The sequence below is a fragment of the Dreissena polymorpha genome, chromosome 1, assembly GCF_020536995.1.
Source record: "Dreissena polymorpha isolate Duluth1 chromosome 1, UMN_Dpol_1.0, whole genome shotgun sequence".
NCBI lineage: Eukaryota > Metazoa > Mollusca > Bivalvia > Myida > Dreissenidae > Dreissena > Dreissena polymorpha.
The window spans coordinates 63468834-63613012 of NC_068355.1; the positions used below are offsets into that span (position 1 = coordinate 63468834).

The 144179-nt window shown below is 35.4% G+C and overlaps 3 protein-coding genes, 3 long non-coding RNA genes and 1 pseudogene across 12 annotated transcripts; 3 read left to right on the top strand and 4 right to left on the bottom strand.

Annotated features, from left to right (window-relative positions):
• Positions 1-28657: 28657 nt before the first annotated feature.
• Positions 28658-32577, bottom strand: LOC127832177 (uncharacterized). 3 transcript variants are annotated; one of them, XR_008026729.1, is made up of 4 exons: positions 32437-32577; positions 29490-29831; positions 29146-29371; positions 28658-28997 (listed from the first exon to the last, which is right to left on the bottom strand). It is a non-coding gene; the product is annotated as an uncharacterized LOC127832177 (long non-coding RNA). The 3 variants fall into 3 exon arrangements; XR_008026725.1 differs by having other exon boundaries at positions 28658-29371; XR_008026722.1 differs by having other exon boundaries at positions 28658-29371; positions 32006-32577.
• On the top strand, positions 32001-76859 carry LOC127832011 (major vault protein-like). Of its 3 annotated transcripts, none has more exons than XM_052357144.1 (13): positions 32001-32139; positions 53842-53993; positions 54279-54474; positions 57549-57672; positions 57863-58215; positions 61502-61612; positions 62028-62147; positions 65176-65325; positions 68907-69148; positions 70601-70798; positions 72842-73198; positions 73682-73901; positions 75619-76859. In XM_052357144.1, the coding sequence occupies exons 2-13, from the start codon at positions 53854-53856 to the stop codon at positions 75997-75999; spliced, it is 2592 nt and encodes an 863-aa protein (XP_052213104.1). In that variant the 5' UTR covers positions 32001-32139; positions 53842-53853; the 3' UTR covers positions 76000-76859. The 3 variants fall into 3 exon arrangements, with proteins under 3 accessions (XP_052213104.1, XP_052213113.1, XP_052213117.1); XM_052357153.1 differs by lacking the exon at positions 32001-32139 and adding an exon at positions 36665-36849; XM_052357157.1 differs by lacking the exon at positions 32001-32139 and adding an exon at positions 42748-42858.
• LOC127832166 (uncharacterized) lies at positions 33499-35642 on the bottom strand. Its single transcript, XM_052357469.1, has 3 exons — positions 35322-35642; positions 34512-34612; positions 33499-34006 (listed from the first exon to the last, which is right to left on the bottom strand). The coding sequence occupies exons 1-3, from the start codon at positions 35378-35380 to the stop codon at positions 33831-33833; spliced, it is 336 nt and encodes a 111-aa protein (XP_052213429.1). The 5' UTR covers positions 35381-35642; the 3' UTR covers positions 33499-33830.
• Positions 47943-49910, bottom strand: LOC127832202 (uncharacterized). Its single transcript, XR_008026740.1, has 2 exons — positions 49795-49910; positions 47943-48135 (listed from the first exon to the last, which is right to left on the bottom strand). It is a non-coding gene; the product is annotated as an uncharacterized LOC127832202 (long non-coding RNA).
• Positions 76860-85663: 8804 nt separating the features above from the next.
• On the top strand, positions 85664-92919 carry LOC127832206 (beta-1,3-glucan-binding protein-like). 3 transcript variants are annotated; one of them, XM_052357507.1, is made up of 14 exons: positions 85664-85737; positions 85899-86057; positions 86946-87047; positions 87286-87411; positions 87621-87781; positions 88178-88411; positions 88894-88968; positions 89153-89219; positions 89515-89697; positions 90573-90650; positions 90869-90986; positions 91457-91528; positions 92054-92186; positions 92610-92919. In XM_052357507.1, exons 2-14 carry the CDS (start codon positions 85949-85951, stop codon positions 92829-92831), a joined length of 1680 nt encoding a protein of 559 aa, XP_052213467.1. In that variant the 5' UTR covers positions 85664-85737; positions 85899-85948; the 3' UTR covers positions 92832-92919. The 3 variants fall into 3 exon arrangements, with proteins under 3 accessions (XP_052213467.1, XP_052213477.1, XP_052213486.1); XM_052357517.1 differs by having other exon boundaries at positions 85675-85741; XM_052357526.1 differs by having other exon boundaries at positions 85729-85749.
• Positions 92920-104556: 11637 nt separating this feature from the next.
• Positions 104557-108905, bottom strand: LOC127832220 (uncharacterized). Its single transcript, XR_008026748.1, has 2 exons — positions 105120-108905; positions 104557-104817 (listed from the first exon to the last, which is right to left on the bottom strand). It is a non-coding gene; the product is annotated as an uncharacterized LOC127832220 (long non-coding RNA).
• Positions 108906-132491: 23586 nt separating this feature from the next.
• Positions 132492-137163, top strand: LOC127877848 (uncharacterized; annotated as a pseudogene).
• The last annotated feature ends 7016 nt before the right edge of the window (positions 137164-144179 follow it).

Consider the following 144179-nt stretch of genomic DNA (forward strand, 5'->3'; position numbering starts at 1 on the left):
ACGAAAAAGACGAAAATTAATGTCTGACGAATAATAATGGTTTCACAGTAGATCCGATATGTATGTTGTTGTTTCAAATCCACACAAAAATTGGTGATCGCGGTAGGCCTCGTTAAAGGACTAACTAACTAATGGGATTGTTTACCCTCGGGACTTCGGTTAAAAACCATTGCCCGAGCACACTGCTTAACATAAAACTCTGCTTAAAAAGGTCTAAAACGGCCATAAAATGGACAGTCCGATTTTACTGGGCTGTACCATTGATATAAATAGAAAACTTTGCAGTGTTGGTGCGGTGATTGTAGGACATAAGCCCCCCAGGACAAAACCCCCCCAATGAAAAAATGAACATTTGGACAATTGCCCCCCAGTAGTAATAACAGGTAGGATATAAGCCCCCCAGTGCTTATTTTGCATCTGGATATTTGCCCCCCAGTGCTTATTTTAGGAGTGGACATTTGCCCCCCAGTGCTAATATCATATGTTGTTTTCATTAGACTGGTATATCTCTGTATTTGGATTCAGTATTATTTCATATCTCATAAATATATAATCATAGAAACTTGGATCATTATAATTCGAAATAAAAAAGGTCCAGAAACTCACTTTAATTGCCTAATCTTATTTTTATAAGTAAAGATGGTGGAAACACACATACTGTTGTATGTGGCATCATCATCACTAGACCCACTGTTCAGTATATACTGCAATGGGTTTGTTGGAGTCTTTAGACTTTGTGATCTGTGGTTTTATTGTTAAAATTAACATAATAATACTTTTAATTCAATGTTTCTAGGAATAGAAAAGATTACACGAAAGTGTGATTTGTATAATATATGCAAAAATTATTAATATTTTAGTGTTTTTTTTCAGATCACAAAGTGGTTCAACATTGCCACCATATATCCGCATACATAATAACCTATAGATAGGTGTAATTTGGTGTTTGTGTTAAATGTTATGCTAGGAGCTCTAAGCGATGGTAAGATAAATAGATTTGTAAACCTTAATTAATAGGGGAAGGTAGAGCCTGTTTTTAATAGCTCTGATAAGAAAAAAGGAAGGGGATTTGCATGTAAACATGCAATTTTATAGTTTCTAACAAACAATTGAGATTGGTAATGCAATATGGTTATAGATTATATTTAGTATTAAGATTAGCATGTATTTGTAAGTGTGGCACAATGTTGAACTCTTGCAGACAGGGAATATAGCCAACATAAGACCCTGTCTGTATGGAACTTATAGAGGATTGGGCTATGAAAGAAGGACGTCCCCCCAGAGTGGCGTTAAGACAATATTTAATGATACTATTTATATATTTACAGGTAATAACTTACGTGTCGCCAAACGGTTACCTCTTTAGGGCCACAAAAAAACCAATGGTAAAACAATGTACTTTACAGTTTAAAATTAGACAAAACAAACAAAGTTTATACATGAAGGCAGATTATGTACAGAATGTACAATATTATATGCACTTATTTATAGGTAAAAAACAAGTTGCCACCCTGGGGGATAAAACGAATGAGTTTGGAAATGTAGGTAGGTGTGGTGGAGTAGGGGGTTTCCAGCAGGGGCAATTCAACTTGGGTTTGTGTAAGGGAGATAATTTTGTATGGAGAAGTATTGATGGTTTTGTCCCCTAGACCAGAGGGAGTGCACGGTAGATGGAACTAAGAAAACTACACATGGTGATTAATAAATAAAAAAAGAGAGATAATACACTCGAATGTTTAATAAATTGAAATATTAGGCATTGGACGTTTCGTCCCACTAATAATATATATGCGGATAGGTGTGAATGATACCGTATAGAAGGTGTGAATTATAACAGGAAACTTTCGTACCTTTGATTGTAACATCTGTTCAATGTTAAAACAAAATTGTTTTATTTCAAGATTGTTTAAGATTCAATTTACATGCTTGTACATAAAACATATTCTATAAATTGATATTAACCATATAAAAAGTGAATGCATACATACAATTTAACAATATCTAGATTGATAACATAAATATATTCAAACATTTGCAATAAATTGACATTAACAATATCAGAAGTGAATGCATACATACATTTTAACAATATCTAGATTGATAACATAAATATATTCAAACATTTGCAATAAATTGAAATTAACAATATCAGAAGTGAATGCATACATACATTTTAAAATGTTTAATACACATATACAAAAGTACAAAAAAATGTCAGCAAAAATATAACAGCATACTTCCTTATCCTATACATACACAAATCAGATATACAATGTATTGCATTTCAGAAGTCCTCATCGTGGATGTTGTCATGGGTTATGATCGGGCCCAGCCCGATGAGTTGTCATGTCATCGTCATCGTACTTCTCCCAGATCTCGAAGAGTCGCCCGTGCACTTCTTTGAATATTTTCCGGTGTACCCGAGTCAGGGCGTGTTCCGACACTAGGCGGATTGTCAGATCCACTGTTTCTGCCTCACGGCGCAACAGGAGGACGAGCACGTATACCCTAGGTCGGGACGCCCTGCTCGACCGTTGATTCATTTTAAATTGTATTATTGCTCATTCATGGTATATTAGTATTTATGTATGTAGTACATACACATAAAGCTTAAAAAATAACAGCACTTCGTGTTTTATATCTATTAAACATAATGGACTATGCACACATGTTTTTATACAACATGTATAGCAAACGCATACACACCATGCATAAAAATAACATCTTTATGTTTTATATTTATTTAACATAATGAACTATTTACAAATACTATATTTGACTCGAGAGCATTTAAATAATCCTTAGGCTTTCGATGCAATCGAGCTAAAATAAATAGGTTTAAACTAAATCCTATATTGTTGTTATTTTCTACATTACTATACACCCCAATATTATTCACACCTATACGGCATTATTCACACCTATCCGCCTATATATTATCAGTGGGACGAAACATCTACGCAATTAACACGAATAATTGATCTGTTCCAATCAAATATGTCAAATGAGGTAAATCTGACATGGCTAAATTAAATTAATTCAGTTACTGGTATCGGTCACAGTAAAGGTGGAAATAAATTACGCCTTTATAAGACTTTTAAAAGTACATTTAAAGCGGAACCTTATGTTAAGAATAGAATTATAACAAGAAATGAAATCTTCTTGAAGTGCTTTAGCCAAGTTCAGGTGCGGTGTAGCACCCTTAAAAATTGAAACTGGCCGTTACCAGGGAATTGTTTTAGAACAACGAACTTGATTTTACTGTAAAACTATGGTGGAAGACGAAACCCATGTTTTACTCCAATGTCCATTGTACAATACCTTGAGAAATGAAATTGTTTTAAAAGCGACATCCATCAATAATGATTTCAGTTCATTTTCATCGCCTGATAAGATTTCATTCCTACTATCCGATGAAAATATGGTAAAATATAGCGTGTCAAAACCTGTCATAAAATACTAAGATTAAGACTTAATTACATGTATAAATAATTAATATTGAATTTTGTTATTATGATGTTGTAAATATTATATATTCATAGATATATTCGTGTATATGTTGTACATACAAACGTAGATAAATATTTTATTTATTATTTTACCTATCATTTTATTGTTTAGTAATATCATCTTATATGACATAGGTTCATACATTCTATAGTCTCTCGTAACTCTTTTAGAGTGGTTTTATACATGAACTTGTTTAATTTGCTACATGTTTTATATACCATGAATGTATAAAAGTGAGACTCAAATAAACTTTCTGTCTGTCTGTCTGTCTGTCTGTCTGTCTGTCTGTCTGTCTGTCTGTCTGTCTGTCTGTCTGTCTGTCTGTCTGTCTGTCTGTCTGTCTGTCTGTCTGTCTGTCTGTCTGTCTGTCTGTCTGTCTGTCTGTCTGTCTGTCTGTCTGTCTGTCTGTCTGTCTGTCTGTCTGTCTGTCTGTCTGTCTGTCTGTCTGTCTGTCTGTCTGTCTGTCTGTCTGTCTGTCTGTCTGTCTATGTTTACGTAGCGGATCCGTGGTCTAGTGGTAACACACTGGCTCCACAATCCAGAGATCGCTGCTTCGATCTCCCGCTGCACCTAACCTTCTAACTCGTCTTTCGCATGAGACGTTAAACCGAGGTGCAGTGTACTAGGTGCTATACACCGGGCACTAAAAGACCCAGGGTCACCTCTGGAACGGGGTGTCTCCTGTATCTTGCACTATCCCCCGTAACCAACTAACACGTCTTTCTGGGGGCGATGGCCATATGGGAGACAATCCCGTTGCACTCGATTCATAAAAAAACAAAAAACAACAACAACGTCTACCTCTTTTCAACACAAATATCAGTGGCACGAATTGGTGGTGGCACGAAACGTCCATAAACCGGCAGTACTATACGGCCCTAATCAAAATCAGTAGCATTCATAAGCATTACACGAAATCAAAACAGGTAACTTCACTGGTGCTTAAAATTGGAAACATTACCAAGATTCAATGTAAGTGGCATATCACGGAATCAACATATGTAGTAGCCTGGTTTCTTATCGTTGTCAAGGTTACAGCTGGAAATACACATATAACCTAAAAATAAATAGGAATATATGGATACACTGGCTTTATTAACAATGAAATTATTACGTTTGCCTTTTTGTAAAATATGAGGGGGTTTCAAAAGTAGTGTCAAAAACTGCAATTGTTTGTATAGCGGGCGTAACAAATCAAGATCGGTTTTAAATCTGAAATATAAAACTTATATTGGGTTAACGAATATTAAAAACTGAAAACTGTCTTTTAAAGAATTACAAACTGTCGTATGATACATGTATTATGTTTCCTATTACGGATTAATGTCAATTCCCATTTTTAATGTCAGTAGAAGTTTGCTGTCCTTTCGTCTTGCCCTCTCCCATCGGAGACCCACCGTCCCTTTCTGGAGAGCGTTTCTGCTTGTTGACGCGGTGTCAAATTTTAGGTTCCGTTCTGTTTTGGCATGTCAAATTCGTGGTCCTTAAAACAGGATATTTGTTATCGAAAACTACCGGTATGTATTGGCAACCCGTTTTTCATGGGAGGGTTTTTGTCCGTCCCCTTTTATTATTGGGAGGGTTTTCGTCCGGCCCCTATAAGACTGACGGGAGGGTTTTTATCCGGGAGGGGTTTTGTCCGGCATTCACATTTACCATCGCAGTAACTAAAAGCGAGATTTTAAGCTCGACATCGATCGAAGCAAGGACAATAAAATTAAATCACATTTTATAATGAATCAGGAATAATTAACATGTACTGAGTCTCTTTATACATGTATCCTTCTGTGAAACTGTATCTTTTGACTTTATTGGTGTTACTTTTCGTTTAATTTCGAAAAGGTGAGGTTGTTGGTGGTAGGTATTCCGAATTTTAAAGCAAGCCAGTCCTTCGTTTGATCTGCCCTTTGTTAGACTGTTTGTGTCATTCTGAAAAGGAAAAGGACATCATTGGAATGAGTACAACGTTCAAAATCGAAACAAAATGGTATTCAATATTCAAGCATATTGCGTATTTCACTATCTCAACCATTACCTCGCGAAGTGTAGAAAGACATTGCACAGTCTTCCGTAATATCACTTATTCTATCGAACAAAAACTGCAATCTTCAATATTATTAATGTTCGTTTGGCTTCAACAATTAATGAGAAGATAAATTATTTATACGAACATTTATGTTTGCGAGTGAGGTTAGGCACGTCTGTTTATACATGTAGCATTGCCCGTTCAAAAGATATGAATACAGTCTTAATGTTTTTATTTGTATCAGGTAATACGTAGGTGTTTAATTGGTATATGTTGTTATAATAATTCGAACTTACTTTCCATAAATGAGCTTTATTTTCGTGACAAAATGTGTATATTCCCGGTTATAAAAATGTAAATATACGTATAACGGTGTAACGGAATAGTCAAGCTTCAAGGAAATCCCTCTAAACTTACTGCTATTTAAATAAAACTGATCGATTTGTCATTCGCAAAATCCATTGATCACATCAGCCTGTTTGAATAAACTTATCTTTGATGGATGAAACGAGCTAGCATTGTTTATACCGAGAAATTAATGAGTGTTTTCCAAAGTCTAAAGCCATCCATAATAGCTATATATATGTATGTATGTATGTATGTATGTATGTATGTATGTATGTATGTATGTATGTATGTATGTATGTATGTATGTATGTCTGTATGTATAACAAAACTAACATTTACGTTAGTCACTGAATTTTGTGTTTGTAAAATATGTTTATAAGATTATGAATTTTACCTTTTGATTCTTAAGTTTACCTGAGATCCATTGAAGTTATTTGTTTGCATACACTCACATGATTTAAATTTATAAATAATTTTAAAACAAGAGTATGGTAAGGAGACTATAGAATGTGATGTGCGAAAGGCAGACATAGTCACTCTCGACTTTATAGACATAGTATTGAGCGGCTTGTCGGATTGCCGAGTGATGTTTTTCTACGACGACGAGATAACATGTTCTATTTTATATCTTAATAATCGCTTCGTTTTATGAAATCTATGAGTACCAATGACAATTAAAACAAGATTATTGCTAAGCAATGTATGTCCCTTACCTGCTCCACCATTGTCAGATTTTTTTATATATTTTTGTTATATATATATATATATATATATATATATATATATATATATATATATATATATATATATATATGTTGCCATAGGTACCAGAATTTTTGACGTAGGAACAAAATGAAATGACGTGCATAATGTCCATATTGCCATCTATCCATTTTCAAGTTTCATGAAAAAATATTAAGGACTTTTAAAGTTATTTCAGGATCCAGAAAAGTGTGACAGACTCACGGACTGACAGACTGACGGACTGACGGACACACAGAGCGCATACTATAAGTCCCCTCCCGTGAAACCGGTAGGGGACAATAAAATAGAACGAAGTCGTATTAACGCGAATAAAATGCGTTATGCAAACAAACACGCAATAACGCAAACAAACGAAATATAACGCTAATAAACGCGTACAAATGCTAGAACGTCTTAATTACGCCAAACCTGAAAGGCGTACTAACGCTAAAAAGGCGTACTAACACTAAAAAGGCGTACTAACGCTAAAAAACGCTTAAAACGCATAATAACGCTAAAAAGGCGTAATGACGCCATACTTAAAGACATGCAAATGCTAAAAAGGCGCAAAACTAAAATCTATAGAGTATACTATCGAGTATTCCGTATTAAACCAATCCGTTCATAGAGGATAAACACTAACTGGATTCACATGTTCACATGGGCCTATGGCCTACTGATTTTGAAATAAAAATCTTCTTTCATTACAAATGTTGTTAGCCTATTCTGGCTTTCAGGGGACATTTCCAGATAGTCCGAAATTGTTTTTACAGATCAAATACATTCAACTTTATCCGTAACGTTCTGAATAAATGTCTTTTAAGAAGTTGTCACTTTATATAGTACAAAAGGCGTTATAACGCCTTTGTGAGCGTATGAACACCTTTTAGTTTGGTGTAATAACGCATTTTAGCATTTGTTCGCCTTTTCGTTTTGCGCTATTACTTCTTTTTAAGCGTGAGTACGTCTTTTTTGGCGTTAATGTGCATTTTTAGCGTTTGTACGCCTTTAAGTTTGACGATATTACGCCATTGTATCGTTTGTATGCCTTTTAGTTTGCGTTATAATGCCTTTCTAGCGTTTTTACGCCTTTGAGTGTGCGTTATAACGCCTTTTTAGCATTTGTTCGCCTTTCAGTTGGCGTTACAACGCCTTTTTAGCGTTTGGTCGCCTTTTCGTTTGGCGTAATTATGCTCTTTTTAGCGTTATTTCGACTTTTGTTAGCGTTATTACGCCTTTTTTTTCGCGTTTGTACTCCTATTTTTAGCGTGGTAGCGTAATGACGCGTGGTACTACACGTACGTGTGGTCGTTTTCAACACATGCCATTTAATCGAAATTACGTATTTTTGATAGCGTCAATTCAATTCGTCATATCATGCTGTGCATTAAACGTTCAAAAAGCATATTTTGAATTGTTGTGAATTGAGGTTTTTTAAATTTTAATGTTGGCAGTATAAGCTGTTAAGCCGTCAATTAAATAAGTATTATTCAACTTAAAAGTAACGATAATTTTTGATGAAACACAGGAAATGTATATTCTTTCACGGTTAACATATAAGTGGAAAGGTTTTAATAGCACTCGAACAAAGCATGTTTGGATCTTTGCTACTCAAATGAGTTGACGACACAATTAACTGACTAACATTTTGTGAACTGTTTTGAAGTGGGTGTCTATCTAAATACCAAATGTATTATGTCTTGAATATCTGCCCTAACGATTATAACGATAACGATGATAACGATGATGTGTTCTGTTTTCACCATATTTTGTGGAAAGTATCAAAATACATGATCGGTTAGTGAAGTGCTTAAAGGGATCTTTTCACGCTTTGGTAAATTGACAAAATTAAAAAAAGTTGTTTCAGATTCGCCAATTTTCGTTTTAGTTATGATATTTGTGAGGAAACAGTAATACTGAACAATTACCATGCTCTAATATAGCCATTATATGCATCTTTTGACGATTTTAAAACCTAAAAATTATAAAGCGTTTCAACGCGTAACGATTGAATAATTTGGAGAGTTCTGTTTTTGTCGTTAAATTTTGTGCAACTACGAAGATTGCTTATATAATGTAAAAAATACGTTCAGTATGTATACTCGGCGGATTAGCTCAGTAGGCTAAAGCGTTTTTACTTCAGGACTCTGGCAGGACTCCAGGGGTCACTGGTTCGAAACCTGCTCCGGGTAATGTTCTTTTCCTTTTTTTAATTTTATTCTTGATTTTTTACTGGAGCTTTTACGATCCAATGTTTACATTTATCAATATAAAGCATTTAATGAATAAGTTAAAAAATGCCAAAATCTGTGAAAAGGCCCCTTTAAGGCTATTTTCTTACAATCCGAATTTAACTGTCTTTTTCAAATTTATTTAAGTTATGACACTGTCGCTCTTTTATTGAGCTGTTTACATTGATCAATTTGAATCATTTAGTGACGACCACCATAAAAGCCATTTAACATGTCCTTTCATAGATGGGTCAATTTACAGTATGAACAATGGCTTGAAGAAATGTCAAAGCGTGTGATAATATTTATCCAAATATGAAAACTCTGTTAAAATAGTTATTAAACTTATGATAATAGCATGTATTACTAAGGGACACTTTGTATATACCTAGGTAAATATAATCATAGAATTAACAGTAATAAGTAACTCGAAACAAATATAAAGCAAGCAAATAAAAGCTGAGATTTAGAACAACATATAACTATAGACATATATGCAACATGCGGATTCTGTAACTGAACTTCTGAAGTAAGTTGTTCGTATTTACCGCCAAGTTAGTAGAAACATGCAAAGGCTTGGTGTGTGGTCTTGAAGAACAGCACAGGGTCCATTGACCTCCACCATAGTAACATTTCAAATGAACCCTTAAGGCAAACGAGAGCAATATACAGCAAACAAAACAAGTCAGGTCATACAACATAAAGACTACTATTATTTTATTAATTCGAGCAAAAAAACATTATCATCAACACATGTAATTAAGTGTTAGTCATCAATAACATTGGACGTGGGTTTCTTAATTTCCTTAAAATTAAAGTTAAATTATACTAATTCGGGCACATATAACCATATATTGTCAGAATCATAAAAACTGAAACTTGAAACGCACAAAAAATACAATTAAGCCATTTAGTGTTTTTCTTGGGCTTTTTATGGTCAGGGACTGATCATACACTTGAACTCGACCGAATAAATTGCCATCTTTTTCTAAGTGACTTACGAATGATGGCAATTTATTCGGCGTTAACTTGTTCATTTACAAACATCAGCACGCCTTTAAACATAACAATGAAACATACATCATTCACATGCACCACATTGAAAATGGTAATATTTATTTCGTAAATGCCCTCTTACGGATATAATCAGTCCTGTGTGATCATTTTTTAAAGGACACTACAAATATTATGAGAACAATCTTGTATGCAAGCTAATGTTTACTTCTGAACGTTACTCACTACAACGGTTATTTATTATAATGTTTGGTTTGTTTTATCATATTATGTCAATAAATATAACAACTCAACTCAATACTAAATATACATATCGTCTTAAATAAACTAATAACTTCATTAAAAGACAACAATACTACGGAGAAACGAAAAAACACGGAGCATGTTAAATCTAGCCCTATAAACTCGAATATAGTTTACGATGAAAGCCGACATTAATTGACATAAAATAATACGGTATATTGTACTACGGTTACACTACCGTAAATTTAGAAACAAATCCTGAAACATTTTAGTTTACTCTCTTTTAACTTAAGTGATTTCAAAAGCAATGAGATAAAAACTGAATTAAAAAGATACCAGGTATGTGCCAGAAAAGACATCGTTCGCGGTTCGCGAAATCTTGCTGTAGTTTCATTGTTTACGCATCGCAGGATAAACTTGATCCATTCTGGCATTTTCCGCGTATTCTTTATATCCACTATAGACTTAACACAACCATAATATTAAATCCGAGTCATGGTGTACATTCAAGTTGTACGATATGCAAGATATATGCTGATTTCAGAGTAAGAGATCGTATAATAATTTCATGACTGGACATATCAAACATATTTTAATATACCTTAACGCCTGATAAGTGTTCTAAATAAGATCAGTATACGTTTTCATATCAGTATTATCTATTACCAATTTATAAAGTTCAAATGTACGATAAAACGTTAACAGATTTAATAAAACATGCCAAGATGTAGACACAAAAGCATCAACACAATCAACGTATTTTAAAAGCGCAATGCTCATGACGTCATGTATCATGACAACAGGTAAAAAATCATACAACATTTATTGATTTGGTCTCAGAAAAGTAGCACGGTTGCGATTATTGTTGTTTGATTGTTTGTTGTTTTTTGATAATCGGAGCATGGCTGTAAGATAAACGGCAATACAAGTTACTGCCCTCTCCTTTCTTAATATATCAGACTGGGAACGAAGAAATAATCGTCGGCAATATATTCTTAACCTCAACTGATATCACCTATGAACTTTGATAAATCAAACTTGCAGGAAATAAAACGAATTTCAGAGAAACATGAAATATGCACTTATGATGTAAGTGCATATATGTTGTGTCCTTCGATGTTGATGAGTACATTTTGTATATATATTATTAGTGTTCACATTCATAGCGGGATATTCTACAATATATATAAAGCGCTCTGTAATAAATTTATGTGATCAGAAGAGTGGTTGATAAGAATGTGATTTTCATAATCTTTATTGATAAGTATTGAAGATATCTGTTTCAAAGTAATGCCATACTGTATGTCTAATGTCATTTATTGTTTAGCTCATGGGTCCCTGTGTAAAAATAAAGTATTTCTTAGCATGATATGTTTATTTAGTAACAAAATCAATGTTTTTGAAACAATTTGTCCATATTAAAACGTGTTTTAGCTTAATATGCAGACACATTGATACGCAATCCATCTTAGTATCTGCTTTTGTGGAAGTGTTTAATTGTGCAGAATGAGTTTAAAGGACCTTTTCAAAGATTTTGGCATGTATTGAAGTGTGTCATAAAATGTTTTATATTGATAAATGTAAACCTTGGACTAAAAAGCACTAGTTAAACAAAAAACAAGAAATAAATTAAAGAAAAAAGTAACCCTAAACTGGACTCGAACAACTGACCCCTGGAGTATAATTATTTCGCTTAGACCACTCGGCCATCCGTCCTCATACAATGAGCGATGTATTGTATACGTAATATAAGCAATAATCGTAGTATCACAAAAAACGACAACAGCAGAACTCAATATTCAATCGTTTCAACTTGCAACGCTTTATAATTTTCAGGTTTTAAAATAGTCAAAAGATAAATTTAATTAATATGTTCGAGCAAGGTAAATATTACTGTTTCCTCACAAATATCAGACCTACAACGAAAATGTGCGAATCGGAAACTTTTTTGTCAATTTACTAAAACATAAAAATGCCCCTTTAAACCCAAAACACTCGCTTAGTGTACATTTGGATGACAAAAGAAACATCAACAAGTCGCCCAACCATACAAAACTTGCATACTCACCATATGTGTTTTGTTATCGAAATTTTACTAGTGAAAACCATTTGGTACTATCAAAGTATATCTTAATCATCTTCAAACGAAAGTCGGTGTTGTGTAAACAAACAATAGGTTAACATCAAATCGTAAATGCTCAGTCTATCTTGCAATATTCAAGCATAAACATCTTAGACTGGTGTAGCGTAAACTTTCTCAGACCGTGAAAACCTTCAGATAAACTGCAAAACACACATGCGTAGTGGAATAAAATCAACCTTCATCATTGCCGTGAACCTTGTCAGATTGCAAATACGGTAAGCAAATATTCTTTCCATTATTAAGTTGTTATTGCTATTTCTATGCATATAACTCCATCTAGAACTACAATTATAATATCTCGTGGTTCATTTGCGTGTATCTTAAAAGCCATTCGGTGCAGAATACTCCACTTTGATGGGTTCAATGTCTTATTTACAAATTCACGGCTGTTAATCTCTGGTACCACCTATTTTTCGTGTTACATTAATACAAAATCGAAATTTACCATTATATTGACCCTGTAATTAGGCCACTTAAGAGATAAATGAGCTTTGTATAATGAATGAAAACATTTTCAACACAAGTGAGACATTTATATAAAGTTTATCTCTATCCTTTATTCTCATTGTATTGGCCCTCCACATTGTATCGTGCCTTTAACGAAAATCACTCAAGAAGTGCTGGACAGTAAATGTTACCAGTTTTAGAGGTTTTACTTTATTTTCCGTTTATTAATGACTATTACGACGATCTGTTTCATGATTTCCGGTTTTCACTTGAAAGTTTGTCATTTAAATTCCAGGCCGATATTTGTATTACACATAATTGTGTAGGTTTGTTTTTGGTTTATTAGTAGGTTTATCAAATGTTTTATAAGCAGCTTATTTGAAAAAAATAATAAAACAACTACATGAGCAAGCTTTTCAAAAAAAAGTAATGCATAGAAAAAGAACATGCGCATAGTAACAAAGCATAACAACCAATCAGCAGGGGCGATATTATGAGAAATGGTATACAACCAATCAGCATGGGCGATATTATGAGAAATGGTATACAACCAATAAGCAGGGGCGATATTATGAGAAATGGTATACATGATACTGATTACTACAAAGCATAGCAACCAATCAGCATGGGCGATATTATGAGAAATGGTATACATGATACTGATTACTACAAAGCATAGCAACCAATCAGCAGGGGCGATATTATGAGAAATGGTATACATGATACTGATTACTACATGGAGCTTAAGCTCGCCAGTATTTTCGCAAACACAACCGATTCTAATGCAGTTTTTGTTGTTATGTCCAAGAAAACACACTTAACTATAGATTTACGTATTATACGTATAGTCTTATTGATTAAAAATTTGTTTACACTTCTGTTTATAACTTATTCCACCCAGGAAATAGTTTAAGTGTGTCTTAATAAACCATTTATTCATAACTTTTAAAATAAAAGTGTGTTTATGTATACTTCAGGGGACAAATTGGAAGCATTTGTATAATTTAAATGCAGGCAGAAATATATACCAAATTGGACACACAAATTGGGTAAAGCCTGATGATTGAACTCCACACGAGTCGCATGCCCTGATACGGGTCGTTTTATATGTATTTTGCGTCGGCTGATATATTTTGTGCATTTACAAAGCGAGTACATAATATTGTCATCAACAAAATATACTTGTAATGAAATACAAATTAAAAAGCTAAATAGCATATTAGGCCGCCTAATTGCATAAGTGTAATAATGCATTAGTTGACAAACGTAGATGAGGCAATTTAGATAATAATGTGTTGTCTACATCTGGAGACCAGGGGATGCAACTTACATAATAATGTGTCTACAGCCGGAGACCAGGGGAGGCAACTTAAATAATAATGTGTCCACAGCTGTAGACAAAGGGATGCAGCGTACGTCATTATATGTCCACAGCTTGATCCCATGGGAGGTGATGCGAAAGACAGAATTATATAATTTTTCTTTAGTACAGAAACTTGTGTATGTATGCCTGCAGCATGATTTCGAAATTTAACATGCATGCCCTTGTTGTATTTGCCAGGATCATCCCCTGTCTTCCGAAGGTAATATTTTATGTCTAAAAGTCGTTTGGTTGTGTAGTTTTTTCATCTATAGAGATGCCCATACAGACAATTCGTGATGAAGTTTAATAGCAAGATGCTGCTTTAATTAAAACAGATACCCTTGGAGGAAGTTAAGAACGTTTAATAGCAAGATGCTGCTTTAATTAAAGCAGATACCCTTGGAGGAAGTTAAGAACTAGATCAATGTAAATTAACAAATGAGTTAAGGTGAGTTTAATATGTTGATAGTGTTTGAAGACATCGACCATATAAGTCCCAAAGCTTTTCAGGACTACGCAATACAATAGTGGTCATCGAGACATTCGCAAATAGCAAAACACAGCTTTTCACCATACGAATATTCATGGGAGAGTTCTATCCAAGAGACAGAATTCAACACAATAAAGCTAAAGCTTCTTTATGAACTCAACAAACCTTGATATCTATCTTATGTTTACAAGAGAACTTACAAACCAGGCCTTTACCGTCTTTTATCAAAGGGAAACAATCATTTTATAAGCAACAGTGAAGTGAACCAAATTATCCACAAACTATGGGTATACAACAGTACATGTCGCAACTGTTTCATAAACATATTCCAAATGTATGCTATTAAAAGAATAGTTCAAAGTTTTAATACACAATAATACAAACACATAAAAAATCACCAAAACAATACGCACAACACAAGTCTGGTAGTAATTAAAAATTTAGTCCATGTATCGAGTGGTCAATCCTAAGTACGCGTGATTATGTATCGGTTAATGGGTATCTGTCAGTAAGGTCATGGATTTTTGAACCACTTATCATGTACCGAGCGGTAGATTCTAATTTCAAGGGTTTCTGATAAAAGGTATTTGGAGGTCAGATCTACTATGGGAGTGTTACCAGTAAACCGGTTTCTGGCGGTAAAGGAAGTATTCGGGAGTTAATCCACGTTTCAAACATCGGACGGTCAATAGTCAGTATGTGTGGTTTAAACCAGTTAACTGGTATTTGGCGGTCATAGCAGAGTTTTGGGGGTTTACCCGCCTAACAGGTATCGGGCGGTAAATTAAAAGTATGGGGGATTTCAGCGGTGAACAGGTATTTGACGGTCAAAGCCAAATATTGGTGTGTGTTTTTTAACTTGTCACAGGTATCAAGTTTTTGAGGAAACTATTGGGGTAAACATGTATCTATTGGTAAATCGAACGATTGTGGTGTTTAACAGGTTAACAGTGTTCGGAATATAATACGTAGCTCCTAATTTGTAATGAAAAGTATATATAGCATGCATAGATTTATCAACATTCTCATACATGTATAACAATGTGACAAAAATTAAACAGTTATTGAAACAAACATTTGTGTTTATTGCATTAATACATCCTTTAATATCCACAATATATTTTTTGATATCTTAGTACAATTGAAAGCATTTAACTTTATAGCTGTTTAAATAAAATATGTTTCAAAGAAACGACCCTAAATATTAAACAAAACTCATATCCAACTGGTTGGCAGCAAAACGCGATATCAATTTTTAATTCAGAATGTATAACATTCCGTTTTAAAAGATATTTAGTTCCTTAACTCGAATTAATGTTATTAATGATTCAACTCTTTACTTAGTTCAAAACACAATAATGTTTTGTTTTTTCTTTATGTTTTATTAATAATCATCCACAATTTTGGACAGCGCAGCCTTCTTATTCTTTATATATATTAACCTCTCTAAAAGCTTCGTTTAATTCCCACAAGTTCATATTGCATACGTACTTGATTGTCTTTTTCCCCATTCCATTAAAGCCCCATAAACACTAAAAATCAACGAATATTTCGAATAATAGCTCTTAAAATAATGTTAACGCATAAAAAATATTACTCGCCTAAATTCCAACGCTAGATGTGGTCTTGTAACATAGATTTAACGAGATACAAAATGCTCGTTTGTATTTTGTGTGTGACAATATATTCTATTTTAATTTCCCGCGACGATTTCCGAACATTTACGAGCGAACGCGAGATTGGCATCGGGCAGCGTCGGAAGCACGACGTAGTTCTCATAAATAATCATTATGTTATTAAGGAGCGGAGCTCAAGCGAGGACATCCTGCGCTTAGCGATGCAGCAAGACAAAAGGACAAGAGAGTGTGCACAAATGAAACTGTATGCTGGATAATACATAACTGTTTTTCAATCGTGATACGTTGGTCATTTCCGGAATCTTTCTTATGGAATAAATCGTCTGCTGCTACATAGTGAACTGTGCTTATGGATCTGTTATATTTATTTTTTAATTGGAGTGCAATTTCCTGTGATTTCTTTTAGTTCTGCGCGTTCGCTCGTAAATGTTCGGAAATCGTCGCAACAAATTCACATGGAATAAATTGTTACATAAAAAACACACAGGAGCATTTCGTACCTCGTTAAATCTATGTTAATACACCACATCTAGCGTTGAAAATGTTTCCATTGTCGTAAGGAACACTGATTTTTTTAGGGTTTTACTTTGTTTTACGAAATATTTAAAGAATTATTATTTGTTTTTGAGTGTTTATGGGGTTTTAAATAAACTGAAACAAATATATATAAATAAACACTGTTCATTCATAGATCTTTAATTGAGACAATATTTTTAATATTGTTAATATATTGCAAAATGTTATGAAGTTAGTTTCACTTTCGGTTTGCACAGTTGTGTTAACACCGTTAATTAGTACATTGATAAAATTGGATTTTAATGTGGTTAAATTATGAAGAAAAGGTTATAAGTTTTGGTCAAAGTGAACTAAACAGAAAGTTGAAATACACATTTTATCAAAATTTCGGACTCCGTCGTATCAAACCTTTAGAAAAGATAACGAGATATAATTTCCGGGGACAGTCGACTGACCAATGATCATCAATATTTGTTAAGTATTGTTGATAGTTTTCGGCTCTTTCGGCACCAAGCTTTTTCGGTCCGTATTTTTCAGGCTTAAGCGGCCTTAATTTCAGGCTCATTCGGCCCAAGTATCGGGCTTTTTCGGCCCCATTTATCATTTAAATAAATTGTTGTAAATATGTTGGTTGATACTCTTTATAACTATGTGATGTTGTTATCTACATTCTTGTATTATCTTTATTAAAGTTAATCCCAATTGAAAAATGTTTTGTCTTTTGCTTCAGGTATGTCGTCGTCGGAATGAGGCAAAACAATCCTAGAGACGGCTTTGAAATAAAACAAACTACTAAATTATTTCTATTACATATATTCGGAAACTTAAAAGGGATAACAATTGGGAATACAACCGTCTAAACAATACAATACAGTATCGCAACACACACACACGAACACACAAACAACAATATGCATGTAATTTGTATGTATATTTGGCTAACATTTCTCACACGCACACATATCGTTCTTAATAGCTTACATTTCATTTTGCTTTTTTAAATTTTGCTTATTTTATTAATAATACCAATAACATGTTCACTTTTTTTCATAAAGAAATAATTTAAAACAGAAAACAACTGCATATCACAAACATATATAAAATAACGAAGTTATCGGAAATGCCTGCAACGTGTTTGCAAAAATCGCCATTAATAGCATTTAATTTATACGTAATTCATTTGTGAATTGACACTAATGAACGAAACTCTTATTTTTTTATAAGCAGTTATGAATTTATTTCTATATGCAATCAGAGTAATAAACACATTTAGCTCTAGTCGAAAAAATACATGTTGCTGATGTGATACCATGAATACCGTTGCGCTGAACCGAACTTCCAATACGGGCGTCATGGCTTAAGGAACGGGCATCGTGACTTCCGAAACAGTTATCATGGCTTCCGGAAAGGGAATCATGACTTCCGTAATGGACACCATGACTTCATCAGGCATCATGATCTAAGGAACGGACACCTGGACACCCGGAATGAGCATCATGATTGTCAGAATGCAAATCGTGCCTTCAGGTACGTTCGTTGATACGTCAATCATGAAAACAGTCGACATTGCACGCACTGTGGACGTCATAATCATGAAACACATGACTGCAGACTACCAAAAAAACAATATGTTGCTGATTACAGACGTACTACATCGTTATATAGCAAAAATACATTTGGCATTCTTTCGTCGGTATGTAACCTATTTGACTCGCACAAATGTAAGTGTAGTTTAATTATTGCTAATGATGATAAAAATCAACATAAACCACATTGCTTAAGATTGAATAATGTTAGATGTAGCACAATAAATAATTAAGACACTGATATATCATCCCTGGATAATAACGTTCTTATGGAATCTCACATACACTCTTCTTTAAAATGTAAAATAAGTAATGATGTTTATATTCCATTTACTTATAAAGGTTTGCATATTATGCATTTGATCCAACATTTATTGCCTAAATTTGATAAAGTTCGTGTTTACTTACACGAAAATAGTTTTTTAGATATAGTAGGCTTTGGTGAAACATTTGTAAATGATAAAACGGAGATTAATACAATATCCATTTCCGGTTACAGCATTGTAAGACGTGATAGGGCTATTTCTGCTGGAGGTGGTATAATAGTTTATATTAAAGATAACGTCTCTTTTGTACGTAAACATGATTTAGAAAGTGACGATATTGAATCATTTTGGCTACAAATCAACAATTTAAATTACAAACCATATCTAATTAACTTTGTTTATCGCCCACCAAATAGCCCTCAATCTTGGAATTACTCATTTGAATTACAGATAAGTTAGGCAGACAGGGGATTTTAATGTTCAATGTTTAAGCCAAAACATATTTAACAATAAAAAAGGGAAAAACTTATCACTGACTTTAATTTAAAAAAAAAACATGTGTCTTTTCCAACAAGTGTTACTGAACGTTCATCATCAATATTAGACCATTTGTATTCAAATTATGACATCATTTCTGAAGTGATTATACCAAAAATATGCATAAGTGACCAATACCAAGTAGTTTTTACATTAAGCGTCAAAGGTAAAATGGTTAAGGCAGATGATCATAAAATCATTAATTACAGATGTTTTAACAAATTTAATGAAACCAATTTTCAAAACGTCTCAGCAAATACTAATTTTGATATAGTGGAAACAATAGAGGATACAAATGAGGCATTTGAAGAATTTTATAACATATTAAACTCAGTTCTTAATAAGAATGCCCCTATCAAATATCTGGTTGGTACAACGAAAACGTAAAACAAGCCAGGTCTTTAAGGGAAAAATATAAACGTGAATCTAATTGGCCACACTATAAGTTGTGGCGTAACAAATGCGATGGTGCAATCATATTGGCTAAAAAGAATATTTTTCGAATGCGGTACAAAACTAAACAAGTGCGAAATCGCTCTGGAAAACTATTAAATTAGCATTAAATGAACACGAAGAATCCTCTATTTTGCCAAACGTAATAAGAATGATAATCAGTTAATATCTGGTAAAACAAATGTAGCTGATGCACTTAATGACCACTTTGTTGACGTCCCGAAACTTATTAAAAAGACTGAATTTACTGAACACGATTTCAACTCACTGCAAACATATGTAGATGCTAAGCTAGATTCTTAGCATTTCTCTGTTAGGTTCATTACTTCATTAGAAGTTAGCACATTAATTGATCAACTACATTCAAACAAATCTGCTGGGGCTGATGGTATAGGGCCCATCATTATTAAACTTTGCAAAGATATCAAAATACAACCAATCACTGCTCTTATAATTAACTGTGTATCACATGGAACCTTTCCAGACATGCTTTAAATTGCAAACGTTGTACCTTTATACAAGGGGGATCGGTAGGAGATCCCAATAATTATAGACCAATATCACGTTTACCTACTATATCTACAATATTTGAAAAGCATATAGCTAGACAATTGCATATATATCTAGAATCTACATGTCTATTAAACAAACCTCAGTCGGGTTTTCGCAAATATCATTCTTGCCAAACAGCCTTGATAAATATAGTTGATTCATTGCTAAAACACATTGATAATGGAAATCTGGTAGGTACAATTTTCTTTGATTTAAAAAAGCATTTGATCTTGTGGACCATATGGTTCTTTTATACAAATTAAAACTTCATCATTTGAATGAAAGGTCATGCGACCTATTTTCTTCATATCTCCGCAATCGATTTCAGTATATCAAAGCAGAAAACACTACCTCTAATTGAATAAGAACCATTGATGGTGTTCCTCAATTTTGGGATCTCTTCTATTTCTTATTAACGTTAATGAATTTTCGTTAACTCTTACATGTAATTCTGCAATGTATGCTAATGATACAACATTGCACACTGTGGGAAAAAATATTCAAACAGTTCAAAATAAGCTACAAACTAATCTTTGATTGTAAATGAATATTGCATAACTAATAACACTATTATAAATCCACTAAAAACTGCTTGTATGGTATTATGGTAGAAACGGAAAGTTCAAAAATTAACACTAAAATTCAAAATTTCAGATACGGTGATCAAAACAGTAAATGGTCAAACACTTCTTGGCCTTTATATTGACAATACTCTATCTTGGAAACTACACATTGACAGAATTTGTTCAAAAATGTCGTTTCGAATGTTTTATCTGCAACAAGACTATTGCCAAGCAATATATGTCCCCTACCGGCTCCACTATTGTCAGATTTGTTTAAGGTTGCCATAGCAACCAGAATTTTTGACGTAGGATCAAAATTAAATGACGTGCATAATGTCTATATTGGCTTGCTATCTATCTATGTTTCAAGTTTCATGACAAAATATGAAGAAAACCCACCATTTCAGCAGTATTTCTAGTCTATTTGTTGCCATAGCAACCATATTTTTTTACAAATGAACAAAATTAAATGACGTGCATAATGTCCATATTGCCATCTATCCATGTTTAAATTTTCATGAAAAAGTTTTAAGAACTTTTTAAAATATCGCAGGATCCAGAAAAGTGTGACAGACTCACAGACAGACAGACACACAGAGCGAAAACCATAAGTCCCATCCGGTGAAACCGGTAGGGGACAAAAAATAAAACCATATTTAACCCTTGAAATGCGTAAGCTCTTCTATAATGTTTATATCTCACCTATATCCGACTACGCCTGTGTTACCTGGAGTTCAGCGGCAAAAAGGGAAATTAATAGAATAGTCAAACTACAAAAGCGTTGTGGTGCACATATTTTAAATAAAAAGTACAACACCAATTCAAGAGCCCGATTTAAAGATCTAAAATGGTTGACTTTCGAACAGCGTAATCACTATCGCACGTCAGCTATTGTATTTAAAGCATTTCACAATCATCCCCAACATACATACGTGACTTTTTGACGCCTTCACAAAATAAGCACTATAACTTGCGATCTTGCAAAAAGAGGGATTTAAAGCTTGTGCGAATACCCAAAACAAACTATTTCAAACAATCGTTTGAATTGTCTAGCACAACAATTTAGAATTCGTTACCCCATTCTATACGTCAATCAAAAAATTTAATGACATTTAAGAAAAAAAATAAAAGCTTATCTTTCTATCGTTGAATAAATCGAACATGCTTCATATTTTTTAGTATATAACCTTAGTTTAATATTTGAATACTGTTCTTGCATAAATGATAATTGTAGTTTCATGTCTGTCATTTGTTTAGAACTATGATATATGTCATTATTAGTGTGCATGCAATTTATGATTATTTATGTTTTGTTCTTATTGCTTAAGATGAAATATTATGTATTTGTTGTAAATTGTATTATGTTAGAAGACCTTGTTGAAAATAAGAAATGTATTATATAAATTGCATATTATGTAATGTCATCTGATGTATTTCTTAACAATTCTATCTTCTTTAAATAAAAAACAAATATGTGTGATGTGTTATATGATAAACAAAAATTGGTAGATTTAAGATAAGAAATAAAAAATATTCTAAAATACAAATTTTTATGGTAAAATCGTGTTGTCCGCTGAAAAGAAAAAATATGCAAATTATGTCATCGATTTTACTGTTATTATTTTTTCAAGCTTATATAGGAAAATAAATTGACTTTTAAAAATCTTAGCAAGTCATTATTTTCAACATCGTTTGCATAAACACTGCTACTTTGAAAATGTGTTTCTTGCAAATACTTGTAATGTGTTTTACGTGGAATTTATAGCGAAGTTCTTGTTTAATTGTGAAAAATCCACCGAAAATCGCCTTTTGTCATAACTGACATTTGGACGTCGAGAATTAAACACTTCGATTTTGGGGTCATTGTTTTGAAACTTTTAGCTGTTTTGGACATACTTGGTGGATTTTCATCAAACTAACGGTGTTTAATCATAGATGGATGCTTCCTGCTGGTAACCACAACGACATATGTATGCATTGTTTGATCTTTCATGCCGTTGCATTGTGTTACTCAATTAACCTGTGAAATCATCGTTGGATACCTTTTCTCTTATATATAAGGACCAAATTTTTTTCAAGCACCTGTGTATTGTATTTAATTGTTTTATAAATGAAATATATGTATGTTATGCTCTTAAGTATTCTTAAATGAACCTCGGGCACGGAAAAAATACTTACACGTATCCGCCACCTAATAACCGGCCAATTTAGACTGTACCCGAGTTTTTTTTCCCGCCCAAAATCCGATGTCGTAAAACACGCTACGGAATACGAAACCAAATTCTCTTTGAATAAAACCTGCATCAACATTCTTTTTTGAGTAATGATTTCGATAATATAGAGGCCACTTCATAGAATATTGACATTAATATGAACATAATTAATTTGTAACAAAAACGGATAACGTCCAATTAAGCGCTAGAATTGTCGGGTGCGTTTCAGTATATTTTCCGTACCCGGGGTACATTAAAGTATACTTGAGAGTACCAGAAGTACATTTAATAGTACCCAAGCCGGCAATGACCAATCGAGCATTATACTTAAGGCACTGTGCACTGACTGGTAGTCAACAATTAATTGCAAAATTGGACCAACATCACTTTGAAAATGCAAGTCCTCTAACTGTAAAGAACAAACAAAATTGATACTTTTAAGTAAGTCATGTTAAATTGTGTTACTTGTAGCCATTGTGTACTTTTCCTGTCAAGTAAAATTATGTTGATAATAATGTAGCAATTCATCAGTGACCGCCTGCTTAAACAATTCAGTTCTGAAATGGTTCATTTAAGGAGGAGGTGGTTCCAATGAAAGTATTGAAATTTTTACAGAGGCTGTTATAGGCACCGAGGTGCCTGCAATTGCTGTGACTGCAACCGTGGCATTATACACCAGCTTCAGTTTAGTGCAGAAGTTTTCAGCTGTGTATGTTTTTCTTTACTGCTTGCAAGTTAAAAGCATATGAACAGTATTCTATTGGCTTTGTCCGTCTGTCTTCCAGTCTGCCTGTCACAAAAGTTTTAAGAACTATACATCATAAACTATATAAGATGTCAACAGAAAACTTAATAGCTGTATAGATATTAATCAGGAGAAGTACCGTTCACAAAAATATACCCAGATACTTTCATAGTAAAGAGTTGTTGCCCTTTTTAGTTCATCTGTCACGAAGTGACATGGTGAGCTTATGTGACCGTGTGATGTCCGGTGTCCGTTGTGCGTGTGTGCGTACGTGCGTCCGTCAACAATTTGTTTGTGTAGACAGTAGAGGTCACAGTTTTTATCCAATCTTTATGAAATTTGGTCATAATGTGTATCTTGATGAAATCTGGGTTGGGATTGTATTTGGGTCATCTGGGGTCAAAAACTAGGTCACTAGGTAAAATAAAAGAAAAACCTTGTGTAGACAATAGAGATCACAGTTTTCATCCAATCTTTATGAAACTTGGTCAGAATGTTTATCTTGATAAAATCTAGGATGGGATTGTATTTGGGTCATCTGGGGTCAAAGACTAGGTCACTAGGTCAAATCATAGAAAAACCTTGTGTAGACAATAGACGTCACAGTTTTCATCAGATCTTAATGAAATATTGTCATAATGTTTGTCTTGTTAAAATCTGGGTGTGGATTGAATTTGGGTCATCTGGGGTCAAAAACTAGGTCACTAGGTCAAAGTTTTAAAAAACACTTTTGTAGACAGTAGAGGTCACAGTTTTCATCCAAACTTAATAAAATTTTGCTAGAATGTTAATTTTGGTGAAATCTGGGTTGGGATTGTATTTGGGTCATCTGGGGTCAAAAACTAGGTCACTAGGTCAAATCATAGAAAAACCTTGTGTAGACAATAGAGGTCATAGTTTTCGTCCGATCTTAATGAAATATGTTCAGAATGTTTATCTTGATAAATAAAGGATCTGGCACGAGTTGTCATATCATACCATATTTTATTAACCGAGATCAGGAATTTTGTTAGTAAGCGAGCCTTTGGCGAGCTTACTAATGAATTTCCTGGACGAGTTTAATAAAAATATGGTATGATATGACAACGAGTGTCAGATCTTTTTATCACATGCTTTTAAATGAGCAAATGAAATAAATATTTACGCAAACGTGATGATAAATCCCGAATATTGTTTACATTTCGTGACGTAATTTGACTTTGCAACGTCATTTCAGCAAAATAACAAAATGCGATTGGTCAATAAACAAAAAATAAGCCAATGAAAACGCTTAAAAATGTTGTATTAAACATGTGTAATAAAAAAATATGTAATGGTTGTATTGCATGGGAAAACTGGTATAGCATTTGATTATATCTGATTTTGGATCGTATATGGGTCATCTGGGTTCAAAAAATTAGGTCACCGGGCCAATTCTAGTAAAACCTTGTGTAGATGAAAGAGGTCACAGTTTTCATCACGTCTTAATGAAATTTTGTCAGAATGTATTTATTAATGAAATCTGGCTTGGGATTGTATGTGGGCCTGATAGAATTTAAGTTGATGTAGCAAGGTTAGTCAGGTGAGCAATTCAGGGCCATCGTGGCCCTCTTGTTTCTTGTGTGATGTAATTTTTAAGGGCTTAATCTCGGATAAAATACCGTATTTCAACATGAAAGTTCATGGGTGTGTATAAATCAATAGGAAGAAGAACCGTGCACAAGAACCATAACCCTGCACTTTCTAAACTATGAGTTTCTACCCTTTTTTCTTTTTATGATGTAACTTTTCAAGGCTTAATCTCAGATAAGATTTCAACATGAAAAATCATGGACGTATAGATAACAATGAGGAAAATTGCAATGCATAAAAACAATTATCCTACACTTAATAATCTTTTAAGGATGATACCATATTAGTTTTTTTTCTCCTTCTATTAGAATTGCCGTGAACGGCCATTTCATAATTTTTACACAAACATTTCAGAAATTAAGTAAGGACACTATACTTGACAAAAACGGTCATTTTCAATTGTGAAAATTTGACTTTTTGAGCTTTAAACTATCAAAAACGGCCATTTCACAATTCAAAATTAAAATTTGATATAATATTTTAAATAAGCGAGACAAGATATTGACAGTAGTAAAGCTTTTCTATGGTTTTAGATAGAGTTTACCAGTCAGAATATTGTTTTAAAGGGACTGTCAACCACGACGACGAAGAAAAGAAAAGTTGTAAAATACCGTATTTTTTAAATAATTAGTTTGGAAATAAAATTTACTGGGTATGTCTACCATGTAACTACCAGTGAACTATAAATAACGCCAGTAGATTGATCATCATCGACACGTGGTAAACCCAGAAATGCAAAGTGTGCATGCGTAGTGAATTGTATATATTTTATATATAAAATAATCAATCAACTTGCGTTATTTATAGTGTGTAAATCGTTATGCCACCTATTTTCGCGATGTACTTTCTATTTCACATCGCGAAAATTTAAATATACTGATAATATGAACTTTTTTTAAGTAATGCAATATACCAGTCGTGATATTTTAATCAATATAAACTAACAATTGTAAAAAAATACGGTATTTTAGAACTTTTCTTTTTTCGTCATTCGTGGTAGACAGTCCCTTTAAGTGGTTATTTGTTGAAAGAAAGCGTCAAGACAGTGAAAATAATATTTTAATGCATTATTTAAAGACAGTTTACTATGATGCAAGTATTAAACATGTTTTTACTAAACTAATTCTTAAAAAACTGAATTTCACAATTTTTACACGTTGGCAACTCGTTTGTTTCACAACTTTCAGAAGTTCGCGACTCATTTATTCACTATTTTAACAAGTTCGGGACTCATTTTTTCACGAAGTGAGGGGGCAGGGGAGCTTCACAAAATCAGAAAAAAGCCCTGCATATATCGAGGGAAATTCACCCATTCATAAACTAAATTTATTTTTCGGGGAATATCAATTCAACAAATTTGATTGTTTAATTTCTTGATTTAGCATTTTAATGATCATACTTGTTATTGTATAACTGAAGACAACTTGCAGAAAACACAATCCCAATCATAGAACAAGTTCAGTTGCATTTATTAATTTGCTTGAAAACATCATGTGACAACAAATGCATGACAAATCTTACATGCTTCATAACTGAGAATTGTCTAAAATGCTTAATTGATTTAAAGAACGAATATTATTATTTGTTAACTTTAACATACGATTCATGAAAAATTATTTTCAAAGAAACATCTGCCAGTTCACAAATCTCGGAATTGTGTGATGTGCCAAATCAATAAATATTTCGCCCAAACATTTGTCAAAATAAAGTTAATCCATAAAACATCAGTGTTCCTTATTGCAATAGCCAAATTTTCAACGCAAGATGTGGTATGGTAACATACATTTAACAAGATAAAAATGCTAGTTTATAATTTTCTGTGGCACAATATATTCCATTTTAATTTCCCATGACATATACGCCTAAAACACGAATCATTTTCGAACTCATCCATGATATCATTGGGACAAATCTTTTGACCATGTTTCATGAAGATCTGACAGTAAATTTGGCTTCTATAGTTCTAACAAGTTTTAACTAAAGCTATATAATAAAGATGCCCCGCCCCCTTGCGGCCATGTTTTTCAAGCAACTGGAAACATTTTCGAACTCGACTAAGATAAAGATGGGACAAAGTCTAAGATAAAGATGGGACAAATTTTCTGACAAAGTTTCATGAAGATCGGACAATAAATGTTACCTTTAGAGTGTTAACAAATCAAATGTTGACGACGCACGACGGACAAAGCGATCACAAAAGCTCAGAGTACTCGACTGAGCTGAAATGTCCAACAAATGTGTTAAAAAAAATTCAGCAATTGCAAGTGCCCATGTTGCTCGACAGATGACCGATAACACAGAAACTTGTTAAATTGTAAGGAAAAGTTCAAAACAAGAGGGACTGAAAAGCCCAAAGTCGCTCACCTGAAATAAAAAGGAACTGACCTGTTCTGTGAAGCCAAAGATATCTTTGAAACAAATGTTCTGACCAAGTTTCGTGAAGATTGAGCAATAAATGTGATTTTTAGATGTTGACAAGATTTTACAATAGCCATATAAGGAAAAAATTACCTGCCCCCTGGCATTAATGCTTTTCAACAAATTGTAACGGTATTGAAACTTATCTTATCCAATATATCATTACAACAAGAGGACCTGAAAGGCCCAAAGTACCTCACCTTAGATACAAAGGAACTGAGCTGTTCTGTGCAGCCTAACATTTCAAAAGATAGAAAAAATGTTCTGACCACGTTTCATGAAAAGTAAACTATTAATGTAAATTTTGCAATTTTGTCTGATTGTCATAGAAGAAATATAATTGTTTACGAACGAAATTTGTTTTCTTTTGTATTTTCTAAAAATGGTCGTAGAAAAATTCACTTACAAGGGTTTAGAAACATTATCAGAAAGAACTCTTTCCCTGTGTCTTGCAAATAGTTTTTCAGTTTCATCGGCGCTCTCGTTTATTAATTAATTTACGATTAACATAGAGAAATATCCAATATCACATCCAATTGAACAACACGATAAAGAAGTAGTAACCTAAGTATAATAGAGATAATCTGACAAATATTTACCCGTTTTAATCGATTTAGTTGGAGAAAAGGTGTAAAAATATGTAGAGCCGAATAAGCCTGGTCAATTTCGGACCGAAGAAGCTTGGGGCCGAAACAGATTGCTACACATTATTGATTAACTGCCCGGACAGTAGTGCTGGACGTTGCGTGACACGACCAGTTCGTGCCACTAATATTTGTGTAGGAGGGCATTGGACGTTTCGTCATGCTGATACTATAAAGCGGATAGATGTGAATAATACCATATACATGTGAATAATAACGGGAAACTTTCTCACCTTTGATTGTAACATATGTTCAATGTAAAAAATGCATGTCAGTTTAAGGTTCAATTTACATGATTCATATAATACATTAACAATATCGAGAATTATTACATAAATATATTCAAAATTTTTCAATGAATTGACATGATAATCATTACAATAAACAAGAAAATCAAAACAAGATTTATTTCATTACAAGATTTACTTTACTTTTTTAAATATGATACATTAACAATATCAAAAGTGAATGCATACATATATTTAAAAATGTTTCAATACCCATAAACATAAGTACACAAATATATACAAAAAATACAACAGCATACTATACTATACTATTCATACACAAATCAGATATATTACATTTCGTTTTGACTGTATGGCGATATACGCTCAAAATATCCGGTTATCACATCGATCCTCGGATCCACGTCCGGTCCAGGTAGTATTGTACAGCACCACATTCAGTATAGGACCTCCGACCGAAATGATAATTTATTTCTATTAACTAGTAACAACATTGGTAACATTATTTTTAATGTATATCAGAATAAATCAAACGATATATTTGCGTAATAAATAGTATTAAATACATTTATAAACATTAAACAACAATATGCATACCTCTTCAGCCTGCAGCTTCAGCTGTTCGAAAGCGGAAACGATGTGCTCGCACGGCAAAACGGCAAGGGCATCAGTTTCCTCAAGAAGAGGAACTTGTCGCCCTTTGCCGCAAATGCCGTGGCGAGGCCCTCGTTCACAACCTACCGGTACACGCGCTGGTTCCATTGAAACACACATCCTTTCAGAGTGGCCCATGGGTAGATCTGGCGTATCGCCTGCCACGCCGCTGAAAAAAAAACATACAAATAGTGTAGACAATATATCACTTAATAAGTTTAAAATCAATTGACTTAATAATGTTGTGATTTCAACTAATTACGTAAGTTATATATTTAAAAAACTACCTGCTTCAAAATCGAGCATGAACCACTCGACCAGTGGATTTTCCAGGCGTTGGTAAATGGTTGATAGCACACTTATAAACCGGTATAGTCATCCTTCGTACCCCTGGACAGCAGCACGTACACCAGCGGCACTTGCTTAGTGTCTTCACCCTTCTTCACGATGGCGTGTATAGTGAACAGTTGGTAAAACGGAGTTTTTACCAGCTTGAACGTCCCGTCTATAAACCATATCTCTGGGTTTCCTTCAGCTGATTGGACGTCGCAAAGATGATGTGACGCGCATCACCCACCCGCACGCCGTCAACCAAGAAATCATCGCCGACCAACTTCATTTTATTAGTTCTATATTGAATAAATTGTATTATTGTGCATTCATGCTATATTATAATATGTGTATACAAAAACATACACATAAACATGATGCATACAAAATAACAGCACTTCATGTTTCATATTTATTGAACATTATGAACTATGCACACATATTGTATACTAACAATAAATCATTTAATGTTTATTATATATATAGGCAGTGACTAGTCGTACGGCCCCGTCCGGGTAGACACGAGGCTACCCGTACGGCCCCGTACGGGTAGACACAAGGCTACCCGTACGGCTCTGTTCGTATAGCCTTTCCTATGGAGATTTGACACGTTAATTCAAACCTAAACAAACACAATGGCGGATACGTTCGTATTTAGCAATGAATAGGAGACTTAGAGATGTACATGCTACAGTGCACTGTCGGGAAAAGGTTAATTTAAGAAATAATATTTTTCTATCATGGTTTGTTGTCGAATAACCCACAGTATGGAGTATACTGTAGATGCGTAGGAATTAAATCACGAGTGCGAAGGTGGGTTATTCGACAACAAACCATCATAGAAAAATATTATTTCGATTCTAACACGATTCTAATTGATTTGGTTCAAGTTTTAGGACGTGAACTATATTTTTAATACTCCGCCCTTCTTAGTACAAAGTTCACTATTTAGTGACGTCATTGAATTGTACAAACATATGACGTCGTTTTCATTTACAAATATTTTGCAAATGACGTCACTTTCATTGAAAACAACAATCGTAGAAACTTAATGACGTCACGTTTATTGATGCTACTGAAAAGCTGACATGCTATAAATGTTTTCTGAATTACGTTTCCTAACAAATAACATTCTTTGTAGGCGTGGTTATGCCAATTTTCACCAAATATACAATTAGTTGTTTCATTACACTTATATAAATGCTACATTTATTACATTTCTTTTAGAGCGGGTTTTATCACGTATATTTAGCTGCAATATTTTCTTTATTTATTCGGAACTATTTTCGAAACATTAAGCTCCGCCCATAAGTTATTGCAGAATAACCCACGCTTGATTTCCTTCTTTGTCTATAGAAAACAAGTCACGTGCCGTGTTAGAATATGTTTTTTTCATGGAACTATTCGTACGATTTTACTTTTTTTGCCTGACATACTGTCAACTTGCGCTGGCGACTAGTTAGAACAACATGCCGCAACATAGACGGTAATAAATAACGTGTCAACAATCAAAGTAATAAAGCAATTAATCAAAACCTTTGTGATAACAAATAGGGGTACGTATTGATAATTGACACTATTGTTGTTGTTTTTTTTGACTCGCTAAAATTTAACTAGCGAACTGCGGTGAGTGGGAGCTATGAGCGAAGACGTAATTGACACGTTTATTGAACTCGATTCCACCATTACCTAGTTTTATTTAAGAAAGCAAATATTCAACTTATTATATAATTAAACATCACTTAAACATATTAAAAAAATAAACCCGTTAAATTTAGTATTTGTGTAATTGATAAAAATGTGCGCGCTTTGGTACATTAACAAACATACGTAACAATCAGTAATTGAGATCATAATACTTAGTTAATTTGCATTCGTGTCCTATATTTAACCCACATTTTTTAATTGTATAATGAAAATCAAGCGATACTACCTCGGCTACAAACGTTTGTTGACAGGATTAATTAATCATTCTCGTGTATTTGCAGTCTGGTTTTTGTTTCGTCGTGGTGGAAATCCGAGTCGTGCAAAGTATATAAAGGGTGTAAACAAGTGAGATATGAAAATGTAAATTTATTTCGCCAAACAACAATTACAACAATCAATAGAAATCACAGTTATTGAGTATATAAATACGCATTTTACATGCAAATATCAAATGTTTATAAGCCGTACGGCTAGCTAGAAAATCTCCATAGGAAAGGCTATACGAACAGAGCCGGACGGGTAGCCTCGTGTCTACCCGTACGGGGCCGTACGACTAGTCACTGCCTTATATATAATAATAATTGTTAAAACTGTTGGAATTAACTACATTAATATACATCCCAATATTATTCACACATATAAGGCATTATTCACACCTATCCGCCAATATATTATCAATGGGACGAAATGTCTACCACTTTTCAACACAAATATCAGTGGCACGAACTGGTAGTGGTTCGAAACGTCCCCCGACCATTGTACATACCGGTCTGACAATAACGTATTGACGTCACCATTTATGTATAGAATGATAACCCGACAGCACTATCGTAGTCTGAGCCGGGTACCAAGCTAATTATTGTAAGAGAAGTCGGCCACTTGAACTGCACTTGTTTAGAGGTAAGAACATTCGTTTGTTTATCTGTCTTCTTGAGAAAAGTTCTTTTTTGCAATATTTCAAAATCGCCGTCATGTCGTAAATTGCGTGGATTTCGTTTAGCTTCAACTCCCAAATGAAGGTGGGGTCCACTACAGGGTTGTTGAACTATTTACGAATGCTTTATAATTGCTTGTTGTCAAGAATTTCTTCAATACTATTTATGCTTAACATGGAATCCCATGTACTTAAAATCTTAAGTACTTTAAATTCATCATCTTAATTCTGAACAAATGTGTATAAATGAAAGTTATACAAACATCTTGATCATCCATCATCTTTCTGTTGTTTTTTCCATTTATTAGTTGGTCCCGTTTGCGGCCAGCTTGATTTACATAGCATATTTTGCAAATCAGTATGTGCTGAGAAGCCTTAAGGTTATATTACACTAATTCTGATTCCCATAGGGTCCCATTATAAAACTAACAACTTTCACAGCATTTTTCTTGCCTTTTCGACATATCAATTTTTCCGAACCTGGTATCATTTTAAAGATGGATCTGTCCTCTTCCAATAATTGCAATCAAAAACATACCGTCTCGCAACTTCTAAGAAAGTAAATTGCTGTGGAATGAACCCACTGTAGAATAACGTGTTTCGGAATCCTAATTTCAACAAAAGTCCCACACAATAGAAAACACACCCTCAAAAGTCCATCTTTTAAGTTAGCTTCCAATCCAAGGCATCAAAGTACTCCAGACACATACAGGATATTACAAATAACCACAAAAGACATGTCTCACATTGTTAAATGGCTTATATTCAAGAAGAGAAAAGGAACTCTTTAGAAATAGGCACTACTTTCGAATGGACCACGGAGGGATACACAATGATTTAGTGTAATGTAACCTTTAAGGGAACTCAACTTTGTCCTATCTTTTTCAAACTTTCTCCACATGAGATTTGAACTATTTCCACCACGAATATGCAATTTCAGTGCATGCGGATGGGGGTAAAGGCCTTAAAATGGCCATTTAAAGCGGTGAATAAATTGGCCGCAGTCAAGTCGGAATGCATGATTTTTAGTCTAAGTGACAGCTGATTTTGTGTCTCCAATTATTGTTATGCGTAACTTTTATGGCAAAAACTGGTATCATTGCATGCAAAATTCACCAATATATCAGCAAAAGGCCCAATTAAATGTATTGATTGTGAATCAGTGTACTTTTCTTGATGAAAAAGGAGACTTTTAATTTTAAGCACTTTTTTCACACAAAAAACTCACTGACAGCATATAAAATCATGTTTTTCAAGAAAATTATTATCAAAAGCTTCACTTACAATCTAAACATACACATTGCAATTAAAATAATTAATGCTATTATGATGAGAGGAATAATTCGCAGCTTTCAAGCCGATACAAGCCTGCTACCCAAAATTAACACTTAGAATGGTGCAAATCGCTCCTTCAACAGCTTAATACACAATGTGACATTTGTTGCTCATCCAGATAGTCTCTCTCATAAAAATAAGTCCTGTTGGCTACATTTTATTAAGTGTTCTCTTTAAAATCCAGTGTTGAAAGCTTAACTTTTGCAAAAATGCCACAGTCCCCATGCAAAAAAGCATGTTTGCTAAGGAATTCCTGCCCGAGGGGCCACACTAATGTCGGGAAAGTCATTTGAGTGTGATTCCTCTGTAGTTCAGTGTACATTCATTTCACTACCTGGGGATGACTATCAAGATCAATTTTCCCAGCTTGGTGAAGTGTTGACCTTTCATGATGTTGATGGATCGTCCACAAGCGCTGCACCACTGCGGCCTCGGTACCGGACAGGGAGTCGGATTGAGGTGTACACAAACCCGGAGTCAGGCAAGGATCATCCAGACCTTTAATAAAATAAAATGTTAAGGCCCCTGAAACTGGCAATTATGTTCAACACTGAGATAAGGAAACACATAAAGGAGAAATCATGCCATGGCTTTATCATTATTGACACGGCAAACTCGAGCAGCTGGGGACTCGGCTCTAAACAAAACAGGTATGCTCTATCAATCCGAGCAAGATGGCATGTCAGAGTTAAAAAGAGCAAACAAACATACAAAAGAGATGTTTTGGAAATTAGAAATTAAATGCCAGAAGTAATTTCAAGTATTGTTTTTTGTCTGCAAGGGTTGCTGTGGAAAATAGTGCTTAACGCATAGTTTGGCCTGTCGGGGTTCTGCTGGCAAGAACACATCGAAGTCATATCTGCCCGAGAACTGTAAGCTTGAGATAACCATATCTGATGAAGTACTGCTTGAAGAATGCATTCTAATTGTACTTGAACCAGATAGCATTGACAGCACAAGGCTTCAGACCCCCCAAAAGTGTGAGGCTTTCAATAGTGCTTACCTGATACCAGACCGCAATGCCCAAGACAGTGACTTTCTCCCGGAACTGCACAGGCTGCATCCGCAGCACAATCCTTAAGCTCAATCATGGTCTGGCTGACTCTAAAATAGTGAAATCTGAATTTACAGATGCTCCTTTTTCTAAAGGTTATGAGTTTATTGCCTATCTTATTAAAAGCAATCACAATGACATGCTAAAGAAGACATGTGCATTTCTGAAAAAACAACATACAGCTGCCCGATACTTGACTAGGAAAAGGCGCTAAGGTCTTCACTCTGAAATTCATTACTCTAAGGGCTTAACAGAACCAAAGCCAGTTCTTGCAGCTAAATGGCCCCACCTACAGCTAAATATGCTTTATAGGTTGAAAATAAAGTTATTTGTCTGAAGAACTAGCGCTATTAACTCATCAGCTATGTTGCTCCACCGGCAGCAATTCTGTAAACATAGTGTATATATGGAAATACCTAGTCTACCTCATGCGACGCACCACTACGTCCACTGTAAATACACAGCTAAGTTAGTACTTTAACGAACAAACTGAAATTCATGTTTGAATTAAAGAATCAGTATGATGACTCTCATTGAAATCATGTCCAGTGCACCAGTCAGAGCAAGACAGCTAGCGGATTGTTGACCGTCTGCGGCTCAAGGGACAAATGGTCAGGCCTACAAACAAAGAGAAAAATGGCATAAATGGGTTGCATTCATGTGATTTGGCATATTTTTCATCTTGCTCTCCACCTGAAACTTCAATCTTTGGACATAATAATATTTACATTCAAGATTTGTTGGAAATGTAACCCTTACTTGTCCATACCAGGTCCCCCTCCCATCCGAAACAGTCCAAAACCACCTAAAACATCCATTTGAACCAAAATATTGACATCTCTAATCTATTTTAGCACCCAAATCATCAAAACATTCATTAAAATTCATGTTCTACTTGTCTCGCTTGCAGACGAATCCATGTGACCTTGACATTGCAGTAAATGTGCTTTTTTAAGGTTATATTACACTAATTCCGATTCCCAAAGGGTCCCATTATAAAACTGACAACTTTCACAGCATTTTTCTTGCCTTTTCGGGGTATCAATTTTTCTGAACCTGGTATCATTTTTAAGATGGATCTGTCCCCTTCCAATAATTGCAATCAAAAACATACCGTCTCGCAACTTCTAAGAAAATAATCGCTGTCGAATGAACCCACTGTAGAAAAACGTGTTTCGGAATCCTAATTTCGACAAAAGCCCCACACAATAGAAAACACACCCTCAAAAGTCCATGTTTTAAGTAAGCTTCCAATCCAAGGCATCAAAGTACTCCAGACACATACAGGATATTACAACTAATCACAAAAGACATGTCTCACATTGTTAAACGGCTTATATTCAAGAAGAGAATAGGAACTCTTTAGAAATAGGCACTACTTTCGAATGGACCACGGAGGGATACACAATGATTTAGTGTAATGTAACCTTAAGTACGTAAGAACCACAACTCACTTTGCAAGGGGTGATTACTGCTGCCTATCTGCAGCAGACGATAAATGATTCTGCCCTAGCAGTGAGTGTATATACCCTTTAGCAGTTAGTTTATATACCAGCTTGTAAGTCGACATTGGCCAGTCTAGTGTTTATCATTGAAATCTGTACATATTGGCTGCTTTCAGGGAAAGCGGGGCTTAATGCACGTCAAATAAGATTAGCCTGTACAATGTGCACAAGCTAATCAAGGACGACAACAGCGAACAACTTCAGTGCCTTCAGCACTTTTATATATTTACTACTAAGTAAATGTCAACACATAAAATCTCACTCTTAATGTCTGTGTATTGCTCAAATGCTCTAGTGTATGTTTTACTCTTAAACTATTGAGTGTTACCAATCGAAATACCCCTCAATTCATGGTGAAATGCACCTCAACTTGAAATGTATTGACATAAGGTATTGCATGAATACACTTTGATATTTCACAATATCATGAACATGTACTTGTAAATATGTTAACGTAGGCACATTTTCTATAGAAATTTGCCTAGTGCAATAATAAGACAGACAGTAATAAGCCTTGTAAATCCAATACTTCAAATAGATTTGCTGGCAAGGCAATGATTGACTAATATTGGTGTATAAATAGAAATGATCTGAAGGATTACTTGGTATATATAATGTTAATGTCAGGACTTCACCCGTAGGCAGCTATGCTCTGATTAGTTTGAAAAATGAACAGGTTTTAACAGTATATTTGCTCTCTCTTTGTATAAACTTTGTGATAATAAATGTATGTGTTCATCTAGCTGCTGAATCTAGTCATATGATCTTTGTGCAGTATAAATGTAAGTACTATGTATTTATGCATACATTGGTTTTTGAGATTGTTCCAAGATTAATTAAGTAATTATAATTTAAAGATTATTTGCCAGTGTTTTTTTTCAATCAAAATCGGGTCTGGCAGGGGTGGCGAAATCAAATGTCCGAGTTGCCCGAGTCGTACATTTGCTTGTCTGGGCAACTGATTTTTTTCAATTAAGTTGTCCGTGGACAACAAGTTTTTTAAAAGTCGGGTTCAGGTATACAAAAAATACATTGTATTAAAGCCGTAATTAAGTTTTACAAAACCGGATGGTGACATGCGATTACATTGTCAGTGCTATTTGAGGAGCAATCAAGCTAAAATACGGGCACTCTCCTGCGCAGTGATCTCCCTTATTCTATAAGAGACCAGGAGCATGCCGAATTTTAAACATTCGGCCCGACTGGTAGACAGTGTACAGACTGGTTTTTTAACCAGGTTTTCCGAAGGAAAAAACTGGTTATTAGAATGGCGAATGCGGGCGGGCTGGCTGGCTGGCTGGCTGGCGGGCGGGCGGGCGGAACAAGCTTGTCCGGGCCATAACTATGTTGTTTATTGTCAGATTTTAAAATCATTTGGCACATTTGTTCACCACCATTGGACGGTGTGTCGCGCGAAATAAATACGTCGATATCTCCAAGGTCAAGGTCAAACTTTGAGTTCAAAGGTCAAAAATGGCCATAAATGAGCTTGTCCAGGCCATAACTATGTCATTCATTGTGAGATTTTAAAATCATTTGGCACATTTGTACACCATCATGGGACGGTGTGTCTCACGAAAGAATCACATCAATATCTCCAATGTCAAGGTCGCCACGACTAAAAATAGATTTATTTTGAAACAAACTTACAAAGGGGATTAATTTTGTTTGTTCATTTCAAAAGTTCAGTTTGAGTTGTCTCCCTTTATCAATTTTTTTTCACAATGAAAACCTGATTTTGTGACAATTTTGTCCCTTGTTTATTTTTATAATCAGACGGAAATAAAAAGTATCAAAGTAAGATAATCAAAACACGGTCTACCTTGTTATTTAAGACGACTTTAATGGTAAAAATGGAACATTTAGTTTTTTTAAATCTTCAACAACGGAGCAGAAACCCGAAGCTTTGAGCAGTCCACCTCCCAAAAAAACTAAGACAGATTATGATAAAAATATGATCTAAGTAAACGCACCAGAACTTTTCAAGAAACGTGGCTCACAGATTTTAAATGGTTACCAGTTGATGATAATCAAATTGCTACCAGTAGCGGCGCAGAGCCTCAGTCTGATGAGGTCGACAAATTGGACTAGTTTAATTTGTTAAGATTACGATGTACTTATGTTCAACACATGTTTTAATAACAATAGCTTTGCAAGATTAAAAGTTTTAGAAAGTCTTTATATTGTTATAATATACTGCTATAATGAATGTACTATTGAAATACAACTATAAACAAAACTAGCAAATCATACTCATTTTGGTATATTCCACATTGTTTTACATTAATCATGTAATCATATAATTTATATAAACATTAACGGACAAGTGTAGTTCAGCAACGGACAAGTTAAATATCCTAAATGGTTGTCCGTGGACAAGTATAGTTTTTTGAGATTTCGCCACCCCTGTCTGGTAACCGGACCCATTTCCAATGGAAAAAAGCATATATTTTTCCCAAATGGGAGCTAAAAATTCCCAATGAATTTTTTTTTCTTTTTCAGATCAATATTTTATTCATCTCCCATCCATATAAGATCAACCTTAGTAAATATAATACTGGAGACGCTTGTATCCTCAATTTTTTAGCATTTGTGAGCAAAATTTTCCCAATCCAAAGGGACCCGGCCCCATTCCCAAAATGGTGAAAAAAAACACTGTTTGCTTTGTAATTAAAAAAAACTTAAAAAAAACATACTCATGAATATTATTTATTTTATAAAGGTTATTAATCTACAAGTAGAGTATTTAATTGTGTTGAGTTAAATACTGTTAAAAGATACGTTTTGATTTCAGTGATTTGTATTGCTACATGTATATATTAGACAGCCCTTTGCCTTTTTGATGTGGAAACAAGCATGATAAATTGTGAAATTGAGACAAATTCAATAATATTAATATAATTATAAATATTTTACAAGCATGTACTATAAATCCTTGAAACAATTAACGACACACATATTGCATACCTGAATTCAAACAGCAATTATATAATTTTTGTGTGTCTCTAAAAAAAATTAACAAATTAATTTTTGTCTTTAACTTTTCGGCCATCTTTTTTCAATCCAAATTTTCTGACACATTAATTTATTTTGAAGTGTCTGAAGACTAAGAATAATAACGGTAATCAGTGCTTTTTTTCACCCTTTTGGAATGGTGGCGTGTCTGAGAGCAGGCGGGCGGGCGGAACAAGCTTATCCGGGCCATAACTTTTTCGTTCATTGTGAGATTTTAAAATCATTTGGCACAATTGTTCACCATCATCAGACGGTGTGTCGCGAAAAAGAATTATGTAGATATCTCCAAGGTCAAGGTCACATTTTGAGTTCAAAGGTCAAAAATGGCAATAAATGAGCTTGTCCGGGCCATAACTATGTCATTCATTGTGAGATTTAAAAATCATTTGGCACATTTGTTCACCATTATTGGACGATGTGTCAGACAAAAGAATTACATCAATATCTCCAAGGTCAAGGTGGCCAGGAATAAAAATAGATTTATTTTGAAACAAGGGGGTAACAATGAACAATCAGTTCAGTTTGAGTTGTCTCCCTTTATAAGATTATTTTTTCAAATTGAAAACCTGGTTTTGTGACTATTTTGTCCCCTGTTTTTTATAAGCATGTTTATGTTCTACTTTTTAATAAACAAAAACTTAAATATTTTACCTTATATCTTGAAATACAAGTATTATGCTGATTACTGTTAAAACAAAAATAAAAATAACTTAAAATGTGTCCATGTTGTCATATCTTAAGATAAGGGGTCCTTACACTGTTTTTTATTGCTTCATGTAACTGTCAGTACCACTATTGAATTTAATTCACTTGTAATTGTTAATCAGAAACTTAACAGATATTTCAGCATATGAATAAGGCCAAAAATCTTGTTGTTACAATGTACATGTATATCATCAGAATAATTATTTGGCTGCCGCTGATTACTCTATAATTTTTAGACAAGTGTTATTGGACTCTTACATGAAAACTATCTTAAAGGGATCTTTTCACGCTTTGGTAAATTGACAAAATTGAAAAAATTTGTTTCAGATTCGTAAGTTTTCGTTTTAGTTATGATATTTGTGAGGAAACAGTAATACTGAACATTAACCATGCTCTAATATAGCCATTATATGCATCTTTTGACGATTTTAAAACCTTAAAATTATAAAGCGTTGCAACGCGAAACGATTGAATAATTTGGAGAGTTCTGTTTTTGTCGTTAAATTTTGTGAAACTACGAAGATTGCTTATATAAGGTATAAAATACGTCAACATTGTGTACTCGGCGGAATAGCTCAGTAGGCTAAAGCGTTTTTACTTTAGGACTCTGGCAGGACTCCAGGGGTCACTGGTTCGAAACCTGCTCCGGGCAATGTTCTTTTCCTTTTTTAAATTTTTTTCTTGATTTTTTACTGGAGCTTTTATGATCCAATGTTTACATTTATCAATATAAAGCATTTAATGAATAAGTTAAAAAAAATGCCAAAATCTGTGAAAAGGCCCCTTTAATATTCCGTAATAACTCTATGTTTTCGTACTCTTAAAAATGTGTTTGTTTTTTAAATTTATATAAGAAAAATACATGTATTCCAAAAATTAAAGGTGTACGAAAATTAAGAGACAAAAATTAAGTTGTTCAAAAAGTATAATTAGATTGAAATTAAAGCAATAAATCAAGGTACAATAATTGTGGTGTGATTTACTCTTGGTTTTCTGCGTTGAAATAAATAAATTTACACAGCTTTGCTTTTGCCTGAAATGACAGAACTTATAAAAAGTGAGAACATAAATCATTCTGCTTCCTTAGGCGTAACAAAAATAATTGTTTGTTTCCGGAGGCCCGACCCTACCTAATTTTTTGCCGCCGGTCCTAAATCTTTTTTGAGCCCAAAATTAAAAAAAAAATTGGACCGCGTATTTTTCGGCGACGCTCAATAAACTTGTCTACATTATCCGTATATTATTTTTATTGTTATTGAAGCGCACGTGGTAGCTGGCCAATCAGCATTGAGTTTGCTCACACATAATATTGGGTCATTCATGCGCAGACACTGTACACTTGGAATACACAGTCAGTTGATCTTGTCGTCTGCCAACAATATAGTGGCGGATGGCAAACGTCGTATTTAAAGATTAACTAATCAAAAGAAGCGTACCAATAAATAAATTATTTCTAAGCTGATTACTTAACACCTTTCTCCCAACTATCTATCTGTTTAAAGGATTATAATTAAATAATTAGTTCTATTTCGATGATGTTACACCTTTCTGCCGATTATCGTTTGAAATTAAAAGGTGATAATTAAGTTGTTTTTTACTCACAAAAAATGCTATTGTAAAGCAATATGTCAACCAAATTGTATATTTGCTAGGTTTTGCAATATTGAAATAACAAATTATGAGCATGTGCTGGGCTTGAACCCATTTCTCTGCATGATATGCCGAGTTGCTTTCTGTGTGATGCAAAAGTCAGGAACGATTGAGACTACTTGAAACTGCAAACTTTTTTGCATGACAGGTCACTGATTAGTATTGTGATGGATCAGTTTTGTTTACTTGGTAATTTCAATACACACAAGTATCTGAAAAGCAGCTTGATCAAGATGCATGTGGTCAAGAAGTAAAAATATGAAAAACATAAAAACAAGAGTCAATCTTATGGAATAAAACTATCAAAAGGGCATTAAAATACTGGGTTTTTGAGACCCCACCTAAACGTCTGGATTATTTGGATAAATAATACCAGGACTAGTGTTCCAATGACAATGTGTTGTGTATTCCTTCTCACATTTGTTGGCTCAGCCAGTGTTGCTAATAGTAAATATATATGAGCCTCGCTCTGTGAAAAAAAGGTTTTAATGCATGTACAGAAAGTGTCTTACCAGATTAGCGTGTGCATCTGCACAGGCTAATCAAGGACAACACTTCCTGCTTTAATACTATTTTTCATTTCAAGAAAGTATCTTCTTAACGAAAACTTATCTAGTTTAGGCGGATAGTGTCGTCCCAGATAAGCCTATGCGTACTACACAGGCTTATCTGGGGCGACACTTTACGCACGTGCTTTAAACTCTCCTTTTCACAGAGCAGGGCTTTTATTGAGTCACGTTCTATGACAGGTTTGTTCTTGATATGAGATGGAATAATTTTGGCATTTGGCAGTGTTTTCAGTAATATCCTTTAGGTAAATTGATGTATTATTGCCAGAGAAAGGAGCATAGATGAAACTCTTATCAAGCAACTAATTTTCAGATCAGATACAAGCTTGCTGGTGTTCACTTTGTTATATTTTCTGTTGGTTTAGCCTCTTGTCATATTTACTGTTATCCCCTTATATTATTATTGCTTCCCAGACTTTATTTGTACAATTTTAAACATGACCTGTACACATTAGTTGGTCATTTGTTGGCTCATCAATTTTTATGAAAACAAAACTTTGCCAGCCAATTGCCCATGCTATGTTATGTATCGAAAATGAATATGTACTGTGGGTTTCACCCATGAGAAAGGTGTAGACACCACTTGTCACTATTGATTGAGTAAATAATTGACCCAATGTCTAAACATTTGTTATGGAGGATATCATTTACACCATTATAAGTGTAAACATAATGGACCACTCCTCATTCATGTGTTTACACTGGATATAGATTCTCCTGATTATTTCAATACTTGTTTGGGCTAAATACATACTAACATGTATATACACATTCTTCACATACTGTATTTTCATAAATTGATTCAACCTGTAGCTAAGTGTGTGTGTGTGCCTGACCCATATGAAGTTGAAGGTAATGTTAGCACAGTAAACAAAGCTTAATACATGTAAAGTATATTTTATTTGTTGCGATCCATTATATTTAATATATCCAACAGAAGTGGACATTTATTTTACAGTAAAGAATTCACACCTAATTCTGGACATCTTATGTATAGCACATATGTTTGTGGTAACTGGTAGTTTATGAAAGAAACAGATTTTGGATTTTGTTATGCCCCCGGATCGAAAGATTAGGTGTATTTTGTTTTTGGCCTGCCTGTCTGTCTGTCATTCTTTGTGTGTGTCCCAAAACTTAAAACTAGGTTTAAGTTTTGCAATAAATTTTGCATTATTGAAGATAGCAACTTGATATTTGGCATGCATGTGTATCTCGTGGAGCTGCACATTTTGAGTGGTGAAAGGTCAAGGTCATCCTTCAAGGTAAAAGTTCAAATATATATGGCTTCAAAGCGGCGCAATAGGGGGCATTGTGTTTCTGACAAACTCATCTCTCGTTTAATCTTGTCTTCAAATGTAATGGTCAATTGCATTCATATGCTATTTTTATGCCCCCGAAGGAGGGCATGTAGTGATCGGACTGTCTATCCATCTGTCTGTCTGTCCGTCTGTCCGTCACACTTTGCGTTGCTCATAACTTCTATGTCGCTTCAGATAGCAATTTCATATTTGGCATGCATGTGTATATGGACAAGGCCTTTCCATACGCACACAAATTTTGACCCCTGTTACATTGACCTTGAACTTAGGGTCCGCGTTTAGGTTTCGATATCTGCGTTTAGCTTTCGAAAAAAGCTCATAACTTCTATGTCCCTTGAGCTATAACCTTCATATTTGGTATGCATGTGTATATGGACAAGGCCTTTCCATACCCATAGAAATTTTTACCCCTGTGACCTTGACCTTGAACTCAGGGTCTGCGTTTTGGTTTCGAAATCTGCGTTTAGGTTTTGAAAAATGCTCATAACTTCTATGTCCCTTGAGATGTAACCTTCATATTTGGTATGCATGTGTATATCGACAAGGCCTTTCCCGCACAAAAAATTTGACCCTTTTGACCTTGAACTTAGGGTCCACGTTTAGGTTTCAAATTTGCGTTAAGGTTTCGAAAAAAGCTCATAACTTCTATCAAGCATTTATAATGGGCATAAGTCATCCTATGGTGACAGCTCTTGTTTATTACTTTAATGCTTTTGTAAAAATGCATGATCAAAGTGAAATTAGATAATTCTTGTAAAATAGCAATGTAAAATAAACTGTCAAATTATATAATTTAAATTAAATTATGGACAAAAACCTGTATGTCAGAAAATTAAGAATACAAAATAATATTTGTGTTCCAAAACAGGGGTGTCCAAAAAACAATGAGTGTCGGAAAACTTATAGTAATTAAGGTTATTGATAAATTTTAACAGCAGGATAAAAGAAGTCCGGTGTAATGAAATGAAATAAATTTTAGATAACCCAGTCAAATCCATAATAGTCCAATTTATACAGGACAGTAGGGCCTGTAAACTGGGAAAAAATGCAGAACTTCTATTATTTACAGGACATGCAAGATACAGAATATAATAGTAAAACAAGGGACAAAATTGTCACAAAACCAGGTTTTCATTGTGAAAAAAAAATCTGATAAAGGGAGAAAACTCAAACTGAACTTTTGAAATGACCAAAAAAAATTAACCCCCTTTGTAAGTTTTTTTTTTTTTTTAAATCTATTTTTAGTCGTGGCGACCTTGACATTGGAGATATTGACGTGATTCTTTCGTGGGACACACCGTCCCATGATGGTGAACAAATGTGCCAAATGATTTTAAAATCTCACAATAAATGACATAGTTATGGCCAGGACAAGCTCATTTATGGCCATTTTTGACCTTTGAACTCCAAGTGTGACCTTGACCTTGGAGATATCGACGTAATTATTTCGCGCGACACACCGTCCAATGATGGTGAACAAATGTGCCAAATGATTTTAAAATCTGACGATGAACGACATAGTTATGGCTCGGACAAGCTCATTTATGGCCATTTTTGACCTTTGAACTCAAAGTGTGACCTTGACCTTGGAGATATCGACGTAATTATTTCGCGCGACACACCGTCCAATGATGGTGAACAAATGTGCCAAATGATTTTAAAATCTGACAATGAACGACATAGTTATGGCCCGGACAAGCTTATTCCGCCAGCCAGCCAGCCAGCCCGCCAGCCAGCCAGCCCGCCAGCCCGCCCGCATTCGCCAATCTAATAACCAGTTTTTTCCTTCGGAAAACCTGGTTAATAACCTGGTTTTATTTATTGGATCACGGTGATGATGATATAGATTATTATATGTAATTTGTGTTGCATGCATGTCCATATTATAAATGAGAAATCAGCTATAAATTTTAGGTAATACATCATTGCATGTGTATCTGAAGTTACATAGTAATACAAGTCATACATCATACTTGTTTAGTTTAAACACATGTACAGTCCAACCCCTCTTAAGCAGCCAGTCAAGGGAAACAGCCAAATTGGCTGCTTAAGCGGGGTGGCCTCTTAAGAGGGGGTTGGGTCATAGGGAGTCTGGAGTTGACGAGTGCATGGCCAACTGTTCAATTTTTGTATAAACAAAATGGTAAATATGTGTACATGTACTAAAGAATGTAACGACTTAAAATAATTTTATTTCTTCCTTTCTAAAATCAGCTATAAGACAACATTTTCATTCAAAAAAATATTCTATTCATCTTTCTAATCATCATCAATATCATCATCATCATCAAAATCAAGTCAATGAAAAAGAATCATACTCATGATTTATTGTTTACACAATGCGCGTTGTATGGCCCCAATCCACTAAAGATGGGAACAGTTGTGAATCAGTTATGCGTGAATAACTCCTGTGTCACTATAAATCGATAATTTAATCGGTTTATTGCAGTTTTATGGCTTTGAATACCTACCGCACGAATTGGTCCCAACAGTGATATTCTTCACGATAAAATCGTGGCCAGTTACTTAAGAGACTGATAATAGCAACCAGGTGTAATCCTCCTGGTAATCGTGCTTTGCATGCATAATATTATAAAAACGTTTTTTCGCCGCGTAAAGGGTTTTATCAAAATTAATATTGAAATCATTGCAGTGCTCCAGCTAGGATTTGAAAAGGGCAGGGGGGCTTTTTTGTCAAAAGGGCACTTTCGACGCGCAGTATTTTGTCAAAAGGGCACTTTCGACGCGCAGTATTTTGTGAAAAGGGCACGTTCGAGCGCGGGTGTTTCTGGAATGCTTTCTGTTGCATGTTCATTTATATGTTATTTATAATTGTTAGAATATATTATTCCCATTATTATTAAACCATTAAAATATAATGTCTACAATGAGGATTAAAGTAATTACAATGAATTATCAAATGTAAAAAAAAAAAAAAAAAAAAAAAAAAAATTTTTTGTTTTTTTTTTTTGGCAGGGGGGGGGGGGGGGCAGGGCGGAGGTTCGGGAGGGCAGGGCGAAGGTTCGGGAGGGCAGGGCGCGGCGCCCTTCGATTTAGGCCTAGCTGGAGCACTGTCATTGTTAATATAAAACAAATATAAATGTTTTGTTTTCTTCCCAAATGAGAATAATAATTTGTAATCCGAAACACACTCCCGATTGTTTAATGTTAACGAGACCTTTACAAATTCTAGCATCGTGTATTTACTTTGTCCCGACAAAAGGGCTCGGAAATTATGCACCAATGTACAATGTCACGCCATACCCATGGTTCAAAAGCATGCGTGTATCCCTTCTCGAAAAAGTGCACTAAATGCGCATTTAATGCGCATTAAATGCACATTAAATGCGCATTTAATGCGCATGTTATTGGCACCGTATTTTTTGCTTAACAAGTGCATTTTAATCTGTTAAAAAAAAAACTTTTTACTAGTGTGTTTATACATTTAAGTGTATTTTTTTTCCACGAAATAAAACACTTAAGTGCGTTTATTATGATAATAAGTGCGCTTAAGTTTATTTTTAAGTGCATTTATACACTTGAGTGTATTTTAAGACATACAAATAATACACTTCATGGTCAAAGTAAATTTTTTAAAGCGCATTAATACACTTGAGTGCATTTCCAGTCATTCAAATAATACACATTACAGAATTAAAAGCAAATTATTTAAGCGCATTAATGCACTTGAGTGCATTTCCAGTCATTCAAATAATACACTTCATTGAGTATTCAAAGTGAATTTTTGTAAGCGCATTAATACACTTGAGTGCATTTCCACTGATACAAATAATACACCTTACAAAATTGAAAGTGAATTTTTTTAAGCGCATTAATACACTTGAGTGCATTCCCGGTCATACAAATAATACACCTTACAATATTAAAAGTGAATTTTTAAGCGCATTAATACACTTGAGTGCATTTTCAGTCATACAAATGATACACTTTTTGAAGTGTTGGAAGTGAATTTTTTAAGCGCATTATATGCTCAAGTGTACTTTTCATCACTTCAAATTAATATGCTTAAAAATTAACCAAATTTAAAAAAAATCCCAGCATTTTGAAGTCAGCATTCATTCTTTAAATGAAAGGTTAGTGTAAACACATACATAAAAAACAAAAAGTACAATTCAATAGATAAATACACACTTTTATTAGAATGTTAAACCTTAAAAAACAAAAACAAATGTTACATATCTACATAAAAGAGAGGATTCAAACGGGCTATTGCCCATCTGGAATTAACAATTGAAAATATCAAGCTCATACCAGTGATTTTTCTCCCCCCTAATTATCGGTAACTGATTAACAGCCAAATACAGGTGGTTTCCACTTCAAAAATATTAAAGATTTCCCCTCCTTAAGCTGAAATGTTTTCCCTATCATTTACTAGATTTTTATATATTACATTAATTCCTTTTTAATATGGACAAAAGCAGTACATTTAATTCAATCATATTCTGGATCCTAATATATGATAAATGAACAGTATTCATGAAATTTATATAAATCTATACCTTATTTTTAAGATCTTCCTTTTTTTGTTCATTATTGCGCTAAAACATGCCCTTCTGAGAGCCAGTACGTACAGGTTGTTTTGAATTTCCAAAGAAAATCACTGCATACATGCTGACAATATTTAGCAGCTTAGCCCCTGTCACTATATTTGTTGTTATACACTGTTCCTTACAAAGAATGCATTCATAAACAACCCTTTATAGAGCACTTCACCAGCTGATCAGGTCTGAATACTACTGTCATGGTCTGCGAGGCGCTTCTCGTGCATGATCTCATTTGAGATCAGGTCCTGAAAGATATTTTATAATGTAAGTGTTAAATATTGCTGTTATGGTAATCTTGTTCAACAGTTGCTATAAATATCATAAATTTAAATCAAAACAAGTTTGTTGGCTTGTTGTTTTTGTTTGTTTATTTTTGCAATTTTAACATACATGCCATACGTCCCGATCTCGGCGGGACAGTCCCGCTTTTGGGCCCTTTGTCCCGCCGTCCCGCCATGAGACGATTTGTCCCGACATTCGTAAAAAACGATGTAAGGTGTATAGGTTCCCAATAAAATTCGCTATTCAAGCTCTGTTTCGCTAACACTTAACACCGCTAATCCCTTTATTGCCCTCCAATTAACAATCCGATTCTACTTATCGTGTGCACCAGTGTTGTTTATGACACCTTATCAGCGATTTATCGGCTAATTATTGATTTCATCAGGCATTCACACCATGGTGGTCTTCAAGATAGTGGTCGCTTATTGCTATCGATAGTTTTATTATAATGAAATAAATGTTGAAAATGTGTTTATTTTGTATTTGTTTGAAACGGTTTACAAAACAATTGTTTTGTAAAATTAACGCTACGTCATAAATGAGTCTTTTACATTCAATGTTTAGTTCCAATATAGCGGGATATTCCGAATGTGCAATATACCAAAATCGCAACAAACAGTCCAATAAGTGATACCCATCCTGTCTAGTGTAATTGTAATAAAAACAACGAGGTGCTATGCATGACAGTTTGACCCTAGTTTGACAAGTAACAAACTGCGCATGGACACATGCTTAAAAAAACATCGCAACAAACAGTTTGACCCTACTCCAATTAAGCTAAAAACAACGAGGTGCTATGCATGACAGTTTGACCCTAGTTTGACAAGTAACAAACTGCGCATGGACACATGCTTAAAAAAACATCGCAACAAACAGTAACAGAGTTACCCATCTTGTCTTGTGTTATTGTAATAAAAACAACGTGTTGTTATTCATGACAGTTTGACACTACCCCAATACAGCGCCTGACAATTCACAATTCAGTTTAATCTGTGTATATAGGAAGAAAACAAAATACGGAAATGTGTACGGCCGCGCATTCCGTGTGTAACTGATGTAACTGTTCGGTAGATAGTGTACTGTAACCCGTACTTTCAGTCAACTGGATAGCCTCCCCTGCGTTAATGTTTGCCATTGAAATTAATATAATGAGTATTGTTGTCGTAATGTTCTAGATTTTGTACTCTTAAACAGATGAATATTATCTTCGTTGTTTGCTATTGTCTAATTTAATAAAACTGTTATTGTTATGTTTAAGATTTCATGCTTCATATCAGATGTTTTATGTCTTGAATAAAAGTATCAAGAGTTTTTGTTAGTACTATACTGACTATAGTAAACGTGGAATGATAGATCGTTTTAGGTGTCCTGCTTTTTGGTCAAATGTCCCGACAATTTTTTATGGAATGTCCCGCTTTGGACCTAAAAAATTATGGCATGTATGAATTTTAATCTCGTGATCACATGTGACTTAACGCTTTTCATAAATAATTTAAAGAAATTACGTTTGATAGAAAATACTGTTAATAAATGTACTAATATATGTGGTCTCCTTTGGCTGTGTGGACTGGTCGGAAGTTTGATTTCTTTGAATTGCAATAACCTTTATTATATAGTTTTACCTCTATACAAATCCATCTTTTCTTGGTCAAGGACAAGCTACAGGGCACGGTTTCCCACTCCTGTTCCCCTCAAGTTGGCCTGGTATACATGTCCATACATCAGGTAGTCCCCTTTTGCTCCCTTTTTTGGCAGGCGATGATGCACATTCTGTCCAATGGATCTTCCGATCAATGTAAATTTCACCTTGGGGTTTAACCTTCAAATATAAAATATTAAAGTTCTGATTAAATATGGGGGAAAGAAATCTGTTCATTAATGACAAGAAATAGGTATAAATAAATTTTAAGATGACAATAACCATAAAATACAGCCATAATAATTCAAATGGTGTTTTTTTCCTTAAAATTGCATTACATTTACTCATCCAGTTACATTTCCCAGTGACAATACATAAATATGATAATGATCATAATTAATTTAATTAAAAAGAGATGCAGAAATGAAAATACAAACCTGTTACAGATGTTCTTCAGCATTCCAAAAAAACAAAAACGGCAGTTGTTGATCACTTTAACCACCCACTTTGAATCTTCTTTGCAACAAACTTATTGTTGATTTACACATTGTAGTAAATACACATTGTTTTCATCACACAATAGTTCGTGTGCTGAAAGAATTTCAAGACATTTGACACTAGAATTAATGTTGCTGAATTATACCTAAAAATTTAGCTCAATTTAAGTTGCTGAAACCAAATTGTTTACAAAAATAACTTCCTGTGCTCCAAATAACTTGCTGTGCTCCAACCAATCAAAAGTGGTTTGTTTTCAAATAGATGGTCCCAGAACCAATCAAAATTCTATAAACACCCCTTTGTTTTGGCTAGATGGAGCACTGATAGGGATTAGTGTTTATGATGCTAATTGATCTCTTATCTGATCCTGATCTTATCTGATATTTATTGAATAATACACAGCACACTTAGCATATTATATTTAATTGTGAATATTTCAATATAACATACTGAATGGTGTTAGGAAATAAATATAATATTATAAATATTATTTAAATTGTCTTTTAAAATGTATGTTAATAGTCAATGTGGTAGACATTAATTGAATTGGGGTTAAATATCAGTGTAAGAAAGTTCAAATACTTGTTTTTTATGTTGTGAAGATATAATTGATTCTGGCAAGACCACATAATTTTTTTGACACTTTCAATATTTTTAATTATTTACCCACAGCCTGATTTAGTTGTACTTTTCCCTTTAAAAGCTGCTCTACTGAATCACATATTTTATGAGCAGACAAATTGTAATAATAAGACCATAAACATTATGTGAAGATAAAAAAGAATTCAGTACAATCCTCCTATTAAACACTATATCTCTGTCCTTTAACTTCAGTTATTTGCTATAGTGTTGCTCTTTTTTATGAAGATGCACTAAAACTACACTTGTACAGAAAGAATATTTTTTTTGCAAATCAGAAGATACACTAATTTGCACAAAAAATGCACTTCATTGAAAAAATGCACTTATTGCATAAAAAGATGCACTTTGTCTACAGAAGATACACTTAAAGTACAGTAAAATACACTTAAAGATAATGAAAATACAGAAAAAATGCACTTTAGTGCACTTAATTATGAAAAAAATGCAGAAAAAATACACTTTTCGGTAAAAATGCAGAAAAAATACACTTTTTAAAGCGTATTTTGTTAAAAAGTGTATTTTATTTTGAGAAGGGATTGATTTTTGGATAAACACTTTGTAGCACAGAGAACATGTAGATCAGTTGATTTCGGTTAAAAGTTTTGTTGTACTTTTTAACTTTTAATTAGCTGATAATTATCATAAATGTGTGCTTGAAATAGTATGAGCTACAAATAATAAATTATAAATTAAGAATCTCCTTTCCAGTAATAATAGGTGATATTCGCACGTGCGGAAATAAAAAGATCTAACAGTCGCATATTGCTTTTAACCCGATAACCCGATAATCCGCCGTTAATAAATTACAATTTGCAAACTGGCTGTCAAAATGTTTATCACACATCACGCTTCAGTACTACAGAGCCTAAAACCGCAGACTGGAAGTACGTATCGATTTTTTCGCCGTTGCGTCTGTGTAATTTTGCCAATTTACATGACTGACTTACTTGCCCGTGACCACTCATATGGGGGGAATTTAACATTTGGGATGCAAAATTGCTTGCCGCTGGGTGGAGAAACGGGGTTACCGCTTAAGAGGGGTGCATTATATAGTGTTTATCGACGGTCGCAGCACAGACCGGCCGCCTACACGGGGTGACCGGCGATGAGGGGTGACCGGAAGTAGGGGTTGGACTGTATTTTAAAAACAATTTCAACAGTAAATATGGATTTATAACATCCTGTAATTATGCCCCCCTTTGAAGAAGAGGGGGTATATTGTTTTGCACATGTCGGTAGGTTGGTGGGTCGGTCTGTCCCTCCGTCCACCAGATGGTTCCCGGATGATAACTCAAGAACGCTTAGGCCTTGGATCATGAAACTTCATAGGTACATTGATCATGACTTGCAGATGACCCCTATTGATTTTGAGGTCACGAGGTCAAAGGTCAAGGTCACAGTGACTCGAAATAGTAAAATGGTTTCCGGATGATAACTCAAGAACGCTTACGCCTAGGATCATGAAACTTCATAGGTACCTTGATCATGACTGGCAGATGAACCCTATTGATTTTCAGGTCACTAGGTCAAAGGTCAAGGTCACAGTGACAAAAAAACGTATTCACACAATGGCAGCCACTACAACTGACAGCCCATATGGGGGGCATGCATGTTTTGCAAACAGCCCTTGTTATATTTATTCTTATAATAACTTATTGTGACACATTTCAGTCAATAAACATTATTGTCACCATGAAGTAGCATAAACTCCTTTCTTGTGATAATAAGTAACATTATAATTGTAAAAAATAGGAGATATCTTTTTTAAAATACTAAGTAATAACCCATAAACTGACGATGATAGAATTAATTATTCAATGTCTTGGAAGTTAATTAATCGAGATAAAATTCAAGACTATACCCAAGATTGCTACTTACAGCCAAATACGGGCGCCTAGCCAAATAACTGAAGTTAAATTTTCATTTCACACCATTCTGCATGTAGACTGAATTTTAGAATCGGGCACCTAATTATGCAAATAATTGCAGTTAAAATTCCACTGCATTGGATCTGAATTTCTTGCTGCTCATTGGGCAATTTTGCAAATAATTGCAGTTTAAATTCCAATGCATTGGATCTGAATTTCTTGCTGCTCATTGGACACTTATGCATATAATTGCAGTTAAAAATTCTATTCCATTCCATTGAATTTTATGCTACACAAATTAGAATACATAATTGTCTTTCCGACGGCATTTAGAAAAAAAAGAAAACCCAATGAGAACTATAAGCAGTGAACATTGGATTAAAAGGGTCTTAACCTCTGGACTATCATGTGTCAATTAATAATTACTCATAAACAAATGTGTGGGTTTTTTTAAGTATAAGTCTTCATCATGTGTGTTATTTTCTTTATGATTAACAGTTATTTTATTTTTTAAATTTGTTTCATAAAGGTGGAAAATGGTTATTTCTACAATCTGTGAACAAGTTCCTTTCATGTAAACTTGCTTTCAATGTAAAGTCTAAATAAGACACCTTTTTGTGTACAAACATGTGGCATACATGTTTTCATTACTTCACTTACATAGAGGTAAGGAGGTTGCTATCTAAAAGGTACTGATTTGTTGCTAAGGAGGTTGCTATCTAAAAGGTACTGATTTGTTGCTAAGGAGGTTGCTATCTAAAAGGTACTGATTTGTTCGCAGTTAACACCAAATGTTAGATGTTAATAACTGTATATTAGTGTATTTTGTTGAGACATGGGAGTGATGAAGATGCACGCAAAAATGGTTGTGGACATCATAGCTCCAGATGGAGCATGGGCATTATAAGCAAATTCTTTCTTGGATGTTCTAATTCTCCAATTCTTCATACGTCTATACGGGTTAAAACTCTATATGATTTGACAAGTTGTTGGAGTTGTAATGTTTCTCTTTTTTTTTCCAGTAAAAAGTCATCATGGCAACCACAGGCAAGAAGGACTCAGAGTCGCTGATTCGTATCCCCCCATACTTCTACATCCATGTTCTCGACCAGAATAAGAATGTCACACGACTTGAAATTGGGCCCAATACCTTTATCCGACAGGATAATGAAAGGTGAGCTTGTGCACCAGCAAATGCTGAAACACCCTACCATTGTCATGGCATTGTGATTTTCCTTAGTTGTATTAGACCAAGAAAACTAACACTTTCTTAGGAGCACACATACCCTAATCATTAATGCTTGTCATCTTGGTCCAAGTGTATTATGAATAATCCACAGTAACACTATTTAATAAAGAACTCATCCCAAATAGGGATATTTTTGCCACTTTTAATAGTACTCCACGCGTATCATAATGTACATGTAGTTCCTAAATGAGTGTATTTCCTTTGTTGCAGGGTTGTGGTGGGTCCAGAGCAGATGATCACGGTGCCGCCAAGGCACTACTGTGTGATTGAGAACCCCACGATACGAGACAAGGACAACAAGGTTGTGCTTGATGGCAATGGCCAAGTACGTTTGCTGCATGCTGACCAGGAGATACGCCTCGCCCAGGACCCTTTTCCCCTCTACCCCGGGGAAGTGCTGAAACAGGTAACACCTGTCTTCATGGTAAAAATAGAATGTGGCAAAAATAGCTTAGAAAAAGCCCAGCTGCTGTGTTATGTCAGCATTTTTTTTTTCTATATTATAATAAGTTGGTTAAGGAAAATGGGAACATTCCTAAGGCGACAATTTTTCCAATATGCACAATATTAATAGGCGGTATCGATGAATATGTTTTGCCTCAATATTCAAGTAAGGTTCAAAACAGTGATTTTTAACCAATAAGGGAAGTAACTTTAGCAGGCTTTTAGAAAGGTATTGATTCGTTTGCTTGCCAGAATACTTTGTTGTGTTCGAGAAAGGGAACGTTATTATAATGTTACACATTGTTTTCAATCACAAATAAAGATAGCAAGTTACAATTTACAGTTTTACCTTATATAAATTTACTAAAGTACTGTACAGAAATGCATCTCTCTAACTAGCTAAGGTTTTAAAAGCACAGATACTCATCTAACAAACTAACAGGTAGATACATTGAATGCAATTTCACTGTATTGTTGTCAGATGTTGATTATAACAATATTTATCGACATCTGAGTCTAATGAAGCAAGCCTGGTTTTCCTATGAAACCTCAGGCTATGAGTTGCTAATTAGACAGTGAAATCTGATATCCTGAAGCATGGCATCAGTTGAGTGTTTAGTTGAATGAAATCAGTGCATACTGTTATTATAAAAAGGCTTTTGCATGAATAACTTTCCAATTTGATGTTAATTTGTAGCTCTAGAGATAACTTTCACTTGGTAGTAAACAGATTGACAAGTTTATGGACATGTTCAAGACAATGGCCTAGGAATTGTATATGTAAAATTGTTTCATAATGTAAGTAAATGAATTAAATAAATGGGAAACAGTTTCAAATAAAAAGTAGCTTTTTTAGTTTGTTAAAATGTTATTGGTTATTTGTGAATGCTTTATGAAATGTTTAGCAGGATTAGTAAATTTCCCTATTTGAATGCAAAAGATGCTTATTTTCCCAATTTGACTAGTACGGGTATCTGAGTCCCAAAGTTGTAAGGATAAACACTGCATGTTGAAGTCCACATAAATTTGAAGTAACTTTAACATATGTACAGTTTTACTTTTATGCTAAATGAAAACAGGCTGTTATAATTATTGCATATCATTGTTTACTATGTTATAAAAGTGTATCCCTATTTAGTTAATCCAGTCATATTTTGTTACTTGTACTGCCTGACCTTCTAATATTATACCTGCAGGATTGTTGTACTTTTCATTTTTAACTCTCCTAGTTTAACCAATTCTCATCTCCCACAAAAAATATATAGAATGTACATGATGTTGAAACTAGGCTAGTTGTTGATTTGTGAAAAGGTGATTAATAATAAGTAATATGAGCCTTTTTATATTACTCCTTATAAGTAATTTTAGCTGACTATTCACCAAATAGTCTGAGCCATACTTCTCACCCAAATGTAGGCGTCTTCACAAGGAGCTGGTGAAGGTTAAATTGTGAAATCTCCATATCACTGTTTGTACTGCAGGTGCTCAGTTGAGACCACACACGTGTTGAGGGTCATTTTGCGTGGTCTCTTACAAAGTTCCTTAAAATTGACCTGAATTTCAGCAAAGTTATACTTCTGTTTGTAATTGCAAATGAGTAGAGGTAAACATGTAAAATCTCTGTATCACTGTCCAACAGGTTTTAAATTCAAACTTAAGAAATGTGTTTGGGGTCATTTTGTTAAAGGTAACTATCCAAGTTCCAGAACACTGATCTGCAATTAAACAAGTACATGTATACACTTAAATGAGGTTGGTAAAGTCTGGTTAATGTTTGCATGCAACAACTCCATATATCTATATCTCCTAAGGAAATTAAAATAAATCTCTAGCTGACATACTCAGGTTGCCATTTTGATTAAGGTCAAGGTCACTGTTTGTTTAAATTTATAACAAGCTTGTGTTCAATAACTTGAAACTGGTAAAATGGAGATATTGTCCTGAGTTTGTGTGTTTTGGTAGGTAGAGAACATGCTAATCTAGTGAGGGATTGCATTTAGGGCAAGTTAAGTCAAGGTCACTGTTACTACAAGTATATAAAGAGTTTTGGCTCAATGACTTAAGTTTGAATGGAGGTATTTGTGTAGAACATATAGCTATTTTGGGATTGCAGGTCTGTGGGATCAAGGTCACTGTTATACACGATAAAACACAAGAACAGTTTTTAACCAGGTTTTTTAACCAGGTTTTCCGAAGGAAAAAACTGGTTATTAGATTGGCGAATGTGGGCGGGCTGGCGGGCAGGCGGAACAAGCTTGTCCGGGCCATAACTATGTCGTTCATTGTCAGATTTTAAAATCATTTGGCACATTTGTTCACCATCATTGGACGGTGTGTCGCGCGAAATAATTACGTCGATATCTCCAAGGTCAAGGTCACACTTTGAGTTCAAAGGTCAAAAATGGCCATAAATGAGCTTGTCTGGGCCATAACTATGTCATTTATTGTGAGATTTTAAAATCATTTGGCACATTTGTTCACCATCATGGGACGGTGCGTTGCATGAAAGAATCACGTCAATATCTCCAATGTCAAGGTTGCCACGACTAAAAATATATTAATTTTCAAACAAACTTACAAAGGGGGTTAATTTTGTTTGTTCATTTCAAAAGTTCAGTTTGAGTTGTCTCCCTTTATCAGATTTTTTTTTCACAATGAAAACCTGGTTTTGTGACAATTTTGTCCCTTGTTCTTCAATAATTTACTTTTTGATGGATATATTGTGCTGTTGTTGAGTTTGTAGGTAGTTTACAAGCATAGGTAGTTTACAAGCATGACTTGGTTGTGTTTGCATTGGTCCTGTTGGGTAAGGGTCACTTTTACTAAAAAAAAGTGAAAATTTGTTTCTTCTTCATTAAGTCAGGAGAGGTGTTGTGCTCTAATTTTCTGTGTAGGTATTTTATATGCAGACCTTGTTTACAAAAGTAATTAAATTTTGCTGAATCAATTGTAACAAACTACATCAAGTATGAGAAGGGGGCGGCTTCGAAATATGAATTGTATGAAGTATGAACAACAATCATTAATCTCTTTCAGGCTGTCACTCCCCTGAAAGTGGTTGCCCCCAACTCTGCATTGAGACTTCGTTCGATTCTTGACTTTGAAGACGAGACTGGTGAAAAGAGAACAGCAGGGGATGAGTGGCTGTTTGAGGGACCAGGCATGTTTAGAATTCACATTTACTTTGGCCCTTAATCAATAAGCAGTCTTACACTTCAGTATTTTCCTGTAAACATTTCCAAGAAGTTGGAAAAAAAATTAACATGATAGATATGTTTTTATTTAGATTACCAAAGAGGTATCATGTATTTGAAGGACGAAAATATTTACAATAGTTATTTCCCAAACAGGAACCTATATTCCAAGAAAGGAAGTTGTTGTGGAGGAAACTGTACGTGCAACTGTCATCAAGCCAAACCAGGCAATCAGACTGCGCGCACGTAAAGAGTGCATCGATCGCCAAGGCAACAACAGAGTGACAGGTGAAGAATGGCTGGTGAAAAAGACTGGGGCCTATCTGCCAGGGGCTTATGAGGAAGTGGTGGACATTGTGAATGCGTATGTGCTTACAGAAAAGAAGGGGCTCCATATGCGATCATTGCGCACGTTCAAGGACGATTTCGGAGTCGTCCGTAAGAACGGGGAGGAATGGCTGATCACTATGGACAAGACAGAGACACACATTCCCAATGTGTATGAGGAGGTATGTGATCAGATCAGATGTATGACACACATTCTCAATGTGTATGAGGAGGTTTGTGATCAGATCAGATGTATGTCACATATTCCCAATGTGTATGAGAAGATTTTACGCATGCGCAGGGCGGAAGAAAACAAACTTGAAAATTGACTTCAAAACTTGTGGATTTTTTCAAAATTTTGAACTTTTTAAAGATTCTTTTTACTAAAAAACTCTTTAAAACAGTTAATAAAACCTTGATCAGATGAATGTCGCAAATTACCTTGTGTGTGAGGAGGTATGTAATCAGATGTATGTCACACATTCCCAATGTGTATGAGGAGGTATGTGATCAGATGTATGTCATACATTCCCAATGTGTGGGAGGAGGTATTTGATCAGATGTATGTCACACATTCCCAATGTATATGAGGAGGTATTTGATCAGATTTATGTCACACATTCCCAATGTGTATGAGGAGGTATTTGATCAGATGTATGTCACACATTCCCAATGTATATGAGGAGGTATTTGATCAGATGTAAGTCTCACATTCCCAATGTGTATGAGGAGGTATTTGATCAGATGTATGTCACACATTCCCAATGTATATGAGGAGGTATTTGATCAGATATAGGTCACACATTCCCAATGTATATGAGGAGGTATTTGGTCAGATGTATGTCTCACATTTCCGATGTGTGTTAGAATGTATGTGATCAGATGTATGTCACACATTCCCAATGTGTGGGAGGAGGTATGCGATCAGATGTATGTCACACATTCCCAATGTGTATGAGGAGATGTGTGATCAGATGTATGTCACACATTCCCTTGTTTTTGAGGAGGTATGTGATCAGATGTATGTCACACATTCCCAATATGTATGAGGAGGTTTGTGATCAGATGTATGTCACATTCCCAATGTGTATGAGGAGGTATGTGATCAGATGTATGTCACACATTCCTAATGTGTGGGAGGAGGTATGTGATCAGATGTATGTCACACAACTCCAATGTGTGGGAGGAGGTATTTGATCAGATGTATGTCACACGTTCCCAATGTATATGAGGAGGCATGTGATCAGATGTATGTCACACGTTCCCAATGAATATGAGGAGGTATGTGATCAAATGTATGTCACACATTCCCTTGTTTTTGAGGAGGTTTGTGATCAAATGTATGTCACAAATTTCCTTTTGTTGGGGAGGTATGTAATCAGATGTATGTCATGGTGAGCTTTTGTGAAAGCCTTTTGTCTGTCGTGCGTTTTCCGTTGTGCGTTGTGCGGCGTCAACATTTGCCTTGTTCACTCTTTAGAGGCCACATTTATTTCCAATCTTCGTGAAATTTGGTTAGAAGATTGGTCTCAATGATATCTTGGATGAGTTCGAAAATGGTAACGTTTGCTTGAAAAACATGGCTGCCAAGGGATGGGGCATTTTTCCTTATATGGCTATAGTAAAATCTTGTTAACACTCTAGAGGCCTCATTTATTGTCTGACCTTCATGAAACTTGGTCAGAAGATTAATCCCAATAATATCTTGGATGAGTTTTGATAATGATGCATCTTGGTTGAAAAACATGGCCGCCTGGGGGCGGGGCATTTTTCCTTATATGGCTATAGTAAAACCTTGTTAACACTCTAGAGGCCACGTTTTTTTTTCCGATCTTCATGAAACTTGGTCAGAAGATTTTCCCAATGATTTCTTGGATAAATTAGAAAATGGTAGCGTTTGCTTGAAAAACATGGCTGCCAAGGGGCGGGGCATTTTAATAAGCCCGTTTTAAAAAAACAGGACGTATTATGGTTTCACCTTGGCGGCGGGCGGGCGGCGTCCACGACAGTTTCCACTCTCTTATTCAAATAGTTTTCATCTAATCTTCACCAAACTTGGTTAGAAGTTTGATCTAGACAATATCTAGGTCAAGTTCGAATATGGGTCATGCCGGGTCAAAAACTAGGTCACAGTGTCACTTAGTGCATTTCAAGCATTTAGCATGGTTTTCGCTCTCTAATTGAAGTAGTTTTCATCTGATCTTCACGAAACTTGGTCTAAAGTTGTATCTGGACAATATCTAGGTCAAGTTCGAATATGGGTCATGCCGGGTCAAAAACTAGGTCACTGGGTCATTTAGTGCATTTCAAGCATTAAGCATGGTGTCCGCTCTCTAATAGAAATAGTTTTCATCCGATAATCACCAAACTTGGAGAGAAGTTGTATCTAGAAAATATATAGGTAAAGTTTGAATATGAGTCATGCTGGGTCAAAAACTAGGTCACAGGAATATTTAGTGCATTTCAAGCATTTAGCATGGTGTCCGCTCTCTAATAGAAATAGTTTTCTTCCGATTATCACCAAACTTGGTCAGAAGTTGTATCTAGAAAATATCTAGGTCAAGTTCAAATATGGGTCATGCCGGGTCAAAAACTAGGTCATGAGGTCACTTAGTTCATTTGAAGCATTTAGCATGGTGTCGGCTCTTTAATTGAAGTAGTTATTATCTGATCTTCACCAAATTTGGTCAGAAGTTGTGTCTAGATGATATGTAGGTGAAGTTCAAATATGGGTCATGGTAAAGCTATCAAGTTGTCCAAAACCTTCAAACGGGCATATCTTGTGACAGTTTGGCACTCTTGTTCCTTATATGGCTATATATGGCTATAGTAAAATCTTGTTAACAATCGAGAGGCCACATTTTTGTCCGATCTTCATGAAACTCGGTCAGAAGATTCATCCCAATAATATCTTGGACAAGTTCAAAAATGATGCTGGTTTGTTGAAAAACATGGCCACCGGGGGAGGGGCATTTTTCCTTATATGGCTATAGTAAAACCTCCTGAACACTCTAGAGGTCACATTTATTTTCAGATCATCATGAAACTTGGTCAGAAGATTTGTTCCAATGAATGCTTTAAAAACATGGCCACCATGGGCGGGGCATTATTCCTTATATGGCTATATATGGCTTTAGTAAAACCTTGTTAACACTCTAGAGGCCACATTTACTGTCCTATCTTCATCAAACTTGGCCAGAAGATTCATCCCAATAATATCTTGGACGAGTTCAAAAATGATGCCGGTTCGTTGAAAAACATGGCTTCCAGGGGGCGGGGCATTTTTCCTTATATGGCTACAGTTAAACCTTGTAAACATTTATTTTCTGATCTTCATGAAACTTGGTCAGAAGATTTGTCCCAATAATATCTTGTTATTTCAGGTGAGCGACTTTGGGCCTTTCAGGCCCTCTTGTTAGTACTTGTACTTCTATTACCATGTTTCATCATGTTTTTCTGTTTTCAAAGGTGGTGGGGGTAACCAATATCACATCACTTAGCAACCGTCAGTATTGCGTGATTCTGGACCCTGTTGATGAAAAGGGTCGCCCACAAATGGGACGCAAAAAGCTGGTCAAGGTATATATAAAAAATTTACAAAGCTGCATAAAAATTGATTCGAAGAAGATTATGGTTAATTATAAAATGAAAAATTATTATGTTTTATGATTGTACTAAGGCTAACTTGGTAAACCATAAAAAAATCTGATAATGATGATTATGATGATGATCATCATGACCACAATGAGAATGAGGATGATGATGATGATGTTATGGATAGTTATTGATGATGTTGTTGATAGTTATTGATGATGATGATGACAATCAGAATGATGATGATGTTTACAATGATAAAGATCATATTTGTAACAAGTATGATGATTATTCTGATGATGATGATGATGATGATTAGGAAACACATTATTATGATGACAAAGACTATGATGATGACAGTCCTTACAAACATAACACAGATGATGGAATATTGTTTCAGGGAGAGCGATCGTTTTTCCTGTTGCCAGGTGAGCACTTGGAGCGAGGTATACAGAACGTCTATATCCTGGGGGAAGACGAGGGACTCATCCTGCGGGCCAACGAGACATTCACTGATGGGGTAGGGCACATTGAGATGTACAGTGGTGTTGTTTAATGAGACATTTATTGACAGTGTAGATCACACTCAGATGTACAGTTGTGGTGGTTACTAGTATTGTGTATTAAGAGTAGTCCTTCTGTCTTAACGAGACATTCATAGATGTACAGTTACATACAGTGGTGTTCGTAACAATTATTGTAAATTACAAAGACAATAAACAAGAGAACCATCAGCCTTTTTGAGCTCACCTGAGACCCAATGGAACTAAATTATTTTGATAAGGTGGAGTTTGAAATAATTTAAAACATAAATATGTTATTTCGTTTTTAGCTCATCTATTTTTTGAAAAAAAATTATGAGCTATTGTCATCACCTTGGCGTCGGCGTCGGCGTCGGCGTCGGCGTTGGCGTTGGCGTCGGCGTCCGGTTAAGTTTTGCGTTTAGGTCCACTTTTCTCAGAAAGTGTCAATGCTATTGCATTCAAACTTGGTACACTTACTTACTATCATGAGGGGACTGGGCAGGCAAAGTTAGATAACTCTGGCGTGCATTTTGACACAATTATGTGCCCTTTTTATACTTAAAAAATTGAAAATTTTGGTTAAGTTTTGCGTTTAGTTCCACTTTTCTCAGTGAGTATCAATGCTATTGCATTCAAACTTGGTACACTTACTTACTATCATGAGGGGACTGGGCAGGCAAAGTTAGATAACTCTGGCATGCATTTTGACAGAATTATGTGCCCTTTTTATACTTAGAAAATTGACAATTTTGGTTAAGTTTTGTGTTTAGGTCCATTTTATTCCTTAAGCATCAAAGCTATTGCTTTCATTCTTGCAACACTTACTAACTATCATAAGGGGACTGTGCAGGCAAAGTAATGTAACTCTGACTGGCATTTTGACAGAATTATGTGCCCTTTTTATACTTAGAAAATTGAAAATTTGATTAAGTTTTGTGTTTAGGTCCACTTTATTCCTACAGTATCAAAGCTATTGCTTTCATACTTGCAAGATTTATGAACTATCATAAGGGGACGGTGCAGGCAAAGTTATGTAGCTCTGACTGGCATTTGGACGGAATTATGGGCCCTTTATACTTAGAAAATTTAAAATTTGGTTAAGATTTATGTTTTGGTCCACTTTACCCCTAAAGTATCATAGATATTGCTTTCATACTTGGAACACTCACAAACTATCATAAGGGTACAGTAAAAGGACAAGTTGCATAACTCTGGTTGTCATTGTTATGGAATTATGGCCCTTTTTTGACTTAGTAACTTTTAATATATGGTTAAATTTTGTGTTTCGATCCACTCGAAGTATCAAGGCTATTGCTTTCAAACTTCAAATACTTACATGCTATCATGAGGTTACTGTACCTGGCAACTTGAATTTTACTTTGACCTTTGAATGACCTTGACTCTCAAGGTCAAATTATTAAATTTTGCTAAAATTGCCATAACTTCTTTATTTATGATTAGATTTGATTGATACTTTGATGAAACTACTCTTACCTGACATACCACAATAGACTTCACCCAAACCATCCCCCGTGCCCTCCCCCCCTCCCCCTCCCCCCCCCTATTTTTTTTTTTTTTTTTTTTTTTTTAAGATCATCTCACAAATGACCACCACACCCTCACACTATACCCCCCCCCCACTCCCCCCACCCCCCCCCCCCCGCCAATTTTTTTTTTTGATTTTTTTTTTTTTTTTTTTTTTTTTTTTTAAGATCATCTCACAAATTATCACCACACCCTCACACTATACCCCCCCCCCCATTTTTTTTTTAAAACGGTTATGTTTGAAATACCGTCCAACCATCGCACCCAAAACCCCCCCCCCCCCCCCCGATTTTTTTTTTTTTTTTTTTTTTTTCGCTTTTTTGGAAGATAATGTAATAAATGTCCACAACCCCACACTATACACCCTTCTTCACTCCACTCCTCCCTCCTTTGTGATTGAAAATGAGAGTCCCTTCACCTTTAAAAAGAAAATAGATGAGCGGTCTGCACCCGCAAGGCGGTGCTCTTGTTTGAACTGAGTTATCACTAGAACAAATGCTTTTATAGAGGCTTATGATAATTTGATAAAAAAGCGACTTCTAGAGTGTTCACATGCTTTTATTTAGTGACCTTGTTATTAAGTTCACATAACCAAGTTGCCATCTCATGCAATATATCATTAGAGCAAATGTTCTGATCAAGTTTCATGAAGTCTGGACAATAAATGTGACTACAAGAGTGTTAACAAAGTTATACTATAGACATATAAGCGAAACTGCTCTGTCCCCTGGTGGACATGTTTTTCAACAGACCAAAAGCATTTCTTAGCTGATTCCAGATACCATTTCATATAAGGAAATTGTTCCCCTTACCCTGGCAGCTATGTTTTTCAGCCAACCAGAACACTTTTACCCATTCGACCAAATATTTTGACCAAGTTTCTTTATGGTTGGAATATAAATGTCACTTATAGTGTTAGCAATGTATTACTTAAGCCATTTAAGGAAAACTGCTCCGCCTTGTGATGGCCATGTTTTTATACCAAACCTATCTAATTTGGTAATCGTCGAACATATCATTGGGACAAAAGTTTTGACCAAGTTTAATGGAGTTTGGACAATACATGCGGTCTCTAGGTTGTTAAAAAGGTAAATGTCAACAATGATGTTGCAGAAAGGTCAAAAGGCAATCACACTAGCTCACCATAAGCCAAATTTTGTCATTGTTTAGTAAGAATATTGACATTAAAATTAACACAATTGTACTGAAGTAGAAAAGTACAAATACATGTATCAAATGTTGAAAGCTTTCTAAGTGTCATATTTATTTCCCATCCACAGCACTTTCTTTACTGGGTATCTCAAATGCCTGATTATTAGCAAGACAATAATAATCTCCTTGAAATAATCATCGGCAACAACATTACAAATGTCGTGTAATCTGTTATGTGAACTTAAACTTAGTATAGTTTACAATTAAGTTCTTCTATAACTATAGGTACAACTATTTTTACTTTTTTACTTGTTTGTCCCCTGACAGGATGTGACACGTCGCCCTGGTGATCGCTGGATGATTCGTGGCCCCAAGGAGTATGTGCCGCCAGTTGAGGTGGAGGTCGTGATGAAGAGACAGGCGATACCATTGGATGAGAATGAGGGTGTGTACGTAAGGGACATCAAGTCGGGAAGGGTGAGAAAACTGGACGTGGACATTATTACAATGTCTGTTTCCTCTTTATTTTACTCTTATGTTTTGTCAACCAGTTAACCATTTCATTATTTTCTGTATATGGTAAAACTTCATTTATGATTAATCAGAACACTTTATCAATAGTCGATATAGCTTATCAATAGTCCCAATTTCAATTGTTTATCAATAGTCCAAACGATTTTAATTTATAGTCCAAATGATTAAACAATTGTCCCAATAGTTTATTATTTGTTCACATCGCATATGTTTATCGAAGGTCCCAATGTTTTTTGAATAGTCAAAGTGTTGTTTTAATCGTTCCAATGATTTATTAAGTGTTTAAATAACAATTGTTAATCAATAGTCATTATGGTTCATCATAAATGGAAAAGTCCAATTAGTAAATCAATGGTCCCAATGGTTTATCAAATGTCCCAATTATGGTTTGCCAATGGTCCCATAGTTTTATCATTTATCAATTTTCAAACTGTTTATCAATAGTACTAATGGTTTATCAATAGTCTCAAGTTTTAATCAATAGTAACCATGATGTTTCAATAGTAACACTTGTTTATCAAATGTTGTTTTGGTTTTATCATTAGTCTTATTTGTTTATAAATTTTCACAATGATTTATTATTAGTTACAATGGTTAATCAAAAGTCTCACTGTTTTATCAATAGCCCAAATGGTTTAACAATAGTGTTATTGGTTTATTAACAGTCTCTATGGTTTATCAAAATTCTCATTGGTTTATTAGCTCCGCTGGCCTGAGCTTATGTCATGGTCCTGTGTCCGTCGTGCGTGCGTCCGTGCGTGCGTGCGTTAACTTTTTCTTTAAACATCTTCTCCTAAACTACTGGTCCAATTCTGATGAAATTACTCAGGAATGTTCCTGGGGTGAACCTCTTTCAAATTTTTTCAAATTATGCCCCTGGGGTCAAATTTGACTCTGCCCCCGGGAGTCAAAAAATTGAAAATTTGCTTATATAAGGCCTTTATTGTGAAAACTTTAAAAATATTGTCCATAATCATTGGGCCTAGGGCTACCAAATTTGGTATGTAGTGACATCTTATAGTCCTCTACCAAGTTTTTTCAAATTATGCCCCTGGGGTCAAATTTGACCCTGCCCTGGGGGGTCAGAAAATTGAAAATTTGCTTATATAAGGCCTATTTTGTGAAAACTTTAAAAATCTTCTTGTCCATAACCATTGGGTCTAGGGCTACAAAATTTGGTATGTAGTGACATCTTATAGTCCTCTACCAAGTTTCTTCAAATTATGCCCCTGGGGTCAAATTTGACCCTGCCCCAGGGGGTCAAAAAATTGAAAATTTGCTTATATAAGGCCTATTTTGCGAAAACTTTAAAAATCTTCTCATCCATAACCATTGGGCCTAGGGCTACCAAATGTGGTATGTACTGACATCTTATAGTCCTCTACCAAGTTTCTTCAAATTATGCCCCTGGGGTTAAATTTGACCCTGCCCCAGGGGGTCAAAAATTGAAAATTTGCTTATATTAGGCCTTTATTGTGCAAACTATAAAAATCTTCTTGTCCATAACCGTATGGCATAGGGCTTCCAAATTTGGTATGCAATGAAATCTAATAGTCCTCTACCAAGTTTGTTCAAATTAAGCCCCTCGGATCAAATTTGATCGTTCCCAAGGGTCACAAAATTGAACATATGCTTATATTGGACCCATTTTGTGCAAACTTTAAATATCTATTTGTCCATAACCATTCGGCCTATTTCTACCAAATTTGGTATTAAGTGACATCTAATAGTTTTCTACCTAGTTTGTTCAAATTATGCCCCTGCGGACAAATTTGACCCTGCCATGGGGGTCACAAAAATGAACTTATGCTTAAATAAGACCTATTTTGTGCAAACTTTAAAAATCTTTTTGTTCATAATTATAGAGCCTAGGGCTACTAAATTTGGTGTGTAGTGATATCTAATAGTCCTCTACCAAATTTGTTCAAATTATTCCCCTGGGCTCAAATTTGACCCTGCCCCGAGGGTCACAAAACTGAACATTTGACGTTTACCAGGGGAGATTAATGCGGCCGTGTGTCTGTGACCACCAATAACAACAACAACATCTTATAAACATGAGATAAAACCCTGCCATTTAGTGCCATTTTAGATCAGATGGTGACTGCTTACAAAGAAATTGAAGTAAGAAAAAGTGTTATGAATGTTTTTCTTATAAACTGAAAAAAGTCGGGTTTTATTTAAATATGTCGAAAGTGAACATATATCCGAATAAAAATATTTCGGATGACATGTTAATTTCATGTCGTTTTTGTAGTGTTTAAACCAGTTTAATAATATCTTATTGATTTTTAATACACAACTTCCACGAACATAATTATTTAAAGAAAAGTCAATATATGATACTGCATGGTAAACTCAAACTTTGTATCCAAGAGAAGGTGTTGGAATTAATGAAGTGCAATGTTCTTAACTATCGTATATGCTGCTTTTTAATAACTAATGATTTGATTCATTGTTTCATTTGTGAATCATGATTCATGAATTGTGGATATGATTGTCAATTGCTCAACGATCCATAGATCTATATATTTCTGACCATTTTATAATTTTCTTAAAATAAGTTATGAATTGATCTTAGAAGTCAAATGTACATTGTATTACTTAATTATATACATTTATAAATATAAAGAAATAATCTTTAGATTATCATAATATTCTCAGGCCTGTTGGTCTTAGGGATGTGTGGGTTGTTAATTATATTTTGAGATGATTCTTTACAAAGAAAGATGCTACTATTGTATTTGTTATAAATGTGTGAAAGGTTCTAAGAAGGAACCAGAGATTATTAACCCTTTACCAAACACTAACAGGATTTTACGGGTTTGTAGCTGACAACTTTATAAATAATTGTGATAAAAGGAGAAATTGCTCAAGATGAGCAATTTCTCCTTTTATCACAATTATTTCTACCCTACCTGATCATTTCCTTCATATTCCATTACAATTTAATTGTCGTCTGCAACCTCTTTCAAATTGGGAAAGTCCAAAATGTGCCATTTGGTAAAGGGTTAAGGCATTTTGATTCCTATGGGTCTTGTGAATCTGTTTCAAATCAAATGCGTAGAAATGATCTTCAGCATCTAAAAATATGTGAAATAGAAAGAACAACAATATCTTTGGGGAGATAAATGTACCTACGTTATAAGCAAAGGACCTGTGCAACAATTCCCGGGCTTTTTAGTCTGTTTAGTTAACACGGTAGTAACTTTTTCCATATATAAAAAAGCTCACCCTTCCAACTTTTAAAGGCCCAGTGGGAAGAGGGATAGAAAGAAAAAGTCATATGCTGGAGTACATTTCAACCCATGCGAATTGCATGTTTTTTTTGCATAAAAAATTAGTGTAGCGATACAGGGCCATTATGGCCCTCTTGTCCTTATTCCCCATGGTTTATCAATAGTACCCATGGTTTATGAATATCAATACTGGTTTATAAATAGCCAAAATGTTTGTTTAATAGTCCCAATAGTTTATCAAAATTCACAGGGGCTCATCACTAGTCTCTATATCTGTGACACTAGGTTCGTGCAGTGACCGGTGAGACGTACATGATCAATCAAGATGAAGAACTCTGGGCTAAGGAGCTGCCCCCTGCAGTGGAGGCTCTGCTGGCTGAGGCAAAGGATCCCATGGCTGATCGTGGTGACCGACGTACGGGGCCTGCAGAAGGTTCCAAGCCCCGTGACAAGACCCGAGTGATATCCTTCCGTGTGCCTCACAATGCTGCTGTGCAGATCTATGACTACAAGGAGAAGAAAGCAAGGTGGATGTTTCATTTAATATTAGGTTGAATGAAATAATGAAATTTAATTTTAAAATAATATACTTGTACCTTTTGATTTTTTTTATATTAGCAATTTAGCACATACACCTATTATTATTATATTATGCAGCATTATATTAAATTTACAGACATTTATTATGCCCCCTTTCGAAGAAGAGGGGGCATATTGTTTTGCACATGTCGGTCGGTCTGTCCACAAGAATGTTTCCGGATGATAACTCAAGAACGCTTAGGCCTAGGATCATGAAACTTTATAGGTTTATTGATCATGACTGGCAGATGACCCCTATTGATTTTGAGGTCACTAGGTCAAAGGTCTAGGCCACGGTGACCCGAAATAGTAAAATGGTTTCCGGATGATAACTCATGAACGCTTATGCCTAGGATCATGAAACTTCATAGATACATTGATCATGACAGGCAGATGACCCCTATTGATTTTCAGGTCACTAGGTCAAAGGTCACGGTGACACGAAATAGTAAAATGGTTTCCGGATGATAACTCAAGAACGCTTATGCCTAGGATCATGAAACTTTATAGGTACATTGATCATGACTTGCAGATGACCCCTATTGGTTTTCAGGTCACTAGGTCAAAGGTCAAGGTCATTTGAAAAAAAGTTATGAGCTATTGTCATCACCTTGGCGTCGGCGTCTGGTTAAGTTTTGTGTTTAGGTCCACTTTTCTCATGAAGTATCAAAGCTATTGCATTCAGACTTGCTTCACTTACTTGCTATCATGAGGGGACTGGGCAGGCAAAGTTAGATAACCATGGCATGCATTTTGACAGAATTATTTGCCCTTTTTATACTTAGAAAATTGAAAATTTGGTTAAGAAAAAAGTATACTTTTTGCGATTGGGAATATGGCCGAATTTCGACTATAAAATTGGGCCAAAAAAAAACCTGCCTAGGATCATGAAACTTCATAGGTACATTGATCATGACTGGCAGATGACCCTATTGATTTTCAGGTCACTAGGTCAAAGGTCAAGGTCACAGTGACACGAAACTGTAAAATGGTTTCCAGGTGATAACTCAAAAATACAGTACTTAGGCCTATGATCATGAAACTTCATAGGTACATTTATTTTTTACTATATAGCCTTGCATCATGTATAGATTAGTTTACAAGTAGTACTGCTTTGTTAGTTGTTAAATATTATATGTTAAAGAATAAAATAAACATTAAATGGGTGGATTTGGTCAGCTGTATCGGGAGGAGGAGGAGGCTGAATATGTCCCGAAATTAGTCAGTGAAAACCAAGATTTGGTCAGGGAAGTCAGTGAAAAGTCAGGGAATTTTATTACATCAGGTTGGTGGCAACCCTGATAAACTACATAGCAACTTCATATTTGGCTTACTAGGGGGCATTGTGTTTCTCAAAGAAATCTTGTTATAATTATAACTCGTCTGGTTCCTATCTTCAGAGTGGTGTTTGGGCCAGAGCTGGTGATGCTGGGACCCGATGAGCAGTTCACCCAGCTGAGTATCTCTGGAGGCAAGCCCAAGAAGCCAAACGAGATTAAGTCCCTGTGCCTATTGCTGGGGCCTGACTTCATGACGGACATTATCACCGTTGAGACTTCTGACCATGCCCGCCTCTCTCTTAAGCTGTCGTACAACTGGTGAGTGAGACTGGTTTAGTACGGTGATATTGTGAGTGATAAGGTTTTACTCTATGTCTGCATGTTTTTGAAACTGACTCTGTGACAATAATCTGCAATTATACACAATTTTGAAAATTATGTTTAAATATTTTTATTTATTATACCCCCACAAACGAAGTTCAGGGGGGTATATAGGAGTGAGCTTGTCTGTCTTTCGGTCTGTCGGTTGGTCCTTATTAAGTGTCCACTCTCTATTTCAAGTAGTTTTCATCTGATCTTCACCAAACTTGGTCAGGCGTTGTATCTACATGATGTCTAGGCCAAGTTCGAACATGGGCCTTGTTGGGTTAAAAACTAGGTCATGGGGTAACTTAGTGCGTTTTAAACATTCAGCATGTTGTCCTCTCTCTCATTCAAGTAGTTTTCATCCTATCTTCACCAAACTTGGTCAGAAGTTGTATCGAGATGATCTTAAGGCCAAGTTCGAACATGGGCCTTGCCAGATCAAAAACTAGGTCACAGGGTCACTCAGTACGTTTTACAGATTGAGCATGGTGTCCGCTCTCTATTTCAAGTACTTTAAATCCGATCTTCACCACACTTGGTCAGAAGTTGTAACTAGATGATGTGTAGGTCAAGTTCGAACATGGGCCATGCCGGGTCAAAAACTAGGTCACGGGGTCACTTAGAGTGTTTTAAACCTCACCATGTTGTCCGCTCTCTAATTCAAGTAGTTTTTATCCAATCTTTACCATAATTGATCAGAAGTTGTATCTTGATAATGTCTAGGGCAAGTTTGAAAATGGGTCATGCCGGGTCAAAAACAAGGTCACAGGGTCACTTAGGGCGTTTTAAACATCACAATGTTGTCCGCTCTCTAATTCAAGTAGTTTTCCTCCAATCTTCACCAAACTTTGTCAGAAGTTGTATCTAGATGATGTCTATGTCAAGTTTGAATATGGGTCATGCCGGGTCAAAAACTAGGTCACAGGGTACCTTAGTGCATTTTAAACCTCACCATGTTGTCTGCTCTCTAATTCAAGTAGTGTTCATCCAATCCTCACCAAACTTGGTTACAAGTTTCATCTAAGTGATCTCTAGGACAAGTTTGAACATGGGCCATTCCGGGCCTGAAACTAGGTCACGGGGTCACTTAGTGCGTTTTTTAACATTCAGCATGGTGTCCACTCTCTAATTCAAGTAGTTAAAATCCGATCTTCACCAAACTTGGTCAGAAGTTTTATGGAGATGATCTTAAGGCCAAGTAAGAACATGGGCCTTTCTGGGTCAAAAAGTAGATCAAGGGGTCACTTAGTGCGTTTTAAAAATTGAGCATGGTGTCCGCTTTTTTTTGTGAAGACGACATGCAAAATATTATGTGTCAATGCGGCATGTGGGGGTATGCGTCACGTCTGTGTCAAAGCTCTAGTTATAATGCCTCCCTTCGAAGAAGAGGGCGTATATTGTTTTACTCATGTCGATCCGTATGTCCGTCCACCAGATGGTTTCCAGATGATAGCTCAAGAACGCTTAGACTTAGGATTATGAAACTTCATAGGTACATTGATCATGACTCGCAGATGACCCCTATTGATTTTTAGGTCACTAGGTCAAAGGTCAAGGTCATGGTGACTCAACTTAGAAAAATGGTTTCATAGGTACATTGATCATGTTTTGCAGATGACCCCTATTGACTTTCAGGAGACTAGGTCAAAGGTCAAGGTCACGGTGACTCGACACAGTAAAATGGTTTCCGGATGATAACACAAGAAAGCTTACGCCTAGGATCATGAAACTTCATAGGTACATTGATCATGACTCGCAGATGACCCCTATTGAATTCAGGTCACTAGTTTTAATCATTAATCAGTAAGAAATTATATTCAAATTGCAACATGTTATTTGGTAAATGGTGTATCTTCAATATTATAGAAGTTTTCTATTCATTTGAATGTTATTTCTTCCATTTCTTCTATTGCGCTCTTTATTCTATAATTATTGGTTTGAGAGTTTCCAATTGTTGAGAATCTTGTGAACAAATGTATACATTAATATTTTCAGGCACTTTGCAGTCAAGAACAGAGACAACATAGATGAAGCTGCCATGATATTCAGTGTCCCTGATTTCGTTGGCGACGCGTGCAAAGCCATTGCCTCAAGGGTGAGAGGGGCCGTAGCACAGGTTCCCTTTGATGACTTCCACAAAAACTCCGCCCGTGTAATTCGTTCATCTGTGTTTGGTCTAGATGAAAAGGATAAAGTTCGAGACCACTTCATGTTTAAGCAGAATAACCTGATCATTACGAGCATCGACATTCAGTCCGTGGAGCCAGTGGACCAGAGGACTCGTGACTCTCTGCAGAAATCTGTGCAGCTGGCCATCGAGATCACAACCAACTCCCAGGAGGCCACGGCAAGGTGAGGGATTGCTCAGACAAATATTGATTGAGGTCCCCATGGTGTAATGGATTAGATCACCCCCTAGACACCCAGCTCAGGAAACGGACTCAAGAGTGTTTAAAAAAGCCTGAGGCTCTCCATGCAATCTAGCTAAAATTAATAGGTTTTAACTTAATGTTAATTGCTTGTCCAATGCCGTTTGTCAAAAGATTTTCAATTATATTTGTAAGAGCATACTACCATTTGAGCTCTTATTTTAAGTTGGGCTTTAAATGCTTGACTGGTCCACTAATTCATTGATTTACTAAAAATTAAAGTATCTATCGTTTATAAAAAAAGCACATTCTGAAAATCGTTGACATGAACTTATTGGGGGATACAACAGCGATCTTCACTGCAAATGCACAAATTAATTATAATAATTGCATTATATTGACCACACAAGTTTGCTTAATCATAGAATTTCAACATATACAAGCTCCAGCCCCATTCGTGTTTTAGACATGAGGCTGAGAGGCTTGAGCAGGAAGCCAAGGGTCGTCTAGAACGCCAAAAGATCAGTGACGAAGCAGAGGCCGAGAAAGCCCGTCGAGACCTGCTGGAGTTGCAGGCAAACAGCGCTGCTGTCGAGTCAACGGGTCAGGCAAAGGCAGAGGCCCAGTCCCGTGCTGAGGCCGCCAGGATCGAGGGAGAGGCCAATGTGGAGCAGGCAACACTCAAGGTACACTGCTGATGGCCAACAATGGCTATTTGGTTAAGACCAATTCATTTAGCTCAGTTGCATGGAAAGCTCATCAAGTCCATTTTCTGGTGTAAAACAAGTTCTTGGTGTCTTAGGAGAAAATATTTAAAATGCTTTCAGAGTGGGAATCTTACCCATGATCTCCCGATTGCTAGGCATACATCATATCCATTATACAACAGATCTTACCCATGATCTCCCGATTGCTAGGCATACATCATATCCATTATACAACAGGTCTTACACATGATCTCCCGATTGCTAGGCATACATCATATCCATTATACAACAGATCTTACCCATGATCTCCCGATTGCTAGGCATACATCATATCCATTATACAACAGATCTTACCCATGATCTCCCGGTTGCTAGGCATACATCATATCCATTATACAACAGATCTTACCCATGATCTCCCGATTGCTAGGCATACATCATATCCATTATACAACAGATCTTACCCATGATCTCCCGATTGCTAGGCATACATCATATCCATTATACAACAGATCTTACCCATGATCTCCCGATTGCTAGGCATACATCATATCCATTATACAACAGATCAATACTAGAGATTTCCCGATTGCTAGGCATACATCATATCCATTATACAACAGATCAATACTAGAGATTTCCCGATTGCTAGGCATACATCATATCCATTATACAACAGATCAATACTAGAGATTTAAAAAGTAAGGTTGTTTGAAGTTTTGAAGAAAATTTAAACTGGCAGTGTTATGTTATGATAAGTTGTTCATTACAATCATAAAATTTATGTGTAAATTGCATACAATTAATATTACTGGTATACATTAAAATTGTCTATGCTAATACATGCTAAAAATTTATTTAACAGTTCAAGGATGATAGAGTCTGCAAAGTGTAAACAATTATAATTATGTTCACAAGATGCAATATGGTACAAAGTGCATGATATGTTGGTTCATTTTATGGAGTAAACAGCAAGACTGAACAAGTGTTATACTATCTGGGGATGTGATGGGTAGTTCTGTGGACTTAAGACGCACATTACTCGAAAAACTGTTCATTTACATTTATTCTGATAATTAATGAACCCCTTTTAAGTTCATTAAGTATTCTAGTCAAATATTTAAACATATGGGCAGGCCATAAGATAAATATATAAGACAGTCTTACAATATCTTGCTTCCGATTTTTCCAGTTTTCAAAGCCAAACTCATTAGTGCCTCACATGAAATAAAGGCTGCTTTATATAATGAAAAATGCCATACGGTTCTCGGGCTATTTTGTAACAACAACTTATATTGTCCATAGAGACATCAAAATGTTTATTGATAAAGTTGGGTCAAACCCAATGGCAAAAATGATAATTAGCCCTTGCTGAAAAAACATACATTCACAAAACTGATTGCTTCTTTGCACATTTGATAATCAGCATGACATGCAACAAAATATTTGATCGTATCTAAGTACAATGTATGCTTAAATGTTAAACCAAAGCAAAATAAATCACTAAATAAATCCGACAGTGTAAACAGGAAGACTCAACAGGGTAACTTGAAAAGTGTATCAATATATGCCCATTATTTAGTTAAAATTTAAGTAATAACAAGAATCAAATTTGCTGCCATTACAACTTTAAAATGTTGTAAATAAATGTTTATTGTACGCACATATAATAACCTCAAATACTTCAATATTTCAGTCCCAAGCCATGAAAATTGAGGCAGAATCGGAGCTCTCACGACTAACGAGTGCCAGAGAAGCCGAACTGAAATTCCTGAAGGAACAAAATGAGCTGGAGCTTTCGAAATCTCGCGAGACAGCAGATATCGAAACTAAGAAATTCAAGCAGATGGTGGACGCCATCGGAGCAAGCACCCTGCAAGCTATCGCCACCTCTGGGCCGGATATGCAGGTCAGGATGCTTCAGGCTCTCGGCATGAAGTCCACTGTGATCACGGACGGCAAGACACCCATCAATCTGTTCAATACTGCCCAGGGGCTCATTGGGGGCATGGGTGGGGCAGTTGTGCCATCCAAGAGGTCACGTCGTGACGATGAGGAGGTTGAGGGCGACGATTAAATTGTCGCTATGGATATCCAGATCTGCAGGATATCTTTCATTGAATATTTGTAAGATTAGGTGATTCTTTTCAAAATTAATAATGGCCTAACTTTGCTTCTTGATTATTCCGGTTGTCAAGATCTAAAAAATATACTTACTATTGGTTACTTTAAGAGAGGGACGACATATATAAAATATAGCAAGTGTAATCAAAATGAAATAACCTAGACAAATGTATTATAGGCCTTTTTTGTTGGAATATGTATGTGTACCATATAACATGTAGGCCTATTAATTGGTTGCAGGTTTATAATTCAGTGTTTTTCAAAGAGCATTAATTAATGTAAGAAACAAAAAAGAATAAAATCACAAACAAAAAATAAAATTGTGTAAGATTTTATTTTGTTCAAATGAGTGGTACATATGACTATGTGAAGTTGAGGGTTACAATTTAAAAATAGTATTTGTTTTTGTACAATCAATATTAGCAGCTAGTTTGTTTGTGAAACTCATTGTTGAGATTTAACCATGATTTGAACGGGTTTCTCCTGTTGTTTGTAAAGACTCTACGTTACTATGATTTATTGATCCACCCTTTATCAAAGAACATTATGTTGAACGTTGAACATAATTTGATTTTTGACCTTGTCTTGTATGTTATTAGACTTAAAAACTGATAATTGTTTGTAAAGTTTGTGATGTACTAGTATTTAAATTTGTTGTTCTTTGTCATGTGAACTTTATTAGAGTATTTACATACTTAAGTTGTATACTTTCAGTTATTCTTTATTTAATTTACTTTCTACTAGCGTTCTGTGATAGGCAATCACTATAAAATCTTTTACATTTGTATTTGTACATTAAAATTATATAATCAATGTGTTTACTTGTTGTGGATTGTCAATGCTTCCTTTCATTCCCGGCATAAGTCGGACGGATACTTATTGCGTTGTATGGCTGTCTCTCCTTCTGTCACTAATTAAACATGGCTATATCCAAAAAACTCGAGACGAAACTTAGATGTACAGGTATCAATGAGGAGAAAAGCCATGCTTAAGAACTATAACCCAGCAATTTCTGTAGAAAGAGTAATTGTCTTTTGTTGTGTTTGTATGATGTAACTTTTCAAAGCTATGTCTCAAATACTGCACAAGATTTCCACATGAAATTGAATGTGTATATATAATAGATATCAGTGAGGAAGAATGCCTTAAACAAACAAGATTTTCCTACAATTTCTCAAATAAGAGTTATAGACCTTTGCTGTTATGAATTAACTTTTCAGGGCTATATCTCAGATAAAATACAAGATTCCATAGTAAAACTTGAGTGTATATATAATTACAATTAGGAAAATTGTCATGTACCATGTTCGTCTTTGCGATGGATAACCCCAACTAATTTTTAGCTCGGCTGTATTCGGAGAAAACCTGAGGTATTGTCATATCCAGTTCCTCGTCAGCTGTCCGCCGGCGTCGTGCTAAAACCTTTACATTGGCTCTAAAGTCAAAGTACTTCCACCTACAACTTGGAAAATTCACATGTAGATGCACCTTGATGGGTTCTACATGCCACACCCACATTGGGGTCACTAGGTCAAAGGTCATTGTGACCTCTAAAAAAATCTGACAAGCTTTCATTCATTCAAAACTGCACCCGCAGCTGAGCGTTGGCACCCGTTATGCTGTGCTCTATTAAATTAAGAGATTATTATCACAGGTATGAATTCTGCTGAAAGTCGCGGGCGTAGATTGTTTGCAAAACTCTTAAATGACAGTCTGACATACTTCTAAATACTGCCTGTTATATTTTCTCACCATCAATCTATGTGACATGTATCATTTATGTATGTTGTTGACATACGGAAACACCTTAAAATTGCAGCGCAGACGTGCAAATTGTGAACTTTCATTTAATTCGACAGTTTCCATGCCCATAAATTAGCCACAAACCTAGTTAAGATCCATAATGACCCGTTTGACTGCGGAAACACACGTGTACAAAGGAAACTTAGTGTGCATACATACATGTCTTATTAAAACAACGTGTCGATTTGATTATTTTAAAATATTCTTTATACATTGACATTGGACCTATCAATATCTAAACCTCGTTGTGTTGTCCATATGAAAATGCTTAACTCTACAGAAGTCACACAGTTTTGCATTGATTCCTATGTTGTGTATATGTCTTAGGCGGCACAGTGCCGAATATTTTTCAAATTCATTCGCTTCTGAATGATAAAAATCGAAATGCGGTTTATAGGTAGGTATGCGATCCAAATCAAAGGCGAAGTTTAGAGAATCTGTTACGAAAACATTCTCAACTTCAAAACACCAGTGTTTGGAAATCACAGCAAGAATGCTAATGCCTCGGTCAGACTGTCACGAATCAGAGCTACGAATGAGCCACGATTCAATCAGCTACGAATGACTACTAAATTGTCAAAATTCGTAAGACGCTACGATTTCAATACGGAGCACAACCAATCTACCATCAAAATGTTGGAAAACAAACAAGGAAAGGTACGGACTGCTACTGATCGACGCGATTTAGTACGGAGCGCCACGAATTGGTACGATCAAACTACGAATCCGCTACGGTCTGGTACGATGCTACGCGATTCAGTACATTTTAACTACGGATCCGCTACGGTCTAGTACGGGTAAGTACGAACTAGAACGGTCCGCTACGAAGCAGTGGGAATTGCGACGGACTGGTACGGAAAGGTAGGAACTAATGTAGGAACTTGTATTGTGATACACAGAATGCCTCACAAAAAGAGAACATGAAAGCGGCAGCAGCAGCGCGTAACAGAAATAATGGAATCAGCCGTGTCAGGGGAAGAGTCTACCTCCTCCATCCTAAACTAAGAGCCGGGTCGTCTTAAAAGCCAGTCTCTTGTCCACCACCTCCTTTTTCTTCTCTGATCTGATAAAGTAAGTAATTATTGATGTACACATATAGATTATGCTTAGGAAAGTATGATTAATTTTGAATTTTATTATGTCGGCTTTTAATTAAACAATTATTAAATCACGTAAAAGTAAGAGCAAGATTCAAAAGGCTTAAGAGGCAGACACTTTCCTGCAAATAAAAAAATTTATTACTAGTAAGTTCAAATTCTAATATTTTCAAAATACTTAACCTTTAGCACAAAGCTAAACTATTTATACGATATTGAATCATTATTACCTCTGTGCATATCGCCAAGCAGCTAGACTACGGCCTGTGCATTGTGTGCCATATCAATATCCAAGTGAAACAAATTTATCGCAAACGCAATATACTGGTGGTTCATGATTGTGAACTTAACAAATGCAAGAACCGTTGCTTTATAATTTAAATGATGTATTTCAGTAGCAATTCATTGTAGTGGACCGTACATGTCCGTACTGTTTCGTGCTGAAATGTAGTACATCATACAAGATCGTGCAAATTCCTGCCTATCCGTAGTACAACATACTAGAACCGTGGCTTTCCGTAGTATATCCGTGAAATAATCGTAGCTAATACGTAGCGTAACCGTACCGCTCCGTAGTTCTTCGTATCAATCCGTAGAAGTCCTTGAAAAAGTTCGGACCTACGAAAAGGTACAGAACACTAGCTACGGTGTCGTTACGATCTAGTAGGGATCAGTACGGTTTAGTACGGACTGCTACGGATACGCTACGGTCGATAAATTCGTAGCAATTTTTTGAACATGTTCAAATTTTGTCAAGAGTCGCTACGGACATCCAAAAACTACTACGACTGATCACGGATCTAATACGGAGAGCCACGGTCCAATAAGGATAGCTACAATTTGTGCCGAAAAGTATTCGTAGCTCGTTCGTAGCTCTGATTCGTGACAGTGTGACCGATGCATTACCCTTCTGTCGTATCGTAATGAATTGGTAGCTTCTTAATGTTCTCCTTTTACTTCTGAAGAGAAAATCCTGATCTATTTTTCAGTAACAATCATATAAGCATACACGATCTAGATGAAAATAAACATTAAAAAATAAATATATAATTGTATATGCATACAATCTTCTTATTTTGACTCCATGCTAAAATAAGCATATTAATTTAACCGCCACTTTCGCCGTTTCACTTGTTATTCCCCGCCAAAGGCGGGGAAATATAGAGTTGGAATTGTCCGTTAGTCCGTCCGCCTGTTCCAAAACCGTTTAGGGCTATGTATCAGAAACTATATACGATATCAACACGAAACCTCATATGTGTATAGATATCAATGATGAAAGTGCCATGCACAAGAGCCATAACACTTCACTTTTTTGCATAAGAATTATTGGCCTTTATAATGCAAGATTTAACATGACACTACATGGATGTATTGATATCAATGAGGAAAAGTGTCATGCATAAGAACCATAGCTATTCACTTTCCTAAATAATAGTTACTGCCATTTATTGTGTTTGTAGGATGGACATGTTTAGGGCTATATCTCATATATGATCTAACATTTCAACATGAAACTTCATGGGCGTGTAGAAATCATTGTAAAGACGTGCTAGCACAAGAACCATATTGCTGCACTTTCTGAACAAATAGTTATTGTCTTATATTGTTTTTGTATAAATGTATTTATTATCGTTGTGTGAATGAATAAACTGGTTATACAGGTTTTTGAAGGTGATATATGCCCAATGGTGCGGAAATCAAGATTTCCTCGTGCACAGATTTGTAGGTTTAGTCATTCGACAGGCAAGCAGGGTAGAGCGAAGACTTGATTTAAATCGTTGTATTTAGTTATGCTCTGTTTGTGTGTTGATTTAAATATTATGTTTTATGTGTTTCAGTGAGTTTTATGAGAGCAGACGGATGACTGACTTGAGATAGAAAGGGGCATTGGTTCCGGACATTTTACCATTAGATTTACATGATTTTCTAAACAGAATACTTAACGTTTACGATATAGTAACAGCTGATTATTTGTAGATTTCTCTAAAATTAGAGGTTTCAGGAGGTGATGAAGGCACCTAGACACCGGTCTTGAGCCATGGGTCCTCATACGCCCCCCTGCCATTAAAAGAAAAATGAAAAATGAGCAGTAGGGTTGCGTATCCCGCTCGCGGTTACACCTGAATCGTTCGTTACCACCGTGAAGTCATGTGCACTTCTCTTAATTGATGGTAATGAATAAATCCTGTAATTATCGCAGCTGCTTTTATCAAAAATAATGCTTCACTTTATGTACTTTTCGCAAATAGGCGTTGTGGATGGGCATAGGGGGCGTCCTCGGTGCGCTTTGGGCATCGGCGGCGGACGGGCGGTTGTTAGGGCCGTGGCGTCCTTGGTTGGGCTTGTGATTTTGAATTGTGTAGTTAAATTGTGCAATTGTATGATTTTGAGTTTAGGCTTGACGTCTGATGGGTATTAATAATATTCAATTATTCATGTAACGCATCAGCATGTTTAATGATACGTATAACGACGTGTTCTACAGAATGGATTTAGTATCGTTTCAGTTCTTAAATATATGAGAAGGATGTCGCAACGTTTACTGACGTCTCGAGACTCTTCAACTGAGCGGTGCCATTGGGGTCGATATCTGTTGCTCATTGAGCACATACGATCGTCAGAAGATTTGTTTCTTGCATTTATGTGTAGAAAGCCCTGGCAGATACAAACACCCACTCCGTGCGTGTGTTTCAAGAAATAAAATACCCTGCTTGTCATGACACCTAAACAAATGTGTTTGTTTTCATTCTAAATGGTTAGATGATAAATAATTTATGTTTGTCATAAAATGTAATGGAATATAAAACATAATGTAACTTTTCAAGACTACATCTCATATACGCTACAAGGTTTAAACATTCAACTTCATAGATGTGTATATGTGTACATAGATGAATTGCAATTCATAAAAAAACAATTACTCTTCACTTAATTTTTAGCTATTAATTATCACCATACACTAAATGATTATACTGTAAATCAAGGGATTTGCACCGATCCCTATATTTTTCCGGGGATATCAATTAAACGAATTTGCTTGTTGTTTACTAATACGGGGATATTTTCCGAAATGTCTGTTATCCATGAATGTCATCGATATTTTACAAACACGTTGCTCATAAGTTTACTGATTCAGCTTAATTCTTATGTCATAAGAAGGGTTTTTATTCTGACAAGTAAGTTTTGATATTTGACCTCACGTGTGGCATTGAAAGTTGAGCTACCGACCTTGCTCGGGTCAGCACACTTTTCTGGATGCGACAGACAGGTGTACTAGTGATTTTTGGCATAGCTGTTTAATTAACTTCTTACCGTCATCAGCACCAATTATCCCGTACGTTGACATATTAAATCATACACTTGTACTTGGATAGCAAACAATAACGAAGAATTCTCCAGCAATTTCAAAACGGATGTAAACAAAATAGACTGTAAGTGTAACAACCCAGTGCTATCTCTTAGTTGTTATCAAGGTTACGCTCTGGACAGCTTCTTCACGATGCGCATGTGCTTGCTTGGAAATTTGTCGTCTGCTAAAATGTTGTCTGCTGAATGTCTAAAATTAGCGTTTTCTTCGATATTTTTCAAAGAATACTACCAGAATAGCAAACAGTTTGGATTCTGATGAGACGCCACGTTTTGTGGCGTCTCATCTGGATCCAAACTGTTTGCAAAGGCCTTCAAAATTCGGTTCCAGCACTGAAAGAGTTAACGTATCAAACCCTTCCCAATTTAAATTGCGTTGCCCATCGCCCTTCGTTCGTCATAGGTCAGCACAGGTAGTCGGGAAGACTCGGCGATGACATGTAAATTAACTTTGACAAACACACACTACGTACGTTTGTCGATCAAGCTTTGTAAAAAAATACACATAGATATAATGACATTCGCGACAGTCGTAGTTTGTAAAAAATACATATACATTTACTGAAATACGTGACACTCAGACTTTCATAAAATACACAATAGATGTTATGACATACTTGACGGTCAATTTTGTAAAATTACATAGTGATGTAATTGCATTTCGTGACTTTGCAAAAATACACGTAGATGTAATAGCGCAAGGTGAAAGTCATACTTTGTTAAAATACATCAAGATACAGTGGCAGTATGTCAAACCCTGGCTTTGTTGAAATACATTAAGATATAATGACAATACATTACATAAAGGCCTTGTAAACATCTAGATATCATTCAAATACATAGGAACTAAATATAGATTGAGTATAAAACAAGAATAAAATTAAAGAAAGAGAAAAAAAAGGTTGCCCTAATCTGGGCTCGAACCACTTGAACTAAAGTTTAAACCACTCACAATCCGTACTAGGTCATAGTTGCATTTATTTTACTTCTTATATAAGCCATCCACATAATGTATCCAAATATACAGATACCAACAAAACTCTTCCAAGTTTGTAATCGTTTCGTGTTTTTAACGCTTTATAATATCACGAGGATTACATGTATATCAAAACTTGTTAACATTGACCGACGTTGTTAGTGTTATTTCGCTCACATATGTACAATGTTAATTATTTTGAATCTGTGTCAATGTGTGTGAAGATTCTCATCTCGACAAACTGTGAACAAGTCCATTTCAAGGCTTCCATAGTTCTGTCATAATTTCTGATCTCCGTTGTTGTTGTTTTCTGTTTAAGTTGATCTTCATATTTTACATGCTGAAACATTGCATGTCCACATTCAAGACAACGTATTTGATAATCATGCCAGTCAAAAGGATTGTCCCATTTAGGAAATTGTGCACCAACGTTTTTGCACAGATAGCTTGCGTGCAAGATTAGGTTAGGTGAGCATTATTAGACCCATGGCGATTAGACCTGCATTGATCACTTAAACAATGCTACGTTATCTATATTATTTGCATGGAACGTAAGACAGAAAAAAAACCAATACAGACTGATTTGAAACGTGTAACATGTTGTGTGCATCAATACAGGCTTATTTTAAAATATGTCAAACTTTAGTATAAAAAGAAAAAGACCGCGAAACAAACAAAAAAAAGCTTATTACAATATGCTATACGCGAGTATATAATTATACCCTGCCAGAAGATGCGATATCTACAAATGAGAACACTGTACGTAAATAACGGCTTTGCACGCCCCTCATAATCATAGACACGACTCTAACAACGAAACTATTGTGTTGAGATATTGTGAGTTGAAAATGTAGCACTAGATACGGTTGGATTTGTTTGATTAAATATAAGTTGACTGTAAAATATGACCGGCTTAGTGCAAAAAAATGGGTCGTATGCCATATGCATCCGCGCAGTCTGGTAAGAAGCTACCATGTCACACTAATTTAGGAAGCCATGTCACTTCTAGTAACATTGCTTCGGTAGGCAGCGTTAACCCATTTATGCCTAGTGGACTCTCCCATCCTTGTAAATTGGATAAATTTATTTCCAAAATTATGGTTGCCTAGTACATTGATTTCTATATTTGAAATATTACTTACTTTAAGCAAACAGCGTAAACCCAGATGAGACGCCGCATCATGCGGCGTCTCATCTGGGTCTACGCTGTTTGCCAAGGCCTTTTTCTAGACGCTAGGCATAAATGGGTTAATGTAGTCACATCGCTTCAGAAGGCAGTAACTCGGTTTGTAACATCGCTTTTTTGGGGCTGTCTAACTTTGTTATCCACATCGCTGGAATATATGATGTTAAAGTTGGTCACATCGCTTCAGTAGGTTATGCCACGCTTGGTCTCATCGATTCATTAGATTGTGTCACTGTTAGTAAAATCGCTTCAGTAGGCAATTTCACTGTTTGCCACATCGCTTCAGTACGTTTAGAAAGCTATGTCGATATTTTTTTAAATCTTTCCAGACGGTATTATTCGCAGCTGAGCAACATCGCTTCCTTAGGAATTAATGCTGTTAGTCACATTGTTGGACAGTAAAAACGCGATTCACTCGAAATTAACTAACGCGCAGAGATACCGAATAAACCGCCGCACATGTCACTTGATAATGTTATTTTGAAATTCGATTGTTATACCTGAATGTAATTCATTATTGTAATGTTTTGAATCATTTTCTACTGTAATTTAAATTTATTATACATTATAATCATTTTGTAGAAATTGCACACTTATTATCATGAAATTCGAAAAAAATACACATCGCTGTCTGTCAAGATCTGAAAGGAATAAAATTGCTGTTGCAGGGGTCAACGACCGGGGGTACCATTGCGATGAGTTTGAATATCGAGACCACAGACGGAACTTATTGGTATCTGTAGTTGATGGATTGAGTACTCACTGTATTACTGTTTGTCTTCCAACACATTTTATTTCAATATTGCTAACAAGTACATATTCAATATGAATTATAACAATTGTGATATGAAATCAGACACGAAACTTCTCTCGTGTGGGATTCAAACTCACAAGCCAACGAATATAATGGGGACATCTTATCCATTCCACCACTCTTAATGATTGGAACTATAACGGTCAGAAACTATTTAGCTCTGGGGACAGATCAGAAGGCCAGAGTCACACCTGTGCGCGGTATGGCGTACGTATCCTTAATTAAAGGACGAAAAAAAGTCCAATGTGATTAAGTCAAATAAAAAACATCATTTTAAAGGTGAAATACTCGAGCTGCTAAGCAAGAGAATAATTCTTACCCGTTCGTTGCTTTGTCAACATGGCTGAAGATAGCCCGACCTCGATCTCGTCTGCGCTGAGTATATAAACTACATATATTGGTTTCTGCTTGAGAAGTGGTAGTACAAATTAACTTTGGCAGGATAAGCAAGTTTGCGCGTTATTATTGATTTTATCGAAATATTACCGACCTTTTATTCGTTGTGTTATTAATTTAACACCGCTTTTAACGATTATACGATAGAAACAACCTTTACAGTAACTTATTTTAACAAATTTTCCTATTGGGGTTTTCTCTTTTTTTGCAGGAGTTTTGCATCAGCGCTTATAAACAGAACCACACCATCGGACAAAAGTCATGTTCGGACGTCTGGTGACACTTTTGGCGACAGCCTTGGGCATAGCGTCGTCTGCAAGTGTGTCATTCACCCAACTGCAACCACAGGGCTTCCGCTTCAGCTTACAAGGCAAGTGCGATTGCAACATTTGTTTAAGTGTATCTTTTCAAACTTAAGACCCCTTTCAATGTCACTCTCACATGAAGTCCATCATCTTAAAAACTTTGCATCAACGTATTACACAATGGTAATAAAACGTGAATGCGACATCCCAACTAGGGACGCAATAACCGTTCATTTTAACCCTTTAATGCATAGTGGACTCTCCCTCCCTTCCTTTTAAATTGGATCAATTTATTTTCAAAATAAGGGATGTCTAGTTAATTTATTTCTATATTTAGAATATTTCTGTCAGAAATTCCTTTAAGCAAACAGCGCAGACCCTGATGAGACGCCGCATTATGCGGCGTCTCATCTGGGTCTTCGCTGTTTTGCCAATGCCTTTTTTCCAGACGCTAGGCATACATGGGTTAAACACTTAAAATCATGTAAATATTTGTAAATTAACCTTTTTACCCCGAGTTATATTTTGGAAAATAAAAAGCATGAAAACTAGCTTTCTCATGCCATAAATTAAAGCTGGAAACAAACTGATAGCAACCACTCGCCCCGAAAGTCCATTGGAATACCTGCTGCACCATATTACTTGATTATTTGCTCAGTTGATGGGCATGTCATTAATTAAATAATAGTATTCGGTTTATTAATGAACGCCTATGTACGAAAAACTACCTGGTAGCGTAAGAGTTGAACAATAACCGCTTTAGTAAAAGTATATTAAATACTAATGCTAGGTTTCAATCCAACTAAATATTTATTTTGAAAAAGAACGTCATTTTTAAAACAATCAACTATTTACCAAATTCCACAGTGGTTGTAGCTTGCTGGTGGAGATTAAAATTTACCTAAATTCTTCAGGACTGACATGACTTATATGACGAATGATGTTATTTACAGATCAACCTGGTATAAGCCTTGTTGGGTTCCACTATGACGTAAACAATCCACTTCCGGGGGTTGCGGCGGGGAAATATTCACTCGATATCCGAACCAAAACGGGTATGTATACATGCATGTACTTAACGATAGTCAATTAGTTTTTATGTATTGTTTCATCAATATGTACATGACAGATACCATATACTTTGTACAATTAAGCAAAGTTTACCCACTTATTTAATACAAATACAAAAGTACCCCCATTATTAAATACTATTTCCTTATATTCCGATAATTTTACAAATTTAGAATACCATTACGACCAAATCCTTCATTTATGCCTTGTTGCCGTTTTTAGGCAACGAGTGGGTGTATGAGAACCCTAACCTGACTCTGAGGCCCGGGGATCAGATCCACTACTGGTACCTGGTCGTCGACTCCACTGGTGGGCACACAGTCACCGACCAGACGTGGACTGTGCCTTGTAAGCAGCTAAGAAACGTTACCGTTCTTTCGTACTCTGTATCTCGCGGTGGTGCATATTGTTGTTGTAGTCAATATATATATATATACTTTCATATACAAAACTTTTATAAAACATTTGTATCAAATTTGATGTTTTTTGTAAATTTCAAAATATCATATTATCCATTATATCAGAGCACGTTATGTAATGACATGTTTTTCAACAAGCGCCAATGACGACAACACGAAAAGCAACAACAGCAAGACCAACTACAGTCGGTCACGCTCACGAAAATTCAGGAACCACGCACTTCGTCGGCAGCAATCTTCTCAACTACTTGCAGAACCATACTTCCGGTTCGGCGCCAGCCGCAGGCACTGAAACGCAGGTCGGAGATTTTTGAAAGAATCCATTTATTACATGCATGATTTAGAGTTTTCCAGAATGCGTGCTCTTGATATCATCGTTTTTAGTTTTATATTTAGTAAAATTGTGCATTTGTTTTTCTTCACCAGCGCTTGCTGGTCTTGACATACGTTGGCCGCACATGGCATAAGACTCATCTCATGACGCGGGTCATAGTCTAACATCATAATTGTATAGAAGCAACAGTTGCGAGTTTTTTTTGCTTATATTACGCTGCCTGATGTCAACGACACTTGACTTCTATGGGGACCCAATCATGCGCAATTTTATACCAATAACTAATTCCATAAACGCGCGAGGCAAGAATTGTTATACTTTCGTGAACTAGTCCTATTTCAATGCGCCTTTGTGACTTCAGTCTGGTGCAAGTGCGGCACCAAACACCGGTGTTGTTTCGAATACTAACACCAACACCCAGGTGAGCGGCTCAAATTCAGGGGGAAGTGGCTCCTGCGGCTGCACCGGAAGATCCATTCGGCCGCCTGGCTCTGAACTCACGTGTAGCACATTCCCGTGCCTGATATTTGATGACGAGTTTGACACTCTTAATCTGGACGTTTGGGAACACGAAATCACGGCTGGCGGTGGAGGGGTATTGTTATACTACTTTGAATATATGACTCATTTTGCGTTTGCGTCGTTTTAGCAAGATCTGAGCTTCCCGTGCATATTATTTTCGTACGGTGTTATTATGAAACCCCGTAACTCATATTATTTAAATCTGATTCATACATACCGAGCTTAATTAAAAAACCTCTTACAACGACATGAATGTATGAACAAATTATGTGTGCTTTACATCTGTGTTTCTGATTGACTTAATCAATCAGAATATAAAAATAGTTGATTATCCAACTAATCTTCTGTTTTTATTTTTCACGTCTAACACCTGCACGAAAATACCAGGAATGGATATAGAATACATAACACAATTTTAGTGTGTAATTTGTGGTAATTTATTCAAAAAGAGCTAACCCGAGAGGTGCGCGATGTAATGTCGCCTGTATGAGGTCTGTTTAATGTAGTATATACACGTCTACTAAAATTTCGTTACGGCGTTTCCATTGGTTTCAGAACTGGGAGTTCGAGTACTACACAAACAACAGGTCCAACAGTTACGTGAGGGACGGGAAGTTGTTCATTAAACCGGTGAGGGCCCGTTGTTTACACATTTCCATGGAGCTAATTAATTTTAGTGGTATTTTATTTAAAATTTTGAATCATATCAATATTTAAAATGCTTTTTTTTAATTCGGTTGTACTTGAATCCAAGAAGATTTTTTATAAATATGACATGTAAGAAAATATTTTTCACTTTGTCTATGCTTTTTAGACTCTCACTCTCGATTCGCTTGGCGCTGGACCCGATGGCTTGACGAAAGGAGCTCTAGATATTTGGGGTATCGATAATACTAATTCCTTGTACACATACAATGTGAAAACCAGTACTGAATAGCTGTTTATTGCAAATGATTATGTAAACTTATCGGTTTGAATACATGTATTTAATTTTACAAAGCGTAGCTGCTGTATGTATGGCTATGTACTTTGTACCATAAGTTGTTCGTTTAAAATTTAGACAGCTGTTGTTAACAAATGGGTGTAACATGAATATGTTGTTTTATGTGCATATAACACTATCATGGCGGTAGAATCCATAAAAGTTTTTTATTATTCTTGCCATCTTATTCATAGGCGGTCAACCCGGGGATGTGTGCACCGGAAACAACTTCTGGGGCTGCCGACGGGACGGTACGCCGGAACACATTATAAACCCCATCCAGTCTGCGCGTCTCCGCAGCTCCCGGGGCTTCAACTTCAAGTACGGAAAAGTCGAGGTCCGGGCCAAGATGCCTAACGGAGATTGGTTGTGGCCAGGTAACGTATCACATGGGGAACCTTTTCACCCATTATTGCAGCGCTCTTGGAAGTGTAAATTGCCTTTTTTTATATCGACGTGCAACTTCTTCCAGGAGTTACAAGGTTTCAATAAACTTCTTACAGTGAGTTGCATTGTTTCACTGTTTACATGGAGTTGCAATGTTTCAATAAACTTCTTATAGAGAAGTGCAAGATTTCAATAAACTTTGTATAGAGAGTTGCAAGGTTTCAATAAACTTCTTACACGGAGGCAATATGTCCAACTTTTTAATGGTGTTGCAAGGTTTCTATAAACTTCTTAAGGGGGGGGGGGGTGCAATATTCAATAAACTTCTTACAGAGTGTTGAAAGTGTTCAATAAACTTCTTAAAGGGAGTTGCAAGGTTTCAATTAACTTCTTATAAGGAGTTGCAGGTTTTCAATAAACTTTTTACATGGAGTTGCAAGGTTTCAATAAATTTCTTACAGGGAGTTGCAAGTTTTCAATTGACTTCTTACAGGGAGTTGCAAGGTTTTACTTCTGACAGGGAGTTGCAAGGTTTCGATGAATTTCTTATAGTGTGTTGCAAGGTTGCAATAATCTTCGTACAGGGAGTTGCAAGGTTTCAATAAACTTCTTATAGGGAGTTGCCAGGTTTGAATTAACGTCTTATTGGGAGTTCTAAGGTTTCAAGGTTAGACATAGCGGCGTTTTAATTGCTGAATTAAAAAAAAATTCATTAACTGGCATTACTGTACTTTATATTATATATAACATTATCGTACAAAAAGTTTAACGCCCAAGACAAAACACGTATTTATTTTAATATTTTGTCGTTGGCAATGGCGACACGGCGTTTCCATGAAAGATGTATTATGTTCACACATTGCAGCTATCTGGTTGCTACCCCTCCGCAACGCTTATGGAAAATGGCCAGCGTCTGGCGAAATTGACATTGTAGAGGCCAGAGGTCAGTGAAGTGAAAACGTACTTTTAAAATGAATATTCAAATATTGATTATTGAACGGAATGCTAAATATTGGCATGCTATATTTCTCTGATTTTATTTACTTAACAGAATTTTTATAAATGCTTTGAAGTTGTGACTGATTTCGAATCATAGTAATTATCAAGGGATACTTTGTGTAAATTGTTGTTAAACATTTTTTAAATCTATATCGTTGATAGGCAACCAGAATTACCATGACGACAAAGGAAATGACCAGGGCATCAATAACGCTGGAAGTACTCTGCATTTCGGGTCAGATTTCTGGCACAACAAATGGCCCTCTGCTCACGGAGAACGGTACGTGAACGACGTAACGTAACGGAAACATGAAGTGAATATTATGTGTTAAGCATCATTGTTATGCCTGGTAATGTTTTTCGTCGTTGTTTAAACGATAGCCTTTGCGAAAATTAAACATTGATAATGAAAAAAAATGTAATAAAAAATAACATATAATTGAAGGACACTATTTTAAAGTTTTGCGTTCTTACAATCGGGACTTCATGTGTTAAGTATTGGATATTTTATCACTTGTAAAGTATTTACTCAATATTTCTTCGCATTCAATGCTTTGCAATCGTCTTATTAAAAGAAGAAAAAAAAAACTGCCAGCACCGGGTCGGTCGATTGCACATGCATTAACAGCTCAGCAACTGAATCGGGAAATAAGTTCACTACTGGTTCTTTATGAACATTTGCATCGACGCAAACATCGTACTTTGAAGTCTCACAAACCATTCAGCATTCACGCAGTTCTGTGTTTTCAGCCTGAGCACATCCGGCACATACGGGGACAGCTTCCACATCTACACCCTGATATGGGACGAGGATCACATCAGGTACGTGCATCCGGATGTAGCGTAAAGGAAAACCCGGGCTTAGTGCGGTCAGATATATTAAGAGACTTCCTTGAAATTGAAAGAACTTGGCCGTTCATGATCAGCCTGTGCAATGTTGTCCGGCTGATTGTTTAAATAGGCAATTAAATTGGTTCGCACAACACGCCTCTATTTGTTTGTAGCCGCAATATCGCCAAATAATTCAGTAATATCAAATTTTGCAATGTAATCCGATATTTTCTTTGTTGACAAAGTCTCATGTATATTTTTCATATGTCGTAACCATAATCGTAGCCGATCATAAAGCAAGTATTCTTACAAACGACATTATATGGTATCGTTTCCCAAAAGCAAGAACGTATCAGGTCGTGACTCAAATCGTTGATTTGTTTGCAACACTCCCATAATATGTTATTTTATCGTACTTGAACAGGAGATGATGGTGTGACGACTCCTGGTTAATGTAAGATCGTGAACATATCTCAGGCGAATGTCTGTGCTTATTGCGTCTTCTGTTATTGGCAGCATTTCAATTGACGGTGACGAGGTATTGAACGTCACACCACAGACAACAATGTGGGCTTTTGGCGGCAACGATCAGGACGGAGTGGAGAATCCCTGGGCGTCGGGTACAAAAATGGCTCCTTTTGACCAAGAGGTATACAAATTGCCACAGAGGCAAAAAGGAACTTGTAAAAATGTTGTACTCGTGCATTATCTTACATTTTGTCAAGATTGATAAAAAAGAAATCTTGCCAAGGAGCGGATAATCAGTATATTTAATGAGCTGTTCAACCAGCTGAACTTCGATATCTCGTATTGGGCTGGTTTCATTAAGATAACAAAGTGCATGCAATATAAGTCGTACAATAAAACAAGTGAATGAACAATATCTGCAGGTAAGCGGAAAATTTTCGTTACACATGCACATGAAATCTCTTGTACGTAATCACTCTTATAGCATTTTGTTTCTTTTATAAGCGCATTCTCCAAATAATAATTGTGTTATCTGGTCTATATGTTGATGCCAAATGTTAAAGTTGAAACGATCGTCTTACGCTTCCTATTTAATTATCCGCAGTTTTTCCTGATTCTCAACGTCGCGGTTGGCGGTACGGCGTTCTTCCCTGATACATTCGTTAACCCAACCGGTAAACCGTGGTCGGATAAATCTGACTTCGCAGCACGTGACTTCTGGAACGCGCGTGCGCAGTGGTACCCCACTTGGCATGCGGACCAAAACAACGGGGAGGACGCCGCTATGCAGGTTGACTACATCCGGGTCTGGAAACTCAAGCCATAAACTCATCTGGAAAGATGGTGTGTGCATGATGAGCTGCTGTGAAGTGTTTGAATGACGTATTTAAAATAAAAACCACACTTTAAACATATTGATTGAATTGGTTCACTTAATAAAATAGGCACGTGTCCATACGACACGGATGCCTCTCTTATCCTGATATTGTCTGAAAACTCCACTTATGTAAAACAATGAACACAAGTTTTTAGCTGCTCAAGATAAAATAGACGGTTGGTATATTTAAAGGGTTTCATTCACCTATTATATATACATATTATTTACGCACTACAAATGCTTCCAATTTGACATGACGCTTTATCTATGATCGCTCCGCCCACTAGAATTGATCCACCAATCAGCGATCGATTAATCGGGCGCACTCGTTAGCAACGACCTGTCCGCCATTTTCTAGACAAGCTACATGTTTAGGTTCACTTTTATTCCAACGAGTTTCTTTTGTTTTCCTCTTAAAAAAACGATTAAAATGGTTAAACGGTGTCAATGGGGATTATGTAACTCGGACAATCGATATCCTGAAAGATTAGTTGGTGACATTGAATTTATATCGTTTCCAAAGCCGAAAAGGTATCTTGAGAAGTGCAAGAGATGTATAAATGCATGCGATTGTCACCACGAACAACTGAACGTCAACACTGTCAAAGACAATTATAATATATTTGTATCGGATATACTAGCAGGTTTAAATAGTTTATGTTATCGATCTGATTATCACATAATATTTCACATTTTTTTAAATAGTTTTATCAGTTACTAGGTCATTAATATACAGAAGCGAGGTTCATCTGCATTACTTAAGAGAAATAAAACCCAGCATGAAGCCTAATTCGTGCTGTGTTTTATTACTCTGATAGTAATGCACTTAATTGACATCATACATGTTATTTGAAGGTGATATGTGATATATTATCTTATTAACGGTATCTACACATTTGCAGTCATGTGGTGTCACCAATACACGCTTTCAATCCACACTAGGAGCTCGAATGCCTAGATCTCATTTTTTAATCGAGTTTCGTTAATTTTGTTCGGATTTAAAAAAGGGAATGAAATATGGCAAAAACGGTGTAAAAAGGGTTAATGCAACTGTGATATTTGGTATCCAGAAAGATAAGTTAGATGAATTAAATTTATACCATTCCCAACGCAGCAATGCGGTCTTGACAAGAGCGAGTGGAAGCTTCAAGAATTACTGAGATCCCCTTTATAGAACATTAATTTATTTCACAAACTTGAAATCTAATATAAGCAATAACTAAGCATTATAAAGTAAGCTCAGTTGAATTATCCGAAGGGATATTAAAAAATTATAAAAAAATTATAACTCTCTGATTATACTCCTTTAATTGACGTTTCGGCATAATGCCTTTATCAAAACATTGGAAATTATATGTTAACTACATTTTTACGTCTTTTGACTGCACAATTTAAACAACAAAGAAAAATGTTTTTAAACGTCAAATGACGTTGTACATGATGACGTCATAGATGGCGTTATATAAAATGGCGCCAAAAAAATGTAAAAATTCGCCAAAAATGAAATGACGTTAAACACTTACATATTGTATCTTAATCCTATGTTAAATGTGTGCTTTATATATTTAATAAATTGATATTTTACAATAAAATAATCATCATCATATGTAATTATAATCTACCTTAACTTATTATCATAAATTAAATAGGGTAAACTTATTTAATGACTCTTATTATTTCAATCCATATCTATGTATAATATTCAAATGATATTTGATTAAATAATCATATATACTTGCTATTCTATATATCATATACACATTATGGACAAGATAAATTGCATAAAGTACTATTAGTTTTACATCCATTTATGTTGATGATTAATATCAAATGTTTTTCACATATATTTTTTACAAGATAGTTTCCCGTAGCAGGACATCAAGTTGATTTTTTGTATTTAGTCCATTTGGTGATTGCGTTTGAAACTTCTTTATAAATTCCAATTCTTTAATAAGTCTGTAATAATGGGAACTGTCTCTTATTTGTGTTAACACTGATACACCCATATCCTGCACTCTGTGGCCTGCACCATTGAAATGTTCTGAGATTGGTTTCTCTCTTCGTAGTCGCACGTCAGCCTCGTGTTCTTTGGCACGTTCCTTTAATGATCTGCTCGTCTCTCCGACGTATACCATCTTTTGGCATTTAATACAAAATATACCGTACACCAAGTTATAAATGTTACAGTTCTGTTTTATTGCTTCGTTTGGAATGTCACTTTTTGGGTTGTTATGAAAACCTCTTGTCAACATTTTACAGACTATACAATTAGTCTTACACGATTGTGGTATTAGTTGAAAACGTTTGTTTATTTCTTTGTTTGTTTTTCCATGAACTAAAATGTCACCGATATTCCTATCTCGTCTGTATGCAACTATTGGTACGTCTGGGAATATATTTTTCATTCTGTCTGATTTATATAGTTTGTCTGTATGTTTTCGAATTATTGAGTGGATATTTGGAAGGTTGTTTGAATAAGTTATAGCTAGTGGTACTCTCTTGTTGGCTGTTTTATTTGTTTCTTTCTTCTTAAGTAAGTCTTTCCTATTTAAATTATCAACTCGGGATAGCTCATGGTTTACAAATTTATTTGGATATCCTCTTTTTTGTAGATTCTGTTTTAGTTCTTTTTTACGATGTCTGTATTTGTTTTCGTCAGAACATATTCTTTTTAAACGTATTCCTAATCCATAGGGTATTGCTTTCTTCACATTTGTTGGATGGTCTGAGTCATATTGGACATATTGATGTTTATCGGTTGGCTTTGAGTATAAATCAGTTGTTATTTTATTATCTTCTAGTTGAATTTTTGTGTCTAAGAAATCTATCTGTGTTGTGTTCCATCTTAATTCTACTTTGATGTTTTCATGTATTTTGTTAGCATAGTCGAAAAATTTCATGAGTTCGTCAATTCCATGTGTCCATAGTCCAAACCCATCATCTATGAAACGTTTATAGAATATTGGTTGTTTATTGTATTCAGATAATTGTTCATCCCATTTTCTCATGTAACAACAGGCATAATTTCTCCCAAGTTTCGATCCAATAGCTACTCCCTCTTTTTGTCTGTATTCTTGTCCACAAAATTCGATCACATTATTTTCTAAAACAGTTTCAATCATTTCAATCACCGCTTCAGTGTTGATGGTCTTAGTACAGCGTTCATTTAAAGCTTGTTTGCACGCCTCTAGGCCCTCTTTCTTTGGAATCGATGGGTATAACTTGACAACATCAAAACAGTATAAGATAATTCCTTCTGGTAATGGTGTAGTTATTTCCCTCTCTATAGCGTTTAAAAATGCTGTGGTGTCTCTTATATAGCTTGGTGTTTCTATAACATAGGTTTCTAGCTCCTTTTCTGCTACCTCTGCCATTCTTTCAGTACTTGTTCCAATGCCATTTACGATTGTTCTATACGGGTTGCCTTTTTTATGTATTTTTGGATTTCCTTTAAGTTTCCCTCTTGATGGATATTTTGGTATCAAGTATTGTTGTAATTTCTTTGAGATAATGCCGTTTTTAAATAGTTTATTTGCTAGTTGCTTCACCTTTGTGTTTGCATTGTCAAGTCCATTCCCATTAGTTTTTTCATATGATGTGCTGTCATTAAGTTCATTCCGGAGTTTTTCTACATATTCATTTGCGTCTGTTATCACTATTCCAGAACCTTTGTCTGCAGGCCTTATTATTATACTGGAATCATTTAGTAACGTGTGCAATGCTTGTTTTTCTTGTCTTGTGATATTTGACTGTCCATTTTCTTTTATGCCATTTAGAATATCATTTTTAACTGCTTCTATATAAGCATCTAGCCACTTTTCTCTACCAGGTTCAGGAGTAAAACGGCTTTCTTTCTTTATCTCATATTCCTCCTTTTCATTTTTCCTTTCTTGATTTTCATCACTATGGAAATACTCTGCGAGTCGCATCCGTCTCTCCCATTCTGCTAGGTCACTGTGTATCTTAGATAAATCTACGTGTTTTTTAGACGGTACAAAAGATATTCCTTTGGATAATAGACTTGTTTCTGCTTCTGTAAACTTTCTTGAAGACAGATTAGTAACAGTGTCAAGACTATTATTATTTGTTTCAATTGTGTCTTTTTTTGCTGGTTTATTTTCACCCTTGTTTTTAGTTCTTTTATCGTTTGATTTAAGTTTTTGTGTATCACACTCTTGCGTTTTTCTATTTTTCTTATCTTGATAGTTCATTTTATGCCCTCTTTCTTCAAAATTGCAACAGGACTCCATTGTAAACCAATCTATTTGAACTTCCCTATTCATTCTCTCATATTCAGGAAGGTATTGATGTTTGTTTTGGTCCAATTTTATATGCAGTAAAATAAAATGCTGCATTCTTAATCTTAGGAATATTTTTCGTTTTGTTTTTACTCCATTAAGTGGTTGGAAAAGTAGTTTACTTGTAATATTTTGGTCGTCAGCAAATATGCATATTTCACTTAAAAATAGGGTTGCTGCTGCATATATTTCGGCTTCAGTTGCCCACGATTCAACTCTTCCGTCACTAAATGAATGATTTTCTATATGCTTTGTGATACTTCTATCTACGTATTCTGACGACCAAAATATTACGTATATTATCAGAATACGTAGATAGAAGTATCACAAAGCATATAGAAAATCATTCATTTAGTGACGGAAGAGTTGAATCGTGGGCAACTGAAGCCGAAATATATGCAGCAGCAACCCTATTTTTAAGTGAAATATGCATATTTGCTGACGACCAAAATATTACAAGTAAACTACTTTTCCAACCACTTAATGGAGTAAAAACAAAACGAAAAATATTCCTAAGATTAAGAATGCAGCATTTTATTTTACTGCATATAAAATTGGACCAAAACAAACATCAATACCTTCCTGAATATGAGAGAATGAATAGGGAAGTTCAAATAGATTGGTTTACAATGGAGTCCTGTTGCAATTTTGAAGAAAGAGGGCATAAAATGAACTATCAAGATAAGAAAAATAGAAAAACGCAAGAGTGTGATACACAAAAACTTAAATCAAACGATAAAAGAACTAAAAACAAGGGTGAAAATAAACCAGCAAAAAAAGACACAATTGAAACAAATAATAATAGTCTTGACACTGTTACTAATCTGTCTTCAAGAAAGTTTACAGAAGCAGAAACAAGTCTATTATCCAAAGGAATATCTTTTGTACCGTCTAAAAAACACGTAGATTTATCTAAGATACACAGTGACCTAGCAGAATGGGAGAGACGGATGCGACTCGCAGAGTATTTCCATAGTGATGAAAATCAAGAAAGGAAAAATGAAAAGGAGGAATATGAGATAAAGAAAGAAAGCCGTTTTACTCCTGAACCTGGTAGAGAAAAGTGGCTAGATGCTTATATAGAAGCAGTTAAAAATGATATTCTAAATGGCATAAAAGAAAATGGACAGTCAAATATCACAAGACAAGAAAAACAAGCATTGCACACGTTACTAAATGATTCCAGTATAATAATAAGGCCTGCAGACAAAGGTTCTGGAATAGTGATAACAGACGCAAATGAATATGTAGAAAAACTCCGGAATGAACTTAATGACAGCACATCATATGAAAAAACTAATGGGAATGGACTTGACAATGCAAACACAAAGGTGAAGCAACTAGCAAATAAACTATTTAAAAACGGCATTATCTCAAAGAAATTACAACAATACTTGATACCAAAATATCCATCAAGAGGGAAACTTAAAGGAAATCCAAAAATACATAAAAAAGGCAACCCGTATAGAACAATCGTAAATGGCATTGGAACAAGTACTGAAAGAATGGCAGAGGTAGCAGAAAAGGAGCTAGAAACCTATGTTATAGAAACACCAAGCTATATAAGAGACACCACAGCATTTTTAAACGCTATAGAGAGGGAAATAACTACACCATTACCAGAAGGAATTATCTTATACTGTTTTGATGTTGTCAAGTTATACCCATCGATTCCAAAGAAAGAGGGCCTAGAGGCGTGCAAACAAGCTTTAAATGAACGCTGTACTAAGACCATCAACACTGAAGCGGTGATTGAAATGATTGAAACTGTTTTAGAAAATAATGTGATCGAATTTTGTGGACAAGAATACAGACAAAAAGAGGGAGTAGCTATTGGATCGAAACTTGGGAGAAATTATGCCTGTTGTTACATGAGAAAATGGGATGAACAATTATCTGAATACAATAAACAACCAATATTCTATAAACGTTTCATAGATGATGGGTTTGGACTATGGACACATGGAATTGACGAACTCATGAAATTTTTCGACTATGCTAACAAAATACATGAAAACATCAAAGTAGAATTAAGATGGAACACAACACAGATAGATTTCTTAGACACAAAAATTCAACTAGAAGATAATAAAATAACAACTGATTTATACTCAAAGCCAACCGATAAACATCAATATGTCCAATATGACTCAGACCATCCAACAAATGTGAAGAAAGCAATACCCTATGGATTAGGAATACGTTTAAAAAGAATATGTTCTGACGAAAACAAATACAGACATCGTAAAAAAGAACTAAAACAGAATCTACAAAAAAGAGGATATCCAAATAAATTTGTAAACCATGAGCTATCCCGAGTTGATAATTTAAATAGGAAAGACTTACTTAAGAAGAAAGAAACAAATAAAACAGCCAACAAGAGAGTACCACTAGCTATAACTTATTCAAACAACCTTCCAAATATCCACTCAATAATTCGAAAACATACAGACAAACTATATAAATCAGACAGAATGAAAAATATATTCCCAGACGTACCAATAGTTGCATACAGACGAGATAGGAATATCGGTGACATTTTAGTTCATGGAAAAACAAACAAAGAAATAAACAAACGTTTTCAACTAATACCACAATCGTGTAAGACTAATTGTATAGTCTGTAAAATGTTGACAAGAGGTTTTCATAACAACCCAAAAAGTGACATTCCAAACGAAGCAATAAAACAGAACTGTAACATTTATAACTTGGTGTACGGTATATTTTGTATTAAATGCCAAAAGATGGTATACGTCGGAGAGACGAGCAGATCATTAAAGGAACGTGCCAAAGAACACGAGGCTGACGTGCGACTACGAAGAGAGAAACCAATCTCAGAACATTTCAATGGTGCAGGCCACAGAGTGCAGGATATGGGTGTATCAGTGTTAACACAAATAAGAGACAGTTCCCATTATTACAGACTTATTAAAGAATTGGAATTTATAAAGAAGTTTCAAACGCAATCACCAAATGGACTAAATACAAAAAATCAACTTGATGTCCTGCTACGGGAAACTATCTTGTAAAAAATATATGTGAAAAACATTTGATATTAATCATCAACATAAATGGATGTAAAACTAATAGTACTTTATGCAATTTATCTTGTCCATAATGTGTATATGATATATAGAATAGCAAGTATATATGATTATTTAATCAAATATCATTTGAATATTATACATAGATATGGATTGAAATAATAAGAGTCATTAAATAAGTTTACCCTATTTAATTTATGATAATAAGTTAAGGTAGATTATAATTACATATGATGATGATTATTTTATTGTAAAATATCAATTTATTAAATATATAAAGCACACATTTAACATAGGATTAAGATACAATATGTAAGTGTTTAACGTCATTTCATTTTTGGCGAATTTTTACATTTTTTTGGCGCCATTTTATATAACGCCATTTATGACGTCATCATGTACAACGTCATTTGACGTTTAAAAACATTTTTCTTTGTTGTTTAAATTGTGCAGTCAAAAGACGTAAAAATGTAGTTAACATATAATTTCCAATGTTTTGATAAAGGCATTATGCCGAAACGTCAATTAAAGGAGTATAATCATTATAAAGTATGTATTATGTCACGTGTGCATGTAAAATAATTGAGAATTTTGGTACCCAATTCGTGTAACTTTACGAAATCCCCGTTAAAAATCGCGTTTCTGTGTGTGTCAGAAACAAGTGAAAACCATATTGTTATTATTTTAATAAAAACATATCGATAAATGCTATTGTTAAAGAGTTATTATTACTGATATTAGTAAACCAATAAATGCGGTAACTTCGGGGAAGTCGGTACCTGCGCGAGCGTCTGATATTGGTAGCCTTATTAATTTATAATAGCCTGACCGTATTCCATTTCTTACAACGCTAATTTATATCAGACAATGTCCAAACTTACTGTGTTGTTTTTGCGCTTTAAATTATAGTGATTGATAAATGTCCCATAAGCAATGTTTAATATGATTAATATCACTTTTATACGCAATAGCATGTGTGATTGAGGTACCCATCCGGCGTCAGAAAGCGCGTAAAACTTCACCGAATTAACAGTTATAAAGCGCTATTTCGTGTCAAATACACGGGTAGGGGGGAATGTTTCGGTAATAATTTTGTTAATAACACGGATAAATACCGGTGAAGTGTTAATTTATTGCAAATACCACCATTACACGTAATAACGGGTTCGATTTCGGTAAGCGCGCAAGCGTTTGAGAGCGTGTTTAATGTACCGATTTACCCGTTATAAATAGCTGATGTTCTCTTTAATCGTATATTTTTTGCATTTGCAGAATAACTAAATGGCATCAACCCCTTTTCAAGTGTAATATTGTGTTAAACAAGTCCATATAATCATCCGGAATATCGCGTAAATCTATATGCAGTCTATAGGCAAAGAAGTCATTTTGGTGTTAGCTTGTCTAGGTTTTCTTCCCGCTGAGCCACGTGATTAAGTGGGCGGAGCGATCACTGATAAGGCGTCATGTCAATTTGAACCCATGTATTGTATACGTCAACCATGTTTAACCGTAATTGTTTCAAAAACTAGTTGCTTCAGTAAAATCAAAGCTCTTAAGGCACTGTAGGTGTTCGCTGTTGTAAAATGTCGTCCTTGATTAGCTTGTGCGCATTACACAGGCTAATCAGTATGCACATGCTAATCTTATTTGACATGCATTAAGCCCCGTTTTCCCTGAAAGCAGCCAATATGTACATATTTCAATGATAAACACCAGACTAGCCAATCTCCTCTTACAAGCTGTTAAACACTATTAGTGATATAAACCCTCTGCAGTGTACCAGTGGTGAACTATAAATAAGCAAATGTGCTTGCTATCGTCTTCACACAACTAAGCACAAAACACAAGACGTTTTGCATTGGGCAAGGCTTGCGATCAGTTTATTGACAACACACATCCACGAATATTACATATTCGTATCATATAGCAATCAAGTACTATCGTAGTATAACCTTGACAGGACAATTTTCGAACTATAAATTATATAACAAATTATAACTATAATGTGTATACATCACTTCTAGTATTGTGTCCTTAATTGGTGTTTTCATGGCCAGGGTAAAAACCAGAGATAAAAATTCATCAGAAGCCCAATGTAAAATAACTCTGGAAAACTGTACCTGAAAACAACCAATATTAACATGTAACTAAACATTATGTAACACAAACATAACATGTCATTTGAGCCAATTTACTTCTAATGCGGTTCGAATTTAAAAAAGTAAAAGTTTACTGATCGAAGTCTAGCGTAGAACTGACCAAACAATGAACACCCAGTGCAAATTCCCGCCTATGTCCACCTGAGTGACCATCACTCACGTGACAACCACACGCATGAACGAACCGCACATATACCTGTTTTGTGCGGTGCGTTATGTTTAGACATACGTTCTGTGCTATACTCCGTAACGCACAGAACTGAAAAGTCTTCACACAACTAAGCACAAAACACAACACGTTTTGCATTGGGCAAGGCTTGCGATAGAACAAAAACAAAGGTTGGTAAGGTTTTAAATTCGAACCGCAAATCAATTATAATTTCAATTGTCTAGTGATAAAAAGCTTTTTGTCTAGAGAATCATCAATGTACCCATCTTTAGCCCTATCAGACTTCCATCGACCATGTCGCTTCAAATATCTCTAAAACACGCCCTCGGCGTTAGCTAGTCTAAATAATTACATATATATAACCAATAACTGGTTTGAACAAAAAATCATTTGATTCATCTGACCAATTTGCTAATTACATATTTGTTAACAAGAGCACCGCCTTGCGGGTGCAGACCGCTCATCTATTTTCTTTTTAAAGGTGAAGGGACTCTCATTTTCAATCACAAAGGAGGGAGGGGTGGAGTGAAGAGTGGTGCATTGTGTGGGGGTGTGGACATTTATTACATTATCTTCCAAAAATGCGAAAAAAAGGGAAAAAAAATCGGGGGGGGGGGGGGGGGTTGGGGGGGTGGGTGGGGGGGGGGGGTGGGTGGGGGGGGGGGGGTGGGTGGGGGGGGATTCTTGGGTGCGATGGTTGGACGGTATTTCAAACATAAAATAATAAAAATAATTATTTGTGTTTTTTAACCGTTTCAATAAAAAAAAATTGGAGGGGGGGGGGGGGTGTGAGGGGGGGGGGGTATAGTGTGAGGGTGTGGTGGTAATTTGTGAGATGATCTTAACAAAAAAAAGAAAAAAAATAGGGGGGGGGGATTCGGGTGGGGGGAGGGGGGTGGGGGGGATTCTTGGGTGCGATGGTTGGACGGTATTTCAAACATAAAATAATCAAAATAAATAGTTTTGTTTTTTAACCGTTTAAAAAAAAGTGTGGGTATAGTGTGAGGGTGTGGTGGTCATTTGTGAGATGATCTTAAAAAAAAATAGGGGAGGGGGGTTCGGGGGGGGCGGGGGGGGGGAACCCGCGATGGTTTGGGTGGAGTCTATTGTGGTATGTCAGGTAAGAGTAGTTTTGTAAAAGTATCAATCAAATCTAATCAAAAATAAAGAAGTTATGGCAATTTTAGCGAAATTTAATAATTTGACCTTGAGAGTCAAGGTCATTCAAAGGTCAAGGTAAAATTCAACTTGCCAGGTACAGTAACCTCATGATAGCATGAAAGAATTTGAAGCTTGAAAGCAATAGCCTTGATACTTAAGAAGTAAAGTGGATCGAAACACAAAATTTAACCATATATTCAAAGTTACTAAGTCAAAAAAGGGCCATAATTCCGTAAAAATGACATCCAGAGTTATGCAACTTGTTCTTTTACTGTTCCCTTATGATAGTTTGCGAGTGTTCCAAGTATGAAAGCAATATCTATGATACTTTAGGGGTAAAGTGGACCAAAACACAAAACTTAACCAAACTTTCAATTTTCTAAGTATAAAGGGCCCATAATTCCGTCCAAATGCCAGTCAGAGTTACATAACTTTGCCTGCACAGTCCCCTTACGATAGTTAGTTAGTGTTGCAAGTATGAAAGCAATAGCTTTGATACTTAAGGAATAAAATGGACCTAAACACAAAACTTAACCAAAATTTTCAATTTTCTCAGTATAAAAAGGGCACATAATTATGTCAAAATGCACGCCAGAGTTATCTAACTTTGCCTGCCCAGTCCCCTCATGATAGTAAGTAAGTGTGCCAAGTTTGAATGCAATAGCATTGATACTTTCTGAAAAAAGTGGACCTAAACGCAAAACTTAACCAAAATTGTCAATTTTCTAAGTACAACAAGAGCGCCGCATGACGGAGCAATATACGCCCGATTCGTGTGCCATTGGAGATGATACACTGATGATTGATGTATTTGTTTTGGAAATAAGCAAAAAAAACAACAACAACTTATATAACTGATATATTCATATATATGCATTGATATCAATAAGTGTACACTTAGTCTCATTTGTTCTCTAAAACACAATGTTTAAATCATAATTGTTTAGACCCCCATACCACTTTGACGCAGGATAAAAAGTTGTTTAAAAGTTTCGGATGAATACAATTTGAATTAGAGTCCGGACAAAGTGGCGCCGTTGAAAATGCACTAATTGACCCTATGACCTAGTTCTTGACCCGACATGACCCATATTCGAACTTGACCTAGATATCAACTAGATGCAACTACTGACCAAGTTTGGTAAAGATCGGATGAATACAATTTGAATAAGAGTCCGGACAAAGTGGCGCTGTTGAAAATGGACTAATTGACCCTATGACCTAGTTTTTTACCTGGCATGACCCATATTCGAACTTGGCCTAGATATCAACTAGATGCAACTACTGACCAAGTTTGGTGAAGATAAGATTTATACAATTTGAATTAGAGTCCGGACAAAGTAAAATGCACTAATTGACCCTTTGACCTAGTTTTTGACCCAGCATGACCCATATTCGGACTTGACCTAGATATCAACTAGATGCAACTACTGACCAAGTTTGGTGAAGATCGGATGAATACAATTTGAATTAGAGTCCGGACAAAGTGGCGCCGTTGAAAATGCACTAATTGACCCTATGACCTAGTTTTTGACCCGGCATGACCCATATTCGAACTTGGCCTATATATCAACTAGATGCAACTGCTGACCAAGTTTGGTGAAGATCGGATGAATACAATTTGAAATAGAGTCCGGACAAAGTGGCCCCTTTGAAAATGCACTTATTGACCCTATGACCTAGTTTTTGACCCGGCATGACCCATATTCGAACTTGGCCTAGATATCAACTAGATGCAACTGCTGACCAAGTTTGGTGAAGATCGGATGAATACAATTTGAATTAGAGTCCGGACAAAGTGATGCCTTCCGCCCGCCGCCCGCCGCCCGCCCGCCGCCCGCCCGCCAAGGGGTTTCACATAATACGTCCCGTATTTTATACGGGCGTATAAAAAGGGCACATAATTCAGTCAAAATGCACGCCAGAGTTATCTAACTTTGCCTGCCCAGTCCCCTCATGATAGTAAGTAAGTGTACCAAGTTTGAATGCAATAGCATTGATACTTTCTGAGAAAAGTGGACCTAAACGCAAATCTTAACCGGACGCCGACGCCGACGCAGACGCCGACGCCGACGCCAAGGTGATGACAATAGCTAATAAAACGCCACATGGGAAGTTGTAGTTGTACATTTTGCAATTATAATATCCGAACCATTCGTATACATGCCAGTATTATAATGGCGTACACTAATACCAAAGTGATCAGATTTCAATTGTAGGTCATTACAATGAAACTCACTTAATTTGTTAATATGCATGATACATGTACATGCATAACCCAAAAATGATCAATCAATGAAAACAGTGGAATCTCCTTATATCAAACACAATGTTTGTATCATCTCTAATGAATGCACATGTACATGATACATCTTTCTTGTGAAATGGTTTGAAGCACACACGCTTTGAAGCTTCTTATAATAGTTTGTTAAATCTTTCTTTGGATCATGTACACTATTAATAGAAAGGATCCATTTAATACTGTAAAACACAGATGTAAAAAACGTTATTAGATTTCCTCGATCCATCAATTGAGCCATGTACATTTCTACTGATATATGTAAGGCTGGCATGGCGACTACATTTTCTTCACAGTATTTGAAATGTGCACATGAAGAATTCTTTTCTTCACCGTATTGTCTGCTCTTGATTGTTCAAGTATTTACTTAGCCATTCTGTCCGCCATCTAATCTCTTCGAAGCCCATGCAAGCCCGAGCCCTCTAATCGCTCCTTCAGAGTACCTCTCAAAACATTTCCTGTCAAACATATGTACTATACATCAATAACTGTATTGTGATATGCACCTTAACGCTATCTTATTTAATGATAATCTAGTGTTAACAAAACAACCTGGAATCATACAGTCTCTACCAAACTTTTTGCAATATTTCACAATATCTCTAAAATGTCCGTATGACAAATCAACATTAGCCAATAAGGCGAACTGCCCCTTTTTGGAACAACAAGGATGCGATATCATCTTATTGATACAGATTGATACCAACCTAGTTTCTGAACTAACCATTTTACATTGTTTCCCCATATTGAACTAAGGCACCCACTGCTTCTTTTCATTGAATCCAGTATCCACACAACATATTTAAATCTAAAGCTATTTATTTTGACTACCATTCAATAATATAGATTTTACATTTTATTGTCTGAATACACTTTGATGTACGAATTTTGCAAAGCATTTAAAACATTTCATATAACATAACACCCGGGGACCATAGCATACTCTCTGCTCTCTTCATGGAGCATCTCTGCTCACTTCCGGGAGCAATCTACTGGGCTCTATGTCCACTTCCGGGGACCATAGCCTACAATTTCTGCTCACTTCCGGGAGCAATCTACTGGGCTCTATGTCCACTTCCGGGGACCATAGCAAACTCTTTCTGCTCACTTCCGGGAGCAATAACATACCTTTTCTAGCCGTATGCAAGGCATTTTCTTGATCATAAGAAATTTTTACTTACGTTATGATGAACGACGGAATACTTATCCGGTTTATCTTGAAAACCAACTTCCGGTGGCTTAATGTATTGACTTCATATTAAATCACAATATGCATTACCTGTTTCGTTTATAGAAACACTGGCAGTGTACCTCCTTGATTTTAACAGTGTAATCTAGTAATAACTTCCAGGAATAACTTTTCTCTTTTCGTCAATAATCTGTTCACTTCCGGGAACAGGTTGCTCTTTTTTTTAAGATCATGTACATTCCAATTTTCTCATTTTCGGGTCTCAAAGATCACGAGTACATACCTTTACTCTCTCCGTCAATGGAATAAAACAAAATTGAAAATAAATTTGCTTTTTTTTTATTTTTATGAAAATCGTTAGCTTGACAGTCATTTCGCCTATATCTACATTATAGCTACAACTTTCTATAAAACCTCCATAAACCATAACTTGTGGTACTTGCATCAGCAACTATATTACACAAAAACAACTGATTGTGTTTGAAATCTTTTCCACCGTTGATTAACTGCCTAGTGCTTTCTTTCCATAATCTAAGTTTGTAAATAACTTGCAACGTTACAATAACGGGAGCTTTCCAACTAGCTCTGGTATTTATGCAATTTTATATATGCATTGTTATCACCAAACTTTATTTACAATCACACTCTGAAAGGAAATTATCTGCCCTACAAGACTAGCTATTAATTTATCTTTTGGTACTAATTTTTCTTTCGTTTGATAAATTAGATAGATCATCGAATCAATACTTTTTTCTAGCCTAGCTACTCAATTTTTAATTATGAAAAACTGCATTTTATGCATATCGATCACATGCCCGAGCCATTCTACTCTCTGAGAAGGAATCAAAATACTGTTTCTTCAGCCAGTTAACATCCAAACTCGTCTAGTCACTAGCATATAATGTTTTTTTCATATTCTACACTGTGATGTATGCCATCATCACAAAAGAAAATAACTATTTTAAGTAAATTTGACGTAAGAATGCTAGTACACCTCATTTTAGTTTTAACGAGTTTTAGTAAATATATGATCGGCCGTTATCGTGTCAAATATAAGTTTATAACAACCTAACAACTGCCTGCTATTCTCTTGATAGCTCAATCCACACCGTTCGTGAATGTATCAATATCATGATACGCTCGTCTAATATCGAAAGTAGAACAAATAAATAAATAATAATTTTAAATATATCGAGGCCTCCCATTCTTATTAAATACGACTATAAACGTATTAACGGGCGTATTAACAACATGATAAATGTCACGATGGTTTTCAGTCTACTTACCGACAAACTTCCGGTTTTTTATTCTATGATTTTATTTCTTTTTGATATATTTCTATACTATGATCCTTTTAATCAATTGCTCCTTTTATCTCTTTCTGAACGTTACCGTTTTCCAACGGAAAAGGAAACATATAACCGCAATTTACTACATCTAAAATGTAACAACCATCCGTAGCCTGCTACAGCTTGGCTACATGGGCTTTCGTTCTTTTTAACGGCGAGCTTCTAGCATCAATTTCTATACTATGATCCTTTTGATCCAGTTTTATACTAAGATCCTTTTGATACATTGAGACAGATCTTTTTGTACGTTACGATTTTTTCCGACGGAAAAAATATACTTTAACCGCCATTTACTACATCGAAAATGTACTTACTATCAGTAGTCTAGGTGCTACTTAACCGCGTTGGCCTTCCTTCAACTTACCTGATAAAGCTTCCGGCTTCTGATATGACCCGTCAAGAGCGCCGCGTGGCGTTATGTTTCCGCCTTTTTATATGCCATCGCCTCTACCTGGTATTTTTCTACAAATAACATTACGTCATCAGACTCGTAAAACATTTACACATATACATATAGAATGTATACAACACCACAACACAAAGAATAGCAATTTATTCCCCAGTAAGTTCGAAAGCTTTTGTCGTGTTCTACCATTAATGACCTGCGAATTTTCGGTCACGTGCCATCAATATTTCTATTTGTAAATTGCTCGGCTTTCTCTAGTGCTGAAATTGTTACTTGAAATATACATCGTTTCAACTCTGTTACTACTTCGTAACACTCGATACCATGCTCGAGATTCAGTATAACGGATTTAACAGATTTACATTTCTTTTAGCACTTATCTTTTCTATGATGCGTTCCAAATCTTGCAGCATGGACACCCTGTGCTCTGCTAAAGTCGACAACACGATGCAGGATTTGTAGACGAACACAAGTTTACTGATCGAAGTCTAGCGTAGAACTGACCAAACAATGAACACCCAGTGCAAATTCCCGCCTATGTCCACCTGAGTGACCATCACTCACGTGACAACCACACGCATGAACGAACCGCACATATACCTGTTTTGTGCGGTGCGTTATGTTTAGACATACGTTCTGTGCTATACTCCGTAACGCACAGAACTGAAAATTTCCTAGCAGACGTTCATAGCATTTGTCCACTCTCTTACACTGCGGTTCATCAATTTCACATGTATGTTGAGGCAGGAACCGACAACTCCGCCAGAATCAAAGCGCTGAAGGCACTGAAGATGTTCGCTATTGCATAATTTAACACGCAATTCATTTTTCAAAATCAATCGCAAGTTTGAAATGAAAACACGCCATTCAACTTTAAAAAGTGTGTGTCATAGCGCACGGGTCGAGTTTTGTGTGCACTTTTTATCATCCTTATTATTTCATAGAAATAACTAAGACAAAATAAAAACAGCATGCTTTTTTGGAAGTTCTGAAAGCAAAGAAAGTATGATGAAAATGGTAATGAGAACTTAATATAAAGACAATTTGCAGTCACCATCATATTAAAGGAATATTTTTTCTAATATCAAATGACTATCTCACCAAGAATATTAATTCATAATGAAAGTTCCGTGTACAAAACTTTTGATTTTTGACACCATATACAAATTCAAAATATACAATAATCTTCGTATCTTGTATATGGAGGAATAAAAGTATATAAACATTGCTGTTTATGCTTTACTTGTTACCCGAGCAGTTCACACGGTGTCAACAACGCTAACATAAACATAGGTATAGAGCACTAATGCGCTTTTAGGCGAAGCTGTTTCAGTTTTCATCTTAGTGACTTTAACATAACGCCAACAGACACGCATGAATATTTTCGAATATTTAATAAGCTGATTCGAGATACAACCTCTGAATTTTTGCTACATCACTGCGTATGTGCTCAATTCAAAGGATGTAGCACTGTTCAGTGTAAGGAATTCCGGACTACTCTCTGTATGCTCAAACGACACAAATTGTGGCCCTGTTACAATTACGCGTTACAATCCATCTCGCAGAATTTCAATTTCGCCTCCAAGATGAGAAAACAATCATTAGCGAAATAGTATAGTGTCACGATAAGAGAAAATCGTTTAATTATCATACCACAATGTTTGCCGTACTTGGTCAGCACGTCTGGAAATCATTCCTTAATGCGTCGATAGGCTGCCATTATTAACAAGTTTGCTATTTTGAATTCAATTTTGTATCAAAAAGCATTGTTTTTAAATGTGGGATTTTCAATTCGCAATGAGATTTGTAATGACCCTCGTCATGCGAAAATGGGTCTTATTCCATATGCGCCCATCATATAAATAGCCCACTCAGCTATCCCTCCTTCTGGTAAGGAGAAACATAACATATTGAGTGATTTTAAAGCGAACAGCGTCGCCTATGGCCTGACTGCGCAAGAGCACATGTTGGGTTTAACAAACGCTTGCCGAAACGCATAAGACCCATTTTCGCATGACGGCGCTATTGACGTGTGATTTAAATGTGACGAAAGAAAACTGCGTTTAAATCAAATATAAACATACGATATATTTCGATAATGAAGAAAGATACTCATAACAAGGCATATGAGGACACATATGAAGTGCTCTCCCGTAGTATATTTTTTATTTACTCACACTAATGTGTGGTTTGACAATGCTAACACACATTTCATGCGGTGAATATGCAGCTTACAAGTGAAAAACACAACACAATAGTTTAACTTTTGTTTAATTGTATTCAATTATTTAGAAAAGTAAATTGCTAACTTTATTTCAAAGTCGGCGTATACGCCGACTACATTTTTAAAAGACATGTATTGTTATAAATATATTTAATATAATATATTTAGTTGTTTTCGGTTTTAGCGATTATAAAGCATTTTCGAGGTTGCCTATAGTATGCCTGAGTAATTGATGAACTCATATCCAACTGTCAATGTATTGAGAACTGTGAATATAAACAAGCTAACCCTTCTACTAAGCTTCTACTATTGCTAGCACCCGTAAATACAAAAGATCGCCGCTATGTGTTGAGAACCAAGAACGCTTTCCAGAAATACCCGATGTAGTAGCTTCAACGAGGTTATGAAACAGGTCATTCGTATTATTATTATAAATTATTTGTTATATTCGGGTTAAGCGATTATGATTTTTTAGTCTATCGTATCGCTGAAGTTATTGTTGAACTTATGTTCAACGTTTTATAAATTGAGAATATAAATAAGCGTCAACTTTTTCCCAAATCTCTCAATTTACGACCTGTACTACGTCATTGAGTTGTATGTGAGATCGTAACCTATTGCGTTGTTATCGCCCGTAAACTTTCCTTTGTTTATCGACAGGCGCATCTATTAATAGCCTCATATCATGAATGTCAAAACACCCGCGAAAAAGAACCACGTGACCAAATAGGACGCTAAACGCAAATACCATGCGACTACGACTTTAATTATGTAAGAACGCTCCGCAATTCCTCTGAAGCCGGGGCCTTGTGATTGCTTTTACGTAAAGAATTGACCTCTACTGAAGTAAGCAAAGGAAACGCAGCACCTAATTGACCCATTCCTTCTATGTGCGAAGGCAGATTGAATTTTACTAATGTATGGTTTGCCTATTATAACACACATTATAATGCGGTAAATATGCGACTAAAAGTAAAAAACACTATAATTAAACTTTTGTTTTTAATTAAGTTATTTAGAAACCAAATTCCAAACCTTATTTCAAAACAGCAAGACTACATTTTTTTAGAGAATATTCTTGTTATATTTAAATGTTTTTTAACAGTTTCAGCGATAATGAATAATTTTTATGTTGTCTATCGTATCCCGGTAATAATTGTTGAACTCGTGGTCAACGTGTTATTAATTGAGACATGTGAATATAAACAAGCGTAACCTTATACTAGTGCGTAATTCTCACCCGGACTCCCCTTTGTTTATCGCCAGCCTCAGATTTATGAATGAGATGAGCGAAAATACTACGTCACGCAGACGCAGCAGAAAGTGGACTATTTTAATCATTCATAAACAATCTCCTCCGCGACACGTGCAATACGATCATTGTTTTTTTATTCTTTTCTATAAAACACCATTCGAAACTATTGTATTTAACACGATATTAATATAATGTTTCCATTTGTGAATAAACATAATTGGAGAACTCAAACCTCTTGCATAAATTATACAACTCTTTCTTCGCGCGTAGTGTAAGCGGGAATTGGGCTAATCATACCCAGGCCGTATCGACCTGAATTTTACACCAAGCACATTAGACGGTCGCTAAAGCGACCATCTAAAAATGGCATTTGTCGTCTGCTACAACAGATGGTGGTTGTCTTTTCATACCGTTCCTAAGACTTCTAAGCACATACTGATTTGCAAAATATGGTCTGTAACATTAGTGTGAGCTAACGCTCACACTAAAAATCATATTTCTGCAAAATTTGCCAAGCGTTGTCCGCCGTAGACACGATAGGCAATGGCGCCTTGTCGAGCAGAACATTTTTTACTACATAATAGACATGAATGTAACTACAGAATACACCTTTCAATGTTATCTCTGATATCAACAGAGCATGCGTAGCGCTGCTTAACACATGGTCAGCAATAGAAATAAGGCTGGCTAAACTTAATATAGTCTACAATGTTAAGCCAGCACTCTGTGTTTATGACAATAGTTATGATCAATTTAAGTTTAAACAACCATATTTATTATTTTTATTGTCGTATTCGGACTAAATTAAGTGCTTCAAATGCCAAATTGAAACAAACTGACCAATTCTTGTGCTTTCAAATACAATTGTAACAATTGGAACCATATCACATTTCAAATCGTTAATGTCGTTAATTATTCAACATTCACGTTTTTCCATTTATCGGGGCCTACAACCTTGCATGACCAGCCTTACCTCTTTAAAAAATACTTCAAGGAACTCACTTGTATTGTTTTGTTTTGTTGTAGTTAATAATTAGACATACATTTCAATGCGCCCACTGCACAAGGCCTCCACATAAGTAGGTAACTGTTACCGTTATTGTTTTCCGACGTGAAATGCAATAAGAATACCAAACTGTGTTTTAAAATACTAGTAGCTGTTCGTAAAGGATTGATTTTCGGCTACGAACAGTTTGACATATTTATTGTCTTTTGTTTTCTTCCAACGATTTTTTTAAAATTTCGTATACTAAACTCGTCTTAAACTGCTTTTCAAGATTTTCTCAAACTTTCGGAGCTAACCCTAATGCTAATATGATTGTTTCGAAAAACATTTTGCTGTGGCCAGTTTTGGGTATGGCCATTTGTTTAATAACTGACTTATATATGAGTCTTGTTCTGAGAAAACTGGGCTTACTGCATGTGCGTAAAGTGTCGTCCCATATTAACTGTTCAGTCCGCACAGGCTAATCAGGACGACACTTTCCGCCTAAACTTGATTTTCTGTAAGGAGGGACTTCCTTGAAACTAAAGTTACCATAAAAGCGGAAACTGTCGTCCCTGATTAGCCTGTGCGAACTGATTAGCCTGTGCGGACTGCACATGCTAATCTCGGACGACGCTTTAAGCACATGCATTATGCCCAGTTTTCTCAGAACACGACTTATATTGTCCCAAGAACATCATGTGTTTTTTTTCTCTCTATTAACTGCTCAGCAGTTTTGGCTCAAACGTTCACAGTTTAACGACCTTAATAGATCGTTATTGTTGTAATGGACTAACGTACGGAATTAAGGCTTTAATCACTTTTTTTGTATAAAAATGACTTTTTTTTGTTTATTTAGACAATATAATTGAATCCCACGTATATTTAATTGCGATATATGGCCGGTAGTAAGTTCCATTGCAATACAGAACCGAATATACCTAACATGCCTGATTGGTTTCGGTACAAATAAAGAATTAAACAATTCTTAAAACGTTATCATGAGAGGTAAAGCCATGCGCTAGTATTTTTATTAAAGGCGATTTTCTGCCTTAAAAAATAAATCAAACATGCAAACAAACACAAATAAGCTAGAAATTAACTTAGCTTCAGAACGGATATAATTATAAAACCTCAAAGTTCAATGAAAATGATCTACAATACATCAGAGTGTGCATAAATCAGCTATACTAGTGAGCTTTTAATGTTTATAAATGAACTGCACTCATGTCATATCTCGACATCTTTGTACAGCACCATGCCATATCATTTTTTCATCAACATGTTAAATGTAAAGTCAAATTTTTCCACCATTACGATTTTTTTCAAGAAACCCTGGCGGATATGTTACTCGGGGACATTGGTTAATATTATTGTCGGTGCAAAAACTTTTTCACTGGCATACCTTTAAATAATTTTGTAAATAAAGTACTAAATATGGGACAAATCCCTGCATCGTCGACTTTAAATAGCCATATTTCAATAAATCCTGAATATCAATAACCAGGATTTTTCTAACAAACATGGTGATACCTCCTTTGCATACACCAAAATATATTTTAATTCAAAGATGCCTTTAAACAATTATAGAACTGGATTTACTTACCGTACCGAAATTCATTGAAATCTATCGGCAACTTCTCCTAGCATATCCAACTTCTCACAGCATATCGGGTTTCCGGGGGTGTGCACATAGCCCTAAAACAAATATTATGATTAAAGCTGAATGTATCGCCCTGGTACGGTCGATGCTATCAGAGTTTCAACTGAATGAAAAGCACGCCGAGTGCGAGCAATAACTTTACAACACACGGAGTTAATAAACAAAAAAAACCATATGAACGCGTAAATCAATTACTTCACGTACAGTTTTCACATCTTCGAATTGTATTCGTATAAAAAATTAATAACGATATCAAGCATGCGATGAGCGGCGTAAAGCTACGCCGGTGCTTATATAATAGATGTATAAATTGCATATGTTGCCAAGCATAAAAATACACAAACAAAATGAATACACACATTAAATAACAGCAATAGTTTCGCGAATAAATGTATTCTTTTTTGAAAGAAAACAAAGCTTGATGTGTTCGTTGTTCATTTCATAAAAACATTCTTGTTCGGATAACTTATCACTAAAAATAAATAACTTTTGTTGATATCATTAACGTACGAACATTTATTCGAATATTGACAGTTTCGGCACTAAAATCCCATTGTACTACAAATCGTATTTCCTTGATATTGTCCCAAGTGTAAGATATGAGTCAATGTAAGGAATAATTATCCTCCAATATTCTGGTCGTTGACATAACCATAGAATTAGGTCGATCATGCAAAATCTTCATTCAAAGCAAACTCATTTCCTTACAAAAGTTCTTGTTCTAACATTATTAATGCACGGACCATAGCAAAGCATAAACATGAATCATTAACATTTAATTAAACATATAATTTAAACAAAAAGTAATTTGCATCAATTCACATAAGTCAATTTGTTTAACATCTGCAATAAACACCAAAGTATTTTATGCGAACGACGTCTACCTAACAAAATTTCATTATTATGTAGTTATTTTAAAAGCTTCTTTGAATGAACTAAACCACAAATGCAATAGCTTTTTTCAACTACTAACAAACAATTATTATGATTGTGACTCATCTTGCAAAAGAATAAATTCCTGATTTTTTTTTAAAGTTTATTTGTTAAACGATAGTTTTGAGTTTAAATACCGTATAAGAAATTATCGTGTTTGAAAACGTGCTTTACTATTTATCAACTCATTCGAAAAAGTATTGTAATTGTAACATTTAATCAAAGTATGCATTTATACCCAATGAGGATAATTGTGTCTAATATTATTGTCAATCAAAATGTTTATTTATTATTGTAAAATTAACACAACTGGTCCAACTATTAGAGCAGCCGAATCGTACCGGTCTTTCCACTGCCATTACCAAATGAAATTTACTATTTTAAAGATTTGTTTTAAAGTACGGTAAAGAATGAGAATTTTGTAAGCTCTTTTTCAAAACATGATGTTGTGATACGTTACTTTATAAAAATTTTATTGTCAATTATTTCTTTAGGAGAGTATTAAAGTCTAAAAGCTATTGATTACCAAATGTATAAAATGTGTTATAATTTGCATATATTGCTTATAAACAATGTACGGTGTGGTATGCCCATGACCCTCACGCAATTATTGACGAGGAAATAGAGTGTTTTGAGCAGAAAAATGTATATAACTTGCAAAAGCCATGTTCAAACAATAAGATATATGGAATTAATTTATTTGCCGAAGAAAACCACTGAAACTAGAGCGTCATAAAAACATTACGATACAATATCGCATATAAGTTCAATCCACGAATATTCGTGTTGCATATATGTACAAGTACATACACAAGTAAATTTCATTTAAGTTTATTTGAAATAAGAAATACATTTAGAATATACTTGTGCAGTACTTAATCGATGATACTCGGCGGAGAATTACTAAATGCACGCTTAAATAACGTAAGATCCATATAAGCGTGCGGGCAAAGCTTTTATTATTTTGCCTCGCTAAAGAAAACTGTGTTGATTCGTTTCAAAAAATTGATCGACCTTTCTCACCGATTGTATATACACATAAAACTATACACATAAAAGGATATGCAAATACCATATTTAACAACATTTTGGTCAATAAAGTAATGGTGAATTTTTTTAATCTGAATTTTGTTTCATGTGAAGTTATTGTTATGTGTATGTAGTCATATCTGTCATATGGCTAAAAAGCCTAAATAAAAGGATAGCTTTTAGAAATATTTAGGTCATTCATATTATTGATAAATTTGTAAGAGGTTGTTTAGATCCGGAACGTTTATTCTCTCGCTTTGCAAAACTGATAAAATGAGCCTTGTTCTGAGAAAACTGGGCTTAATGCATGTGCGTAAAGTGTCATCCCATATTAGCCTGTGCAGTCCGCACTTTCCCCCTAAACTTAATTTTCGGTAAGGAGGGACTTCAATAAAACTAAAAATTCCCTGAAAGCGGAAAGTGTCGTCCAAGATTAGCCGTGCGGACTGCACAGGCTAATCTGGGACGACACTTTACGCACAAGCATTAAGCCCAGTTTTCTCAGAACGCGGCTCAAATGATAAGGGCGTATACGTTTAATTTTCCAATCTGAAATGTTTTTTTGTGATTATAATGTACCTCGATAATTTGTTACTGAGCCCATTCAAACGAAAGCAAAGTGTAACAGATGAGACATTAACAAATAAATACCCTGTCATTTTCCGAAGGACCTTCTTGTAATTTAATTCATCACATTACTTCTCATTAATAATATATTTCCCTGTAAATTTGCGTTCGTTATAATATATCAAATACACAAGAGAAATAATAATTTGCACTGCTATTTGACAATTTACTGATTCTCTTGAATAAAATAATAATGTTGAGTCATCAGGGCTAAACGCTGCGGTATATAATGGGAGGTCGACGAATTCATCGTCAGACATGTTACGTTCAGCAGGAACAATAGAAGGCACACTGTCGTAGGCAATATTATTGTCATCATCGCATTCAAGCGGGTTCGACGACTACGCACTTTGAGTAATTATTTTCTAGTGAGTTTGGCGGCTACCGACACGGCGATTGGTCTTGCCTCGATACCTTTGTATAGCGTGTTCGTGTTGATTGGTACTGGCCGTTTGGAGCTGTGGTGTGTGATATTTGGCTGTGTCTGGATTACACTTTGACCAACGCATCGGCGGCACACCTTCTCGTTATTTGTTTCGATAGGTATTTGGGTGTCTTCAGGCCTATGGTGCATAGGAGAATGCGATCTCCAAAGAACATTTACATTACGATAGCCATTGTCTGGTTTGTTTCATTTTTGCTCTGGGTGTCACTGATCATTTCTTGGCAATTTATTGAAGGGCAAAGGACAGTTCCAGCAACAGAATGTTATGTCCAAGTCGTGCTTTCTTACCCTAGCATTGCAATAGTAATGTCACTAATGTCATTTTATATACCGATGCTGATAATGATAGTGCTGTATATGCGCATTTGTCGCAAGACTTGTGCACGAAAGAGACACTTAGCTAACTTACAATCAGATGATTGCCATTCGTCTAATACGACGAGCGCAACGATAAAAGCAGATCTTGTAACAGACAGGTATGCAACAGTGGCTTTAATAGGTGTGCTGTTTCAGCATGCTGTAAGCAATTTGTTGATGTTGATGATGACATATTTAATTCTAAAAATACGAGAGGATGTTTCATTGAAATCACGACGGTGCACCAGTCCGGAAACGTTATGTTTTCAGAAAAGAACGAAGTCATTAAAACGTCTGTAATTTCTGAAGTCATAAATACCACAATTCTGGACAACCGAGAACACAAAACAAACGTAAATGAACACGTTAATACCGTGGGAAAGGACCGGCCCATTTTACATCGAGAACAGAAACCATAACGGACCGTAAAGCTGCCAAAGTTCTAAGCGCAATTCTAATTGCATTTTTGGCAACGTGGATGCCGTATCACGTTCTCGCAGTGTTGCACCCTCTGTGTTCTACGTGTGTTAACAACACCGCGTGGGGTATTGGTGAGTTGATTGATTACATATACATAAAACTTGATTAACCCATTTATGCCTAGTGGACACTCCCATCCTTCTAAATTGGATCAATTTATTTCCAAAATTAGGGATGTTTAGTATATTTATTTCCATATTTAGACTATTTCTTACAGAAATTCCTTAAAGCAAACAGTGCAGATCCTGATGAGACGCCGCATCATGCGGCGTCTCATCTGGGTCTACGCTGTTTACCAATGCCTTTTTTCTAGACGCTAGGCATAAATCAGAGGGGGTAATCACGTGATAGTCAAGATGGCGACGTCTATACCGAGACTGTTATTTTTCGCCGTTTTATACCCTGTACTACTTCTGTTTATTTTTTTTGAATCACGCTCACTTTCCAGCCATATCAGTAAAAAGGTGATTAGCGTTTATTTCGTATTTAAATTCGCTTTATATCTCGACTTTACTTCCCGCAAATTGTCTTAGTGGAGCCCCAATTAGGTCATCCCGCTAAAAAAATTCGCACCGAGTTAGGTCCAGATATACAACAAATATTAATATGAAATAAAAGCCAGTAACTTTCTTTCTAATATGGCTGAAAAGTGAGCGTAATAAAAAAAATAATACAAGTAATAAAGGGTATAAAACGACGAAAAATACCTGCATTGGCATGTACGTCGCCATCTTTTTTGTCACGTGATTACCCCTCTGGGCGTAAATGGGTTAATCAAACTTTGGAAAATAGTTAATTTCCCATTGCCACCATAAGCATTCCATTAAATTATTAATAACTAAAAATACATATTGGTGGTAATTCTGAAAGATCATGTCTTTCACGTTAAATATGCTTTCACGGAAAGAAAGCATTTCGGATACATTAATAATCTCATTTAGGCATCGTATTCAGCGCTACATGTACACGTTGACTTAATTCAAGCCTTATTTCGAAATCCTAATACATTCAGTGTGAGTTATTGTTGTAATATGCTTTGATTGGTAAACAAGTGTCATTTATAACTAGAAATGGCGCGGCCGAGGCCGACGCGTATCCCCACGCCGCATGTTTGACCCAGGGGCGCCCCAGGGTTGGTAGTGGGGCCATGCATATTTGAGATTGACCGTATTGTCATAAGAGAAGTTCAGTATCGATTAGAAGTGAATCGGTGTAGAAAAGAATAAATTATAGTAAAAGGCATTTTGGGTGGGCGTGGCCTATGTGGAAGAGGCGCCCCAGGGTTGGTAAAAGGGCCATGCATAGTTGAGATTGACTGTATTGTAATTAGAGAGGTTCAGTATCAATTTGAAGTGAATCGGTGTAGAAATAAGGAAATTATAGTAAAAGGCAATTTTGGGTGGGCGTGACCTATGTGGGCGGGGCGCCCCAGGGTTGGTAATGGGGCCATGCATAGTTGAGATTAACCGTATTGTCATAAGAGAGGTTCAGTATCAATTTGAAGTGAATCGGTGTAGAAATGAAGAAGTTATAGTAAACGGCAATTTTGGGTGGGCGTGGCCTATGTGGGGCGCCTGAAAGTAGCAAATACTAATTTATGACTTATTCGATATTAAGATTGGTTTATCACATTCATGTCAGTTAACTTGGCCATATGTTACATTGAACGTTACAGACGAGATCAACTTAAAACTAAAGGGAATATTGCCGAATGGAGGGCGTACCATTTTGAATTAATGTTACAAATGCCATGGTATTATGTTACGTTGCCATACCACTGTGTTGAATTTCAGAATAGCCGAATCGCTTCCTGACATTGGTGTAGCTGTACAATACATGTATGTATTTCTAACGCTGGTTTCAGTTTGAATACTTATTAGTCCCCTACCGGTTTCACCGGAGGGGACTTATGGCTTACGCTCTGTGTGTTCGTCAGTCCGTCAGTGTGTCACACTTTTGTGGATCCTGCGATAACTTTAAAAGTTCTTAATATTTTTTTCATGAAACTTGAAACATGTATAGATGGCAATATGGACATTATTCACGTCATTTCATTTTTTTCTTACGTCAAAAATTCTGGTTGCTATGGCAACAAATAGACTAGAAATACTGCTGGAAATGGTGGTTTTCTGGATCCTGCAATAACTTTAAAGGTTCTTCATATTTTTTCATCAAACTTGAAACATGGATAGATGGCAATATGGACATTATGCACGTCATTTCATTTTGTTCCTACGTCAAAAATTCTGGTTGCTATTGCAACAAATAGACTAGAAATACTGCTGAAAATGGTGGTTTTCTGGATCCTTCGATAACTTTAAAAGATTTTCATATTTTTTAATGAAACTTTAAACATGGATAGATGGCAATATGGACATTATGCACGTCATTTCATTTTGTTCCTACGTCAAAAATCCTGGTTGCTATGGCAACAAAAAGACTTGAAATACTGCTGAAAATGGTGGTTTTCTGGATCCTTCGATAACTTTAAAGGTTCTTCATATTTTTTCATGAACTTAACTTGAAACATGGATAGATGGCAATATGGACATTATGCACGTCATTTCATTTTGTTCCTACGTCAAAAGTTCTGGTTGCTATGGAAACATATAGACTAGAAATACTGCTAAAAATGGTGGTTTTCTGGATCTTTAAACTTTAAAAGTTCTTCATATTTTTTAAATAAAACTTCTAACGTGGATATATGACAATATGGACATTATGCATGTCATTTCATTTTGTTCCTACGTCAAAAATTCTGGTTGCTATGGCAACAACAAAAAATATTCTGACAATTGTGGAATTTCTGACAATGGTGGAGCCGGTAGGGGACTTTTATTGCTTGGCAATAGTCTTGTTTACAAAAAAAATGAAAATTTTATGTTTTATGTCGACTCTTTTTATTGACTCAGATGATTTAAGACGCAATTCAAAACAATCACGGTTTCGCTTCTTCTCTTAACAGACATTATCAAGATTCAGGTCTGTTGTCTGAAATGATTCGAGTTAAAGTTGTGTTTTTTTATTTTCTCTTTAAAAATGTGTTGTCTTATTTTCCCCGAACGGTGGTCCGTAAACGGGAATTCCTAAATCACCTCATATAGAAATAAATATAAGTATTTTTTTCAATAAATTTGAAGTAATGAGATTTATGGCCCAACCTTAAATTACATCACAAACTCTAAATAATTTGATTGTTGTTAGATCTGCTATTAAAAAAAACATGCTTTATCGTTGAAAACGTATTGATTAATAGCAAGCTATTTTATGATTGTTATTAATTTTACTAGAATGCAAACATTAATTCATTTCAATTCATGATACATCATTACAATTTAAAACAAAGTGTGATTACACAGTTACTAGTCTTGATACTAGTTCCATTTTATATTTTAAGTTATGTAATCGATTGGATCCCAATCCTTTCCCTCCATTAAAATAATATACTATAGATTGCGTTATATGGTCCTCTACATATGTCGATGAGTGGTGATACGGCATTTAAATATTATCATGCATTCTGTAATTAAACATAATGACCTAGACAGGCATTCTTGATAATATCGTAAGTGCCCTCGCAAGATATCGAAATCGAAACCATTATTTTCAAAACATATTTTCCAATAATTGGGTAACAAAACCTTTTTTTTAAATGTTGAAAGTACTCTTGTATATTTATTCTTTTAGAAAGCGGGTCCATACATTTCGATTTGCTGTAATATACTTCGTCCGTAGAAGTTTTGATGAAAATATGTACATTGCTGTAAAATGACTCTGGGTCTCTGACGTTATTGCCATTGTACGAATACTCAATACACCTCTGTGTCGTGCTGGACAGAATCGTGTGTCCCATTGTGGTGTATTCACGGGGAAAAGGTAAACTCCTTGCCCGTCGGGCCGCTAGAAAGAAGTGTGGAAATGTCAATTTTTATTGCCCAGGTTAGGGTTTACGGGTGGGATGTGCTTTTCGAACTTCCCGTTTAATGGCTTTTATTTGCCGTAGTTGAATTACTAAATCTCGATAAAAAAAAGTAATGAATAATAAATTGTGTGCCAATTATAAATTATGTTTGCATGTAACTGTTTGGAACTTAACTTTATAATTTTGATAAACAAAATGTTTACATGTTCGTTAACAAAATGGCAGCAATAAACATGTTGGGCCAATTATGAACATTTCTTGCATCTTTTAATAAACTTTACTTTGAACATTGGTGACATAAAGATTAACATTAACGTTTGGGGTAAGCGTCACTGTCTTACACTGAGGTTCATTACACGCACCTCTGTCGTGGGCTCACGGACTACTTTCCACCGCACTTGACTTTAAGTCACATGGTCAAAGCAAAACAACATGACCGCCTCCACACCGTTAAAATTGAATTGAAATATTTTCGTTACTGTTAGACATCGTAAATGCGTACGCTTGTCGGAACTGTTACAACAAAGTGGAACAAACATATGGATCTATTACACAGTTGAGGAATTCGGCGAAACAGTTTATTGATGGAACAACATAAATAAAATAGTTTCTACCCTCAGACATCGACACTAAAGGTGTCCCGGGAACCCGAGGACACCAGATTTTTGCGAGGGTCACCAGTTCTTTCAAGCTGTGTGATCCTCCGGTAACCCTAAATTTATAGAACCACTTAGTATTGATTGACCATTTGAATGCGCGTTATTATCTTTTTTTCTTGCTGTGAACTTCCGAAACGGTAAGAAGTGTATTTATAATATCTCGGACCAGTTACTTTGTGGTACATGCGCGAAGTATTCCGATGACGCGAAGGGAAGTAACTTGTGGTCGATTACTAAAGGTTACAATATACTAAATAATCGTTTAATGTAGGATCGTTTAATGTAGGGCTGTACTCTCTAAAAAAAATATCATAGTTGACTCGAAGGCATGTTTTACACTTTAAACTATTGTTCGGGTTTTATCTTTTGGTGATAATGGTAGGGCATAAATAGGTGTCCACGACCGAATCCCTGAAATATGATAAACTTGGAGACTAAAGTTAAGCCTAGCACTGAAAAAGGTTACATTTCACTAAGAAACGGCCGAAAAAAGTTGCAAACACAGTCGATTTTGATTCAAATCAAGTTCTTTCTTGGATTGAACACATCCTGTCTTTTTATTGCATGAATCGATTCCGCTTAGAATGGCCTTTAAGAAAAGGTATGGTTATGAGGGTCTCTATGTGCAAAATGTTGCATTTGTTTTCGCTTAAAGTTGCCACTTTTACATTGAATTATATAGGGAAACTATTTAGTATATTCTGACCTAAATCGGGTTTCGCGACCCCACAACAAAAGCAAAATTCGGTTACAAATTTGATAATTTAAACACAAATGAGGAAATACCTCGAGGATGTTAAAGAGCCCGCACCCAAAAAACCCAAAACGAATACAGAGCTGTTAGAAACACGTAGGTCTTACGAGAAATAAAAACGAGATCGGCAATTTCAAGATGATTTGGCATATATCTGGTTTTGATTGTCCTATGATGAAGAAAAAAACTATGGTTTGCACGATTTGCCAGAAATATGACAATGAGGGGCCATTTGCCACCAGGGGGAGAGAATTTTTTTTTAAAGCCGTTAGAAAACATGCTGAGTATGAAGGCCACAAAGAAATGTTCTGCTGTACAAGGCAGAAACTGCTCTTACCAATAGTACAACAGGTAGCAAAACCATTGGTATGTTAAATAAGGCGGCCATAAATAATGTACGTATACTCTTTAGATATGCCCATTATGTAGCCAAATTAGGTAGGCCGTACACTGACTATGTACCAATGTCCAAGCTAGATAAAAATGAAAGATATTAAAGTCGGCAATACCTTCTTAACGGACAAATATTGTCAGAAATGTATCAAATCTATAGCTGACACATACTGGGTTGACCAGGATATATTCCTGAAGGAGTCGCCGTTCATTGCCATCATAAGTGATGGGTCCACTGATACAGCATTAAAGAAAGCCGAAATAGTTTTCGTACGGGCTGCTGCCAAGGGAGAGGTAGAACGGGTGCGAGACACATATTGTTTCTACATTCTATTATATGTAGATAAAAGGGATAATATGTTCCCAGCACCTATCCTTCTGTAGATAGCATACTAAAGTTTAATCTTATTAGTTTAAAATTTATTTGTCAATATATATACATGTACTATATCATACAGACAATATAATACAATGAACATATAATGAGAGGATTGGCCAACAAGTCACAATAACATATCAAGTCATTTTATCCGTGTAATTATACAATTTTACAACAAATACGTACTATTAAGTAGATATTTAACTCTATCACAATCTAAGGTCACTATAAAAGTAAATATATTAATCCACTAAAGGTTTAAGCTTTGTTGTAACATTTTTTGAATGCTAATCTATTGAAATAAAAGTTTCAAGTCACGTATCAGATGGTTTTATCACCTTTACTAACAGGTTGAAATATACTTCATGGGTTTGCGAAATTTCCCAAAGGCAGACAGTGAAAATATAACAAATACCATAGTTTCATTGATGGATGAACGTTGTGGTGAAGATGTGTGGAAGCAGAAAATATTAGCCATGGAAACAAACGGGGCATCTGAGATGTTGGGTAGATCCTCAGGGGTTGTCCAGAGTGTCAGTGTGTGCACTGAAAAACCGTACTTATTCGCCATCCAATGCTCAGCTCATAGGTATTAAATTTTTGAAGAACACTATAAATACTGTTCAATATTTATTATTAAATATATTTAAAAAAAATTGTTCTTCATAGTTTGATAACATAATTTGGTCTTTTATAATTTAAAGTGCATAATGCATTTAATTTTTTTATGGTAAACGTTCTTTGATAACCACATAATAAAAAATACTTACAGAAAATAATGTATAATTGAAATACACTTTTATTTTATTCCAGGCTAGAGCTAGCATATAAAGATGCCATCAAGTGTTTAGATACAAAAACTCATCAGAAATGTGAGGCGCGACTTCTAAATGTATACTTGTATTCCAAGTACGTAATTTTGATTGTACACGCATGCAGTTGTAACGGCTGGTTTTTCAAATACTACAAAAAAATAATGCAAAAAATCAGTTTTAAAATCTTTTCGGAGTTATACAATATTTAGACGGATAAAAATTAATACAGTTTACATACATCCCCACTTGACATTATAACCTTATCTTGTTGAGATACAGCGTACATTTCCATTGAACTTTTCTTTTTCAATTACTGTTATATACTAGGTACAGCCCTTTGAACAGATCAAACCTCAAGGCATCATTTAAAAGTAGGGATGGCAACGAATACCGATATTGGTATTCGGATATTCGGTCATCCTTCCGAACGAATATTCGGATATTCGGTCAACATCTGTTAGAAAAAAATCAACTATGTTTACCGTACCATTACTCAATGAATTTTACTTTCGTTTTTACCGGAAGTTCCCCGGAAGTGACTAAATATTGACACAGCATTGCCGTCGCTAATTGTTAAAATTGAATGACGAAAACTGTTTTTAAACTTTTAATATTGTAAATCAACAATAGAACGAGAAACATAACATTTACATGACGACAAAACAATTACATAACAAAACAGCTAGATCTATAAATAATTTAAGCTGAACTTAAACATAGTATTTACATAGCGAACACGTGCTTTAATATTGTACATCAACAATAGAACGAGAAACATAATATTTACATGACGACAAAATAATTACATGACAAAACAGTTAGATCTATAAATAATTTGAACTGAACTTAAACGTATTATTTACATAGCGAACACATGCCAACAAAACACCGTTGCCACATTTAAAAGTCACTCGGATCGGCGTCACTGGGCACATGAACATTGTTCTTATTTAAAAACACGATTGCGTCGACCAGATCACTGGCGAGTCTATTTCTTAGTTTATTGATGAGCAATCCAGTGGTTGAGAATATGCGCTCAGATGGCATAGAAGTTGCAGGTACATATAGAACACTCCTAGCAACATACGCGACTTTCGGAAATTCGCTCTTGTGACGTTTCCACCAGTCAAGAGGTTTAGCGTTTGGCTCCATTTTCACAAGCAAATATCTCTGAAGTTCGTCTGAATTCTCTTGCTCGGTTAGAGGTTGAGTAAATTATTTTCTAAAACCTTTTTTGATTGGACAACGTGATTATAACCATACGATCTTTTTTGTTTTTCACACCAAGTCGGCACTTCCTTTACTTATTTAATCTTTTATCATGTTAAATGTAATTCGAGTTATTAGATCAAGACGGGTCTGTGTTTTAATTGCCATACGGTCTTATTTGTTTTTTTACACCAAGTCGGCTTTTCCTTTACTCATTTAATCTTTGATAATTTTAAATGTAATTCGAGTCATTGGATCAAGTGCAGGTCGGTGTTTTGATTGCCGATGCGATTAGAACCTTTCATAATTTTGACACAAAGTGACTGTCTTTGTTAGGCAATTAGCGGGATTTATGACCGGTATACTGTCATCACCATAGCGACGAATTATCCGGACCAAACATTATGACACGAGGAACGACTTTTTGTACAATGTTTGAAGCAAATTTCACGAATACAAAGTCTTTGAAATTACTCGATTTTTTTTTTAATTTTTTCTTCCGAATATTCGATTCGGAAAATAGTATCCGAATATTCGGTCCGGGACCGAATATTCGGATATTCGGATATTCGGATATTCGTTGACATCCCTATTTAAAAGTCTTCGAAAAAAACAACAGTTGTGCCTACTAGAGTTGGGGGAACTCGTTGGTTGCGCCACACACGGAAGGCACTGGACCGTCTCCTCACTGGAAGAGATGCTATTATTCATCATCTCTGTAAGTTATTAAAGTTGACCCTGGCAAGTGATCAGCCATGCAATTGGACATTTATGCCTTGTTTTCATATTCTTCTATCAGACACAGAACCCATGCGATGCGTCTCACAGGAAAGATTCCACTGCTTAAAGGATGGACCATCTTAAAATGGCGAAGATTTAAGAAGCCATTTAAGAGAAAAACGCCACACTTGGTTTATATGGAATGAACTGGAGTCAGCAAGAGTTATAATATCCAAGTACATGTACATGCATACAGGTATACAAGAGCATTTCTGATGGATAAACATATTATTTACCTTCCTGCTAGCTTTGAGCTATAGTATTAAAATCTGCTTTCATTAGATACTGCTTATATGTCGCATGCTATTCCTTGCTGTAACACACCTTCCCAGTGCATGTTATAATATTAATGCCTGCTCTTCTGTACTAACAACTCTGCAATTATGAATGTTGTTTACAAGCTATACTGACTCATCGTGCGCGTGTTTAACGTTTTTATATTATAACACAGCTATAACTGATTGCTATTTCATCTCTTTCTATGCTTTATTACTATTTGTTCTTGCCTGTATATAACTTGCTTTACATTTTACATGCTATAATATTCCTCACTTTATATTTTGCTTGCTCTATATTACTAGCTTGGCTCTTGTTTTATTTTGTAAATTGTGTTTTGTCCTACTCATGCAGTCCAGGACCCTACTTGGCAATAATAGAGACCTCCACCTTCCTTGAAACCAGCAGAAAAGCTATGCTGACGCAATCAATAACATCTATTAACAAGAGGTTTGAAGGGGACATTGATCTGTTCAAGGGCAGCTTCTTTTTATCATTTATGAAGTGGCCTGGCAACTGACAGAGTATTTAGGTAAAATAACAATTGTCTGACAGAGGGTGTAAGTAAATTATCTATTGCCTAAAGTCTTAACGGCACAAAAATGCATTGTTCAGTAAATTCAAGTTCAATTTGATTTTCAAATTTGTAATTGTACAGGTCAGGCTTAATACTTTGTGCCGTTCCTTAGATGATGCAGGTAAAGCTTAAACATACTAGTTCTGACTTCTATTCTGTATTTGTGATATCATTATTATATGATTCTGGCAGAGACGTTTAAATATAATATTAAAATTAACCAAAATCTGACTCTCTGAACAATATTCATCTTAAAGCCGACTTTGTAGACTTTGAAATATCAGAGCTAGTGAACATGTTCACAGAATCACTAACAGAAACCGGCTGCCAAGTTGAACTGGTGGAATCTGAGTGTATTAGACTTAAACATCACATTTACAATAGGTGAGACTTTCTGCTGAAATAGTTCTTACACAATACCAAATTAAAACACATAAATTGTTTTATTTCCGTTTTACATAATTTTAATATTTTCATTTTTTAGAGATCATCGAATGCATGTAAATCAATTAAATACCAGATTGTATACCAGATATACACCTGGCAAGTTGCTTTTTGTATTTTCTGCAAGAAAACAGTGGTCAGGCCTTGGGACACGATGTGAGGGAGTTTAGGGGAGGGGTATCCCAACATGATTCTGCTGGTCAGACGTTGCCCAAAGTTCTGTATATGCTGAAAGAGGCTTTTCCAAGTAACTATAATTTGTTATGTGTTGCCTGGTCTGAGACATCTATTTTCTACTAAATCTCATGACTGTCAACTTTTAATATCTCACTTTTATTGAACAGTGGTATTCAAAATGCATATTTCAATCAATGATTTCCAGCATTGCTGCGATAGTACTTTGTAACTTTGCATTTATTACGTAGCATCCATTTAAGGATGATGATTCAGAAGTCAGACTGGCGATCCACACTTGGTGAAAGGAATTTGAGCGACATTTTGCTTATTTCCTCTGAAGGAGCAGATATTGGGGAATTCGATCGAGACAGGGCTATTGCCCTGTGGGGGATTGGGTCAACCAGATCTAGACGACCATTATATTATGATAATGTAAAACCAACGGTACACATTTGTATATATTTTATAAAATTCAGAGGTTTTAAATCTGACTATTACTTCCGGTCTTTAACTTTAGCAGTAGACAAGTTAACTTTAATAAAATGTCATAAAATTTATTTTAATTCAGTGGGCAATAATACATTTACTGTAATCATTTCTATACTTGTCCATTCGCTGTACCACGTGACTTTTGCGGCTATGTGTGGGACAATCGGATGTCATGAAACCATCGCTTCAGGTAACGTTTTTGATAATTTCTTCATTAATTCAATACCATTAAAAAAAAACAAAGACAAGAGCACGGTCATTGTCAAAATACACAACTGTGTTAAGTTTGCGCAAAATTAATTTAGTATTTTTTTTTCCAAACAGTGCAACCGCGCGTTTGAAAAGACACGAATTGTAATGCTATGTGTGGTATATTTTTTATTCAATCAACATAAACGTTCATTATAATATTGTCGAAGGTTTAAAAAATAGGGCGGACATTATAATTCTTCATAGAGAAGCTACATACATTGTATGTTTGCACAAATACTTCTGATTCGGAGTGTGTGCTAAAAAATGCAATAATGCTATGTGTGGGACACGTTTTTGAAATGCTATGTGTGGTATACAAACTAAACTAGAGAATTGAAAGATTGACATAAATATCAATAATATTTTAAGTCTGTCTAAATAACAAAAGTTGGCCAATAAAACATTGTTGGTACTGTTTTGCGTGCTTAAAATATGATAATCACGATGTTCATGTTACCCAAAATTATCATGATTGTCGATAATTTATAGTCATATTTTTTACTTGTAGAATGCCATTTGTTTGGAAACAGTGTGGTAGAGAGGTCAAAACACAGTCGGGAATCTCCAAACACAAAGCCACCCACGCACGGGAAGGAAAATATTTCAGTTGCGGCAAACCTTTTCTAGTGAGTTTCTATAAAATTGATTGTTACAAAATGTTAAATTTTCAGTGAATTGTTTCTTCCAACTAAGGCACTTGTTTAATACACAAAATCGTAAGGATTGTTTGTGCAAGGTGTCATGTGATTATAATTGTAACAAAATTACAAAAAGTGTTTTTGAACTTATGGTTGTGTGCTTTTTATCAGGAATGTGTAAACATATTAGACCGTAACGAGAGTTATTAAATAAGCATAAAGAGATAATACAGCATTATTTAAACAAATAGACAAAAGGATCAATAACTTATTTTTCTGTAAAATCATGTATTCGTATCTAAATCCTATTGAGCTATCTTATATATCACGCATGACAATTATTTTTTTTTTAAGTTTTTCAGTTTATTTCATGTGTATTTTGTTCTTGTCAGGGAGATTAGCGTATTTTTGGAAGCACCTTCAAGAGACGTACTGATATCTTGATCAATGAAAAGTTGTCGTATATAGTTAATGTTCAAAAGTTTTTTTGTTACCAGATGGATCAAGTATTGCAGTGAAAGAAAACAATCAAAGTAAACATTAAATACACATTTGACAATTCAACAAATTGAACAACATGTATTGGTTATTACTTGGTGCGGTGGTAACAAGATCTTGCAGCCCCTTTCATGACCGGGTCGAATGAGTATTTTCATTAAACATCTTACACTATTTTCATTATTCAGAGTTCATTTGGAATTGAGTTCATAAAGTATTAATACAATTAAATATGTTTGTTGGTATAATAAACCCCCAAAGCCAAGACTTTTTTGCGATGATCATTTGTTACGTGTTAATTAGATCATTTATATGTTTGTATAGCAAGATTTGTTACTTTGCGAATACTGATGTACTTCTTTATGTACTTGGTGCTTTAATTTCTATTGTAACATGTGCATGCTGGTTATAAAGCAATGTTATTATCAATGATCAGGCAGAAATATCAATCATGATATTTATTTAAAGACAATAAGTTAAAAAAAAGAAAATATTATAGTTCAACATAACGTGTTTGTTAAAAAAGACCATTGGTTGGATAACAATTACGCAGTGTATTTTATTTAAAATTTATGTTCAATTAAACATAAGTTGTTTAAACTTTACAAAATTACTTCAGTATTCCATCATGTAACATTTGGTTAATTTGATATATTTGCAGTACAGACTGAAGTATATGTTTTAGATTCTTACAAAACTGTGTTCAGATTAAATGCAGAACTGATGGGAAAATTCTTGCATACCACACATAGCATTTCAAAAATGTGTCCCACACATAGCATTATTGCATTTTTAAGCACAGACTCCGAATCAGATGTTTATGCGCAAACATACAATATATGTAGCTCTCTATGAAGAATTACAATGTCCGCCCTATTTTTTAAACCTTCAACAATAGTATAATGAACGTTTTTGTTGATTGAATAACAAATATACCACACATAGTATTTCACTTTTTTTTTCAAACACGCGGTTGCTTTTTTTGGAAAAAATAATTAATTTTGCGCAAACTTAACACAGTTGTATATTTTGACAATGACCGGGCTCTCGTCTTTGTTTTTTTTTTTTTAAAATGGTTTTGAATTAATGAAGAAATTATCAGAAACCTACATGATGCGATGGTTTGTTGACATCCGATTGTCCCACACATAGCCGCAAAAGACACGTGGTACAGGCACCTTGTTGTCTTCTATCAAATACTAGTCGCAAAAACGTATTACAATATTTAGAATGAAATAGTTATTGATCTTCCATCTGTAGAAGGGTGACGCAGAGATGTCGGATTTGGTTGTTGAGGAGGCCTCTGACATACAACTTGGTGATTTGACTGATGTGGCTGAAAGACTGGTGGCGCGAAGAGCACTGCTTAAGATGAATATGATTATGAAAAAGATGACGATGATGTTGATGAAAGACATGATATCCAAAGATTACAAAACAAGGCTTATAAGATATTAATGGGTCTACTTTAAATTGCAACTTAATTGAATATTGGAAATAAAAATGTGTACTAGTATTCTTCTTGTACTTATTTGCCCTAACGCTGTGCGTCGAAACAGAGAGTAACCCTAGTTTGGGCGAGGGTCACCAAAAGTTGAAAGTAGGAACAAAGTAGGATTCTCTCTGGGAACCCTATCAAAAAAGTCAGTGTCAAGGCCGGTTACAATGAAGCAATTTTAAAAATACATTATAGTCGGTGATAATTTTATTTCAGAAAATAAAATACCATTAAATCATTCAATATTCCCTATACTAGTCTGAAATATTTTTCTACAGTAAAACGTTTGCCACTATATTCCATATACTGACATAATGGTCACATTCCAACGCGGATACAATCCATGTTATATGTATCCTCTAAGCCATTTTCCTTGTCAGGAACAATAACATTCTGTTGTACAATCGACTAAATTCATTTCAGCAAAATGTAGGCTTCTTAATTGCCTTGTTTGGATACATTAATAAATCGTTTTATCCATATAACCAATAATATTTTGCATGGATCGGGAAGAAAATACAAACATAATTTGAAAGCTGTCTGATAAATGCATATGATGCAGTTGAGTTGTGAGAATTGTGCTGGTTCTTGAAATGATATATAACTCATTTTAATAGCTGAAAAACAGCTGGTTTGGTAAGAAACAAAATCTGACATTAAATTTGAACAGTTTCAATGCATTGAGAATATATATGGTATTTAATCATAAAGCTAATTTTTAGCTGTTACTTTCTGAATGAATACCAACCAAGTATTAAAATGAATGTATACTGGATGGTTTCTCTTGTGCTTTCTGATTTTCTAGTAGGTCAGGTTTATCAATAAATGATGTATATAAAGTGAGCTAAAACAGTCCTGTACCTCTGTTGCATGTAGTAACACATAAACTCAGATTATTTCTTCTGGTGAGAAAGACTACTTTGTCTCAAATGTTTAACATTTGTTAATCTGTCAACTATACCAATTATCATCATTATTCTACCAGTATACCAATATAATTTTAAAACATGCGCTTTTCAGGAGACAACCTTGATGTCTATGTCAAGACAAACCATGTGGGCAAAGAGAAGAAGAGGCATAAAGACATACCTCTTTTCGCCAGTAACATCATCTTCAGTAGGGTGTCATCCGTAGATATGAGCAACGTCGTACCACAGGTTGATGCCTCAAAGTTGAACAGTGATTCAGTTCTCATGAAAGAAACTGATAAAGCTAAGTTACTGGGTGTATACCTGATGCTGTTTGTACTGTTTTCCTCACCATTTCGCTCTTTATTTAGTTGATTACATATTCGTTTGAGAAGGGATTCAAAATGTGTGTCTTTTTTTTACTTACGGTACAACATGTCTGTATCATTTTTCGCTCCACTGAAAAGTAAGATGTGGACTTAATAATGCTGATGTTGTGGCAAAAAAGTGGTTTAAATATCATTATTAAAAATGTATTATGCAAACAACATAAAGAAGTGAAACTCCAGCTGCATAAGTATTTGTGGACAGATTATAATATTCATTATAAATAGTTAGTTCAGTTCGATAGGTAAAATGGAGGCAATTACCAGTAATGGTAATCCCGTGGTTAATGACTTGAAGTCATTTGATTTAATTGTATGTAAGAAAACAGAAAAAGAAAATGTGTAAATTATAAAGTTCATTGATTCATATAAACTGGTTGTTATATTTGTAGAATTAATAAATGTTCACTAAATTAAGGTAAATACAAGCATAAGAAAACGTCAAGAGTGATTTAATTACAGGTACCGAATACAATTTCTTGAGAATTCTATATTTTTTTAAGTATTTGGGAAATAACTAATTCTGAAAAAAATCATTGCTTGGAGATTGGTTCAGTGACTGACATTGAACTTCATGAAAACAAACAATATTATTGATTCCTTTTTATTGGGAAATTTACTTGGAGCCAAAACAGAAATGAACATTTTTATATTCATTTAGATCCATAATATTTTAAGACCTAATTCATTAACTTAATTCGATATGTTATTTAATATAAGGAAATGCTGATGCTCTTTGGAAGTTTGGGGTACCTGTTGGGGGTGACTAGGGTAAGACTTCAAGAATCAAAATCTTTGAGAAGCTTGTCAGTTGTTCCGAAAAAGAGATTTGACGACCTTCAACCAATTTTATGCGAGATGTGGCACATAAAGAAGTACTTCCTTGAGGGGAGTTTCAGTTTCAAAATATGCATTGCAAATTGACATAAATATCGTTGTGAATGAAGCTCTGGTTAAAGAATTGCATTCTATGCATAACTGGTTGTTGCCATGGCAACCAAAAAAACACCATTATACCCCTGGTGTCAAACTTAGCCCCCCCCAAGGACAGTGTATTTTTTCTTACAGGGTTATAGTAAAACCTCCAAAAAATAAATAAATGAAAGGGCCTATAGCTTACATAAAATTTCATCTAGTGAACCAAGTTTGTTCAAAGTATGCCACTGGGACAACACTTTGCCACACCCTGAGGGCAAATATGTTTCCTTATTTGTATATAATACATGTATAGCGTAAACTTTTAACATCTATGAAACCACAATACCTAGCACATAGATGTTTTGCATGAAACATCATCTATTATTATTAATTTTTGCAGTTATTTCCATAATGTCAAAATTTGGCACAACCCAGGAGCAAATATATCCTTATACATGTATAGTGTAAACTTAAGACAATCTTCTGAAGTTGCAAGGAATAGAGTTTCAGTCTGTAGAAGAAACATAAGTAAGTTGAGCGATATAGGGCCATCATGGCTATATTGTTACAAATATGTTGAAAGTTGTTTTAAGGATTCATAAATATTTGTTGTTTATGTATGCAAACAATTTAATGTGGAGATGCATAACAGATGTGAAATTTTTAATCAGAGATAAAAATGAAATACTTATCAGCTATCCATCATTCTGTTAAGAAAAGTATGTGTTATTATGAAGTTCACATCAACATCATTACTGATGAACATTTTTATTGGGTTAAACGAGGAAATCAACCTAAAAGAGGATTATCATGCCTTTAAATGGGAAAAGAATTTCATTCCATGTTGATAACCACGTTTTTTCCTCAGTTCTTTAAAAATTGTACGGTACATTTATGATTAGCAATGTTCTGTTACAAAACATCAAGCCAAATCGTCCGAAATGAAAAAGAGAAAGCTATTTTTAAGATTTTTTATATCTACCTAGTGAAAATTATATGGGACCGGTGTCTCGCTAGTGAACCATGTTAATATAGAGGAACTACAGTGTAAATAAAACGTAGGTTTATTGAAAAGAATTTGGAATAAACCCATTAAGAGATATTGAGTAGTTATGAAGGAAAATTATTCTAATAACGTGTGTATACATATATTTTTAGAAGTGTTACAAGGCTCTCTTCAGGTCAGTGCACAATCCTGGAACGCTGAATCACTTCAAGACCATTTTGCACCGTACAGGTGCAAATGGGAAGGTGAAGGGTAGGTTCCAACCACATTTTGAACTTTTAATGTTGGTTGGTGAATGCATGGAAACAGAGCATCTGTTGACAGCAACGTTCAGCATCCTTTGCAAGCCGGTTTGACAGAACAATCCGATGATGAGCAAACACAAGGCTCGAAGTCGCTGATTGGACATTTCATTAATCATTATGGCTATGGACAAGTGGACTTTCCAGATCCGATCAAAAGACAAACAACAGGGGTAAAGCAATCCGTATACATATTAAAACCAAATGGACAGCGTGGTTTGCTAAAGATTAGCTTTTTAACTATGCGTCACGATTATGCCATTGGTATTTACATCCCGCCGAGCTACATGAGACAGCAAAAGAAGGCGATTTAAATAGGACTGTTCTTAATAACCAGTACTAATTACCATTTTTTTATTCACATTCCAAGCTGTGTAAATACTTAGTAGAAAATATCGACTTTGTGTTTTAATGTAAATACTTGGTGTCTGTAGTGTATAAGAGTACTGTAAGGGGCATTTATAAATGTGACGGGTGGAAAAGGGGAAAAATGTGGAAAATTACTTAACTCAAGAGCATTAAGTTTTCAAAAAAAGACTCTTTTTAAATCACTTGGTGCTAACAAGAGTGAAAAATCAATTCAGCGTATAACAGGGGCAGCTGACACAATATTTAAAATATGCTCAAAGTTGGATGGTTGTGTTAACATTAAACCCAAAAGTGGGTACCAAAGCAAACCTCTTAATGAATCAAACAAAGAGGCAGTTACAAAGATACTACGCAACATCAAATTTTCAAGTAGACTCCCAGGCGAAACTGACCTGGCTTAAACAATATTAAACATTGTCCTGTCAATTAGGACCAACTCCCACTGATGAATGACAGACTGAAGCGGATAATTACCATGTTAACACGTTTGACTGCATGTAACAGTTGAGCAGGAAGACAGTGATAGTGAAGATAACATTAAATATTTTTGTCCCAAGTAGTCGTATAATACTGCTTTTTCTGCTTATTTAAAGCTGTAACTGGGTCATGTTGCATTCAATATAGCAATTCCAAATTGAACAGTAGAGTATAAATGTAAAAAAAAACAAACAGATATCAAATGTGGAAAAAATATCTTAAGTTATACCCTACATTTTTTAGTTTTTTTATTATCTTCAATCATAATATGTTCTTTTATGCAGTTATCGTATAATTTACTATCCGAACAGTATTCATCAATTTGTTATATGCGCTAAAATTTGCAATGTGCGGCTTGGGTCGTATTGAAAAATTCCAAAAAGGCGAGAGAAAAAGCCCTGTGTAGGTTGCTATTATTAGCCCAAGCCCAACGCAGAGAGACCTTGTTTTGGCGTTGTCTGATCGTCTGTCCGTCCGTCACACTTTTCCACCCAGAGCTGTTTCTCAGTAATTGTTTCATGGAATATCATTAAACTTAAAAACAAAAACAAATTAACATCTTTAATCTGCAGTGGTGCATGCATGCTTAATATATTTATTTCAAGAGTATTAAATGCCCTCTAAATTGATTGCAATGTTGAGCTGTTTCAAAATAAAACTATTGTATGAAATATTAAGAAATTTAAAATATATATTTAGTATTATTATAATGTGGGGGCACCTATGCAAGTTTTGTTGGGTTCACTTCTATAAGTAATGGCACCTTAATTGATTGAAATTGCGAATTTTGTCCGTCTGCACTGCTGTACGTTATGTAATAAAATTCAAATAAAATGTGTTTTTTCATTCTTTGGAGGTTCTTTCTTTAGTTTTGTCAGGGTGATTTGGTCAGTTCAGATTACCATTCAAATGATTGAAACTAAAGATTTTTTTTTCATTCGTCGGGGACTCTTATTAATCGCATTTGCTTATGTTTATTTATCGCTGGTATAACATTTTGTGTACAAGTTGTAGATGTAAGGTCTGATTTTTTTGGAACATTTTATTTTATGTGAAATAAGCTGAAAACATAAGTTAACAAACAATTCCTTAAATGTATTTTTATAATAATGGTTTTGAAGTTACTTTTTTGACTAAACCTACATTAAACTGCTAAGGAAATACAAAGGGAAACGTCATCTAAGAATTAAGAATTTTGAATTGGTCACTTTCATCAGCATAGCAGTTGCTCTGTAGGTAAACACATTATTAAAGTTCCTCAGTATTTCATTAATATGTTTCATTTAAAGGCTGCAAACAAATTATTACCAGTCACCGTTTTGTGTTGTGTAATAATAATGCTTGAATAAATATTAAACGCATGACTTTATGTCCTGTATTGTTTTATTTTATTCAAGGGATATAAATTAGCACGAGTCCAGTAGCCATGGTCCCTAAAATGTGTACTCCATTGCTCATAGAATTTTGTAGAAAACTCTTACATGTATATGCAAAACATATTGAACGAAAAGTATGCAATTAGACAAATGGGTTCAATATATTAGTTTATAGAAACCAGAACCCTGTATTATTTCAGAAAGCAGCTCACTACCCCATTTGTTAATCGTTTCATTCATCTGGTTAGAATTATTTGAATAATTACTACAAAAGTCAACTTTGTCAATAACATTTTTATTAATATTCTTAAATGTGTAACATAACGTTAACAACATTTGATATTCTATTGTTGAACCATACAATATATCAAAGGAACAATACAAAAAGATAAATGGAATTTATTGGCCAAATGACGGAATATAATTTACACCAGACTAACACTAGTGTAAATAACACCTCAGCTATAGACTAGCACTACAACTGAGGCATGTCGCGGAGGCGACCGGAAGTACTGCCCTAAATGTAACCCCCAACCCAGTTGCACTATTAATTTAGCTTCTCGTTTATGCAATCACCGCCACCAGATAATGCACCGCATTCTATGCTATTTTGCAAGAGCTCCGAAACGTTCTCACATTTATTTAAGCAATTCCTATTTCAACGAACACCTGACTGGTTCGGAAATATATATCATTATACACGCGCAATTGCTAAGGCCAACGCAACCGGCCAACTACATTCTAGGTTCGCAGTACCTGCGATTGTCAAGTGCAACATATAATAAAATATTTGCAATGCCGCAATTTCAAAAGCCAAAAAGTGCTATTCCAAGTACGCTTAAGCACGCAGTGCCATCGAGCGAGTATCAGAACACCCATACTATCCCGAAAATAATTTTGAAATTTCCTGCCGTCCTCACACAGACTAGAACTACGTGATGGATGACGACAAAATGCACAGTTTTCCTCCCCTAGACATATGTATATTATCCTATAGTTAATTATCTATACCTTTAATACTTCCGATCACCTCCAAGACATAGAATTTCCGCCACAAAAATACATTTATTTATTTTCCCCCAAATGCTATGACGTATTTTAGACTAAGCTCAATAGACACTCGCGCACTGAATCTTAGTACATGGCGAGCCCAACGTCAGACACATGAACGCCATCATTTCTAAAAATCTATGTCAATTTTTAACTCATGCCCTTCCACAACGAGCATCATTTTATAGCCAAATTGATTTGCGCGTTTCCGTTTTTTGTCAATTGCTTGTTTTCTGTTTCCGGAGCCCTCCAATTTAATCTTGGCAAAATGTTTGCCCAGATTATAATGCTCGCCGGAAATGCCCGATGTAAATATTCAATCGAATCTTGAATGTGTTTAAAACAGACCTGAAGGTTATGCCGGACCAAATCATTACCCCCCAGGTGGACCACAAGTACCTTCGGTGGCATCCGGAATAGAGCGGGGAGCGTCTGGTGTACGTGTTGTACGGCGTCTGCCCACCCCATACCGGAAACGCCCATCCAAACCACTCGTGTCCCACCCGGGAGGTTAAGGTCCGACATCCCTAGCAACTCCGCCCGCTGACCGGCCCAATAGGGGATCGAATCTCCCATAATCCAAACTTCTGAAATAATATTTATACAGGAGCAGTTACCTAATATATGACATATAAGCATTCGAGTTCCACCTGTCCATCCGCATAATTTGATCGTTTGACACCCCTGTACTTGCTAAATGTGTCGCTCTGCCTATTCTAAAACTGTGTGATTTAAAGACATTGCAATCAACGCCAGACTGAATTAAACATTTTTTAAGCACTGCTGAAAATTGATAACGCGTGACTGGTCTATAGTTATTGTGCACAAAAAGCCGACCCGATGTTACGGGCCGAATGCCAAAGTATAGTTTGAGGTTGCAAACTCGGCATATTAATTTATTTGTTTTCAAGGAAGTCTTAAATTAATAGGATTTCCAAACTGATTAGTTTTTGACTGTCTTAAACATATAAAAACCTGCTGATGACCGGCTGCCAGCACCACGTCTTCAAACAAAAGTGACATATTGCCATTATGTGTAAAAACTAATTCGCTGATTCTAAATTAACCAAAAAATGCTAATGTAGAGATAGCCTTGAACAATAAAGATTCGTAATGATCATGAGCGACCATTGGAAGAATTGAACATATTTTTTCCAACATAGAGATCGTGATAGGGGCTCTTTTATCCACGACAGGCCTTTGCCTGCGACAACCCTGGAGCATTTTGCTAACAACAAATATGTCCGAAATGCAGAACCAACCATTAATCCTATGATAAAATGACAACCCAGATATGTATGTTGTTATAGAAGACGGTGAATAATGCTTCTCGAAACAATACGTAACAAACATAATTACATGGCTACATGGAGCTGGCCATACTACAGCTAATCTATACAATTCCCTGAATTAATTAAATGAACATATAGCCGTTTTATATGCTAATTGCGTGTTTTTAGAAATGCCTGCGAGTACCAATTCGTTAGTTCTATATTGAATATATTCCAGAGATAGGCCGGCATTGGAGTTGCTGCCGTGTCCGCCAACGGGTCAGTCTCCGAAAGCGCTCTTGCTGAAACCGTGATAATGCATCTGCAACATCGTTTTTGCTACCGGGAATATGGTCCGCTTCAAATACACAATTGTGAACAATTCCTTGCATGGTTAATACTCTCAATAAAGCAAGAACGCGAACCGACTTGGACGACATAGTATTCAAAATGTAAACAGCGGCCTTATTGTCACAATGAAAGCGAATTTTCTTGTTAGTCATATGTTCACCGAACAAGACCGTGGCTACCACTATAGGAAACAATTCCAGCAATATTATATCTTTATTTAGCCCTTTCCGAACCCAATCTGCGTGCCACTTTTCTTGACACCAGTGGCCGTTAAACCAGATACCGAAACCTATACCACCTGAACTATCAGTAAATAACAGGATGTCGTCATTTGATAGCCAATATCGATCGTGAAAAACGGAAACCCCGTTAAAATGTTCAAAGAAATCCAGCCACATAATTAAGTCACGCCTCATGGCGTTTGTGATTCTAACGTGATGGTGTGCTTGTTTTATACCGCATGTAGTGTTAATCAAGCGTCTGCAAAAGGATCTTCCAATAACAATTGCCCGACAACAAAAATTTAATGAGCCGATGAGAGACTGCATTACTTTCAACTTAACCTTTTTGCTGTGAAGAACAACGTGAATTTTTTCGACAACCTCTTTTATTTTATCAGCAATGATCCTAACATTCATATTAACAGTGTCAAGCTCGAGCCCTAAAAATACTTAAACGTGCGTCGGTCCATCCGTCTTCTCGTTAGCTAATGGAACGCATATTTCTTGCATGGCTGTAGTAAATATTTCCATATTCCGAAGACAACCCTGTTCTGATATGTGCCAAGAAAGGAAGTCATCCAAATAATGCAAAAGCTTCCGGTTTGTTAAACGGGCCTTGATAACATAGTCTAGAAATGTCGAAAACGTTTCAAACAATTTAGGTGAAATACTGCAACCAAAAGCCGCACATTTATCAAAATAGTAGTTCTCATTAAAATAAAATCCAAGCAATTCAAAGTCACGAGGATGGATTGGCAACAATCTTAATGCATTCTTTTATGTCCATTTTAAACAAAAACAATTTTTACCCAGATCCTGAACCATATAAATTGCTTCGTCAAAATTCAAAAAATTAACTAAACATGTTTTGGGATCAATATAATCATTTACTGAGTTACCAGATGGATATGACAAATGATGGATTAATCTGTACTCGCCCGGTGTTTTTTTTCGGTACTATTCCTATTGGAGAAACTTGAAGATATTTTAGTGGCACTTCAATAAATGGACCTGCGACACGACCGGCCCGAATTTCCTTATCAATTTTTTGTTGTACTACTGATGAATATTGAGCCGCAGATTTAAGGTTTTTGGAAAATCTGGCCTTTCGTTCGCCTTCATAGCTTAGCCTAAAGTCATCTTTGGAACCTGACAAAAGATCATGTTTATGAACTGAATTATAATTTTTTAGCCTTGACTCAAAAACTTCTAATTTGATTGGCGATGGAGCTTATGAAAAGGCCCGGCTATTAGCGACCAAAGCCGCCCCTTCCGAGCCTATGAAACGGCATTGCCCTTGGGGCACCACGTAGTTGACCGCGAAAGCGACTGACCTCTAGACCTTGAACGTTTGGCTGGCGATATATATTTGACAGACCAGAATGCTCCCTCTTGCCCGGAGAACATGAAGTGAAGGGGTGACTTCCACCGCAGTTGACACACACGTGTTCAAATTTACAACTATGACCAAATCGACATGAACTTTTGAGTAAATACGACAAAAGTACCGTCCCGTTTCCATTAGTGCGACACCCATTTCTCTAAATGACATGCATCTAAGCCACAAATCCTCATTGAGCGCCGACCATGAAGAAGGCATGACCGCCTGTCTAGACCGAAACTGGTGGTCATATTCCCTCCAAGACATTCCCCCCTGCCGTGCTGCACACTCTCGTATTGTAAAGAAATAGTGTAACATTTCGTGAAGCCTCTGAGGTTGAGCAGATAAATATATGCCTTTATATTCAGTTTTCAGAGATAAATTGTTATTAAAAGTATCAACGTCAAATTCCACACTTCTGATAGTGGGTCTGTAGCCTGAGAAATATTCATTGTACATGTAGGTAAGAATCCTACTGGACCCAAATGTCAGAAATATTTTAAGATTCTCATCTGGGTTTTTTTCACATTTTCATTGAATTTTTGAAAATGTCATCATAATAATGCCAGTTGTCGAATTGACGTTTTCTTTATTTTAAATTATTAGTGTGGCTTCAATGAAGTTCATTTCCATAAATAACATGATCACACTGAAACGATTATACATGAAATGGAAGACAAAAATGAGTTTACATCTATATGTTTAAAATAAATTTAAATTCATTTATGTACAAGTAAATAATATGTCTAGATTTAGATTCCATTTAATCTTTGATTTAATGTAATGTCAAATACATTTTAAAGATATATTATTTTCATTTTTTATATAAGCATAAAACTACAACTAACGTGTTCAACTGATGATCAGTATCTCGGCAATGCCCATATAAACGGACTCACAGATCTGTGACCCATGGGTTATAAAGCTGAGAGTTGAATTACTGCAACTACTCCAAAATGGTAATTCAGTAAGAAATATACAGTTAAGTCACTAGTATAGGGACTCTTGGATCTTTAATTAATACAATAGTTCAGAATTAAAACTTGACTGAGCTTCAAAATTACAAGCTTGTATTAAAAGTGACATAAACCATGTTGTATAACTACTTGCTACATACCATTTATCCACAACATGACATTCATCAATGACAATGACACCAGTGGCCGTTAAACCAGATACCGAAACCTATACCACCTGAACTATCAGTAAATAACAGGATGTCGTCATTTAATAGCCAATATCGATCGTGAAAAACGGAAACCCCGTTAAAATGTTCAAAGAAATCCAGCCACATAATTAAGTCACGCCTCATGGCGTTTGTGATTCTAACGTGATGGTGTGCTTGTTTTATACCGCATGTAGTGTTAATCAAGCGTCTGCAAAAGGATCTTCCAATAACAATTGCCCGACAACAAAAATTTAATGAGCCGATGAGAGACTGCATTACTT

Bases quoted from the DNA above. Each gene is read 5' to 3' on its own strand.
- LOC127832166 (XM_052357469.1), bottom strand. From the start codon at position 35,380: ATGGATGTTTTAGGTGGTTTTGGACTGTTTCGGATGGGAGGGGGACCT. The intron at 34,613-35,321 runs GTAAGGGTTACA...TCACTATTTTAG, and splicing joins GGGGGACCTGGTATGGACAA to AGTCAGCCAGACCATGATTG. The intron at 34,007-34,511 runs GTAAGCACTATT...ATTTTATTAAAG, and splicing joins GCATTGCGGTCTGGTATCAG to GTCTGGATGATCCTTGCCTG.
- LOC127832011 (XM_052357144.1), top strand. From the start codon at position 53,854: ATGGCAACCACAGGCAAGAAGGACTCAGAGTCGCTGATTCGTATCCCC. The intron at 53,994-54,278 runs GTGAGCTTGTGC...CCTTTGTTGCAG, and splicing joins ATCCGACAGGATAATGAAAG to GGTTGTGGTGGGTCCAGAGC. The intron at 70,799-72,841 runs GTGAGTGAGACT...TAATATTTTCAG, and splicing joins CTTAAGCTGTCGTACAACTG to GCACTTTGCAGTCAAGAACA.
- LOC127832206 (XM_052357507.1), top strand. From the start codon at position 85,949: ATGTTCGGACGTCTGGTGACACTTTTGGCGACAGCCTTGGGCATAGCG. The intron at 89,698-90,572 runs GTAACGTATCAC...CACACATTGCAG, and splicing joins CGGAGATTGGTTGTGGCCAG to CTATCTGGTTGCTACCCCTC. The intron at 91,529-92,053 runs GTACGTGCATCC...TGTTATTGGCAG, and splicing joins TGGGACGAGGATCACATCAG to CATTTCAATTGACGGTGACG.